This window comes from Lampetra fluviatilis, chromosome 1, assembly GCF_964198595.1.
Source record: "Lampetra fluviatilis chromosome 1, kcLamFluv1.1, whole genome shotgun sequence".
Taxonomy (NCBI): domain Eukaryota; kingdom Metazoa; phylum Chordata; class Hyperoartia; order Petromyzontiformes; family Petromyzontidae; genus Lampetra; species Lampetra fluviatilis.
The window spans coordinates 33,935,871-34,080,049 of record NC_136275.1 but is presented as its reverse complement, the minus strand read 5'-3'; the positions used below and the strand labels follow the sequence as shown (position 1 = coordinate 34,080,049).

General features: G+C 44.7%; 4 protein-coding genes and 2 non-coding genes across 12 annotated transcripts; 1 reads left to right on the top strand and 5 right to left on the bottom strand.

Annotated features, from left to right (window-relative positions):
* Positions 1 to 45,525: 45,525 nt before the first annotated feature.
* On the bottom strand, positions 45,526 to 76,739 carry CLCN7 (chloride voltage-gated channel 7). 4 transcript variants are annotated; one of them, XM_078861258.1, is made up of 25 exons: positions 76,520 to 76,739; positions 75,183 to 75,260; positions 74,419 to 74,502; positions 71,182 to 71,247; positions 70,153 to 70,285; positions 68,102 to 68,211; positions 66,400 to 66,480; positions 65,721 to 65,783; positions 65,450 to 65,533; positions 64,959 to 65,052; positions 64,770 to 64,834; positions 64,274 to 64,390; positions 62,134 to 62,188; positions 61,770 to 61,830; positions 59,308 to 59,449; positions 58,415 to 58,508; positions 57,093 to 57,259; positions 56,169 to 56,220; positions 54,639 to 54,766; positions 54,012 to 54,097; positions 51,749 to 51,890; positions 51,009 to 51,086; positions 50,032 to 50,208; positions 48,748 to 48,828; positions 45,526 to 48,287 (listed from the first exon to the last, which is right to left on the bottom strand). In XM_078861258.1, the coding sequence occupies exons 1-25, from the start codon at positions 76,637 to 76,639 to the stop codon at positions 48,201 to 48,203; spliced, it is 2,445 nt and encodes an 814-aa protein (XP_078717384.1). In that variant the 5' UTR covers positions 76,640 to 76,739; the 3' UTR covers positions 45,526 to 48,200. The 4 variants fall into 4 exon arrangements, with proteins under 4 accessions (XP_078717384.1, XP_078717393.1, XP_078717402.1 ...); XM_078861267.1 differs by having other exon boundaries at positions 51,009 to 51,083; XM_078861276.1 differs by lacking the exons at positions 70,153 to 70,285; positions 71,182 to 71,247; positions 74,419 to 74,502; positions 75,183 to 75,260; positions 76,520 to 76,739 and adding an exon at positions 68,613 to 69,721 and having other exon boundaries at positions 68,102 to 68,193.
* A 3,191-nt stretch (positions 76,740 to 79,930) lies between these two features.
* Positions 79,931 to 85,960, bottom strand: LOC144941365 (uncharacterized). The gene is made up of 3 exons (XM_078867906.1): positions 85,614 to 85,960; positions 82,601 to 83,087; positions 79,931 to 81,273 (listed from the first exon to the last, which is right to left on the bottom strand). Exons 1-3 carry the CDS (start codon positions 85,902 to 85,904, stop codon positions 80,636 to 80,638), a joined length of 1,416 nt encoding a protein of 471 aa, XP_078724032.1. The 5' UTR covers positions 85,905 to 85,960; the 3' UTR covers positions 79,931 to 80,635.
* A 2,129-nt stretch (positions 85,961 to 88,089) lies between these two features.
* TRNAR-CCU (transfer RNA arginine (anticodon CCU)) lies at positions 88,090 to 88,162 on the bottom strand. The gene has a single exon. It is a non-coding gene; the product is annotated as a tRNA-Arg (tRNA).
* Positions 88,163 to 90,431: 2,269 nt separating this feature from the next.
* Positions 90,432 to 90,504, bottom strand: TRNAR-CCU (transfer RNA arginine (anticodon CCU)). The gene has a single exon. It is a non-coding gene; the product is annotated as a tRNA-Arg (tRNA).
* A 3,912-nt stretch (positions 90,505 to 94,416) lies between these two features.
* ECI1 (enoyl-CoA delta isomerase 1) lies at positions 94,417 to 107,077 on the top strand. The gene is made up of 7 exons (XM_078861248.1): positions 94,417 to 94,495; positions 99,495 to 99,665; positions 101,207 to 101,334; positions 102,323 to 102,469; positions 102,937 to 103,058; positions 103,838 to 104,016; positions 105,955 to 107,077. Exons 1-7 carry the CDS (start codon positions 94,459 to 94,461, stop codon positions 106,119 to 106,121), a joined length of 951 nt encoding a protein of 316 aa, XP_078717374.1. The 5' UTR covers positions 94,417 to 94,458; the 3' UTR covers positions 106,122 to 107,077.
* Positions 107,078 to 107,129: 52 nt separating this feature from the next.
* Positions 107,130 to 143,918, bottom strand: INTU (inturned planar cell polarity protein). Of its 4 annotated transcripts, none has more exons than XM_078861221.1 (19): positions 143,835 to 143,918; positions 139,564 to 139,820; positions 133,611 to 133,826; positions 132,869 to 133,278; positions 131,290 to 131,375; positions 129,630 to 129,842; positions 125,048 to 125,166; positions 119,579 to 119,668; positions 118,975 to 119,052; positions 118,268 to 118,484; positions 117,204 to 117,257; positions 115,896 to 115,958; positions 115,214 to 115,426; positions 113,276 to 113,489; positions 112,359 to 112,609; positions 111,330 to 111,421; positions 109,951 to 110,140; positions 108,846 to 109,012; positions 107,130 to 108,259 (listed from the first exon to the last, which is right to left on the bottom strand). In XM_078861221.1, exons 2-19 carry the CDS (start codon positions 139,815 to 139,817, stop codon positions 108,148 to 108,150), a joined length of 3,039 nt encoding a protein of 1,012 aa, XP_078717347.1. In that variant the 5' UTR covers positions 139,818 to 139,820; positions 143,835 to 143,918; the 3' UTR covers positions 107,130 to 108,147. The 4 variants fall into 4 exon arrangements, with proteins under 4 accessions (XP_078717347.1, XP_078717341.1, XP_078717355.1 ...); XM_078861215.1 differs by lacking the exon at positions 143,835 to 143,918 and adding an exon at positions 143,226 to 143,648; XM_078861229.1 differs by lacking the exons at positions 139,564 to 139,820; positions 143,835 to 143,918 and adding an exon at positions 137,353 to 137,573.
* Positions 143,919 to 144,179: the final 261 nt, after the last annotated feature.

Below are 144,179 nucleotides of genomic sequence, written 5' to 3'. Positions count from 1 at the left end.
CAACATAAATACATCGTTTCTCCTTAGGACCCCCAATGTGCCAGAATAACCGGTGATGACCATTAAATCGGCTTTCCACATCCGTACAATTTACCCTTTGTCAGTGGCAGATTTTTTGTTTATTGCAACCACTCATAAACGAAAATAGCCGACTTCAAGTCAACGCAACTTGGGACTCACTTTGTCAACAAAAAACATCGTTTCAGATCTGTCGGTAGTGCTGCCCCAGCTAGAACAAACTAACAATGTTTGCCGTAATGAAATAGAGTTGCAATTAAATTATGTTTCAGCAACGAATTATTTTGTGTTTCAAGAGTGACTGCGATTCCTACAAATCGCTCTTTCCGACGTCACTCTCATCATCGTTAATTTCACACGTCATCACATTCGCGTACCAGCAGCCTTCTCATCCAGTCATCTCATTACAATATTCCGCTGTACAAATAGATAATTATTTATTCAACGCTGTCGTTAAGGCGCTATATCAATTCAGTGTTCGGGTTGGGGGCCGTCCATAAATGACGTCACGCGATTTTGGACGATTTTTTACCCCCCCCCCCGCCGCCATCGTCACACGGCGTCACAAAAATCCAGACCCCCCCCCCCCTCAAATATGACGTCACAAAGCTCTGCCCCCCCCCCCCCAAAATAAAACATGCTTCAAATCGCTTTAAACTATTGCCATTGTAGTGCGTACTTAATGTGCCAATGCACTCTGAACGTTGTAGGAAAAAACATTTATTAAAATGTATATTTAATTAAGTAGAACGTGTTGTCTATATTTATTTAAAGTTGCGCATTTTGATGTGATGTCACATTTCTCAAACACCCCCCCCTCTCGTCACACATTGTCACAAATGTCTGACCCCCCCCCCTCCCTAGGTGCGTGACGTCATTTATGGACGGCCCCTTGTACCGCACGTTCTGATTTCATATCAAAGCCTTTCCTGTTTGCGGCACCCACTTTTTAGACTACCCTCGCGTTCTCTCTCAATGTGGTGGATTTACCATCAAGAAATGAACTCAAAACAACTGTGACTTTACAACCGTGAATTTGCGAGTGCAATTTATTATTTATATACTTTTGTTATATTTGCTGATATTGTTTTTTAACTTACATTATTCTGTTGTTTTGTTTAAGTTTACCGACAGCCGTTTAATTTATCCACCCGTGTAACTTCCTCCGTCATTTTCCACCATTGCCAACCCCATCTTGGGCTGGGCACGTGTGCGCAAAGAGCTTCATAGCTCATCGGATTCTTCCAGCTTCGATTAAATGGCAACGTTTGCATTCGGCGTAATGCCCGGCACGCAGTCCAACCCGGAAACTCATCGGACAGCTGTGCAACACAACCCGCAAAAAAAAACCCTACACGACACGATTCCTACAAACGAACGCATGTGGTCTGGATAAGTTGTGTCTACTCTAGGGTAACGTACGTCCGTGCACGCACAAGTGTGTACTTGCATCTGTGTGTAGCAAGTGTGTGCAGAGGTCAGCGAGGGGTGATGCTCGCTGAGCTATTTTTGCAGCGTTTGAGTGACTTTTTAAAACTCGTATGCCTAGGGTTTTCTCCGGGCACTCTGGTTTACTCCCACATGTGGGAAAAAAAATCTGGCTAATCATTTCAAGCAGGGATGTATGCACCTGACAAGGAGTGGTGAACACTCAGTGAGAATGGCCGATATGTTATGGAGAATTCTTAGGTTGGGAGAGCGGTGGCGCAATGGTAAGCACACTGCGCTGTAAACCGAGCTGTCTGAGTTTGATTCCAGGCCACGGCTTGCATCAGTGTCGAGTAATGTCTGAACTGGTCATGGACCTCCCTTAGGTTTATTCGTCCTGAAATGAGTAACTGATACGGTGTGTGAAAACAACAGCCCTGGGGAGACAAATGCAGCCCGGCAGAACGCTGATCACACCACACCTGGTTGCTTCTGTCGCCACAGTGCTATCGTTTAAACGCCTCACTAGGCACCTGTATTCGATGAGTCGACCTTAACATTTCATGCTTAAACCCCATGGGATTTCAAAGCAGAGGAAGCCTGGAGCATTGAACCTTCCATATCTCCCCACCAACACAAAGACCTGGCTCCCGGTGCCTCATTTACAACGAGCAAAAATCTGCATAATATTTCTGCGGTACGATATGTAAATACGTGCTGCGCATGTGCGATTGAGTGTGTCTGGTCAGTCGGCAGTAGTGGTGTAGCGGTTCGTGCTCCGCACTACGAGCCTGGCGACGAATATCTGAACGGTTCCTGGGCCTCCCCTAGGTCGACTCAGCCTAAAATCGGTACCTGGTGTGATGTTTAAACATGGCCACTAGAGAGACAAAGGCGGCCAGGCATGCCGACCTTGATGCGCCATGCCGACCTTCGTAGGTGCTCGCTAATCGCACTTGCCCCAAAAGTATATTAAAGTTGTATGGGGTATCTTTGTCTTTGTGCGTGTTGGAACTGTGGCACATTGCATTCTGTGAACCCAGCAATCTGAATTGGAATATGGACCATAGCTAATCCTAGCAGTAAGTAATATTTGGCTCCTTCATTCCAACCACAACGACCAGTACAAAATAATTTGTAAAGAATACAGCGTCTAAATGTAGCCTCATCTCAAGACGCTGAACATAAACGTTGAGCTTATTTGTTTATATTTCACTAGAAAGGGGCAGTCAGTCATAGAGACTTGAAGATTGTATTTTAACCTGCACCAACGTGGTGAATTATGGTCAAACAGCCACCATGCTTGGCATGGCGTGTGGAGGCCTTAATCCATCAGTGGATTTACAAAGAGGCGTTACTTCTTTTTGGAAGAATTAGTCGCGGCATTGCACACATTTCTGAACTTGGAACACAAATAGAGACTTAAAAAACATAAACCAATTAGAATAGTTTCTGCAAATTATAAGAAACGCATCAGGGAGAACGTTTTTGGAGCCTGGAAACAAATTAGAGAAACAATAAATCACGCGGTAGGTTATTTCGAGATAGCTCAAGTTAAGACTGTGGTCGTAGGCCCGTTCTTCCCAGCATGCCTTGAATGTCGCACGACACAATTGCACAGTGTGTAATATTACTTTCATTTGATTCCAGACTTTTTGTCTCATGAGCTTCTGACAATTTACATAAATTTCGATGTAAAGCTTTCGTGCCTGCAGGGATTCATCTTCTTGGTTCTTTCGGTAAAGTCACGTAGAAGGGAAATAATAAAATAATAAACATAAAACATAATAAAATAATTCTCACGACGTTTCGGCCACAACGCTGTTTTTCCGACAGACCTGTTCTTCACCTGAGGACGGCTGCTTGCGTTGTGGCCGAAACGTCGTGAGAATTATTTTATTATGTTTTATTTTTATTATTTTATTATTTCCCTTCTACGTGACTTTACCGAAAGAACCAAGAAGATGAATTTACAGAAAGTTTTAGGAGAGTGTATGTTTGCTCTGATTGCTTTACTTCATTGCTGTGTTTTGTTTGTTTTGTTTTTGCAAAGTTGGTGACCCCGGGTCACGCGTGCTCATAAGACTCGTCCTGCTCTCTGGTTAAACAAAATAAACCTGAACTACTTTGCCTATTTGGTTGCAGCAACTGTGGGTGTCGTGAGAAATGGCTGAGAGACACCCAAAAAAGCTGAACAAAAAGCCTAGGTTTTCCTTTTATCTTTGCTCCCTTCAACAAATTGATATAGATTCTGATTATGCAGACAATAGAGTCAGTTGTCTCGTCGTCTCGCTCTTGTTGATAATAACACGGCCCCAATTGTGAATCTCGGCAGTGAAGAACAAGGCTGTGTGGCCTTTATACGTGCGGAGATTAAAATCGCGTTATATCACCGCACACACACAGTAAGGCAGGCACACGCATGCATGCTGTGGGATTTCACTGTTTATTGTTGCTTGGGGGAGGAAGGGGGGTGGGGGTCTTTTCATGAACTGCGGTTTGTACTCAAACTATTTTTGTTATGTTTGCTAATTCCATTGGCTTTGGACAAAAGCTCTAAATCCGACATGGGTGACTGACATTCGTGGCTTTAATGTAGTTATGGACCAATGTTATTTACCCATTAATATTACTGTTATTATAAAACGGCACGTGATAATTATTTATGTCAGGCTCTCGTGCAGAATGAGCCTAATTAGTGTAATGTGCAATAGAAGGTGTATCATTTGTGTGTTGTATCATAGGGCCCATTGTTGTGCGAGCCACCAGAGTTTCTGGTTCATGCTTTCGTAAACTGCACAGCAAAACTGCCGAATAATATTAATGCCTTTGACTAAATCACCCGGAATTGCCCCCAATCTCCTCAGATCCCAGAATGATCAATACAGCCTGGAGTGCTTCGATCAAAGTGCCTTTGTTTCAGCCTTTCCCCACGTGGTACTTATGTAATGGGTTCAACTGAGTCGCAGACATAGACTTGGAGGCAACACATTTATTCAGTTCCAACGCACGGGGTAACCTTCCCCTTAACAGGATAACAACCTATGGTGGTGACCACCAGGCTAACTACACTATTTACAACAACGTAACTAGCTACTACGGACCGAGACCAACAGCTTGGGTCCGGGTCCACGTGTTGGAGACTCGAACGGAAAACGTAGACGTAGGTTTATATTCTCTGCGGAGTGGCCGGCTCCGCACTTGGCAACGTCCACCTTCCAGAATCCTCGGTAAGGATCTCGGTCCCAATCACGTGACCACCCCTAGCCCCCACTTGGGGCTCCTTTGTAGACGTAGCTGATCACGTGTCCTCCCGGGTCCACCAGAGTGCCGTGGCCTCGAGTAACCTCATCCTTCGGCCGGCACCCACACACCCTGTCCTGTATGGTCAGCACTGCACGCCAAGCGTGGTGCCATCTAGCGCTATCATTCAGCGCCCACCGTGCCCCTCTAGGGCCGCCACTGCACGCAGCATGGTGACATCCAGCGATGTCACTATACTTATATTCGAACTGTACTCTCGAAGGTGTACGCACAACCAGCTTCTCATTTAATATGCTTGACGTTTCAGTCTATGGCTCTTCACAGCATGACTATATATTATCTTGTCTGTTATGAGCAGTGTTTAGTTGAAGGCAGAACAGTCTGCAACATTCAACCGGGAATTACATTGACATAGCACACCCATCTGGCATTATTATGTCCTGAACATGCTTATAGGATGATAATAGGTTTTTCCCCTTTTTTCTGACAACAAAACAGGTGTTAAGATGTTAAAACACCAAACTGAAACCTTATATTTTCAGAGTATATTCTTAGGTTTTTTCGGTAAAGTCACGTGACTTTACCGGAAAAAACCTAAGAATATGAATCATTGCAGTCACGAAAGCTTCAAATCTAGAATTATCAGAGTATGTTTTTGTTTGCATTCTGACCACAAGCATTGTGGTTAATGTAGACATGATTCCTCGTAAAAAGGTTTCAGTTTGGTGTTTTAACATCGTAACATCTCTTTGTAGCCATAAAAAGGGGAAAACCCTATTATATTTTGGTACTGGCAAGGGAGGTCCCATGACGTAGATGCTCTACCCGAGCTCTCATTACTCTGATAGTGCATTGTCTTTGGGCTGTATGCCTTTTGGAGTCCTCTGGTCTAACACCGTTTGAGACAAGGCTCAAAAGAAAGCTGTCTCTGGTGTGGACCAATCAGTTTCAAGGACAATGCATATATTATCAGAGTATGTTTTTTGTTTGCATTCTGACCGCAAGCATTGTGGTTAATGCAGACATGATTCCTTGTGTAAGGGATCTGCGAGCCACCCTCACGGACACGCACCACGCAGATACGACATCTCCGCTCTCACTATAACACGCACCAATCACACGCGCGGGAATGTGCTGGACGGGGGTCAGGGGTTAAAGGACAGTGACGTCACCCGGACCAGGCGTGCCCGACGTGAATGTGTATTGGGAGTGAGAGCGGAGATGGAGGGGTTAAAAGGGGCTGTGGGACGTGTGTTTGGGGTTGGTTTTGGTGGAGAAATAAAGAAGTGCTTTAACCATTCTCCGACTGCTCTTCATCTGGTGGCAGCGGTGGGATGTATCGCCTCAACCGTCGCAAGATCCCAAGGGGGGAGACACAACAAGAAGACACTCCAGGTGCCCGGGACGAGATTTGCTCCGAAACGGAACCGACGAGTCGGGATTTGTCTCCCGGCTCATCGACGAGATCCGTGGCAGCTGCTCGTCCCATGTGGCCACCTACCTCCACCAACCCGGCGGTGCAGACACAGCGCCGCCACCGCCGCAGATCATCCTCGATGGATCGGAGGATGGATCTGCTGCTGGAGGCAGTCACCTCGCTGCTTAGCCGGCTGGGTCCTGAGGTCGAACGAGCGGGGGGAACCTCAGCCGCAACATCTCCCCAGCGAGGAGACGGGGGCCACGGTCAGCCTTCCCAACCAGGCATCCCCCGTAGCATCTCTCCGGGGATGGAGCAGCATCAGCGACGCCGCCGACCGTGTGTCCCGCGCGGGACCTGGGAGAACACTCGAGTCTGTCCTCCCGAAATCCTCCGACAGCAGCGGCAACCGGGGGCGAGATTCGGCCAGAACCTCAGCCAAGGCAGCACACAGAGGTCAGCACGCAGAGGGTGGACCAGGATGGAGCCACCAGCTGGGCGCGATACAGAAGTTCGTGTCCAGATCGGGAGAATGGCGCGCTTTCGTCTGCCGGTTCGAGACGGCTGCCCGGGCAATGAGGTGGACGGAGGAGCAAGCCCTGATGATGCTGCCCACTGTGATGGACGACCTCGCTCTGGCAGTATTCGACCGAATTCCGCCTGCTAAAAGAGCATCCCTGAAGGGTGTCTACAAGGAGATGGCGGACGTGTTCGACCCTCCGTCCAGGGCGCGTCAGAGGTATAAAAACCGCCAGCGTGAAGCATCCGAATCGCTCCTGCTCTTCAGGATGGAACTGTTGACGCTGGCAGAAGCCGCATTCCCGCGGCTCAATGAACAGGCCCTAGACTCGCTGGTGGCGGAGCGGCTCCTTACCATGTCACAGAAGGCGGGAGTGATGCTGCCGGTGGTGGAGGAGAAAGTCCGCACCTCGCTATGGGTCGCATGCCATCTCTGCGCTTACGACGCGATGGCGGGATCCGCGCGAGGTGTGGCACCCGTCACGTGGGATCGCGGTGACGTCGAGGGGCGGCCACGGCCTCCAACCAGACATGTGCCACCGGCGGAGGAGGATGGGGGAGAGACGGTGGCGGCCCTGCGGCAGTACCTGAAACCTTATATTATCAGAGTATGTTTTTTGTTTGCATTCTGACCACAAGCATTGTGGTTAATGCAGACATGATTCCTCGTAAAAAGGTTTCAGTTTGGTGTTTTAACATCGTAACATCTCTTTTGTTGCCATAAAAAGGGGAAAACCCTATTATATTTTGGTACTGGCAAGGGAGGTCTCATGACGTAGATGCTCTACCCGAGCTCTCATTACTCTGACAGTGGCATTGTCTTTGGGCTGTATGCCTTTTGGAGTCCTCTGGTCTAACACCGTTTGAGACAAGGCTCAAAAGAAAGCTGTCTCTGGTGTGGACCAATCAGTTTCAAGGACAATGCATATATTATCAGAGTATGTTTTTTGTTTGCATTCTGACCGCAAGCATTGTGGTTAATGCAGACATGATTCCTTGTGTAAGGGATCTGCGAGCCACCCTCACGGACACGCACCACGCAGATACGACATCTCCGCTCTCACTATAACACGCACCAATCACACGCGCGGGAATGTGCTGGACGGGGGTCAGGGGTTAAAGGACAGTGATGTTACCCGGACCAGGCGTGCCCGACGTGAATGTGTATTGGGAGTGAGAGCGGAGATGGAGGGGTTAAAAGGGGCTGTGGGACGTGTGTTTGGGGTTGGTTTTGGTGGAGAAATAAAGAAGTGCTTTAACCATTCTCCGACTGCTCTTCATCTGGTGGCAGCGGTGGGATGTATCGCCTCAACCGTCGCAAGATCCCAAGGGGGGAGACACAACAAGAAGACGCTCCAGGTGCCCGGGACGAGATTTGCTCCGAAACGGAACCGACGAGTCGGGATTTGTCTCCCGGCTCATCGACGAGATCCGTGGCAGCTGCTCGTCCCATGTGGCCACCTACCTCCACCAACCCGGCGGTGCAGACACAGCGCCGCCACCGCCGCAGATCATCCTCGATGGATCGGAGGATGGATCTGCTGCTGGAGGCAGTCACCTCGCTGCTTAGCCGGCTGGGTCCTGAGGTCGAACGAGCGGGGGGAACCTCAGCCGCAACATCTCCCCAGCGAAGAGACGGGGGCCACGGTCAGCCTTCCCAACCAGGCACCCCCCGCAGCATCTCTCCGGGGATGGAGCAGCATCAGCGACGCCGCCGACCGTGTGTCCCGCGCGGGACCTGGGAGAACACTCGAGTCTGTCCTCCCGAAATCCTCCGACAGCAGCGGCAACCGGGGGCGAGATTCGGCCGGAACCTCAGCCAAGGCAGCACACAGAGGTCAGCACGCAGAGGGTGGACCAGGATGAAGCCACCAGCTGGGCGCGATACAGAAGTTCGTGTCCAGATCGGGAGAATGGCGCGCTTTCGTCTGCCGGTTCGAGACGGCTGCCCGGGCAATGAGGTGGACGGAGGAGCAAGCCCTGATGATGCTGCCCACTGTGATGGACGACCTCGCTCTGGCAGTATTCGACCGAATTCCGCCTGCTAAAAGAGCATCCCTGCAGGGTGTCGACAAGGAGATGGCGGACGTGTTCGACCCTCCGTCCAGGGCGCGTCAGAGGTATAAAAACCGCCAGCGTGAAGCATCCGAATCGCTCCTGCTCTTCAGGATGGAACTGTTGACGCTGGCAGAAGCCGCATTCCCGCGGCTCAATGAACAGGCCCTAGACTCGCTGGTGGCGGAGCGGCTCCTTACCATGTCACAGAAGGCGGGAGTAATGCTGCCGGTGGTGGAGGAGAAAGTCCGCACCTCGCTCTGGGTCGCATGCCATCTCTGCGCTTACGACGAGATGGCGGGATCCGCGCGAGGTGTGGCACCCGTCACGTGGGATCGCGGTGACGTCGAGGGGCGGCCACGGCCTCCAACCAGACATGTGCCACCGGCGGAGGAGGATGGGGGAGAGACGGTGGCGGCCCTGCGGCAGTACCTGAAACCTTATATTATCAGAGTATGTTTTTTGTTTGCATTCTGACCACAAGCATTGTGGTTAATGCAGACATGATTCCTCGTAAAAGGTTTCAGTTTTGTGTTTTAACATCTTAACATCTCTTTTGTTGCCATAAAAAAGGGGAAAAACCTATTTTCATCCTATAAGCATGGGGATAGTGGGCCAAGTGGTAGTGCCGGTCCGCATCATGGAGCTAGAGGTACGTGCCCCGGTACTGGTCTCCTGTGTGCTCACGGTTTCCTGCTTGCTGGGCACGGACCTGTTGGGTCTCATGCCCATTCGTATTCTGATGGACGGGGCCACTTGTATTTCTTGCGCCCAGACGGGGAACCGAAGCAGCTTCCGCGAGTTCAGGACTACGGTCTCAATCCCGCCTGGTGCGCAGGCGTTGGTGCCGCTCCAATATCGCTCGCCGCTCGTCACTTCCCGGTCGGATGCACCGCTCATTGTCTCCGCAGTATCGTTGGTGGTGGGTCGCCATGCTTAGCACCAGCTGACACGCTCGTGTGTAGGAATCAGCCCCTGTTCATGCAGGTCCTCAACACGGCCGACACCCCCGTTACAATTCAGGAAGGGAACTTGTTCGCAAATGTCAGTCCCATGCATTCAAACCCTGAGGAGCACACCGTCAACAATGTGCAATTGGACGGCCCGTCGGTCGGCACAAATGACACGGCATGGATAGACGCGCTCCTGGCACAGAACACAGATCTGTCGGCAAGGGAAGCGGGGGAGCTCAGGACTTTGTTGAGTGACTTTGCAGACGTGTTAAGTCAGGGTCCCTACGATGTTGGTCGCACGACGCTGATGGAGCACCACATCGAAACGGGCGATGTGCCACCCACTCGGCAGAACTCCTATAGGATGGGTCCTAAGGAGAAGGAGCATGTGCGGCAGGCAGTGCAGGAGATGATAGTGTCAGACATCATATCGCCATCGACGAGTCCATGAGGGGCGCCGGTTGTATTGGTTAAGAAATCGGATGGATCCTTGCGTTTCTGCGTAGGCGGCTGAACAAAGTTACCTTGGCGGACGCCTACCCGCTCCCGCGCATAGATGACTCATTAGATGCCCTCGCAGGAGAAATCATTTTCTCCACACGAGACCTTTTGGCAGGATTTTGGCAGCTACCACTAGATGCCGAATCCAGACCGAAAACAGCTTTCAGAACGCCTCAAGGTCTCTTTCAATTCAACTGTTTGCCGATGGGTTTACAGACGGCTCCCGCCACTTTCCAGCGATTGATGGAGCTGGTACTTGCGGGATTGCAGTGGGAGTCGTTCCTCATTTATCTCGATGATGTGATCGTGTTCGCTCACACATTCGAGGCGCACTTAACCCACTTGCGACAGGTGTTTTCGAAAATCCGTAACATCAAGCTCAAGTCAAATCCCTCCAAGTGCCATTTGGTTCGCTCCTCTGTTAAATACCTGGGACATGTCGTCAATGTGTCGGCGGTCGCGACAAATCCCGACAAAATGGCGTGCATCTACCATTGGCCAACACCCACGTCCGTGCCTGATGTCCGCAGATTCGTGGAGTTTGTTTCCTATTACCGCCGTTTCGTCGAGAACTTTGCAACCATCGCTAAGCCCTTGCATTCGCTCACCGCGAAGGGACTGTCATTTCATTGGGGCCAGCCAGAGACCGACGCGTTCTTGACACTGCACCAGCGATTGACAGAAGCGCCGCCCCTGGCATACCCCAATTTTTCGATTCCCTTCCTGCTGGACACGGATGCGAGTGACGTGGGCATCGGGGCCGTTCTCTCCCAGATTCAGGAGGGGAGAGAGGTTGTCATTGCCTACGGAAGTCGCGTCTTGTCGCAGGCGAGCAGCGGTATTGCATTACGCACCGCGAGCTTGCTTGCCGTCGTCCGCTTTGTGTAGCAGTTTCGGCCCTACCTGTACCCGCGAATTCACTGTTCGGTCATACCATCCACAATAATCCCGTGCCGTTCAGTGGTCATTCCAGCGCCCACCCCCTCTCCATTGATCACGGCGCAGTAGGGCCCCCAACCCGGACACCCACCCAACCACCTTCCCACCCACTAAACCACCTTCCCATTTACCCAACCACCTTCCCACCCTCCCGCGGCCACTGTTGGGATATTTTTTTTTCGGTTCGACGTGCCGCGAAGATCGAGCAAACTTGAAAGAGTACCATGAACTGAACCAATTTGAGAATCACTGCTCTAGTGGTAGTGCCTTACACCGATAATCCCTCATCCAAGCCAGCCTTCGTAGCTTTCTGGGGGGGAAATCTCCAGTGATAAATTAAGCCGTGGATTGTAAGGTGGGAGTGACTGACGAATGTTGGTGAAGGGTTTGGAGCTGTGCCTTCCCACCACTGTCAACACTGTCCTGTATGTATTTACTTCCACAAAAAATATAAAAATGCATTGGCCATAACACTCCAACGGAAAATAATGTATTACAGAGTATATATATATCGTTACACAATGTGTACTCACGATGACTCTCAATAATAATTCAAGGCTGTCAGCAGTCATTGTGTAAATTACGACTACCCTGCTTTACATGCCAATGTATCTTTTATAAAGACCCTAAAAAACAGGGCCTTTTTAAATCGAGCCTTGGGCATGTGATAAACTAAACAATATTACATAACACACACTGAAGAAGTTTGTATCGTGCTGGGCTGCTAAGCCACAGTGTCTTGGCTCTAAAGCCTGCATGACTGCACAGGTCAATGGAATATCTGTCATAGTCACATGATCCCTGAAGTTGAATGCCTCATCAAAAACCAAAAAGACTAAATATATATAGGGTAGATATGTGCTCTCGTTTTTCAGATTACTCGGAAAAACGGCAAATCAGACATAGATATGAAGTTTCATACAATTCTAACATTTTTGTTTGCTTCGGATTGATCCAAAAACATGAATAATTTGACATCACTTCCGTGCTCAGGTCACTGAGAGATAGCGACACAGATAGATTCAAGAATCAAGCTCTTTTTTTTCCATCTCCCTAACACCTCACTACAACACCTGGTGGTCACGCACGCAAGCACAAACCAGGCTCATCCTGCTGAGTTTCTGGGATCTGATGAGATTCGGCGCATTCTGGGTGATATAGTCACGAACAAATATTGACTGGACCACATTGGGCAGTTTAATATCCATTGTATGTTAATGACTGACTTAAACACGAGAGACCAGCGTCTATGTTAACCCTGGAGCGTGGCCTGGTCTAAGGGGGGAGGGCAATACACGAACTCACTCACAATGTCAAACGAACGTAAAGAACGTGGTAAACGCTATACGGAACGATGCGCTTTGGTGTGTCCTGCATTCTGCCCTAGCTCTACCGCCCCTGCCCCCCATGTATACGAGCAAAGGCCGCACGGAAACTCCATGGCTTGACTTGAAGATTTAACACTATGAGATCTCTTTTACCAGTGGCAAAATATAATGGAAGGTTTTTTACCCTTTTAACTGGTACAAAACTGACACCTTTATTCAAGGCATCATGTTTGCAATGACCACAACACAAGTAGTCAATAAAGCAAATAAAAAGAAGCAACTCTGATAAGGATAATAATATGCACTGTCATTGAAGTTGATTGGCCCACACCCGAGACGGCTTTCTTTAGAGCCTAGTCCCCATTGGTGTAGGGCCAGATGACACCAGAAGGCGTACAACTCAAAAACAGTGCAATATCAGAGTATTGAGAGTTCGGGGTAAACATTTACACTATGAGATCTCTTTTACCAGTGGCAAAATATAATGGAAGGTTTTTACCCTTTTAACTGGTACAAAACTGACACCTTTATTCAAGGCATCATGTTTTCTTTTTGTTTGCTTTATTGACTACTTGTGTTGTGGTCATTGCAAACATGATGCCTTGAATAAAGGTGTCAGTTTTGTACCAGTTAAAAGGGTAAAAACCTTCCATTATATTTTGCCACTGGTAAAAGAGATCTCATAGTGTAAATGTTTACCCCGAACTCTCAATACTCTGATATTGCACTGTTTTTGAGTTGTACGCCTTCTGGTGTCATCTGAATAGTCACCTGAGGGGACCGGTGCACGTGCGGTTTAAGATTTCTAAAGCATTCCCCTGCGCCTTTATCCAAACACAAACTGGTGGCTCGATACAGCTCCATGGAGACTAATGGGAACAGATTTCACGTCTTTCCGAAATGGCCGGCACACAGTCACGTCGCCATGGTGACTTTGCGCAATTGTTGGTGCTGGAGAAATCGGCGCATTTTTGCAACAAAAACAACAACAACAAAATATTCGAAATTATATTCGACGAAAATAAATTTTCGGCTATAGATTGGAATCTGGACCTAGATGTGTGAATGTATGTGGTCCGGCTTAAGGATCAAACTCCCTTGTGGCATTATTGGATCAATATGAGAGAATGGGTGCAGGGGTTGGGTAACATTAACACTCATAATCCTAACCCTATCCATTAACCCCAACATAAACCCCTGAACGTAATTCACATCCAAAATCACATTTCATACGGGCAGTCGTGCACTTGAGCCTTTGCAGTAAAGGTCATACATATTACAACACACACGTGTACATTTTAAAATAACAACTTACAGCCATTTGGATAAAGGCCTCCCCATGGTGTATCGATCATGGGGTGATATAGTATTTGAACATACTTCACCATGCTGGTAATGTTATAATAAATGTATCTATAGTGAAAGCGACATCAAGACGTATCATTTAAATATTTACAACACATTGTAGTAGGGTGACACAGTGGCGAAATATTAACTACCTCACCTGGTTTGCAGAAGGTCATGGGTTCTATCCCAATCCTGACGCCTGTATATTTGGAGTTTGCGTATCTCTCTCCCCATGGTGGCGTAGATTTTTCTCCGGGTCCTCCAGCTTTTCCCTCCACACTTAGAATCAAATTGCATTTTGAGGACTTGGCTGCTATAAATTTCCACATAGACCACTTCGTTGAGCAATTATTTGAGGCCAGGTTGCTTCTGAAAAATAGCTTTATTTATCAGTGGGCCTCACCTGGTAAAATACAATTTTTTTGTATAAGTTTTTAGTTTATTGAACAATCTAAACATTGCTCTCTGACATACAACGGCTGGCTAAATATTGAAGAGGTCAACTGTCCCTTGAACGCTACCCCCCTCAACCCCTATCCTGAGTGCGCCTTTGTCTGTTTATGAAGTTATGAGAAGCACGTGTTTATCATGTATAATGCAACATTATGGAAGCAAGGACTTATCTCGAAATCAACTTAAGCTTCGATGTCATTAATACTCGTAATGGGATATTTTTTTTAAATGGCTTTGAAAATATGTGTAAATTAAATTGTTTTAGATGGGTTTCTCCATGACAACAATCAATATTTTGTAACATCCCCTCCTATAGTTTTTGCCGGAATAATAATAATTTATAACACTGTTGTTAATGCACTAAAGGATGAAGCCCTCCCCATATTATGTCGGTGATGATCGGTTGTTTGGTCATACTTCACCACACTGGTCAGAGTGGCTTCGTGAGTGGGGGGACTGATATTAACCAGTTCAGATATATGACTCGCCCACTGATGTAAACTGTGGCTGGGAATCGAATTGAACGGATACTCGGACCGTGCTATCCACCAAGCTGTTTCTCCCACTGCGGAGAAACAGCCCCCTGAGACTCCGATCAAAATCATTACGTTGCCATACATAGCAGGCGTTACCAAAAAGATTTCCAAAATTCTAGGCAAACACAAGATCCAGGTCCGATTCAGTACAGTACACAAAATCCGTGATCTGATCCCATCCGTAAAGGATGTCATTCCTGACTTAGAGTACCCTGGTGTCTACAAACTGAGTTGCACCTGTGATGATTGCTATATCGGGGAAACGAAACGACATGTTTCTGATCGCATTCGCGAGCACAAGTCAGATTTAAAGCACGGTAGGACGAATTCTTCTGCCGTCGCTGATCATTGTTTCAACACAGCGGGTTCTCATGATATTGTTTTCTCCGATACCAAAGTGCTTTGCAAGCCGTCTGGATACCACCAAAGATTTGTCCATGAAGCCATCCAGATATACAAACATAGACACAACTTCAACCGAGAGGATGGTTTTAAATTAAGCAATCATTGGAAGGATGTCATCAACCAAATCAAACTTTAGCTGCCTTATAATTTTACAGCCATATCCGTATTTCCAGTTTTTTACTCCCAGCCTGATACACCACCATTACTCGTCGTACCGGCACTGTAGTCAGTCTCAAACCTCCCCCTCCCCTGGCATCACAAAAGGAAAAAGATGGTTATCTCTCGGCTTACCGCATGCTAATCCCCTGTCCAACCACGTGGGACGCCACACGGCCTGCCGCATGCTCCCCCCTCCCCCGACCCCTTGACTCCTCCCCCCCCCTAACACCCTATAACACATTCCTGCGGAGGGAGCTGGTAGGTACGTTGGGTTGCTTGGTCAATGGCGAGGGTCAATGGCGGCGTGGTGTATTCCGCAAATATGCCCGACTGTGAGGGCGGGCACAAGCCGGCGTGAGCAGGTTAAACGTTGAGTTTTATAAGGGCACCACGGGGTGACCAGCCCCTCCCCACCCAGCCCCACCCCTCCCACCCCCCACCCAGCCCCACCCTCCCCTCCCCACCCAGCCCCTCCCCACCCTCCCCACCCAGCCCCTCCCCACCCTTCCCTCTCCACCCAGCCCCACGCCTCCCATTTTTGGATGCACGACGGACGGACGGACACAATAAACCCCTGTGGGCTGGTGTAACCAGGAGGTTCCTACCAGTATAAACACATTGTCTCTGAAGAGCTCTCTTCATACGCTGCAGTGGTTTTGCTGGGGCGGGCATGCCTGATGACGGATGCTTGTGTTCCTTCCGAAACGTCGTGATTTAATTTAGTTGTTTCCATTTATTTTGTTTTATCTTTTACCTACGTGACTTTACCGGAAAAAACCAAAGAGTATGAATCCCTGCAGCCATGAAAGCTTCAAATCTCGAATAAAATTACGGTCAATGGGTTCGTGCAGTGCAACGCGCCACTACTTCACCCCAACACACACAACTCGCATATGTCCATATTTTGTCGCGGAATTGTTATGCAAACTTTGTTCGGGAAGTTACGCGCTTCTTCTCATCGTGAGGCACATTGCACTGGGTATGCATGTCAGTGGGAAGATACCGGAGGTAGAATGCCCTGGTCTCTTTATTCTTCTAAATCCGAGCGGGGGTTAAGGCGTCACAACGAAAAGAAGAAAATGTGTTTTCTTAATCAGCTCTGCTTATACATCAGCTGTGTTTTGGAATATAATGGTATTTAAAGTTTATTTTGGATGCCCATGCATGTGTTATTTATGACGCACAATCAATTGCATTACAGGGTCATGAATGATGACCCTGTAATGTCTTGTAGATATAATGTGCTCACCAATAATACGTGGCAAATGGCAATCCGGATGTTGTTGGCAAATTTGGGAATAAATGGGGGAGAACTCCGTACGTTTAAACAGCTGGAACCTGTTCCACCTTGATTTGCATTTAACGGGGTTCCATTATTTTGATTTGGAGTGCTCTTGCCAATAACATCCGGCAAACCAGCAGGATCTGTTTAACAAGCTTGACTCTGCTGATGAGTCCTTGAAGGTCGAAACTGGTCCAGCATTTAGTTGTTCAAACAAATGCTGCTGGATAATATTGATCTGCAAAACCCATAGGCTCATATAACTTAAGCATATTTTTTTATGGAGGACCAAACAGAGGTATATATTTTCTGTATTACTACAAGGAGCATCCCATTCTGCAGCTATATTATGCTAGCATTTTTTTAGAGAGTACTTGCTCGTTTTACGATGTAATTACTTAATTATCATAATAATAATATGTCCCCTGAATTCCAAATGTTTAGGCTCCTAAACAGTTCCGTATAATGGAAATTGCAGGCATACATCTAATTTCTTTTTTTCAGATTATGGAAACCCCAAGGTGAAATTGGTCATCATTGCAGAACGTGTTATTTGATGCCGAGGCACCTCTAGTTTTATGCCAATGGCATAGGGCTCAATTTGAGTCCCAGCCTATTTCTTTACAAACAAATGACCCAGCCTGCATTCCCCAAAACGCCTGCTCCAGGTGTCTACAATAAAAGCGCATTCAATGATCGACGCTTCCCATGCCAATCTCATAAAATTTTGAGTGGATACACTTGGGACACTTTTGGGCGGCTCATGGTGAGGGCAAGGGTCTGGTGAATGGGGTGAAGCCAAAAGGGGAAAGAAGTAAAGGTGTAGCCCTGCAATTGCTTACTAACAACCCTGCTGGCAGAAGACCCTCTAAAAGAGAGATTTACAGAGTCCGTAATGTTTGCCTGCTCTTCTAGGCTGGCAATAAATATTTGAAGATGTGGAAGTTCCCAAACCTTGCCCCACCACACACAATTTACCAATTGACTAACTGTGTTGTAATATCTTCTTGGTTCTTTCGGTAAAGTCACGTAGAAGGAAAATAATAAAATAATAAAAATAAAACATCATAAAATAATTTTATTACTTTATTATTTTCCTTCTACGTGACTTTACCGAAAGAACCAAGAAGATGAATCCCTGCAGTCACGAAAGCTTTAAATCGAAATGTGTTGTAATACATTTATAATGCTTGGTGGGCAGTTGTGTGGTGGGTTTAAAGAAACGTGTAATCCATTGTTTCATCTACAGCGCCTGGAGATTGAACCTAAGTGGCGACCTTGGATTGCAAGCCCTTAACACCACGGCGGCATCCCTTGTACGCACAAAAGTAGCTTGGAATTAACTCGGAGACTGGGGAGATACAAGAGAGCACGACAGAGCTTGGGATGTTGGAATGGAACCGGAAAAAGAGAGTGTGGACCGGGGCAGGGGGGGGGAGTTAATTATTAAGCAAAAAATTAAGGCTCAAATTGTTGGATTTGCTGACGCTTTCTTGTCCTGTCTTAAAACTTGGGTCATGTTCGTTTCACTGGAGCACTGGAGGTGATACTTGGGGAGCATTCAGTGTGAACGCCTGAGGCCTTAGGAGGTGCTGTCAAACGCCTTCACAACTCTACTTAACCCCCGACAATCGTTGCGACTCTTAAACCCTCGTCACGTAGCTGAAAGTGTGACAGCTGCCCGACTTTGTTGAGTATTTTAAACAACGACATTCAACCAATATCATGCCAAAAACGCGAAGGTATTCACAGCCAATATTACGATTCGTAATTGATTTTTGGGTTAGGCCGACCTGGCCAAGTTTTTCTTTCTTGCAAGACCCTCCACCACCCGACCTAGCCAGGCGTACAAGCGTTTTACAAGCGTTCAACGCGCCAATTATTATTGATTCAACTCCAACAGTGCGTTGTACGACTCAACAACTGCCAACCGTCGAATGCTCTCCGTGAAGTCAACTCCAAATCCTCGGCCTAATTATGAGCAACGTCATCTTGGAGCTCACTAACGAGTTACACAAAGTTGCAGCTCCGGCACGTCCAAAGTGTAGTGCTTCAAATACAATTCCACCTCCCACGGATAGACAAACACGACATAAAATACTCGGCAGAAACAGTCCATGCAGTTATCAATCATGAGTAAGTGATACCGTGGTTTCTGGCCTTACTGTTGAAAAAACAACATTGGAGAATCCTACCCAATGAGCGTGAAATGAGATGAAAACTGCCAATAACGGGCAAGAAAATCTAGGATATTGCCGTTGAACTATTGCCTCAATTTCAGCCGACCGCATGGATGATTTGAATGTGCAAGGATACATTCCACATATTTCATCCGAGCGACCGGGCTCGATCCATCTGAATGCCGGCAACTAATCTCGCTTGGGTTGACCACGTCGAGCTGAATAACACTGTGTAACAAATAAAAAAAATAGTTCCTGGGTAGTAAGTGTTATTTCCTAATTGCGTATGCCTGAAAAGTACAGAAAATTGCTATTATTCCCCACAAAATTTGCTTTTGTTACCAGAACATTGATACTTTTAAATGTACGTATTTTCCAGAACATTCCAGATAGATTCAGTGCTGAGTAAACTTGGAGTAACTTCTAAAAATTCTAGAACTTTCCAGTAATATAAATACTAGTATAACTACAGTGGCCTTAAGCCCATCCGTTCATATTCTTTGGGTCTTTCAGTAAAGCCACGTAGATAGGTTTAAAAAAACTAACAAAAAAATTACAAAAAACTACGACGTTTCGATCGCAACACAAGCATTTGTCATCAGGAACAACGCTTGTGTTGCGATCAAAACGTCGTAGTTTTTTGTTATTTTCTTTGAACATATCTACGTGACTTTACCGAAAGACCCAAAGAATATGAATTCCTGCAGTCACGAAAGCTTTAAGTCAAGATCCCACCAGTTCAATTTAGTTCCAGCTGCCTAAGTGGATACATATTTGCATTTTTCTGAGATGGCATCAAGAGGCTGCAAGCATCCAGCAGACGCATTTTGCAATGTCTGCGGCCAATTTATCAAGACAAGAGCGAAAACGTACTCTGTGGAAGCATCTGCTAAGATGTGTGAGGCCTGCAAGGCATCATGCCTGTCGGGGATCAAGTTGGGCCTTGTGAAACAATTTGTCAGAGCTGTAGATAAGGAGTCGGCAGCCTTCAAGTACCTTCAAGACTTCTTCCCTAAGCTGTCTGAGGCAGGTGTCTTCGTTGGACCACAGATAAAGAAGATCCTGGAGTGCAGTGAATTCCCCAAGAAGCTCACTAGTAAGGAGAAAGCGGCTTGAAACAGCTTTGTCGCAGTGGTTCGTGGCTTCCTGGGCAATCACAAGGTCGAAAATTATGTGGAGCTGGTTGAGACTGGTGAAGAACTACGTCACAATGGGCTGTAGGATGTCCCTCAAAGTCCATATACACGGGAGCGTACTCGGAGGAGCAAGGCGAGCGCTTCCACCAGGATATACTGGACTTTGAACGCCGATACCAAGGACAGTATAACGAGAACATGATGGGAAACTACATTTGGGGGCTGATTCGTCAAAGTGATTTACAGTATAATCGTAAATCTCGAAAAACTACTCGCTTCGAATCTTTTGCAGTAATTTTTGTACTACTTTAGTATAAATACATGTTAATTTTGATTGATATGTAGTTTTTTTCTGACTTTATGCGAACGAAAAGACACAAATTCGCTCGTTTTCTCATTGAAAATAGGTAAATTTCAAAATATCACTGTCCTTGTCACAGAAGCAAAGTTTGTGGGTAATAGTAGCCATTTTCCATACCTTTTTAGGCATAAGCAATTAGAAAATAACACTACCTAGGAACAAAAATTGTGTTACCTAGTGTAATTCATACTGGATTTTAACCTGGGACATGCATTCGCAATTCAGCTATTCCAGCCACTGTACATATATGCATTGTAGTGAGAATCTGTGCATCGCTGAGGCTACCAGAACTATTGGTGCAGTGCGATCCCAGCAATCGACAGCCAACATTCACGGCGTGTAGTGTCTGGGCAATGGGACGGACAATATCCTCGGTCGATGCTAGGTTGACGCAGACTTCAGGAACGAGTACCTGGTGCAGTGTGTCAACGTGAGCACTGGTGAGACAAAGGCAGCCAGGCATGGTGTGAAAGTCACACCACACACCGTGTGCGCCGTATGTTCTTATTAATAGTTGCTCAACGTGGATGTATTTGTTTCCCATTGAAAATTATCTGATGTCACCCCCCCTCCCACACCTCCAGTAACGGGGACAAAGCAGCAAAATATTTTCCAAAGCTTAGCCCTGGACAGTTCCGGCAGAAATCTTGCCCTGGTGCTCAGTATAACAATACTTTGTGGAGGGGTCTATGCGGGCAATGTGGAGTGCAGGGTGGGTGGCAGCATCGTATCCTGTTTGGTCAGCATAGCATTTCGAGTAGCCTCTCAGACAGTCTGGAACGCTCTGCCAGATAACTTTCGACCAATCCCAGGAAAAAGTAAAAAAAAAACATTTTAAAATGTTGTTTCGTGTAACCTTAGGAACTTCGATCAAAAACTGCCAGCGTCTTTCCAGTATAGCCACAGGCCTCGGCCTCACGACATTGTCTCTGAAATATGGCGCTGGTCAAATACATGCACTTTATTGTGATTATTGTGTTTGGACTGCCAGGCAAAATAAAACATAACTGCTGCTATAAAGCAGAGGTGTGGGAGAATTGAAAAAAAAGCCACGGTCCAGTGGGTGTTGGCACGACTGCAGCTTAATGTGAAGTGGTGTGTATCTCGGGGCGCACCGAGTGGCGAGTGCGTGCGTGTGCGCGCACTGCACACACCCTCGCTTCAATTGTCCTTTTCAAGGAGGCACTTTGAAACACAGAGGCTCTCCCATCCCAAAGGCAGTGAAGTGCCTTCTGCGTCGTTATTTTCTTTTTTTCTATACACAAGATTGCAGCACACTGTGTCGCAAAGGATTTGGGAGAATGGAGTAAAAAATTATTCTTGTAAAAAATACTTAACCCCTATATCTTCTTCAATTTGCACACAGGCATGGTGAAAATATAATAATACTTTGTATTAACAACGGTCTTCGCATTTTTTTTATCGTAAACATTTATAAATGTCAGGGTTTTTTTGTTTTAAGTCATAATATATTCGTGGCTATGCTACAGTCTTTATTTTATCGGTTTTAATTGTAATGTATAATAACAATTATGTGTTCAGGGAGTTAGAATTGTATTACTATAACCAGTAAAGGGGAAAATGTCAAAACTGGGTGGTTTTTAACTTTTGCCGACAAAACTGGATCCCAAATGTCAAAACTGGGTGCACCCTGGGTGGCCAAAAACTTGAGTTTTGGACACTCAGGGTGCACCCAGTTTTGACATTTGTCAAATACACTTGATAATTGTATACTAGCACAGTGTGCCAGCACCCCATTCATCCAAACACTTGGTATTTGTATACTGGCACACTGTGCCAGCACCCCATTCATCTAAACACGTGGTATTAGTATGCTGGCACAGTGTGCCAGCACCATATAACTACACACACTTGATATTTGTACGCTGGCACAGTGTGCCAGCACCCCAACGACCAACATTTCAAGCTACGGCTCGGACTCGGAAGTGAGCTCGGGGCGGGCTTGCGACCAGGCGGGCGCACTGCCACCTTGCTCACATTCGAATGGCAACCCTCCACCCCAAGAAGACTTTTACCACGCGCCGCGAGGCCATCCACGGCATCCAAGACTTTGCTTTGCAACAAGGCAAGCGCGCGGTCCTTGACCTCAAGCGAAGCGGCGGACAGCACGTTGCCATCGTCTGCTCTAGTTCAACACCTTGTTCCTTCAAGGTGAAGCTGACGAAGCTCACGGGGGAACGACGCGGCTTCCGCGTCTCGGCGCTGTGCACGGGCACTACCAAGATCACGCAGCGCCAAGTGGAGGCGAACACAACAGCCCGTTCGGCCTTTCGCGCCAACCCCCGTACCTCCGCACCGACTGTCATTGCCCAGGTCGCCGACGTTGCTCGCGTCATTGTCCCGACCCGGATGATGTACCGCGCCAAGGACACGTGCATCGCGGCGAACGAGAGTGCGGCCCATGCAGGCTTCGAGTTCATCAACTCGCTGGTGGAGACGTTCGGCAAGCTCAACGCGACGACCTGCAGTGTGCGAGAAGACGCGGGCATCTTCTGGGGTGCGTTCATCTGCAACCCGATCGCACGCTCGTTGCAGCCAAGTCTTCAACGCGTCGTCGGCATCGACGGGTCGCACATGAAGGCGCGCGCCTACAATGGAACCATGCTCGTCCTCGTTGGGCGCGACGGCAACAACCGCAACGTCCTTCTCGCCGTGGCGCTGGTGCCGTCCGAGACGGCAGCGGCCTACGACTGGTTTCTCAACTGCTGCACGACCAACGACATCGAGCTCGACGGCACGCCGGTCTTCTGCGATCGTGGCACGGGCATCCTAGCCTCCGACTGGAAGGACCTCATGCTCATCCACTGCACGCGGCATTTGATCTGCAACGGCGTGGACAACATCGGCTCCGCGTTCACGCCCGACCTCCAAGGCATCATCTACGATGCCCAAGGGTGCGCCTCCGAGGCCGCGTTCCGCAGCTCCTTGGGCTGCTTGGGCGTAGCTTTGCCTGCGGCGGCCACGTACTACAACAAGATCGACCCCCACACGTGGGCGCTCTACCCGCACCTGCACACGACGCCATTGTACGGCTGGCGCACGACGAACTTTGTGGAGTCCACGAACAGCGAGGCCCTGCCGGCTCGCGAGATGGACCCCTTCCACTTCCTCATGCACCACATGGAAGACATGATGACGACGGCCTTTGCCCACCGCAGCGACGCCGAGAAGTGGGCCGCTCAAGGGCGTGTCATTACGCCGTACGCTCAAGGACTCATCGACGCTCAGCAGGCGTTGGCCCCGAGGTACAAGGTCTACGAGAGTACCTCGACGCGTGCATACGTCAAGGATCCAGACGCCTACGCCTCTGCCAAGCGCCGAGTCGATCTCAGCTCTCGGTCGTGCACGTGCGGGTACATGAAGCAGATGGGCTTGCCGTGTCGGCACTACATTCGTGCCCTCATGGCGTTTGGGCGGATGCCCGAGCTCTACGACGCATGTGCGGTGTGTTACCAAGTCTCTGCCATCAACACGACATGGACCTCGGTTGCCGGTATCGAGCTGCCCATTGCCGAAGAGCTGCAACGCGACAACACCATGATGCCACCTCCTCGCCAGAAGAAGGCTGGCCGCCCGAAGAAGCGTCGGATTCGCAACCGTGGCGAAGGTGGCCCATTGGGCCTCACGCGGTGCTCCTTCTGTCGCGCCAAGGGCCACAACAAGCGCTCTTGCCCGTCGAAGTAGTTATATATATGTAACAAACATGTTTTGTTCTAAGTGTGCAGCACCATACTTCTCGACGCAAACACTATCTACCGTTGTTCTACTGTAGTAGGTGTAGCATGCAAGCTGGCACACTGTACCAGTATACAAATGGCAAGTTCGTGTATGTTTGCGAGCTGAAAGTGTTACTGTAGTTGCAAGCTGGCACACAGTGCCAGTATACATATGGCAAGTAAGTGTTACTGTAGTAGCGAGCTGGCACACTGTGCCAGTATGCAAACGGGAAGTTTGTGGTGCAAGGTATGGAACATGAGCCACGAGAAACATCATTTGGAACGCTCTAAATCTGTGGCGACATATGGATGAATAACGCAAGGACCTAAACGTGTACAAAATGATACATTAAATCGTACACCTTCTTCACCCAGTTTTGACATTTGTCCACATTGAACATCACCCAGTTTTGTCATATCAAAAAGCACCACCCTGTTTTGCCTGTCGTTTTCCAAGACCACCCAGTTTTGACATTTGGGATCCAGTTTTGTCGGCAAAAGTTAAAAACCACCCAGTTTTGACATTTTCCCACCAGTAAAGCCTCACTGAGTCTCAAGACTTGTTCAGGAGAGTGCTGCTACATTGGGATGTTTGTCAAATTCAATCAAGGAGTGTTTGGCTGCCATGTGGGTGGAAACCGGAGAACCCAGAGAAAACCCAGCACGGGCACGAGGAGGTGACACGCGGACCTCCCACCTATCAGCCACCTGGTACCCCACGCTAGGCCTCGGCAAGGTAAGGTAATTTAAAGGTAAAGGGTAAAGGTGTCGATATGCCAAGGGGTAAGGTAAAGGGTAGGGTAAAGGTAGCTCGGAAGAATTACCCGGTAGGGTAAAGGTAGCGCGAAGTATTACCCGGCAAATACGGTGCCTTGTTTACCGCTAGAAGCTCCTTGGCGCAGTCCGTGGCCTCCATTTAATAAGTAATATTAAAACTACTTTATTAAAAACACGCTTTTATTAAATGTACTAGTAATTAAAGAAATCCACGACTCCAGGAAGTGGCCCTGAAGCTTGCCATAACGTAAGGGACCGTGGTGATTTACAGCCAACGTGAGTTGACCGTGGACAATTAGACCCAAGCCAAAACATAACATATAGAAAATAATGTTTAAAAACATATAAATGTTTAATGATAGAATATAGTATTGTCATCAGTATGACCTAAGTATACCAAGTTTGCAGTCGATACCACATTAGGAAGTGGGTAGAAATTGAGTTTCAAGATTTGAGGATACCACAATGACAATAACGACAACAACGACAACAACAACAGAGTGATTTAAAAGAAAGCGTGTAAAATTGGAATCATCGAGAGTATTCTATATGAATAAAGCGCTCTACCTAGGATTTACCGTTATAAACCTTGTTCATGTGTAGTAGTTCCCTAGTAATTACCCTGTAATCGGGTAATTTGTATGGGGTAAGGTAAAAGGTAGGGTAAAGGTAGGCTCGTTGTTTTTAACTTTTACCTTACCTTGCCGAGGCCTACCCCACGCCTACAAGGCTTGGCTAGCCCTAGTGGTCACATGTGGAATAACCAGACTCAACACTGCTCAGCTTGTATGATACGTAGTGAGTGGGCGCATTTAGAGTGATTTTAATCCAGACAGTAAAGCTTTTATATACAATATAGTAACATATAGGTCAACGATTTTTGGCTACGTCCTCTACTTAGCAGCAGCAAGCTTTGGTTCCTTTTCAATCTCTGCATGACTGATTGGTTCAAACTGCAGCAATCAGAAATAAAACAGGATGATCCCAATCCAAGCTAGAGTTTGTGCGCACATAAATAACCGCATTTATAATCAAATCGGGGAAACTGCAGCGGACCGCAAGGGAAACAAACTAAAAGTGTCATTATTGATGCTTGGTAGCGATACATTTTTTTACTCAAATATAGCAACTGTAAAACTACCGCAGGTGCAAGGAAATACAATTTCTGCTCATGTGATTGGTGATAATGATCATTTTTAAATGCCATGATCAATCCGCTGTTAAATAAAGGCCTCAAAGCCATTCCCATCCCTCACGGTACGCCCAGTCGAAATTATCGCTGCATCTTTGCAGCGGACGTCATCCCAGATGTGTTCTATAATTTGGGTGCTCCTCCAATGTTTGTCTCAACCACCGCCCATTAAGTGTAAAACTCACTCGCTTTTACACCATTGGAACCTCATTTGCCAGTAAAAAATATGATAATTGTTTTTTTTACCCTTCTATCTGGCAACAAAACTGACACCTTTTTTTACAAGGAGTCATGTTTGCATAGACCACAATACCTGCAGTCATCTGGTCCAACCCATGTGAGACTAGGCTCTAAGGAAAGCTGTCTCGGGTGAGGACCAATCAACTTCAAGGACAGTGCACATTATCAGAGTTATGTTTTTTGTTTGCATTATGACTGTAGGTATTGTAGTCTATGCAAACATGACTCCTTGTAAAAAAAGATGTCAGTTTTGTTGCCAGATAGAAGGGTAAAAAAACAATTATCTCACTCGCTTTTCTCAAGACACCTTCTCTAACCAGCGTATGTTCTCTGATCCACGGTGTAATTCCAAGAATGCACCTGCCGATGCTTCCTTACACACTTTTCAGCTTTTGTTCAGTCTTCCTAACAGCTCTGCAACCTGCCCTCGTTCACCGGTTTATTCGAAAATTGTGACATCGGTTCATCATCAATAGTTCCCCTCGGTAAACTTTGCCATGCTATCTCGTTGTGTCCCCTCAACTGGTTTATTCAATTGCAAAGCAAACTTCTTGTTCATGACTTTTGTTTTTGCTCAAATTTATCTTTAACCCATCTCTGCAGTCTTTCTTTCACTAAGTTATTCAATAATTTCCTCCTGTTAATTTCCATTTGGTTGTTATAATGACGATATGAAAATCTCTTGGGGTGTACACTTTTCTGTTTATGGTTCTATCTTGATCATTCCAATCCAATTTTCAGCAAACAGCTCCTAATGTTGCTGTGAATAACTTTGGCAAAACCGCATCTCCTTGTCTGACTCCCAGTCTAACATTTATGTTGTTACTTTCTTCATGCAATCTCAGTGTAGCTGGGTTTCATTGTTATTATTGATGATTTCAAATAAGTTTTATTTAGGTCTTGAGAGCTTGGATGACTGCATTAATTTCCCAATAAATAAATGCATATTAAACATGGTTAAGCCAAGTAATTTTAATGCTATCAAATGACACTGGCTCAGTAATTGATAATGCCACCTGTAACTTAATTAAAGCTGAAGGAACTATTTAGTTTCTCAGGAATAGTCCAATCACTGAAATCTACGACTACTTTCAAAATTCTAATTTGAAACATTGAGTAGAATAAAAAAAACATCACAACGCGCTGCCTTCTCGCGGATAATTACGGCATATTTGTCAATGATAAAAAAAAATTTATGTCCTGATTATGAATGCTTTAATGACACCATTTAAGTTGTTTAGAAACAAATTTAGCTTGGGCAGGATGCTTCGCTTGGAGGTGACAATGGCCGGTGTTTAAGAATATTGCCTGAGTGGCAGCTATGGAATATGATGCATCTGAGAGAGTACATTTACCGAGGAGATGGAGTGGAGAAACCAGTTCGTGTGCATGTGCTTGGTGGATTATTGGTAAGCAGCTCGTGACAGATGACGGCGGCGGCTTGTGTCGTCCTTCATCCAGCAGTGGAAAAATCATGGCTCATGATGATGAACTGTTTAACAGAAAAATCTCATTTATATAACATCGAAAGCTAAACGTATATAGCTCCAACATTAATAAAATTTCAAGTGTATTGAATCACTTTGATGGATCCAAGTGGAATAATATCAAGAATATAAACTCGTCCAAATTAGAACAAATTAATGTTGTCCCAGAATGGTGGTATATTTTCAGTTTGTTTACAAGACCATTATTATTTGGACACTGGGATTCATTGCCAGCTAAGGGGTAACTTGATGTGACATTGTGACGGCGCTTGGAAATTAGAATCATTTAAATGAATGCCTGGAGCATTAGACAAGCACATCAGCCCAGACATGCACAATATATTTGACGTGAGAGTATTTTTTTTTTCATAACCTACCCCAAAAATCCTTTCTTTGTTCTTGTGTCAATGTGGCCGTGTTTTTTTTGCTTTACCACAGTGTCTTTGTTTATTGTTATTCAAAACACTTGCTTTCAATTAACATTGACGTGGCCATGGAGTGATTGGAATTTTTTTTAATACAAAGTACTGTACGTATACAAAAACATTAACAGAAACTGTAATTGGAAATATCTGACCATGTTCACATTTTATCATTGACATTCGTTTCGGCACCAACTGCAAACAACTTCTGTCGAAAACAAAAGTTTATTATAAATTAGTTAACTAGGACACGATGCCATTAAAATATATATTTAAGACAAAGCAGAGCTTTCACGCTGTTTAATAATTGTTTAATATTAGACCATGCGATGAATTATTCGTACAAATTATGATTTTCTGTGGCCAGCTATTTTTTTACACCCAATTAACCACATAATTTTTCCTACATTTTAAAATTGATAAATGGGGCAGTGAAAGACGTATACATTTTTTTAAATTTTGTACACAAATGCTCCGTGCACACATCAATGTTTCATTTGGTTTTTTTAAACCGATAATTACATGAACACACACACATAGATGAGCAAACCGCGTGCAGTGAGCTCCACACTAAATCGTAGACTCTCTCCATCCATGCATGCAAAAAAATGTGGTATATGTGTTTAGAGTCTCATATTGACATTATGGGCAAGGAATCGGTCTACCAGACTGGTTAAGCGAATTTAATTGTATATTTATAGAGAGAACCTTCACTCAAGGCGCTTGACATAGCTTACTAAACGGTGACAGAATTGAATGATTGAGATGGCAGGGGCGTGCTTAAAGGGATGAGGAATGAGTGACGGCGATAGAGGGCTACTTGGGGATCACGAATGGGGAGGGGAGGGACGAGAAGGCGTGGAGGAGCAAGGGGATGGAAGAGGAAGAGAATTGGAAATAGAGAAGAGGCGAGGCTTTAAGAGAGGAACGGAAGGAGGTTAAGGAGGGGACTGCTTAATGCACAGGGACAGTGTTGAGTCTATGGGCAGCGGTGAGTCTATGGGTAACAGTGTTGAGTCTATAGGCAGTGTTGAGTCTTCTTGGTTCTTTCGGTAAAGTCACGTAGAAGGGAAATAATAAATGTATATAAATATAAAACAATACAAATTCTCACGACGTTTCGACTGCAGCACAAGCAATCATCGTCACCTGATCACCTGATGACGATTGCTTGTGTTGCAGTCGAAACGTCGTGAGAATTTTTATTGTTTTATATTTATATTATTTTATTATTTCCCTTCTACGTGACTTTACCGAAAGAACCAAGAATACAGTCGGAGAAATAACCCAATTGTTTGATGTTTTTGTACCAAATCTTATTTCAGAAATAAATCAAATGTCTCTATCCCCACAGTCAAGCAAACTATGCTATATTTACAATCTCATGTCGACACAATGGGCAAGTGGTGAGAACTTTTAAAAATATCAATAATAATGACGGTAACATTTGACCCAACATTCGATGAACAATTAAACAGCGGTGACACGACAGTGTGATAATGAGATGTTCCAATTCGTTGACTTGTATTTTTGGAGAAACTCGGACATAGGCTCATTATTCAATTAGCGGCCTCGCACTGTTTTGCCCTCTCTCTCACCCTCACTCCGGATGCCCCCGCCAGCCACATCGCCCTCGGGAACAAGAAGGCAAAGAAGCTAAGCCGCTGCGCTTGAGGAGAGAGGGGACATTTGAACTCCGATGGCCACTGCTCGTTGCTCGGACACAAAACAAATGACCGCGTGAACACCACCCACGGTGCACGCAGGAGCAGTGATCAACGTGCAACCCTGCCCCATCGACATTGCCATCGTAGAATGATGGGGCACTTCCCTGGGCTACACACGCTTTCCTGCTTGCAATGAAGATTATCGAGTGTTCAAGGTAAAAAATATGCAGCCCCTGCCATTGCTTGCGTATTTATGCTACTACAGAGTGTGTTTTGCCTACTCTTCCATACTGGCCGGATGTCTTTGAAAAGGTGGGTATAACCAGACTTTATCCCACCACACTTGGATCTTGTGATCGACTGTGGTGTACCTTTCGATTTAAAGCTTTCGTGACTGCAGGGATTCATCTTCTTGGTTCTTTCGGTAAAGTCACGGCCACAATGCAAGTAGCCGTCCTCAGGTGGAGAACAGGTATGTTCTCCACCTGAGGACGGCTACTTGCGTTGTGGCCGAAAGGTCGTGAGAATTATTTTATTATGTTTTATTTTTATTATTTTATTGTTTCCATTCTACGTGACTTTACCGAAAGAACCAAGAAGATGTGGTGTACCTATGTATATACTGCTGGGAGGACAGAGGTGGAGAGATGTAAAACAAATAACGTGCACCATTGTTTAAACTAGCACACCAGAAGATCAAATAGAAGCAGCGGCCTCTGGATCCTAATCTCGAGGCTATTAATAATGCACCTCTCGTACCGACAGCTGCACTGCGTTATATGCATTCCTAGGTTTTCTATTGATGCACTTGCCCACCCTCACTTCACAAATGATGCACTCCCAGAAGGCCGTGCGCCAGATGGTTTGTGTAAGGAGCCATCCATAAATGACATCACGCAATTTTGGACGATTTTTTACCCCCCCCCCCATCGTCACACGGCGTCACAAAGAGCCAGACCCCCCCCTCAAGTATGACGTCACAAAGCTCTGCCCCCTCCCCCCCGCCAAAAAATAAAACATGCTTCAAATCGCTTTAAACTATTGTCATTGTAGTGCGTATTTAATGTGGCGCTGCACTCTGATGTTGTAGGAGAAAACATTTATTAAAAAGTATATTTAATTAAATAGAACGTGTTGTCTATATTAATTTAAAGTTGCGCATTTTGATGTGACGTCACATTTCTCAAACTACCCCCCCCCCTCGTCACAAATGTCCCCCCCCCCCCAAGGTGCGTGACGTCATTTATGGACGGCCCCTAAGGAACATTTGTGTAATTATTTTTGCCACTTCAGCAGCGAGGTCACTAACTGACGGCGGCGTTGACCCTCACATCTTATAACCACGGTTGCCGGATCAATGCCACACCTTTGGGTTCTCAATTGCATTGTGATCACTGCGGGGAGCCAGAGACGGGGGTTCGGATGGGGTCAGCAGTGGCCGTGGATTCTGCTCCGAGCCAAGGCCGAAGCCTGGGAAATCGTCATCGGTCGCGTTTGGCGATGCCCAGGGGCCCGGCCATCATGCGTCGATTTAAATAGTGGCGTTTGGGTTTTTGGCTCATGGGTGATTCTGCTGCGTAGGTGTTGACCGTCGTGCTGTAATGGCTCTTTGCTGTGTCACGTTGTACCGCGCGTTGTTGGGATGACGTCGCAATGACGTTTCGCTCCACGTGGGGAGAGCTCATTCAGCTCCAAGTACGTGCAGTGGTACATATACGTTTCTTTCAGAACAAAACGTCAAACATCGTGCCAAACAACATACGTTACAACCAGAAAATACATCAGTGCGGGAAGATGAAGGCATGGACCATATAAGTGCAGTACAACAATGGATTTTGCTGCACTGCCCACCACGAGCACACAGCCGATCACGGTGGTCACCCATCGAAGTGCTCACCAGGCTCTACAATACTCAAATTCTGAGATTTGATGAAAATGAGGGAATTTCGGGTAATTAAGTTGTCAGAAGCTGTCTCTTAATAGGTTTACGTTTTTGATTGTTTTCATACGTGGCTTGGCGGTTGAGCCGCTGCGCTTGAGGAGAGAGGGGACATTTGAACTCCGATGGCCACTGCTCGTTGCTCGGACACAAAACAAATGACCGCGTGAACACCACCCACGGTGCACGCAGGAGCAGTGATCAACGTGCAACCCTGCCCCATCGACATTGCCATCGTAGAATGATGGGGCACTTCCCTGGGCTACACACGCTTTCCTGCTTGCAATGAAGATTATCGAGTGTTCAAGGTAAAAAATATGCAGCCCCTGCCATTGCTTGCGTATTTATGCTACTACAGAGTGTGTTTTGCCTACTCTTCCATACTGGCCGGATGTCTTTGAAAAGGTGGGTATAACCAGACTTTATCCCACCACACTTGGATCTTGTGATCGACTGTGGTGTACCTTTCGATTTAAAGCTTTCGTGACTGCAGGGATTCATCTTCTTGGTTCTTTCGGTAAAGTCACGGCCACAATGCAAGTAGCCGTCCTCAGGTGGAGAACAGGTATGTTCTCCACCTGAGGACGGCTACTTGCGTTGTGGCCGAAACGTCGTGAGAATTATTTTATTATGTTTTATTTTTATTATTTTATTGTTTCCATTCTACGTGACTTTACCGAAAGAACCAAGAAGATGTGGTGTACCTATGTATATACTGCTGGGAGGACAGAGGTGGAGAGATGTAAAACAAATAACGTGCACCATTGTTTAAACTAGCACACCAGAAGATCAAATAGAAACAGCGGCCTCTGGATCCTAATCTCGAGGCTATTAATAATGCACCTCTCGTACCGACAGCTGCACTGCGTTATATGCATTCCTAGGTTTTCTATTGATGCACTTGCCCACCCTCACTTCACAAATGATGCACTCCCAGAAGGCCGTGCGCCAGATGGTTTGTGTAAGGAGCCATCCATAAATGACATCACGCAATTTTGGACGATTTTTTACCCCCCCCCCCCATCGTCACACGGCGTCACAAAGAGCCAGACCCCCCCCTCAAGTATGACGTCACAAAGCTCTGCCCCCTCCCCCCCGCCAAAAAATAAAACATGCTTCAAATCGCTTTAAACTATTGTCATTGTAGTGCGTATTTAATGTGGCGCTGCACTCTGATGTTGTAGGAGAAAACATTTATTAAAAAGTATATTTAATTAAATAGAACGTGTTGTCTATATTTATTTAAAGTTGCGCATTTTGATGTGACGTCACATTTCTCAAACTACCCCCCCCCCCTCGTCACACATCGTCACAAATGTCCCCCCCCCCCAAGGTGCGTGACGTCATTTATGGACGGCCCCTAAGGAACATTTGTGTAATTATATTTTGCCACTTCAGCAGCGAGGTCACTAACTGACGGCGGCGTTGACCCTCACATCTTATAACCACGGTTGCCGGATCAATGCCACACCTTTGGGTTCTCAATTGCATTGTGATCACTGCGGGGAGCCAGAGACGGGGGTTCGGATGGGGTCAGCAGTGGCCGTGGATTCTGCTCCGAGCCAAGGCCGAAGCCTGGGAAATCGTCATCGGTCGCGTTTGGCGATGCCCAGGGGCCCGGCCATCATGCGTCGATTTAAATAGTGGCGTTTGGGTTTTTGGCTCATGGGTGATTCTGCTGCGTAGGTGTTGACCGTCGTGCTGTAATGGCTCTTTGCTGTGTCACGTTGTACCGCGCGTTGTTGGGATGACGTCGGAATGACGTTTCGCTCCACGTGGTGAGAGCTCATTCAGCTCCAAGTACGTGCAGTGGTACATATACGTTTCTTTCAGAACAAAACGTCAAACATCGTGCCAAACAACATACGTTACAACCAGAAAATACATCAGTGCGGGAAGATGAAGGCATGGACCATTTAAGTGCAGTACAACAATGGATTTTGCTGCACTGCCCACCACGAGCACACAGCCGATCACGGTGGTCACCCATCGAAGTGCTCACCAGGCTCTACAATACTCAAATTCTGAGATTTGATGAAAATGAGGGAATTTCGAGTAATTAAGTTGTCAGAAGCTGTCTCTTAATAGGTTTACGTTTTTGATTGTTTTCATACGTGGCTTGGCGGTTGATCCATATTTAATACAAGTGCATTATCTCTCTCATGTGACAACGGTGGAACGGCAGAAAAAGCCCCGCTCAACAACACTAATGGGGGGAGCAAGCCTCACCTCGTCAAATATATTACAAAAATAACGTAGCGTTATTATTTATAGGTGGAAGTGAGGAGTCATCCTGAAGTCAAATTAGTCTTGAGCTGTTGTCAATATTCATTGAAAGTCAATAACAACGGCATTAAATATTTCATTCATGGCTTCAGAAATGTGTAAATTCCATTGTGGAAAGAGGTTACTGGGTTACAGCAATCAATGTTTTATCACATCTCCTATCTTCTCTTGCAGTGATCGTATTAATCATTACAGCACCTTGGTCAATTCAATGTTGGATGAAGGTCCCCACACCATTGCAATCATGGGGATTGTTTGACCATACTTCACCACGCTGGTCAGTGTGTGTTGGTGAAGCGGGTGGGGGGTGTTAGGGGTAGTCATTTATGAGTCAAGTACAGTACTTATAGGGTGTCCAACACAGTACCATCCGTTAATAATTACACTATGTAACACAATTTTTGATCCTGGGTAGTAAGTGGTATTTCGTAATTGCTAATGCCTAAAAAGTATAGAAAATGACTATTATACCCCACAAACTTTGCTTTTATGACCAGGACAGTAATATTTGGAAATGTACCTATTTTCAATGAGAAAACGGCCAAATTTGTGTCTTTTCGTTCACGTAAAGTCAGAAAAAACAACATATGAATCAATATTAACATGTATTTATATTAAGGTAATACAAAAATGACTACAAAAGATTTAGAAGTGAGTGGTTTTTCGAGATTTACGATTATACTGTAAATCACTTTCATGAATCAGCACCCAAATGTAGTCTCCCATCATGTTCTGGTTATACTGTCCTTGGTAGTGGCGTTCAAAGTCCAGTATATCCTGGTGGAAGCGCTCGCCTTGCTCCTCCGAGTACGCTCCCATGTTCTCCTTGAATTTATCAAGATGAGCATCAAGGATATGAACTTTGAGGGACATCCTACATCCCATTGTGCCGTAGTTCTTCAACAGAGTCTCAACCAGGTCCACATCATTTTCGACCTTGTGATTGCCCAGGAAGCCACAAACCACTGCGACAAAGCTGTTCCAAGCTGCTTTCTCCTTACAAGTGATCTTCTTGGGGAATTCATTGCACTCCAGAAAGCTTAGGGAAGAAGTCTTGAAGGTACTTGAAGGCTGCCGACTCCTTATTTACAGCTCTGACAAATTGTTTCATAAGGCCCAAATTGATGTGCAGTGGTGGCATCAGCACCTTCTGAGGGTCCACCAGTGGTTCCCACTTGACATTGTTCCTCCCCACAGAGAACTCGGACCGCTGTGGCCAGTCCCGCCTGTGGTAGTGCGCCTTGGTCTCCCTGCTGTCCCAAATGCAAAGATAGCAGGAAAACTTGGTCAAACCGCCTTGGAGACCCATCAAGCATGCCACCATTTTGAAGTCTCCGATGACCTCCCAGCCATACTCATCATACTTCAAGGTGTCCAGCAAGGTTTTGATGCTGTTGTAATCCTCTTTGAGGTGCACCGAGTGAGCCAGGGGAAGAGACGGGTTCTTGTTACCATTATGGAGCAGCACGGCTTTGAGGCTCCTGGATGAGCTGTCTATGAAGAGGCGCCACTCATTCTGGTTACACGCGATTCCGATTGCCTCGAACAGACTGGTCACATTGTGGCAGAAGCAGAGCCTATCTTGACCGGTGAAGAAGCTGCAAAAAGGTTGGTTACGCTACCTCTGATCTGCGACTTGCACACTTGCATCCAACAAGTTTCACTGCTTGAGCTTAGACGTCAAATGCTCGGCATTGGACTTGGTGAGACCAAGATCTCTGATCAAGTCGTTGAGGTCTTTTTGGTTGGGGTAATATGGGTTTCTCTCCTTAGCTCCACTAAAATTGTCATCTGGATCTACAACGTCTTCCTCACTCTCTGACTTGCTGCTCTCTTCTAAAGACGACTCTCTCTCCGGAGGAGTGGATACGGGGAGCTCATGGCAGTGTGGCACCGGGGCGATGGATGAAGGAAATTCCGGATACGTGATAACAGGTACATTCTTGCCAGTTCGACGTTTGTAAGGGTCCACCATGCAGAAGTAGCAGCTGCTTGAGTAGTCAGTGGGTTCCTGCCAAATTATTGGGATAGCGAACTTCATGGCTCTCTTTTCCCCTCTGTACCATCCTACAAATATACATTTATTTCACCCATGACTAATGTGTAAGAGATTCTCGCAACATTTTTCATGTATGATATATTTTTTTCAATAACATTGAACATTGTAAAACATTTTAAAATAAAAAACTTTTACAATTTTAATTTTTTTTTACAAATTTTATACCATTAAATTCCGAGCAACAATTGTACATCTTACCTTCCGGAGTTTTTTTGCATTGCTCGCATGTGAAATCAGGTGCCCAAGGTTTGTCTTGATCCCCGACAGGCATGCCGAAATATGCCTTGTAGGCCTCACACATCTTAGCAGATGCTTCCACAGACTACTTTTTCGCTCTTGTCTTGATACATTGGCCACAAACATAGCAAAATGCGTCTGCCGGATGCTTGCAGACTCTTGATGCCATCTCAGAAAAATGCAGGCTTAAGGGCCCTGTATTTATACTAGTATTTATATTACTGGAAAGTTCTAGAATGTTCTAGAAGTTACTCAAAGTTTACTCAGCACTGTATCTATCTGGAATGTTCTGGAAAATACGTACGTTTAAAAATATCACTGTCCTGGTCACAAAAGTAAAGTTTGTGGGGAATATTAGCAAGTTTCTGTACTTTTGAGGCATAAGCAATTAGGAAAGAACACTTACTACCTAGGAACAAAAACATTTTGTTACACAGTGTAATCAGCCCATGATAGATGCCCTACTATATGAAGGCCTCCCCAAGCTGTTGCCATCCCTCACAGTTGTATGACAATCCACCTCGCGAGCACCTGCGCACGAGGAGTCAATTTCATCGCCCCATCTCCTTGGTGGACGTCCTCACGGACACGTTCCACTCCTTAGCTGCCGCTCCGTCACTATTCTTGACCATCAGCCATCGTCTGACCATGACCGTGTCCTGCCCACGTCCACTTTCTCTATGTAACAGTTTCAATGATGATGTATTTGATCTGTGCATGTGCTCCAACCTACGCGTTCGTCTTTCACTTGCAACGTCCACCTCTCAAAGCGCTTACATTTTCAACGCTATCTGCCAGGCGAGAACATTCCAACAAAATGGCACCCTTACCAGGGATAGTAAAATGTGCCACTCACTCTTCGTGTGCGAACTTTGGAAGTGATAATCCACGTGCACCGATCATTCCAGTTGTAATTACTGGCGAAACGTCATGCTCAGATTGTAAATGGTGTGGCTTTGCTCTCCAACACACCGGTGTGCTCTACTAGTAACGAATCGGTATGTTCTGTTCACGTGACAAATCTTATTATTTGGATTGCCGGGTGGTGGCGGGTTTAACGACACATTTATTTATTTTCGTGATCTAACCCAAAAAAACCTGTATTATGGAGCATTCCAAACTGGCAGAACGCCACCATAGCACTATGTGGCATAACACTTTGCCAGGCCCTCCGTGCCCATCGAAATTTGATGATTCGTTGCAGTAACCGTTTTGCCGTAGTCCACAATGTTGATGCTAAGAGCGTTGCTGAAATTAGTTGTCCCTCATATGAGAGAGCACAAGCGTGCGCATAAACATACAGCATGTATCATCATTAGACCTCCTTTTCCAGTACCAAAATAGAATAATAGGGGTTTTCCCCTTTTTTCTGGCAACAAAACTGAAACCTTTTAACAAGGTTTCATGTCTGCATTAACCACAATACTTGTCTGCATTAACCACAATACTTGACTATGCATATATTATCATAGTGTGTGTTTTGTTTGCATTTTGACTGCAAGTATTGTGGTTAATGCAGACATGAATCCTTGTTAAAAGGTTTCAGTTTTGTTGCCAGAAAAAGGGGAAAAACCCTATTATTATACAGAATGTACCGATCGGCCTCATTGTACACAATGAACAGAGATGTGAAATTATGAATGCCACATTGCCTACCGCATTACGATACCACACCCCCAATAATAGTGAAAATATTTGTAAAAGACTTACGTGATTTCCTGCTCAAACAATCATTAAGGTAGTAGTAGGTTTTTACCCTTTTAAACTGGTACAAAACTGACACCTTTATTCAAGGCATCATTAAGGTGGTGCTCATCTGTTTACAATCCGAAGCCAGTGGTGTGAGTTCCACATTTCAATGGGCAGTGGGTGAGTCTCTCCATAGGACAACCACTGTGGACTTCCCCACAAAGTGTTATTAATTTTATCAACCCCAGGGGGATGATGGGCTGAGTCAACTCCCAGCCAGGACTTGAATTCGCAACCCTTACCGACTGCAAGCCACTGGCTCTACTGCTGATCCACCTGGCCGTGCGATGCGAGTCGCCAAAGCAACACCTTTGCATACATCCCCGTTACATTTGTTTAGCGGAAACCACGGGGCTACCCTCTCACCCCTGCTCAGCTCAACACAAAGGGAACATGACAGCAGTCGTCGCCGCAATTACCGCAGTTTGTCCTGAACACCAGCGCGTAGACTTCCTTTCGCCGAGTGTACGGGCGTAATGTGTGTTTTTTTTTCTTTCAGGTGCACTCAATTTACCACTCAGAACACCTGTTTGATAATAACGTTCCCGGCCATAAAGCTCGCTAAACAATCAGGATACCCGGAAAGCCCTCGCGAAAGGGTATAATATCCCCGGGTCGCAGCGAGATGGATGTCGTGGGAGCGCTGCCACGTGTGGATGTATCGATGTGGGGGCACCAATAATGACCGCCGCCATCACCATCATAACCAATCATTGGCCATCATCTCGCCCACGGATAAAAATAATGAATGGGAAAGCACGGGAGAGAAAGAGATTTGATGATGTGCTGAGAATTCCACCGTGAACCTCCCCGTGCCTCCTTATTACAACATAAAATGCGATTCGATCATTTTCCTCTGTTTATTGACATTGGTTGCAACCGTGGTGCAATGGTTAGCACATTTGAATTGCAAATCAGAGGTCGCAGGTTCAACCTCCTGACACGGCATTTGAAACAATGTTGCAAGTTTCTTAAAATCCACCCCCCTTCCTTCCACCTCAGTCCACCCAGTATTGTATTAATGGGAACACCACAATTAGTTAACCTGCAGGTCGTGTGTAGTGAGGTAAAGTGTGGTTACTTCCACCTTTTTTTTTCAAGATATCTGGCCAGCGTCTAGGGGGCTGTCTAGAGATTTTGCAAGCGGAGGCTCTTCTGCCAGCATTGGTGGTGGTGGTGAACAAGCAATTGCACGTTTTTTATTTACTGGGAATAGAACCATCACGATAGTTGCTAAGCAACCGAAAAGCGGGCAGCCGAACCCCACCTGAGAAACAAAGACTGCATGTGCATGTTTAAGTGGATGCGGTTTTCAGGCCACGCTCAAACAATAAAAAGCAATTCGTACGCCGCCACAAGTTTAGTGCTGGATGCAATAAATACAACGGTGCATTTTATGGCATACTTAATCAGGTATAAGACGTGCAAGAAATCATGCAATGCAACAGTTATCTGGGGGTCCACGCAGCCCATCATCTATGCTATGCATATAACTATACATATGTAATGAACGGCTCCGACACACGTCTAGTAGAAGGCTTCTTATTTATCAAGAGCACACAGGCTGTCCAAACACGCAGCCTATCTCCGTCCTGCGCTAGGCTGGATGGTTGACGGAGCTGATCTTGCAGAAGAACAGCCACATGGTCGTAGACGAAGATATGACGGCGGCAGCGACGCAACCAGGACCCAGACCCCACACTCACAGCCCCGAACCTCTGATTCGGTGCTCCTTATATCTGCCTGGCGCGGCCAAGCTCCACCTCTGGCCACGCCCTCTTTCCAGAACCTTCGGGTTGGTTCCCGGAGCTTCTCGACTGACTCCGCCCTTGACCTTTACCCAGACACGCCCCTTCATAATAATGCATTATGTAATGCACCTGAAGACGGAAGCTTGTGTTGCCTCCAAAACGTCGTGATTTTTATTTTATTTTACTTTTATTAATTTTAATGTTTTACTTACGTGACTTTACCGAAAAAACCTAAGAATATGAATCTTTGCAGTCACGAAAGCTTCAAATCTAGAAACCGTAATTACCCCTACGGGCCGGCAGGTGTCACCCTGTCATTACACATGTAAAATGCTACTTTACCTGCCATAGTTTGTGGCTGAGCAAATGCATTTGGCACCACTTAAAGCGGCAAGACTTTCGTTGTACCAACGCATTATGATTGACAACAGTTGTTCAATCTACTGCTACGTGAAGGCCTCCCTACACCGAGACAGCCATTGGGGTTGTTTGGCCATGATTCAGCATGCTGGTCAGTGTCGGTGGAGAAGGAGGGCAGGGGGGGCATGACCCATTTCAGATATCACTCGCCACTGATGTTAGCCGTGACTGAGAATCGAAGCCAGCTCATTGAGTTCACAGCGCAGGCTGCTAATGACTGTGTAATATCGTTGAGGACTCTTGGACGCCGGGGTTGAGGCACACGTATTTATTCCGCAACAGTTGTCACAACCGCGGACATACAACACGGGAGGGGGTATCGGCCCCCTCACCCGGCTAGCTGGGAACACACTTGCTAGCTATCTCTGACCTACCTCCTAGTCCTCCACTAACTGGCTAGAGGAGGCTATCTGGCCCGACACTGGTAAGTCGGGCTACGGTACCCGGAGTCCTAGAGCACTATCTCTGGTTCTCGGGACCACGCCGCTGGCTCGGTCCTGCGCGGCCCTGATAAGGGCGGCGACTCAGGGGAGTCCAGGGCTCTAGCTAGACGATCTTCGGTCTTCACTGGTTTAGCTTTAACATTGTGCCCCGAGCTCTCCGGCTCATCCCCTTTTATACCAAAACCCCCCGCTGAGGGGTGGGGCCCCGGGGGATCACGACTCCGGGTCAGCCCCCCAGGCTGCCCGGTGCGGACGTCGTTGAGAGCACCTCCCCGTGCACTCACGAAGCCCCGCCCACTGTGTTTGTTTCCCGTGTGATCCTATGTATACAGCCCCTCCGTAACACCCCTACAACTGTACCAAGTCCGCCCAGTTTATTTTTGTATGTGGATTACAACCAAGTGAGAACCCACTGAGATGTAACAACAGAATAATTAACAATACAATCACACAAATCAAGGGGAGAAGTAAACCAACGTTTCTAGAAAATATATAATTTTCTATATAAATAAATAAACGTTCTAAAAGCCATTTATGCACATAACTTTTCCAAACAAGTAGTGGCGTAACTAAATGTTGCCACCCAGTGCAGTATAACACTGAACCAGTGAAATGTCTGCTGTGGTCTCATTGAGTCACGAAACTATTTGGCAGGCATTACTTATAATTATTATTAGCTTGGAAACCCCACAATCTCTTGTGGGCCTTGTGCTTTCCGTGTGCGGCATGAGGCTGAAAGCGTCCACCTAGCGTGGCATTTTTGGGCAGTAGTGGAAAACTTCGCGAGTGTGGGAGCGGTGTAACTGCGCCGTGGGGTGCAGGAAACTGGAGGGGGCCAGTTGCCAGATGACGAAGATGTTGAAATTGGACATGAGGATCGACCCATTTTATTCCTTGCTCTAGGAGCCCAGAGCCCCTGCCAACAACGCTCTGCCACTGAATGTGCGAACCATTCGTCCCTGTCTGTCGCTGACGAGACGATCGCTCGGGGTTATGGCAACCGGCCACACGCGGCTTCAATTTAAGATTATTGTAATTAGTTCAGGGATAACTCCAGCAGCCAGACCCACTCGGTGGATCTGTGGCACGCATTACCAACGCGTGCACTCGTTGTCTGCAAGCCAGGGCCAATGTTATTCTTGCTTACACACGAAGAGCCTTTCTGGCACAAACCTGCCACTCAAAGCACCATCACATTAATACAGATCCCCTATTCGGCCTTAACGGACTGGTGGGGCAAGTGCTGTTAGCCAGCACCTATAAAGGCCGACACGGCACAGGATGGGGTGGGTGGCCTGCACCACGCCCGGCCACCTTTGTCTATAGTACCAGGTACTAATTTGAGGCTCAGTCGACCTAGGGAAGTACTCTTACTCTTAGGTTTTTTTCGGTAAAGTCACGTAGGTAATAAATAAATAAATAGATGGATAAATACATAAAAAACATAGAAATAATAATAGAAATAAAATAATAAATCACGACCTAGGGAAGGCCCAGGACTAGGTCAGACAATCGTTATCACTGGTGGTGGCCGTGAGAAGATTTCGAACTCGGGTCGCCGGGTTCGTAACACAACGCGCTCACCACTACACTACCGCTCCCCACATGTAATGCCCAAACATAAACATGTACAATTCTATACAATGAGACAAAGCAAACTATCCCTCGTTGTTTAACATGTGATAATAAAATCAAGTTGCGGCTGTGAGTTAGCTGTTGTATGCAAGTGCAAAGAGATGTGTTGTTGTTGTTGAGTTGTGACTTGAATGTAGCGATGGAGTCAAGTGTGCAGATTGCTTCGGGGAGGTTGTTCCAGAGGTGTGGTGCTGCAAATAAGAACGACCTGTCCAACCCCATGATGTGCGTGGTTGGCTGTTGATGGTTGGAGGAGTGATTGGGTTGAGGAGTGAAGTGATGTTGTTTTGCTTGATCTGAGGTTGCTGATGTAAGGTGAAACCTGGTTGTGGAATGCGTTGTGTGGTAATATAATTATTTTGAAGTGTATTCTGTATTTGATTAGTAGCCGGTGTAAGTTTTTTTTTAATGTGTAATTTGGTGTATTATGTATATAATTGCTAACCATTCTAGATTTCAAGTTCAGAATCAGAAGTTTATTTTCCGAGTAAATCCCATTGGGCTAAGTCGCTCTCTTCAAGGGAATCAATCCATGGCGATTCGGTCGTCAGTAGGCCTTCCGAATGTTTCAGTTGTCTTGGATCAGGCCGTGTTTGTGAATGCAACAGAAAGATTACGGACACACTCAGACAAGTTAGGAAGCAATGTGCTCACGATGGGGAACATTCACATTGAGAAAATTGGTGGCCATTTTTTAAAAATGGCATTAAGCTGGGAATCTGGAATGTCCACCACATGATTCCAAACAGTTCAGGACATCAGGCTAACCGAAAACCAGTTGCTTTAGTCCCCAAATTGTGTAGTTAAATGTCGTCTGGCGTATGGGCTATGTCAATGCAGAGGTTATATGTATTATTTACAGCTATATTCTATCTAAATTTCTGCTGATGAATCAGAGATCACAGACGCGTTAATTAGACTAACATAATACTAACATATTTTTATTCTGTTACCAACTGTAATTATTCTGCGAATCATGCAGAATGATTGTGCACCACAGCACTATATGTATGAGCAGAACATCATTTCATCCGGAGCTGTACATTGTTGAGTTCCAGAAAATATCACCGCCTCCCCAAGACACAAAGGGCTGGCTGGAGGGTTTGTAAATGGATGAGCCCCGGAAAAATGACGTGAAAAAATAAGCCCTGTGTACGAATCTGCTATTCACCACATTAAAATGTTATAATGCATACCCTTCGAGATACTATACGACACGGACAAAAGCACAAAATTCATATTTAATTTATTCCACTAAGAGCGCCTTTCTGTACCATTACACAAGCTGAGATTCAAAAGGCGGCGCCAGTATTCCGGCATGCACTCATAACATTTGTTTGGACCCCGTGGTCTTGGTTCCATTAGCCCTAAAACGTGCCGTGAGGGGCCCAAAACGTGTAACGCTCTGCACAAGGCCAGTCACCCACGTGGCTTACAGAGTAGTGGCATAGCTACCAAGTGTGTACTGTCGGTGGTGCAACTAGACCGGGGCCCATGGGCTGGAGGGATCCAGGCGCTGAATTATGAAGATGGTGGGACATTTCATAGGAGGGGGAGGTATTAATATCACCCGTATGGTTGTTGGGTTAGATCGCGTAAGTATAAATGTGTCGTAACCCTCGACCACCCGACACAGCCAGTAAGGTTTGTCACGCAACACACGTGGCAATTAGTTACTACTCCCACCCACTGGTGAGTTGGAGAGTAAATCCAAAACATTTACAATTTAAGTACGACGTTTCGCTAGTAATTACATGACTCCTTGCATCAGGACCCATGATATGCACCCTACGCCACTTTGACGAAGGCTAAATGTTGAGGCAAAGAGCGATGATCGTGAAACATGGGCTATGCACGGGCAATGCTGCACAAGCCCCAAAAATGTGGGCTCAGGATGGAGGACTGGAGTTTTGCAAGCTTATGTCACAATGCATTGCATAACTTGGTTGTAATGATATCAGTTCTATTTAGTTCAGTCCAAATTTACATACAAGGTGTCACGGACATATCTTTAAAAGTTGATTGCAGTACAAACGTCGAGTGTGTATGAGATAAGGACATGGCTGGGTACATCATGCCCTTGCCAGGCACTTCGATAGAGCAATCGCAGCACTGCATTGCGCTGCCAGCCACATGACACATTTAGAAACATATTTTTGGGGGCCACTGCTGGTCAAACACATGGCTATTTTATACCAAAACCCGCCATTCGCCACGAAGTGACGGTGACATCACCACAGCCTGTGCCAGGCCAGGTGCACTTTGAGGCCACGTAAAGTGTTGAAGGCTCGCAGACAGGTCTCGGGACAGACCCAGGTGACGTGGTTTGGCTGACTGAGGTGACTGGTAGATACACCAGCTATACCCCCTACTGTGCCAACTTGCTATATTTTATCTGCCCGGCTCTCTGCTTGTAGTTGTGAGCGTCAATCCTCTGCCCTCCGTTCTTGCTGGAAGGCGACTGCCTCTTAACTGCCCAGTAGCGTTCTTCACGAGCCTTCTCCAGAGGCCAATCTTAACACCGCATACACAAATACCAGCACGTGTGCCACAAAGACGATCCATTTAGTCATATGGGCTGCTGGGGCCATTTTTTTAAATTACAGTCGCTGTGCGCAGACCCAAAATCCAAGAGGCTAGACATGTTTTAAATATATTGTTTTATATTTATATTATTTTATTAGTTCCCTTCTACGTGACTTTACCGAAAGAACCAATAATATGAATCCCTGCAGTCACGAAAGCTTTAAATCAAAAATATGTTTTAAATGAATTATTTTTTTGACTGCGTTGGTGTCCAGGCTTTCATATTCATTCATAAGACTTCATTTAACACCTTCGTGGAAAAAAGTGGTCTGGTATGCAACGGATGACACCCGAAAGAGCCTTGAGGCAAATGGAATAGCATAGCAACTATGGCATCTGGTAAAACGTTACATCTTAATTTTCTAAAGCCAAACACACTCATTCCCGTTACTTATACGTTGCTACATACACCTGACACCATACATCCATTTGTTAAAATAAATAACCTTTCACGACCTTTCAACACCTTCTTACATTCCCCTGGCCATCGCGTTACATTCCCATCCCTCATGGGCATAACACGCATCAGCATTCATTTGTAAGAACGTGCTCCTGGTTGACAGCAAATTATTTTAGTCATTTGATGGAGATGACAAATGACTTTAGCGGGACACCAATTTAACGGTTTTTTGTTTTATTACCCGAGTATTAAGCAGACGCTGTGTAACATCAAACTTGTACGCGACTGTGCCAGAGCACAATAACAACCAAAACACAACTGCATCCAGCCACCTGCTTCGCTGATTCCGCCTGTGAATCCGAGTGAGACTAAAGTTCACCTTCCTGTATTGTGACGGAGACGGGTACACACACAATTCACACGTGGGCGCGCGCACGCAGGAGCACAGTGTTACGGTCAAACGCGCGCAAGCACAGCAAAAGAAAAGTGCCTCTTAGCACTTGTGCAAGGAAACCAGCCCATTTAGCAGGGCACATTATGAAAGGTGTTGGCACGTTATCGCAGGCTGGATAAAAAAAAGTGAGAACACACTTAGATTAAGGTGGAGGTGCAGCCGTGCAATTGCTTACTCACGGCGGAACAGCGTCCACTAAAGGTAGCTCTAGACAGCCCAACTCTCCCACGCTGGCCAGACGTAGTGGATAAGGTGGGAGCACCCACACTTTACCCCACAAACATGCCACCTGCCGATAGACTGTGTACCAATTTATGCTGTGGGGGATTTAAGAAATGTGCCCCATCGTTTCAACTGTCGCAACGGGAGATCAATGCGCAACCCATTACTCCACAGCAGCACCCAAAATGAGAATATAGACTCCTCTACTTACGAACATTCGACTTAAGAACTTTCACAGATACGAACAAAGCTGTCCATATGTCCAGTTTCCGGTTCAGAGTTAGAGTCGTAAGTTCAACCACTGCGCAATAGATAGCGGCGGTGGCATCTGCAGATCAAGAACCAGTGGCATCGACATCTACAGATTATACAACTTTTAAAGCCATTCCCTGTGTTTAGTGTACACGCCGTAAAACATGTTTGGAATCGACAGAAGTAAAGTTGGACTTACGAACAAATCGACTTACACACATACCTCTGGAACCTAACTCATTCATAAATAGAGGAGTCCCTGTAGTACATTACATTGTGGCTAAATATTTTTCCAGGTGTATTTCAAAATCCTCATTTATTTACCAATTGCATTTACAATTTACTGCTAGGGGCCGCTTTGTATAATTACTTCATATTTAATTTAAAATGTACCTTCATTGTATGCACTGTGCAATATACACTTACATAAATATATATTCCAGATAAAACAGGCGAGTAAATTACGCTGTGAAATCAATTCACACAGCTTGCAGTGACAGGCGAAGTTCTCGTATCATGTCTATACCCCCCCCCACCCCCGCTCTCATTTCAGGAGCAGGCAATCTCAAAATTGGGATTAAAAAAATAAAGCAGCAACATGTGGAAAAGGTAGCCATCTTCATAGCTTGATACAGAGCCAAGCCACTGTGCAATTAACTCTTGAAGTACAAACCAATGCTACTGCAGCACATTTCTAATAAGTGTTGGATATACAGCATTCCCCAGTCAGTGTTGGGGCCACTTGCTGCCACTTCACTTTAGTGAATACAGTGGTCACAGTGCCACAGAGTTCGATGTGCAAGACCCCTGGCAAGAAAAACAAATGTACAACCCTTATGTCAATACACTGATGGATAAGGGCCTCCCCCCCCCCCCCCATGGGTTGTCTAATCAAACTCCACCACGCTGCTAAACGTGGGTTGGTGAAGGCTCGAGCATAAATGCTGGAGCATCTTGGAAAAAAATACAAACGAAATATTCCTACACTGCTGGCTGCAAAGTAGCCCTGCAGCAGCCTATAAGCCCTGTTTTCGGCATGGTAGCCGGCCATCCAAGCACTATCCAGGATCAACCATGCCTAGCTTCCGGATCTGGCGCATTCCAGGTGATTTGGTCAGAAGTGGCAAGTAAAAAAACAACCACATATGAATGTTAAGTGGTTCAAAAACAAAAAAATATTACGTGGAAATCACAATCAACGTACAGGATAGAGCGGCGAGTGTTAAGGTTTGCAATTTTGTCGGATCTATTAATACTCCATGCTCTGAAAGAAGCATTGCTCTTTTAGCAAGAAATTTCAAGCAATATAAACACCCCATAGATCAGAAGGTTGGCAATCGAAATAACGAGAAAAGGAATTTTTTCGAATTCAGTAAAGAACTCAATATTTCCAGAGCCGCAATGCATGTGAATACGAAACGGTCCTTAATAAATAAAGTTACGTAGCATCCTTAAAGAGCCACATGCCACTCCGGAGCCACACGTTGCCGACCCCTGCCCTAGATGCTAGGAAGTCAAATTCGCATTTGGAGTGCCTATTACCTACTGGCTTTAGGTAAGAAATGTGAATTCAACCAGTGTACAGTGAAACAGGTTACTTGTGAAGAGAGTGGTAATTAAAGCCTGAATATAAAGTTCTCCCACGCGTGACGTAAGACCACAAACTTAAGCAATTAAGGATGCAGTCCTGAGCGCATCAGGCTTTTAAATGTTAGTGGCCCCCCACTGGAAAAATGTTGCATTTGTACCAACATAAACAACACTTTCATTATAGAAAAAACATACGCTCGATCTGTATATTACATTTACTCACGCGGGTATTCACACACACACACAGCATCCACTATTCGACGTACAATTGTAAACACGCGCTACATTTGCCAGCTTGTCCTCCTGCCATTGAACCAATGATGCCTTTGGCCCTGAAAGCAACGAAGCCAATGAAGGCCAATCTCTCCGCACCATCACGTCTGCGTAAGCGGCACCTCCTCCAGGCCCCCTTTGTGATAGCGGTACCGTGCCAGATCCTTGCGGGTCACCAGCCCAATCACCTGTGCAATGCAAACACATGACCAGCACACACACACACAAATGCAGATTAAAAGTGCCCATGAAAATGCACGGGCTAACGGTTAGATAATCGTACATATACTGCAGGCCTAAATACATAACAGTTAACAGATATTTTCCACTGTAAAAAACATTCACTTTCTAAATCCACTGCTGGATAAAGGCTTCCCCACGCGATGAGGGTTGTTGTTTTTAATACTTCACCACACTGGAACTTACAGTACAGTACAACAATGTGTTTTGATGCACTGCCCTCCTCTGTCCACAACGCCAACAACACCCGTTTTAAGCACAGCGGTCATTGTTCCAATTTCTGAGATCTTACAAGATACAGCTCATTCTGAGTGATCAGGTTATATTTTAGTGCAGGGTTATATTTACACACAGACATACGCCAGCGTGATTGCGCAACAGCACGCGGCACTCTGAATGACGCCTCACCCTGTTATCGCCGTTGCAAACCACCAGGTGGCGGAGCCCGAGCGCGCGGAACAGCTTGAAAATCCTGTGCAGCGACGCCTCCTACAGACAGTGATTGGCAGACAAAGACAGCACCCACCAAGCATTATTCAACTCTCTCACATACCTGCCAACCCATACTGTTCACCCGTATTCTTGTACGGGGAAATTGAGTTTTCAGACGTTTCAATACGGGCAAAAAAAAGTGTCTATTTGTTTGTGTTTCTCCCTTGTGATGGGGCTTTGTAGGATGAACGTTGATATTTATAAGGGCACAGGATGACCAATCAGCTCTGAATTGGTCTGTAATAAGGTAGGCACTGATAAGGGGTTGACAGGTGTGTTCTTAGCTGTGCTGTCAGACAAGGCATTCATAATGTAGCGTCCTTTATGAAGCCACGGCTGGATAACAGCCTTCCCATCCTGTTTCAGTCAAGGCGGTTCTTTGACCATACCTCATCAGCCTGGTTTGTTGAGGGTTGGTAAAGGGGGGGGGGGGGGGGGGCTGGGACTGATTAAGATATCACTTGCTATAGATATTAGCTGTGGCCAGGAATCAAACTCACATGCAAGAATGCCATTGAAGCACCCCTTGACCCCAATGCTATTAGATGTAAAACTACTGCTACCCAATAATTTTAATGACCAGTTTCATTCATTGCTTGGACATTTCTCTATCCCTGCTGTAAATGGTGCACAGGGCAGACAAGCAAGACAATATGGGGGGGCGAGGCAATCATCGAGCTGTAGCGTGCTCGCCACTTGTGGTAGAAGTTTACTGTTCGAATATGGCAGGCCTCCCTGGTTATTATTGCAGCGTATTCACCATAAAAATACGTGATGTTTGCTTTACAGTGGATGTTAAAGATCCCCTGACATCTTTTTGTTAAGGCGCTCTTCTCCCACCCCCAACCCAGCTTATATGTAAGCTCCTAGCTTGGATTGTCTCATTCTTCACCTGAGGACGGCTGCCTGCGTTGTGGCCGAAACGTCGTGAGAATTGTTTCATTTTATTATGTTTTATTTTTATTATTTTATTACTTCCCTTCTACGTGACTTTACCGAAAAAACCAAGAAGATGAAAAAGAGTAGCCCATTGGTCCAAATGTAGCTCATTAAAAAAGAATACCCACAAATTACCCAATTGGGATTACACATAGCAACATCACTCCATATTGAAAGACTAAATCACTTGTCAAAAATAGCGCTTTGGTGAAAGCAAAAAGGAAATTTAGTAGATTATGATAATGGCAGGGAAGTCGGCACCTGTGGTACGGTGTACGGTGTGGGGTTCATGTAGCTCGAGAGGTCGACGGTGCACTCGCGCTCCTCCTCCGACACGTGTATCGACTGAATGGGTGGAAAGCGCGGGTACGCGTCCCGGAAGTCCTTCAGCGTCAGCCGGTGCCTCGGCTCGCCCACGTCACTCCGCTCCATGAAGGCCTGCACTCCTCGCGTCGGGAAGGCCGCGTGGGTTACTTAGGCTTGTGGCCTCCGACTTGGCAAAACTGCATTTCTAAAATTAGGACACTCAGCCACCTGTTGTCTTTAAAGTCATTCTAAATGCCATCGCACTAATGAGTTGCATACTTACTAACCATGCTTGATTATAAGTGGCAGGATGTCGATCTTTAATCCCTTTCATCACATACCAATTATAAAAGCAATGATTCTCATTTTTTCCTCCAAAAACGTTATGGAGAGGGTATGGATTAGCTTAGAAAACCAGTATGCGTTCAAAGGATTTTGAATTCAGAAGCATACCACTTAAATCGATCGGTAAAAATGTCAAGTATGCAGCTTGTTGTAACTAATAAATGCAAGTTTTCAAGCAAACATTAAAATGGCCATTATTTGCTTGGGGATTCGACTGTATGAAGATAGGTGCGCAAGGGAACGTGCAAATGCACGTGAAAACATGCACATGTAGAACGTGCACCTGTGCCCATTCATTCTAACAAGTGAGCCAACCTTGCTGGTATATAGTAAAGAGATTTTTTTTTTCTGAATAAAAATGCTTTTTCTAAGTAATTCATTGCCTAATTTTCCCAGAGGCTTCAAAGATTAATATAAAATATTAAAATATGAAAAAAACGAGGCATACGTTGGTTCAGGGTAAAGTTTCTGGTTTAGCAGGGGAGGCAATGAGGCTAAGTGGTGGTGGACTGCAGTGGCCGCGGAAAAAGATGAGCACGTGTCAACACTTCTAAGTGCAACACCACAAGCAGTTGGAGAACACCCACCTTGTGTTTTAAAAGCACGATCAGCTGAGAACGCAGCATGAGCCCACGCAGCTTCCCAAAATCATCTGCGTCCCCCTGCTAACACAAGAATAATCACACATTTGTGAACAAAAACAGCCAATTCCCATCAATAAACCAGCGTGGACGCATTCCTGGAACCTTCCACATGTAAGAGCATTTGTTACATTGGTAGTATAATGGATATTTAATAAACCACAGTCATGAAATTTATCATTTAATTATGCAAATCTTCTCCAGTATCGGTGCCTTCCTGCTAAGCGAGGAGTGCACATTAAGGTGCAATGCAAAAGAATGTTTTGTACTCTTTTGGTCTTTCGGTGTGACTTTACCGAAAGACCCAGAGTATGAATTCCTGCAGTCACGAAACCTTTAAGTCAAGATTTAAAATGTTTTGTATACAGGCGAGTCCCCAATGCGTTCCTGGAAACCCCATCGTAAACTGGATCACCGTAAATCAGACCCTATTTTCCCAGACAGTAGAATCAGTATAAACATCACTTGCCTATGTTTTCCTTTTATCGGCCATATTTAACAGGGTTTAACAGGTAAAATTCCACAAAAAACATTAAGAATAACAAAAGCTCCACGCCAAGTCACATCGGAAACCAGAATGACTCAAATGTGTTCGGAGTCATGTCGGAAAATGCGTCTTAAATAAAGTCTCTGCGTCGTAAATGGATCCACGAGATTCTTGGTTGAGAAACAAAAAAAGTCATCACCTCGTTGACGTTGACCACGTTTTCTCCCTCCTCCACTATGGGGAAGCCATTGTGGTTTGCCGTGTTGTCGCTGAGGATGTCCACAATGCGGCCCACTTGCTCAAAGCGCTTGAAACAGACCACCGGGTGACTCATCACCTCGCTATACGCAGCAGCAGCAACACACATTAATAGGGCAGGAGGCATTGGTAAAGACATCAGGTGTGCAAGGAACATATGTGGGATGAGAATGCCTGCAGAGTGGAACATGTGGATAAGCATGGAAATAACTATTTATTATAATAATATGCAACCCTTTGCGAAGCCACTGCAACAACCCCCACATCATGTCAGAAGTGGCGGTTGTTTGACAATACTTTACCACACTAGGAAGTGCAGGTTCGTAATGTCTGCCACGACCGGGAATCCTCTCTCCTCATAAGATCACATAGTAACCGAGTGAAACAGAGAGTGAAGGAAGAATGAGAGGTGAGTGCAAAAAGGTATGTATGTATGTCTGTACGTTGAACTTCTTTCGCACCATACATAACCAACCATGGTCATCGGTGGGTGGAAGGACAACTAAACACAAAAAGCATCTCTAAAGAAATGAGGTATGCATGAGGAACATGATGCGTGAGTGCAGTCGAGACAGCTGCTATTAGGATGGCCTTTCTTGAAGAGGGCAGATACTAAAAGGCATTCAGAGGAAAGATTGCCTTGGATACAGCAGCATTAAGTAAGAAAAAGGACTACAGATAACGAAGATAAGTATAGAATTGAAGTTGCTTACAAAAACATTCTAATGGAAAAAAGTTTTATATTCAGCAGACATGGACACTGAAAGGAAGAGGTTAGAAGAATACAACATTTTCAGATGTGGGTATGGTATCAGACAGAGAAAATCAGTTGAAATGAATGAAAGAGTAACCAAAAGTGTAGGGCAAGCTTCAAGGGGACAGAAGTCTAATTTTGACAATTCAACAGCCAAAGAATTTGATTTGCCATATTGTCAGGTGTGAAGACTTTCTGAAGGAAGCTCTAGACGGACTTTGGGGAGATTGCCAAGAAGGAAAAAAGGAAAGTGCTTCTCAACAACTTGAAGAAAGGGGTTCCTCCTTATGCCAAAATGAAGAGGAATGTGCCAGATCGGACAGAATGGCAGAACATGCACCAAGAACCTTCCTCTAAGCAGATAATTTGGGACCAAGATATCTAGAAGGAACACTGAATATATTAATTCCTTCACCGGTTGTAATAGAAGTAATGTTCAATCAGATGAATGATAACACAACACATGGGGATGATGAACAGCATCATCACGCACCAAATTTAATACAAGAGCACATCCCCACTGCCAACAACTTCTATAAACTATTGGCAAAAATTCAGCGCTTCAAGATAAGTTACTGGGCACAAAACTAACCAGTGCCCCTGCCAGTAGCTGTAAATCCATATGTACTTGGCTTTTGTGTAACAAAAGCACAGGGGACATTACATAGATGGTGCTTCCTTCCTACATGAATACCAAGCCAGACAGAGCTTCGCTTGTATGCACACAACACAGCCTCTAAGCAACGCAAGAGACCGCAGACTGTCTTAACAGATGTGCAAAAAAAAATAAACTTCTCATTTAAATACTGTTATTTTTGAGACAGGAGAAGAACTGGCTCACTCTGCATGTCTTTGTTATGACATAACGTATTCTTTGTTCTTTCGGTAAAGTCACGTAGAAGGGAAATAATAAAATAATAAAAATCTAACATAATAAGATAAAATTCTCACGACATTTCGGCCACAACGCAAGCAGCCGTCCTCGGGTGAAGAAAAGGGCTGTCGGAAAGACAGCGACGTGACTTTACCGAAAGAACCAAGAATATGAATCCATGCAGTCACGAAAGCTTTAAATCGAAAAATGACATAACATGTTCACATTTTTCATAATTTTCCCCCAATATTATATTGATTGTGCCTGCCATGTCATGTCAATGTTGTGTCATGAGAGAAAGTATCCATGAATTGGTGACCGGCCTGAGACCATCAACTTACTTCACTTGAAAACCCTGTTAAGTCAAGAATCTCAGCGGTACCAGATCAATGCTCTGAACTCTGAACCACCCAGTCAGCTCAATAGTTACAATAAAATTACTTTAAAATTGCGACCACTAACAAGCACGCAATTTTATATAAACACTGTTCAACAAATCCCATTTCCAAATACAATAGCGACGATCGATTTGATGAGTGGGAGAAGAAACCACATCCAACGGGGTGATCGACTCACCTCGCCGTGAGGCTGTGAGATGTTGCGGGTGGCTCCCAGCCCATGAACGGCACACTCTGTAACTTGATATGGATGTCGTACAAACCCTGCAAACAGACAGGAGTAGTGAGAATTAGTATGTGCTCCTGGCCATGGTCTCCTTAAAATGTACTCAACCGAAAGTGAGGTGTGTAACCATTCATTAATTTCAATGCATTCTTCGCAGCATGATACATGCATTGAACTTGTGTGTAAAAAATAAAACGGTTTGCCTATAGCCAAATCACCCGGAATGTGCTCAATTGCATCAGATCTCGGAAAGCTATGCAGAGTTGAGCCTGCAAAGTGCTTGGATAGGTGGTTACCATGCATAAAGACCTGCAAGCTCACAGACACCCTGCTGGAGCTACTCACCCAACATGCACCACAATGGCAAAACAAAAATCTATTCTCCAACTCAAGAGAATAAATATGAGTTTCCTTTCTATTTCTAGCCTTCCTTGACCCGAGGGTTGGCCGCCAAAATCGACTAGCCTATGCCACTGGGCTCTCCCTTCGGCTAATCTTCTGAGTTGTTCCATACTGAGCCCTGTTCAAGGAACAAAGTAATCAATGAAAGGCTAACCCAGAAAATATTTCACAGCACACCTCAAAGCAGAAGTCCCCGACCCACTTGGCCATCATGAGCACGAGCATGATGGGCAGACCGTAGCTCACGTTCCCCGTCGCCTCCACCAGGATGACAGTGAGGCTCAGGGTCATCCGCACAATGCCACCTGTTCAACGGTACCCACAGCCAAAGGCACCGATGAATACAAAGACACACGGAAAAAGAAATATGCTTGACCCATATGTGCATGACAGAACCTACACACACAGAATAACAAAGACAAAGATCCCCCGTAGGGACAAAGCAGAATTTTGGGGCAAGTGCTGTTAGCGAGCACCTATGAAGGCCAGCACGGCACACGAGGAGATGGATGGCCAGCACCACACCCCCCAAGTAGTGATGTTTACACACCGCACCAGGAACTCATTTGAGGCTAAGTCTACCTAGGATAACCGTCAATGGTGTTAGCTGTCAGCGGGAATCGAACTCGGGTGACTGGGTTCGTAGCATAGTGATTTAACCACTGCGCTACTGCTCCCTACGCACAGAATAACACACATTCATACACACACACACGATGGAAAATACAAACACACATATTGGTCCTGTGATAGGAATGCAATATCACGGACAGAGCTAAATGGAAGGCAATGATCACCAATGTCTTTATCCTTAACACAGAAATAGGAATGTAGAATTACACCAATGGAGACAAATGTTGCCCCATTTTCAAGTGAGTGAGAAAACATTTTGACTTTTTTAATTATTGTTTATTTCAAATAACATCATAGGCCTGCGTATTTCCCGTCTTATTTTAGGAGCACCTTGTAAACGTGAAACTTGAACATCCCTATGGAGTGGTGTTATGCATGAAAGGGCACAGCCAATAAATAAATACCTCCCATATGCTTTTACTGGCTTGCATAAAATGACCATTGCGAATGCTTTCATTAATATTCACAATACACTCCAAAAGGAGAGTTGGAAAACTTATTCTCCAAGATGTATCTGAACAACACAGCATCAGTTTTTTTCGCAAAACAAATATGCCATGTCAAATTCACTTTTCCATTAACGTTAAAAGCACACTCTTGTCCCTTTGGGCTGAATGAAAGCCAGGCGACTTGCACAGCATTTTTGAAGGCAATCAATATTAACAGGGCCATACAAAGGGCTGTGTTTATAATTGCATGCTTTGCACAGGACATGCAGGGTTAAAAATAAACATATCCGGGCACGACTTTTAGGGTTTTCACGCTTGTGATACAAATTGGGAGACATTGCGTGTGCCAGTGTCAGATGGCCTTAAGAGCACAGCAAAGATAAAATGATGCTGGGGAGTAAAATATAGAATGTGTGAACATGTCATCCAGGCTGTTCTCTCTGCACAACAATGTAATTGCCATTAATCTTGAAAGATATCAAAGAACCAACTCGAAATTAGCACCATTGTGCTGCACTGCGATGAGTGAAGCACAGTGGCGTGCACTTTAGGCCGTTGTCCAGATGCACGTTTCCGATCCGAGTGATGCAAAGGAGATGCAAAGAGCTTGGATGGTTTCCCTTACCCAGCTGTGCAGCAGCTCCCATGAGGGCATACTTCCCCGGGTCAGCCCACGCCTGTGGAGGTAAAACACAGCTGTCTTATTGAGGGCAATGCTTTTTGAACAATCCAGCTGATGCCTTTTGCCTTTCAAGTCGTGCTAATGTGTCACGTCGGTAAAGCAACTTGTTACAGCTGAGTAGCGAAGCATAATGAAAGTTTCGCTGTCGATAGACATGCACATGACACAAACATTTGATTTATGGCAATGCCCCCCACGTGCACGCAACTGCATTTAAACCGAGTAAAAATATACTCGGGGTAGGAATTTTAAAAAAGCATATCCACACAACTATAATGGGGTGCAGCAGTGGTACGGCTTGGCAGCTTGAGTAAGATTCCTGGACAAGGTTAACATCAGTGGCGAGCAATATCTGAACAATTCCTGGGCACCCCCTTCCCCAATTCAGACAGACCATCATGGTGAAATATAGTCAAGGTACCCCCAAGCAATACCACTTAGCTTTTTCTCCGTAACAATCCAAGTTTACTCGTGCTATGACAAGAGACAAAGAAATCTCCGATGCCGGAAAAAGTCCCTGAAAGATGACATTATGTCCCATCAAAGGGCTTTAATTCATAGCGCAGACAGCATATCTCTATTATACCCTGCAGATTATTCATTAAATGGCAATAAAATTCGGCCAAAGTGTGAAAACGGAATGTTTTTTTTAAGCCATTAACTTCCTACACTTGAGAACCCAGTTTAAGCAATAGCAGCTGAAACCTGGATTTAAAGGCAGGTTCTCAGCAATTCCAACACAGAATTAGTCCCCTGAACCAAACAGCCGGTCACATCACAAGACACATCACGACAGGTCGACCATCACAAAACACAGCACAGAGAACCAACTCTATGCCCCACGTCGTCAGGCGCATGCGTACTCACGCCTTTGCTCATATAGGACAAGAAGATGCCGAAGAGACGGCCCCACGCTGCACCCAGCAGCAGTGAGGGGATGAACACGCCACTGGACACGGCGAGGCCGTACGTCCAGCATGCCACCAGGAAGTAGCTCAGGCAGAAAAGGCCCAGAGTCACTGGGTTGTATGTGCCTGTCGCCCACAGAAGGAACAATGTCACAAACACAGCAGGCGTTATTTTTTCTTTGTTTTCTTTTGGTAATTTTCCCCCAATGTTATCCCAATTGTGCTATCAGAATCACATGAGAATCAGTACCCATTCAGAGATCTCTCATAGAACACGAACTCTTTCGTGTTAGATAATGGTCCACGGAAGCGGATATCAGAGCTACCTTTGAAATCCCTTTCAATGACGTCTGGCCCACGCAATATAGGGATACACTTTCTCATCACCCGCTCTGGATTCGAACCCAGGTACGATGCCAGCTCAGCATTCTGACCTATTGTGCCACCCAGCCACCACTGGTTTCTTTTCAATCAGAGCTGTAGCAAGATATATAAAGTAGTGCTAACAAAAGACAGAAGCGAGGCTCTGGGTGCAATTCACAGGTTGGAGGGGAATTAAAGAGCCTGAAGGAGCACTCTGTGCTATGTGGTTTCCATTTATTCTGCCAGAAAGGAGCAATCCACCAACTTAAATTACCTTCCACCAACATGTGTAGCTTACTCTCTCTCTGTGGCATCACATTGGGTGTGCAGTTATGGCGTTTCAAGTACAACCATTGCCAACATGGTAATTTTTCACCGATTTGCATTTTTAGTAATTGGCCACCGTGTTTTAGTATCACACAATGCCACGGGCAAAAGGTCACCATTGCCAATGGTGCTGTTGCCAAGACACCTTACCAAAATGTTTTTTTACGCAGGGCTTACTACATCTCACTGAATATTTTCCGGGTTGCTGGTAGACTCGAGTAAGCACGTGACTGGTAGCCACAGCCATAGCAAGAGGTCTACTACATGTGGCGACAGGTGCGGAAATATTTGCTAGGTCGCCAAACCAGATAGACCCAGCTGAAAAGAAGCCCTGCATTCAAACAATGCAGCGCTAACTACTCATTTTCATAAACGTTACACAATACACATCATCGTATCTTATCATTCCATACCATGAATTATACAATCCCAGATGTAACTTTCTGCTCAAGATAAGTGTTTATCACAGAAAGAGCACGCAGAAAAGTATAATTGGTAAGTATTTGAAAAAAAAACACACGTGACATGAAATCATGTGGGAGAAATAAATAAGAAGGCTATGTCTGCAATGGTGGAGTGAGTTGTACAGACCAGGGGGGTCGTGGAACAGGCTACGGACGCTTTTCTCTGGGGTGTTGAAGAAGGTCGTCGCCATTGAGTTGTACTCCCCGTCATTGCAGAATAACTGTGGAAGAGAAATAGACGCCGTTGTGTGGCTCAGTGGGACAAAGACCAAGCCAGCCAACGATCCACATGTCTCAATGACTAGATGAAGTGTCATAATTGAAATCATAAATAAATTCCTCTATTGCTGTTGTAATGCATGTATAAATATATAATGGTATGAATCTATTGGGATGGAACAGTGGTTGATACCTTGTGCTATGAACAATGTCACCACAGAGTTAAATTCCCGGTCACAGTTAACACCAGGGGCAAGTGATATCTGTATGAGTTCTGCGCACCCCCCTTAACCAACCCACACTGACTCGTGTTGCAGTATGGTCAGCAACTCCATGACTGACAACATGGAGATGTCTTGAGCCAGAAGTGGATTGACAAAGGATTGTAAATTGAATTTATTTGATTGAATTTAATTATTTTATTTTAGTATGATATATAAAATATAGTGGTAGAACTACAAATGTATTTTAACTCATCGATTCTTAAATGCACAATTTAATACTGCATTGTGAGCAAAACAATTAATTTCCAAGGATGAACCGATGGATCCTTGAATATAATTTGCATCATCACTACCACCACAATCACCATGTACCTGCGGGAACCGTTTTGAATGAGTTTTCTAGCAAAAGTCTAAATGCTTCACATGTACAAGTGAGCACTTGCAAACAGGTCTGCAGACAGGCATGCATGAACCCATGCAGTGCTCAGTCATCAATATTGCCCACTTGTGGAATAGCATGGCATGGCCAATAGAGACGCAGCGAACAGCCGAACGAGAGACAGGAATATATGCGTACCTGCAAGGTGTAATCCGCGCTCTTGTCCTCGCCAAGAGGCTGGCAGTCGTTGGAGAAGTATATCATGGTGAAGGAGACAACGGCCGTGACGGTTGCCACCAGCATGGCCTCCAACACCTGCTGCGCAGGCCGATGAATGTACCTGAACGACAGCCAACAAACAACAAAGCGCAAGCTCAGAGCCATGCTTTCCACTGGAGGCTGTGCAGTCAAAACATCTAACTTGTTAAACAAGTTCCAAAAAATCGTGCGCATACATGAATTATGTAAAAGTTTCCCAAAAAGCGTTTTACAATAGAAGTATCTAATTTGCAGTACGTACGTTGATGGGTAGGTGTCAAGGTAAAACATGTGAAGTCCTTTTGCTCTGGTTTGTATATCCAAGTATTGGGTAACCCTGTTATCATTTTGGCTGGTTTGCAATCGGGTAAGTCCCTAATAGGAAAACTGATTTACAGTGCACTTTGTTTCATATTGGATAATCTTTAAAAGCATTATAGCACACTCTGGTTACAAACGGAGATTACCTTAGTTGGAAAGCATTTGTAAAAAGCTATTCTGCCACAATTAGTTTTTTTAAATACCAAAAAAATTGCAGGATTTTCTGTCAACTAATTTGACTGATTTAACAAGAATCCTGTACCATACCTATTACTTTAACCCTTTTTGATCCACGTCGTCATTGGTAATATCGCCATGGCACTGAGAAAAATATGTTTGGCTTCAAATTCACGTAACATTACAGTACTATCAAACCTTTGTAGTAATCGCCACAATCAATGATCGCCCCTTTTCCCACAACCAAAAGGACAGACGTGAAGCGTGCAAATCAATCATTATCTTCAGTACTTATCTGCAATTATGAACATAACCAACAAAAGCCAGAAGCATAGTGTGCAAGTGCATTTTATACCCTTGTTTTGGATATACGAGCCTCTAAATGCGTTTAGCGTGTGTGTACATGCAACCACTGCCTGATTAGTTCCACAGGCTTTTCTCCTTATTCAAATGTGCCAAACAAAGCAGGCTTCCGATTACTTTAAAAGTTTCTTCTTTTTCACGGCTGCAAAAAATAGATCTCATCCACTATAATTTGTCGAAAGAATTTTACTTCTTTCACTTATTAAATGGAAATGAAGATGAATGGTATGAACTAAACACATGTGATAGTAGTATTATTCCAGTAAGGAGTCTCAAAAAAGGGAAAAAAACACATGCCCTTGGACTGCTACATGCAACAGAGGCTCAGGAGAACTAGAAATTAAATAATTATTTTCCACCCCAGAGAGGGAAGAATGTTCTCGGTGATCTCAACAAATTTTCTACCCGGGGATATATGATATATCCACTTTTTAATGACTGGGTTTCTCATCTGCAGTTTAGTACGTGGTCTGTGAAGCATGTACTCTGCCATAATGCATAAAAACGCAGTCCAGTCGATATTTAATGTTGCTATGCGCACATGGGAAGGATTTGAGTTCCGGTTGATCCAATTCTTAAGAAAACCTAAGTAAATAAAAACATAAATGCATGTAAAAACATTTACCCAACAGAGCCTCGCTGAGTATAAAGCCTTTTACATTTAAGAGGGTTACTGCATTGAGTTGTTTATCCATTTGTGTTGGCAACTTGGGAGGAAACGAGGGATAACTTGGAGAAAACCCAACACATACGAGGGGTAACACTCAGCACTGCCATCTCCCAGCCACCTCACAACCTCAATGCCTACAACACCTGGAAAGCAATGGTAGTCACCCATCCAAGTAATATCCAGGCTCAAGTTTGCTTCGCTTCTGAGGTCTAGGATCAAGTACATTAAGGGAATTTTGGGTGTAACCTCCATGTGACCTTCACAAAAAAGGCCACAAAAACCAACCTAACCATACTACCAGTGTGCACATATACACAAGCATTTGTAGCATTACCAAAATAAACAAGGGCTTGTGCTGCTGTGCTATTTAATATTGATGGCAAGCTAAATACTACACAGCATGTCATCTGATCGGTATGTACAGATGCTGTGGAATGGTGAGCATCTGCCTTTCCTCAGTGTAGGGCCACCAGACAATATCGAATAACACATGTAACAATCTCTCGATATATTCAGATATCAATGATGTACAGCATGCCATGAAAGCATAGAGCCTGCAGTTAGTAATTTAATGCGATTGGGCCTTAACCGCACTGAGAGTTCTAGATTTGAAGCTTTCGTGACTGCAAGGATTCATATTCTTAGGTTTTTTCGGTAAAGTCACGTAGGTAAAAAATTAAAATTAATAAAAGTAAAATAAAATAAAAATATTTTTATTTTATTTTACTTTTATAAATTTAAATTTTAATAAAATAAAAATATTTTTATTTTATTTTACTTTTATTAATTTTAATTTTTTACCTACGTGACTTTACCGAAAAAACCTAAGAATACGCACTGAGAGTGTCGATGTATCAGAACACCATCTTACCGGATCCTGAGAACTGTCAGCCAATAGTTGAGGAAATTGAACAAGGCTCCCAAAAGACCTCCTGCAGAGGAACACGGGGAGATAGTTTACACCTGACATACCATCCTACAAAGGTTTAGTGGCATACATTTAGATTTGGGAGTTTAATGTATTCAGTCAACAGCTGCAGTTTAATGTGCAGTGTGCATTGAGAATGTAAATTACAAAAATACAAGACATTTTGGAAGTAAATATTTGTCCACTGATCTTTAAAATGCTATTGTTATTTATCTAATTTGTATAGATGCATAGATTTGCTTACAAGAACTCTATCCTGGTTAAAACTAGCAACTTAATGACATGCACAGATATGATTATGCCTTACCAAAGACACCCATGATCAGAAATAAGGGAATTTCATAAATGTAGTACGCAATGCCCTATAGGGGGGGAAACACACACATACACACGAAGAGGTTACAATGGAAATGTCATCAGAATAAATTGCTCACATTTAAATTGTTGTGTCAAGAGTAAAAGTGATTTCCTTCTCAAATTAGGATTGAGACATTGGTGCTCATCTCTTGTTTACAGCCCTGGGCCAGTGGTGGAAATTCTACTTCCCTCTGACAGGGTCTAGTCTTTCCATAGGATGACCACTTTGGAGTTCCCCACAAAGTGGAATTCATTCTATCGACTTCGGAGGATGATGGGCTGAATCATCCCCCCCCCGCCGCAAGATATGAACTTGCTGCTTTCTGATTGTGAGCCACTCCCTCTAACATGGAACCACCTGGCCGTTTTTTTGTGTAGACAGAGTATATCTTGCAAACTTGATTTGGCGCTTTCGTGACTGCAGGAATTACTCTTTGGTTCTTTCGGTAAAGTCACGTAGAAAGAGAAAATAGTAAATTAAATAATAGCATACGACGTTTCGATTGCAACACAAGCAATCGTCATCAGGTACAAATGAAAGAGAAATCAAACCTAGTAAACTTATAATGCAATACAACACAGATAGTCGGCTAACATAACAGTCAACACCCTACCTGGTTGATTACGTTCTAAGTTTACTAGTTTTGTTTTCTCTTTCATTTGTACCTGATGATGATTGCTTGTGTTGCAATCGAAACGTCGTATGCTATTATTGAATTTATTATTTTCTCTTTCTACGTGACTTTACCGAAAGAACCAAAGAGTATATCTTGCAAGCCTGGTCTAGCCTCTCATTTGTGTTCCAATAGCATATGGTTGGGACAATATGGGCTTGGTAGTGCTATGGTATACAAGTCAGCACTGGGGAGGTAAGAAGTCAAGGCTGCTGCCTTTGAATTTGTGTGTGGCCTAAGTTTACGGCCCCTCAGCTGCTGTGCAGGCCGTTTTTATCACTCACTGACAGATGGGGGCCGGATTTACTTATGCATATTTGCTTGTGAACCCTTCAGGGGGTCTTTGTTGGATTTTCCCTGTGGAGTACTTTATAGCTGAGAGAGAGATTGGGTCACGTGTCATGGGAAGCCCCGGCTCTGGTCTGTCAGGGACCAGTAAACGAGAAATCTGGCTAGAATTTGTCACTGTGTATTACCACCACCCGTTTAACTCAGTAGGGCATACAGAGCATGGCATTTCTCTGCTGTACCAATATGAATCTTGATGATTTGCCAAGAAATTTCATAAAATGCAAGTGTCTTCTCATTATATGTATTTTAATTTATTTCATCAGTTTTTTGCGAGACATGTAGCCATTCAACTCCTAACCCATCACGATTCAATTCATTATCAAGATTCAGTCACAATTTGATACTTAAAAAAATCATGACTATAATTTTCATTTGCTTATTCTTATTTGTTTCTCCTTAAAATGTGTACAGTTTTGTTTACTCAAGAAGCCTCAATATCAGATTAGTGTATAGTTTGCTTATAAGTTGCAGAAATAGTAAATTTTCCAGCCTTACATGCATAATCGATGTGTGTACTGCGAACACTAAAAACGATTGTAGTTGATGAATCAACAAACCATGACATTGCTAATTTTAACAGAATAATGCCCCAATGTTCTGTAGCAATGGTTCCCAAACATTCTGGACCCACGGACCATTGTCAACTCTAAAAAAATGCTTGCTGGACCACTATTTAGTAAAACATAGGGTCCATAATACAGGTTTTTTGGGTTAGATGGCATAAATATAAATGTCGGTAAACCCGCTCCCACCCGACAGACAATTTATAAGGTGTGTCACGTAAACAGAAAATGCCAATTCGTAACTAGTACAGTACACACCGGTGTATTGGAGAAAAAATCCACAACATTCATAATCTGAGTGTTAAACCAAAATATACCGTGTTTTGCAAAAGAAATCACATTTGGATTAGTTCATTTTACCAATTCCCATGGCCTTGCAGACCACCAGTGGTCTGAGGACCACAGGTTGTGAAACGTTGATCTATACAAAGGTCATACAGTAAACAACATTTCTCAGAAAGGGACAATCCTGTAGTTGAGTAATTGTGAGGGCGTGTCTAACCGTGGATTCGAATGCTCCAAAGTTGATGAGACCAGGGTAGGACAGCTCACCCAGGTGGTTATGGTACCAACTCAAGACAAAGTTCAGCGTGAACGTGGATATGACCGAGGCAAAGAACTGGGGGGGGTGGGAGGGGGCAGACCACACAACACACACACACAACAAGCACAACTCGTGAGGAGCTGGACATGTGAAAGAAGTTGTTACTCTTGTTTGTGTTATGACAGGCAAATATATATTCTTACAATCAACAGACGTTGCGACAGGGACTCATCGAATCAAGAGTGGCTCTCAATATCGTTGCGTCATGCAGATGCACTCACAAAGTAGAAGTGGTGCATAAGCGATTGTCTGTATCAATGGGTTTTAGGTATGCTCAGAAAAAACATGTCAACATTCACCTACAATACAAATACCACCGTGGGGAAAACTTAAAAAAGGAGACACAAATCCAGAAAGAGGATATTCCCTTAAGTGTAGCCCTTGCATAGCTTACAATTCTCCAGGTGAGGTATTGATTCCAGAAGGAAGCCCCCTCTTCCAGACTGAAGAGAACACCACCTGCATGCAAAGAAATCTGGCTTACTGGAAACCACCGGTGAACCAAAATAGACGGTGAAAAACAAAGAGGAAACGAACGAGGAAGTCGGGGGCGAAGTAGTGAATGCGTGGTGAGAGAGCTCACCCACGGGCGCGCCAAAAGCAGCTGACACTCCAGCAGCTGCACCAGCCGATACAAAGTCTCGTTTCTCTGTATCTCGTCGAAAGTACTCCAAGACCTGATGAGGAAACCGTATGCATCGGTAAATTAACAATTATATAGGTTCACACTTTTTGTGTTCATGAATGCACAATGATAAAACAGTGTTTATAAATGTTTGTGCCTTTACTTTTTTATATAGTGTCTATATTTTGTTTTCGAAATTTTAATTTGGTCTGCAGTCACTTTCTCACCAAATAATTATCTATAATTCCCCTTTTTCTGGTGCCCAGAAATGTATTGCATGAGAAGTGCATTCTAAATAATAATTTATTAAAATGACTACAAACAGCAGCCAAACTAAGCTCCTTGTTACACTGCAGTCTATTTTCTGTTGAGGCAACACTCAATGTTTTGTTGACATATAACTGGAATGTGTTATACGGCTGCGCACCCAAAAATACTGTGTGGCTCACCTTGAAGTCCTTCTTCAATGTTGTGGAGCGACCCTGAGAGACCCCTGCTGCTATCACAGCACCCGAGTGGATCATTGGCCCTTCCTGGTTGAGAAAGTGATCAAAGGCACAGTGGGAGAAATACATTGCAATGGGAGAAATAACAACCATATACAGCGCTTTCCTCGAATTAAACGCACAACACGCGCATGTTACCGAATATGAAATGCGATGCCAGGCAGGTCAAAACTTGAAGAGAAACCGTCGGTTCCTTTGAGGCCAAACAACGTACCTTACCAACGGCAAGACCCCCAGCCACCGAGCAGATGACTCCTAGGACTTTCACCACCAGTGTCTGTAGCAGTGCACAGACACATTGCATCCACACCACCAGCTAGACCAACACCAACAAAACCACTTGGCTACTCTATTGTGTCCAACGAACATCTAGAGCAGGGGTATGGAAGCTTTTCCTTATTGAGGGTCTAATTTGACTTGACTTTCAAATAGGTTTGACGGACAACACATTAGTTGCCAAACTTTTATCACAATAGAATGCATGCATTGACTGTATGCCCAAAACTACTTGAAAGACAATCGGTGATGGAGCGTGATAAAATTAGTGTTGTTGCCAGATCAAACATATCTCCCTCTTCTACCAGATTAGTGACTAAGACGCTTGCAGTGACAGATACATATCGCTTATAGGCCGTTTCCTTGTGGTAGACCGTGGGTGGCGTAGGTTCAATGAATCAAGACGTGGTCCATTTGAAATGAAGTTACTCGTTAGATAAGGGCCCATGGACTGTAAATTACCAACCCGTACCCAGGGTTGGGACAATAATTTTTCATACAGAGTATGCAGGAAATGTGTGCAATTCTTAAAGCCTAAGGTGACAGTTAAGTTGTATAAGATTGAGTGGTTGATGTGAAATCAGCATTGTCCAGATACAACATTCATCAAGAAGCACCTTTAGTCTGACCACATGTGGGATCTTCACTCCATTGAGGTAGCATTTGATTTGAGGGATGCCACTCCCTGCTGCCACGGGCTGTTGAAAAAGGAAGATGTACTGTGGTGTTAGTCAGTTAAAGACTTTCTTCATTGCTCAAGCATACTTCCCTGCACTAATTACTGTTTGAGGACAAAAAATAATTATCAGCATCATTGTGGAGAATATAAACCACAAAATAAATAAGAAGACATTGTCTCCTTCATATGTCCCTCCACGTAAAAGTCTATCATAATAGTAAATGTTACTCATTCCATCAGCCACAAGGCCTTCAGGAAGTAAATTATTTGAGTAACATTGGTTCACAACAAGCAAATTCTGAACCGTTTGTCATCAGCCTGCTTGAGTCAAAATGAATACTATCTGAGGAAGTTACCCAATACCTATAACCAGTAGTGACAAAGAGTAAAATATGTCCATGTGATAAACCTCCAGCTTCCCTTTCCTCGAACACAGCTACAACGCCTTCCAATAATCCAGAATAATGCAACGAGACAATTTTTTTACCTCCAGAAATTATCCCAAATGACACAAATAAAAACAACTTACACTGGCTACCAATCAAATACATAATACAATTAAAAATAATCATATTAACATATGAAGCAATCCACAACCAAGCTCCACCTTGCAGCAGAAACCTCATACAGATCAAGCAAAACAACAGATCACTTCACTCTTGAACCCAAACACTCCTCTCCTCCAATCACCAACAACCAAAAAACAAAACCATTGGGTTGAACAGATCTTTCTTATTTGCAGCACCACGACTCTGGAACAACCTCCCTGAAGCAACCCGCACACTCGTCTCCATCACTACATTCAAGTCACTACTAAAAACACTTCTCATTGCACTTGCATACAACTCACAGACACAACTTGCTTTTGGTTTTATATTTTAAACTAAAATGAATATTGTACATTTTTCTCATTGTATATACATTTAATATTTTTATGTTTACGAGTACGAGCATTAATGCATTGGCCCTTTGCGTGGCAGATTTGTGCCAGAAAGGCGCCACGTGTTAAAATAAAATTAAAATTGACTTGACTCTTTAAAATAACTTGGCCTTGAATTTCAATAATAAACAGTATCATTCACAGGCCTATTTCAATCCACAACAGGATGAAGGTCTCCCTGAAGGGTTATTTGACCATACATCACCATACTGGTGAGTGCAGATTAGCAATGGGGGTCTCTCATGACGGGTCAGATTATTATTTTCCACTGCTGCTAGTCACAGCCTGGGATCAATCTCAGGTGGCTGGGTTCATAGCGACGTGTGTGTGTGAACCACTTTGCCGATCCTCCACCTTGCTTTGCATTATGGGCAATTTAAGTCACTGTGACCTGACAAAATCACCCGTAATGCACATGATTCCACCGCACCTCGGAAACTAAGTAACGTTGAGCCGTGATACGGATTGCATGGGATAATCATGAAGCACAAAATAGGTGCAAAAAGTCTTGTGGTAAGTATACAGCAGTGCAACAAAATCCACTGTTGGGAAGTATGGTCAAATAGTCCTCACTGCCTGCGTGGTGTAGGGAGCCCCTCGTCCAGCAGGGGATTTAGAAACAGTGCTGCACATGTACAAACCACTGTGAAACCGAATACAATTGTTTTGTGTAAATAGTCAAATAGACAAGGCGCCTTACCTCTCCAAAAGCAACCAAGATAGAGCCCACCATTACAATCCCAGCATTCATCGCTGCCCAAATCACCATGGAGACAGACAGGCCTCCGTCTGCTGTAAATGTGTCAATGTCTGAGTTTGTGGTCAGGAACCATGTACCACCACAGGATAAAAAAGACAAAACCTTTGCGCAATAATTCAAATTTCCATGCTATGTCTCATAGGCAAGATATGAAACTCTACAGCAAGCACAGTGAGAATAGCTTGTAAGTTACATTCTAAGTGTTTTAACAACTGTGATCAATTCATATTAATTTGAAATATTAAATCATGCTTTATCATTTAAAGTAAAATGTGGGCTCCTTTACACATTTTTTAAGTTATACCACTAGTTAGCATTAAATGTCACAGCTTTCCATCTGTATTAATAAAAAAAATGTTAAAGCTTCTGCAAACCATATCTTATAAGAAGTAAATAAAAGATAAGTTGAAATAAGAGCCTTCAACTCTACAATAAAAAAAACATCAGTTACCTGTCCAGTTTGTCCTGTCATAGCTCCACACACAACATAAACCACAAATTAGTAACTTACACACACAATGCATTCTCTTGCAATGAAATATGCAAACCATAGACCATGCTCTTTGCACTCAGCTGCCATCATTTGACTACACCTCCCCCATCAGGACAAGTCACATGCTGTAGATGGGGTGCTAAGAAATAAGTGCTGTTTCGTAACTGCCCACACTTCCTGGGGATAGTAGCCCAACCTTTCACAGAAGAAAGCCGGGCCTACTGCTATAGAAATGAATAGACACAGGATAAAGCATGCGCATGAACCCACAGCTAGCTTCAGACTGACAAACACCAGTCACAAATTTGGAAGTTAACCTAGATTTCTAAATTAGATTGCCTTGGTAGCTTACAACACCAAGTAACTGGGGCCCCTCACCAGTGAACACTGCAATACTGTGCTGCTACTTTGCAGATGGTAAACAGTTCCCCATAGTGAACAGGGGTCTTTATCACATCTGGAACAGATTACTATTGCATAGAGCATATAGGGAAGAATAAATACATTATTTGGGGAAGCTGTCAGTTTTGAAGTAACCTTAACTTGAGAAAGACCAACAAAAAGGATAAATGACAGGGACAAAACTTCATAACCCACATTCTACTTTTTTAAGATAACCTATCTTGGCTTCATATCAATCCGTAAACACCCAATTTGATGGTCTTTGTGATTTTATCATTGCTGCACTGATGACCACACACAAGAAATCATGATTCACTTACTCTTAATGCACTTAAGAGTGAGTACTCTTAATCCACATTAAACAAGACCTTAATTTCTCAACAATGGCCTTCCAAGCCTTATCTTTATGCAGAGTACACCCCAAATTAGTTTTTTTTTCCTTTTAGTGGGTGAGTTGCTGATTAACTTTTTGGTGCTTTCCTAAACCTTTTAAAACACCCCTTTGTTTTTGCTTCAAAATGCACTAATAACATTTTCTAAGAAAAGAAAACACATTGAAACAGAACAGGCAAGTCAGTCAGAAAGCGAATAGCGTTCACCTTTCCGTAAACAAAGCTTAAAAGAAGGCTGAGATTGATTTATATATCTTAATGCAGCATGACCTCCCACTAAATGAAACTTGAGAAGCAACGTTCAACACATGCTTTTGGTTTACCAGTAAAAGGAAGTCAAGAAACGTACTTCCAGTATAATAAGTTTAAAGCCAAGTTTTAAATAAAAATGCACACATTTAAGTGGAAGACACTTTTTTCACCTTCCATGTACATCCCTTTGTCAATCCACTGTTGGATTATGGTCTCTCCATGCTCTGCAGGTAATAGAGTAATTTGACCATAATTCACAATGCTGGTCAATGCTCAGTTTTTAGTTTACCATCATTATAACCAACTATAAAATAATCTGTACTTCTGAGAGTACTAAAATATTTCTATGAATTGTAAACTGAAGCACAGGCATCTACCAACGGAAGATAGAAGTTCGGCAGGATTGATAACCTGTCTACCACCAGCTTAATCTCGTCACGGTCAAAGGATACACTGTTTGAGGATTTGGTATTTTAGTCCTGCAAGCTGCTCGATGGCAATGTCAATGACACAGGCTACGAGAGCTGTCAGGATGCCGATCGCCATGCACACCGTCCAGCGGCCGGCCTCCATAAACTTAGCACGCTGTGAAACAACAAAAAAACACCACAGGGCCACGAGGGTTTAATAGGTGTGTTAGTAACCTTGCTTTCATCACATTACCTACCAGCATGCCACTCCGTAAAAAATCTGGCTGTCAGAATATTTTATGACCAGATTAGTGGCTTAACTTCTTGTTGAATTTTCCGTGTCATATCAGTCTCGGAGCAAGTCAAATAAAAGTGCCACTACTGTAAATGTGCAAACGACTGACAAGCTAAATTGAAACCATGTTTTACTCGATTGCTGTAAAATACAAATTAAATATAGAATGCATTACTAATACATAAATACATCTCACTTAAATTAAATACTACAATACTTTTCGATTTAAAGCTTTCGTGACTGCAGGGATTCATCTTCTTGGTTCTTTCGGTAAAGTCACGTAGAAAAAAAAAAATAATAATAAAAATAAAACATAATAAAATAATTCTCACGACGTTTCGGCCACAACGCAAGCAGCCGTTTTCAGGTGGAGAACAGGTCTGTCGAGGAGACAGAGTCTGAGGAGACAGAGTCTGAGGAGACAGAGTCTGAAGACTCTGTCTCCTCGACAGACCTGTTCTCCACCTGAAGACGGCTGCTTGCGTTGTGGCCGAAACGTCGTGAGAATTATTTTATTATGTTTTATTTTTATTATTTTATTATTTTCCTTCTACGTGACTTTACCGAAAGAACCAAGAAGATACTACAATACAATACTGTACTTTCATGAATGTAACTTAATGGTTAACAACACACCGCTAGCGGAAGATTACTCTACAAGGCCATATATAACCTGTGGTTATGACTTTACAAGGTACAGTGTACTTAAAAGCTTCGATTAACTTTCCACGGCCCAGTAAACTGAAAGGTCTCATGTGCCCTATGTTAATACTCACTTGGACACCTAAGTTGTGTTCTTCTTCCAGAAAAAGCTGATTTTCACAATTGTCATAGTCAAGGCTCTGCAGAAAAATGAAGCACAATGCCACACTTTCAATCAACCTCGGTTTTCATAGTCCAACCAAATCCAATAAAATGCATAACTATTCATTTTTAACACTTTCAAAACAGAGTTTTCGGCATTAATGCATCAGCTCAGTCCATCTGTCTGTCTGCCCATCTTTCTGTAACGGGGAGTCACTATCACTCTTGTACTGATGATTCAACATGAACTAACATGTAAGTATAACAATGTGTTGCTATTAGATACTTGCCCTGTCGAGAACTGGCCAATACGAAAAAAGATACAAGACGAAGAAAAAAAATGGAAATACTGCAAAAACAGTTTGCCCTGACAACTACCCCCATGTATTGGAAAGCATTACATATTCCACGCACATGCATGATCTTTCCCAACTTGTTTTGTAAACTAATTGCTTAATTATACATAAATATTCAAACATAAACACATCACCTGTGAACAATGCACATCAGAGAATAATACACTTTGGTAAAAAAAATACCTTCGAAATGAATGTTTAAATCCCTCCTTATTTGAGTGTTTATGATATACATTCATGTATTTTATGAAGCAGTGTGAAGTGTAATGCTTCATTTGATGTGCAAGTGTATCTTATTTGTTACAATAGAGATCCGCGGTGAGTGATCACAGCAGCAACAAAACAAAAGACAAAAAACATCAATGTTGCTGAGAATGAGTACATTCATTAAAGGAATATTGCACAACAAACAGGGCATTTAATGGTCGTAAACGACACACATGCTAATTAAAAAAACACGGTGCAAATATAATAAGACCCAGAGGTGCCAAGAAAAAAGATACACGTGCAAATAAGCTTTATATTTTAGTCTAATAGTGACGTCAATACAGAAAAGGTTAAGTACAGGGTGCAAGTATGCTAGATTTGAAGTTTTCGTGGCTGCAAGGATCCATACTTTTGTTTTTTTCGGTAAAGTCACGTAGGTAACAAACAAAATTCAAATTAAAACAACTAAATTAAATCACGACATTTCGGGCGCAACACAAGCGTCCGTCTTCAGGTGAGGACAGACACAGCGAAAGAACAACCGCTTAAGCCTGCCTTATTTTTTTTTACCTACGTGACTTTACCGAAAAAAAATAAAAGTAAAAAAAAATTATGCAAGTATGCTCTTTGTTTTGGTCTAATAGGGAAATAAAGAAGGGGGGGTGAAGGGAGTTAACCAAGCTGTGCAAGAGTATTCCAGAAACATGAAGCAACAACGCGGAAAACCTTTAAACAAAGTTTCAGCAAATGGGATGGAGGAACTTTTGAGGCTATGAGATGGAGTCAGATGAAGTAAGTCGTCCTTTAGGTAATTGGCGGATTTGTTTAAGAGGACTATTTGGATGAGTACAGAGAAGTGATGCTGTCTCTGGCTATCAAAGGGGGATAGATTTTAGTTAATGTACAGTCTGCAATGATGAGTTCTACAGGGGGTGTAAAGGGTAACATTGAGAGTGATAGATTGTGTCATAATAATCAAATATGGGCAGGATGGTGGCTTTAACTCTATTCAGATGGGTAGAAGTGGAATACAGAATTTGTTTCTGTATAGGAATCCCACTTTGTTGTTTAATATTATTGGCCATGTGGTCAATGTGGGTTTTGAAAGACAGTTTCACATCTATTTAAACCTGCTCAATAAGGTGTGAGCCAAAAGCCACAATGTACAGAGGTGGCAAGATAGGATTGGGGCAGCCAGAGAATAATATAACTTTGGTCTTTTTAATTTAAGATAATCAAAGTCCTGCTGTAGATGCTATTTTAACTCATCCATGGCATTTCTGGAGGCCATCAGGGCTGCGTCATAAGTAAAAAGGTTAATGTCAGTCTTCTTCTTCTTTCCGACAGCATGACGGAAAAGCAACAGTTATAAAATGTGTTCTAGTTGAATGCTAAATTGTTTAAAGCAATCCAAGGCAGAAGACACTGTATGGATCACGTTATCACCGCCAGGATGTACATGGATGGCGCATCCATCAGTGATGTGTTTGATTTGATAGTTCGGACTGCAAAGTCGAAGTATGGCGATTCTTTGAGCTTCCATTTGTGGAAGGTGTACGCGCATCTCCAATGTTACATTCGAGTACGGCTTAGCGAGGTCCATTAATTTATATAACAGTAGGCCTGTGCAGCTGGCTGTCTGTGAGAGGTTGGGCTACTAATCCTCAGTGAGTGAGGCCAGTTATGAAACAACACTTGCTTCCCAGCATCCCATGCACAGCATGTGACTTGTCTTGAGGGGGGAGGTGTAGTCAAGTGATGGCATCTGAGTGCAGAGAGCATGGTCTATGGTTTGCATATTTCATTGCAACAGATTTCATTGTATGTGCAAGTTATTAATTTGTGGTTTACGTTGCGTGCCGAACTATAACAGGACAAACTGGACAGTTGTCATGGGAGAGAGAAGCCCGGTACTTCCGATGGGGTCCTCAATAAGGTGTTTGTTTACCACAACCATATCCGCCGATTATTCCATCGACGTTCATTTTTTTCTGTTGCCAGAGCAGAGGTGCGCAGGCAATGGCGTGGCGGTTATTTAAGATTTTGTTAGAGAAAATGGCAGAGTGCAGATTAGAGATGCCTAGATTATTGACATACAAAGAAAGAGGATAGAGACAATCACAGAGCCCTGAGGAACTCCCTTCACCGATGGTGATATCAGCACCTGTGATTTTTTTTTTACTCTAAACTGGCATTACAAACCAGAACACACGATTATAATTTATGAACTATAACCGTTTAATTCACCATTGTTATGTGTAGTTACAGAAATTATATACATCTGAGCATTTTCAATTATTTCTAAAATGTTTCAATTTATGTGGAATTGATACTTGTCTGTGGCATTATAATGGCTTGTGATGTGTCGGCTACTTTGGTGACTGAGTCAGATGTACTCGTGCATATACCCTTCTGTCAATCCACTGCTAGATGTGGGCCTCCCCACACCGTGCGAAGAGTCATGAGGGTCATTTGACTAATACTTCAACGTGCTCGTTAATCTGGATTGGTGAAGGTGGGGAACAGCTGTTGGAGCTTAGTTGAGTACAAGAAATTATTTAGCCTTGCAGCAACCTACAACACCTGGTTTATGGATTCTGGTCTCCCATCCAACCACTACCCGTACTCAAACCAGATGTGAGGTACCTCGTATTTTTGCGAGAGGAGGTTCTCGCTGTGCGGGATCTCCTTGGGCCTGGGGGAGGTGAACACCTCCTGCGATTCCAGCACCTGCACAATGCAAATACTAATCAATTAGGGCTGTAACGAGGTATCAATTCATTAACATCGATTCTAATACTATGTATGTTGAACTATTTTCACCTGGTACATAGCCAACCATGCTAATAGGTGTGTAATACAAACTGATGTTTTTAATTCGTAAATGCTGAAAGCAATGAGGACTCATTCTGCCACGTGAGTCTACTACAATCACCACTATTAAACATTTATTAATAATTTAAACTCGTCCACGAACCATTACAGTTCCTTGAAATGCGAGGGGGCAAATCGTTGCACCCCGGAAAATGAATCAATAGGCATTGCGAATAGCTCAACACAAAACTATGAAAAGGCTCAAATGAACACGTGAATATAATAATTTAAATGTCACTATAAAAAACGACACACCATGACATACACAATGTATCTTTTGATGATTTTCATAAAAATCTGTATTTGTATCCAGCAATAATAAAAACACCACACAAGCAGTTATTGTGAAATACCATCCTGCAACTACTTGTGCAACAATGCTGTTAAGCCCCAAATGCAGTGCAATGTTTATCATGGACAATACATCACTTATGTGCCTTCTCTCAATGTATAAATGGTGGAGGATGCTGGCCGTTACATAAAAAGCCACAACAACCCTACCGAAAGAACCAAAGAGTAACCCTGCTCCGTCTCACCTCTTCTGAAATGCCATCCCCATCAGTGAGATCCACGGTTCTAAATCCGCTCGAAGACAAAAAGCGCGACCTGGAGTTCTGTGTGTGTCGGGGTGACAAGGGGGAGCACTCATTAATGATTAGGTCGACGTCCAGATAACTAGAAGATTTCTCACAGTGCGATTGTGCATGCTGAGCATCGTTCTGCACAATACAACATCAGCACTTTACAAACACACGCGCATGTGCGTGCCTCCTGTATCACAAGATCCGCATACCAAACAGGAAGAGCAATGCTGAAACGTCTTTAAGAGACTTAGGCTGAGGAATTTGTGTTATGTTGTTCTGGTCTACACCATATATTTGTTTTTACACATTTAAGCATCGCATTTTTACAGGGTGTTCCTGTACAGAACCGATTCTAGTTTGAAATTTGAAATACATCGGTTGCCACGATTTCCCCTGTCTTCCAAAACTAGATAAAAGTTCAACAGGGCATTAACATACCTCTCAACTCCTTATTGGTACCAACCTTATTACAGACAAATTCAGACATTATTGGTCACCCCGTGCCCTTATAAATCTCAACGTCCATCATACAAAGTCCCATCACAAGGGAGAAACACAAACAAATGAGACAAATAAAACATTGCCCGCATTGAAACGGCTGCACGCCGTATGGACATGAAAACTCAATTTCCCTGTACAAGAATACGGGGTAAACCGTATCGGTTGACCAGAATGCATTAAACGACATAAGTATATTTTAGATAAATCTCGAATCAAAAACTCAGACTGTTTAATCCAGACTCAGTAGCATCTTAAACCGAGTTGAATGGTATTATTAACCCTTCTCTGACTAAAACAAGCGACTTGTGTGCTATTGTAATGTATAAAGTTTAAAGGGGGGTTGATGTGGGTTTACCGTTCTCTTTGCTTAATTGTGAACACGATGAGATAGGGAAACACAAATGTGGTTAAAGGTGACTCGGATAACGATGAAACACAGAAAAGTATTTAAAAACAACAAATATTCCCCTCCACCACCACCACCTAATACCACACACAAACACTCCGTCACCCAAACTCGTGACCGGTAAAAAATAATAATTAAAAAAACCGCCTCCACTCCTCACATCAGTATGACCCCCCCCCCCAACGATTACTTATTCAAACTTCACTTAAAAAGCTGACGGACAACGCGGGTAACACGAACAAAAAACCCGCATCCGAACCCTACAACAAACCGTTCAATATAAACAAAGCATCAAAGTGTGCGCCGCTATATTTTAACGGAGAGTGGAGAGGGCCCGGCGCAGACCGGTTTTGCCTAGACCCATCCAACCGGGTCGACTTACTCGTTTCCCGGCGACCGAGGCGCCACTCCCCCGTCGAGAGCCGACGAGCGACGTCCCCTCGTTCACCTCGCCGTCGTCGTCCTTGCTCGACCACGATACCTTCTTGAGAATGTTCGCCATCAGCTCGGCCCGCGCGCGAGGAGACGAGGAGGTGGAGACGGACCGAGGGACCGCGAGAGAGGGGGGGGGGGTAATGTTGATGGGGAGGAAGGGGAGGAGGGGTTTAGCGTTAACGCTGTTTCCCCCTCACCACATCCCTACGTAAGATGGCAACCCCCACCCCTGTGTAAGATGGCAACCCTCACCCCCTACGTAAGATGGCACCCCTCACCCCTATGTAAGATGGCAACCCTCACCCCTACGTAAGATGGCACCCCTCCCAACGTAAGATGCCCCCCCCCCTCCCCAACGTAAGATGCCCCCCCCTCCCCAACGTAAGATGCCCCACCCCCTCCCCAACGTAAGATGGTACACTCCCTCCCCAACGTAAGATTCTCTCCCCAACGTAAGATGACCCCCCTCCCCAACGAAAGATGCCTCCCCAACGTAAAATACCCCCCCCCCCCCCCAGCGCGAAGGTAGGGAAATGGTCCGTTCATTGCAATGGGAATCAGAATTGTAATCATCCTGGAGGAATCCGATGAACTATGAAGCTCTTTTTCACAGATGTCCAGTCCGGAGGGGGGCGGGGGGAGGTTAAAAATTATAAAATAGCAACGTCAAATGTGACGCTTTCTCTATATTATTTTCTCAGCTTAAATGCATGGGGCTTCGTCAGTACAATATACAGTACACACATGGTTTCAACGTTATCTTGTATTACATTAGGACCCATTTCTTCGAGAGAGAGGATCCTTGTCTTTAACATCTGGCAGTTCAGCACGGATTCAAGGAAGTCTGCTGATGAGACACTAAATGTCAAAACCGGTCCAGTTTGCTTGTGCGTCCTGAATTAATGCTGCTGAAATTCTTTCCACCTGTCAACTGATCCAGCATACTCAATGCACCGACATAGGATATGCTGCGTTTATGTAGAGCAGAGAAAACATCGATGTTCTCTAACATTACTCTTTCCTGTCGACACTGGGATTTGTTGGCCATGAAGTACTTTTCCACAAATACTCCAATCGTATGGGTTGCTTCTAGATAAACTTGGACCCAGTGCATAATTCTGAGTCACTGGTGGACTGGAATAGGTGGCAGGAATGTTGTAGCAACAGCCAAAGTGAAAGGCATGATTTAACGTGGTGTGCTGGGTGCAGGAATACTCAGGTAGCTGACCTGGACACACCGCTGAAATTAAGCGATGTTTTGGCCCTTTACCAGTGGCGAGCAACCTGCGGCTCACGAGCCGCATGTGTTCCCAGGAGCCTCTCGTGGCGGCCGGGTCCCCGGTACCAGCCCTAGCGGGGCTTGGTGAGTGCAGGGATAGCGCGGGCACCACGCATAGCGTGTAGTGCGGGCTTCCAAAAGGGGAGCGGGAGAGTGTCAGCCCAGGGGCAGGGTTGCCCCGGGCCATGGCACTCTAGTTGACCCCGTAGACACGTGATCCGGAGTATCCACAGAGAGGACCCCAGGTGGGGGGGCTAGGGGGTGATCACGTGTCCAGAGAGAGCTCTCGAGGGGGATCGAGAAGGAGCTAGAACGCTCGAGAAGGTGGGCGGGGCCGAGGGTGGAGCGACCCGGGAGGATATAAGGTGGGTCCCTGAGAGGGACCGGGTTCGCTTCGTTCTACAAGCTGGAAGCTCTACGTCTCAAGCTGGAAGCTCTACGTCCTACGAAGCATCAACACGTGGCCGGGGACCCGAGTGAGGGTCCGACCCTTCGTAGCTGTAACTCCTACGTATAGTGTAGTTAGCTGGGTGGTCACCACCCCAGGCTGTATCTGTTAAAGGGGCAGTTACCCCTTTGTATATACGTGTTGCCTCTGAAGAATAACGTCTGCAACTCAGTTGGACTCACTACAAATGCACAAGCACGATTTCAAGCTTGCGACACACTGGGGTGAGGAGGGCTGATCATGTGGCCCACTAACTCGTTTTGATTGCCTATCACTGCCCCTATACCATGGTCTGATAAAAAAAATATATGGGTGCAACGCAAAAAAACCTCTACCTAAAAATACATAAAATGAATACCAAGCTCCAGCAATTAACACTTGCTGAATATATTTCAGAACAAAGGTTTATGCGCACGTAACATTCATTGTGTTGACTATGCATACAAATACAATTGGAACAATTCAATAAATACATGATAACATGTCAAATTTCCTCGTCGTGCAATGCATTGTCATGAACACTGGAGGTATTAACACACATACTATTGAAAATATGTTTTTATTGTGGATGGTTATTGTGAATTACATTGACCGTCTTGCACAAAAATACATGAATATATAGTCAATATATTAATTTCAGAGACTGATTAAATATATTCATGGAATTGTAAAAGCCATTTTCTGCAAACGTAGTTGCCATTAACGCAAATATTTTTGCGTTCTAACTTTAAGCATAGACTATACGAGTCTTTTGTCAATTCATTTCTGGATGAGGGCCTCCCTTTGCTGTATCAGTTGTGGAGGTCGTTAGGCCATCATGCCTGTACAATGAAATGGATTCGTCCAAATATGAATTGCCACTGATGTTAACCGTAGTTGGGAATCAAATTCACGTCTCTGGGTTAGTATGCCGGCACGTTAGCCACCGTTCCACTACTCCATCCCTCCTTACCAGGCTATACAAATACGGTACGCAAATTAATTTTACCTGGTGTCTGTTTAAATGTAAGTACAAAACCTTCATCTTTTTCTCTATGTTTTGATAAATTGTCTTTACTTGCACCTTTTTTACACGACTTCTTTATAATTTTCCAATAATTGTATCAGTCATGGCTTCCCCTCCAAGAATAAATCTTAAACAATATTCTTATTGTCTTCCAAATTTACACTTATTTTAAAGTTAAACTTTTGTTGTATTAATAGAGGAGCAGTGGTGCAGTGGTTTATGCACTGCTCCCTATGCCCAGTTATAAGAATGATTCTTGGTTTCGGCAAACAGCAGATATCTGCACTGGTCCTGGACCCTGTCTCCAAACGCCACCTTGACCAACCGGCAGTGATCAGCATGGTTAAATATAGTCAAACATTCCAATGACCAACATGGCGTGAAGAAGCCTTCATCGATCAGCGCATTGACCAAGAGCTGTAGGTGCATCTAATGGTGTATGGAAGCAGAATTCTCTTGGACAATTTTGACCAAACGATGATGCAAAATGTTCAAGTGGGTTGGTCTGGCAAGTCCTGCTTGTTAGAGACCAAATTATCCTTTGGGGTCCAATGCTATGAGAATAGGTATATACATCTAGCAATTAATACATAGGTATATGTAATACACGTTTGCAGTCCTAGAACGGGGAAAAAAACATGTCTGAAAAAACGACTCGTGTACTATTTTACGCCAGATTATTTACGTCACACACTTCAGATTACAGTGGGTAGAATGGCGGCACAGTGGTTAGTACACTGCGGCCATTTACCATCAGCGATGGGTGATATCTCAACAGACCCGAGCTTCAGATTGGTGCAGATATCCATTACCATTTAATAAGGTTAAACATATATATTTATACAGCAATTAAATGCCAAAGCATCTCAAAGCGCCACATATCATATCTCATGTTACTGATTTCATTGCCCTGAGTGGCAAGTCTAATTTGGATCATCAACATATATTCCTTGATGTTGTGCTACACACAACTATTAAACAAGCCCTGAAGTGCCAATATAATTAAGAAACACAATTGAACAGAGCACTGCACAAAGGTAGTAGCACACACAAACTTTGTCACAACATTGTTCAAGCACAATCAGCAACGTTTTATACACTGCAGTATATGATAATAAAACGAACGCAGAACAAATCATGTATAGTGGCATCATTGTACCCTTAATATATATGAAACAGGTGACGTTTCAACCTCCTCTTGAACTGCGATACATTTGCACAGGAAGCTATATGATCAGGAAGCAGATTCCGTAGCCGTGGTGACATTGTAGAAAAGGCCCCATTCTGCATCATATCCAGCGCCAACCTAACCCACGTCCTTCTGGTGTCCTCAGCAGTCATCCAAGCAATCACACTGCACCAGCTTGGCATCGCCCGAGAGCTTTCCCAGGTCACTGAACGTGAGCGCCACCCCTTCCATCGGCAGCTGTCCACCCCTGGCGAGCGCCGACACCTCCCCGGGCGCCAGGCTGCGCGTCCACAGCGCGAACCCGGCCAGCGATCCCACGAACGCCTCGTGCCCCTCGAAGCCACCACCCATGGCGTCCTGCTCCTGGCCTAACATCAGCGAGCCGCCCGATGCCACGGCGTAGCCGCGCCTGAACCCTGACCCCGCGGCGGCCAGCCTGCGGTCCACGTAGTAGGCGTAGCGCCCCTCGGCCGAGGACCACATGACACAAGCGTGGTGCCAGCCGCCGTCGAGCAGGGCGGCTGCCGGCAGCTCGCGGTATTCGGGGTCGCCGATGACCAGCTGGAGACGGCCCTCCCCCGCGGCGCGGCCATACAGCACTAGCTTGTTGTCGTTGTCCTCCGTGGCGTAGGACAAGACGGTGCCCACGTAGCCGGCGCTCGTGCGCAGCCAGAAGCAGGCGGTGAAGGCGCTCAGCGGCGCCGAAAGGCCCTTGCGGAACGAGGCCGCGCTGGACACGGAGGCGGCGGGGAAGCGCAGGGCGGCCTTCACGTTACACACTGCAGGACACAACACAGACAAAGATTCCCCGTATAGCCTTAACATACTTTTGGGGCAAGTGCTGTTGGCAAGCACCTATGAAGGCTTAAGACACCAACTCCCTTGTTACTGTAGATACAATCGCTAGTTTGACTGACGGTGTCATAGCGCGTTCGTCGTGGGCCCTGATGCAAGTCATTTAATTGGTAAATTTCACCCCTCTGGTCTGTGAGTCCTGGTGTAACTGCACTGCCTGTATATTTCAGAGCTTTGCCAATTGATATGAAGCACCTTTAAAGAGGTATTGCACTACGTCACCTGGTCACATACATTATACTGCCAAGCAACCCATCACTTCGTTACTATCATTAATTGTGAAAGATTTTGGTAATTTTTATCTAAGTCGTACATAATTCATCAATTTGGTCAAAGTAAGTGGAAATCCAACTTTAATATACTATTTTTGTAGAGTCGTTAGTGACCTAACCAAGAGCTTCAACTCACTACATTTGATATTATTGGTTCTTTCGGTAAAGTCACATAGAAGGGAAATGATAAAATAATATAAATATAAAACAATACAAATTCTCACGACGTTTTGACTGCAACACAAGCAATCATCATCAGGTGTAAAATTTAAAATTTTCTTGCTGTGGATTTCACACCTGATGATGATTGCTTGTGTTGCAGTCGAAACGTCGTGAGAATTTTTATTGTTTTATATTTATATTATTTCCCTTCTACGTGACTTTACCGAAAGAACCAAGAATATGAATCCCTGCAGTCACGAAAGCTTTAAATCACAGGTGGCTGCCTGGATTCAAACCTGGGATCTTGGCGATGCCAACTCAGTGCTCTGACTTCTGAGCCACCCAGCGATCTCAATAATTGTTCATAACTGGAACCCCCACTGCCAACACACGGGCACATCAAGAGCCTTCCACTAGAGATGCAGCCACACTTTGGATGGCTGGGGGTGTGCTACTCACTTATGGTTACTGGTGGTTATTGGGTAGGTTGCAGATAGAATTCACGAAGTTTGCCCCTCAACATCGTCACAGATAAGTGGAATTATCCTGCACAAAAATGACAAAGTACTAGCTACTGACTCATTACTGAGCCTATTGTTCGTGGGCTACGGTGTATAGTAAGTATATCAAGGTTTCGTCATCAGCACAATCAGCAATTATGTCACCTTGTTGGCCTGGATAAAAAAATGCAGACTCAAATATAGCATTCTGTTCAACATTTTGTTGGTGTCTCTAAGCCATATTTAAACATTTTGGGGGTGCGCTGACAACCACGAAACCCACAGCGGCTGCACCGCTGTCCCCCCACAAATCTCACCGCCAACGTGTCTCCTCGGCTCTCCGCGAAGGGTCCCCTTCGCTGTCCCCCTTCTTCCCCCTCCTCCTGCCTTCCTCCTGCCCCCGCCTCTGGCCGTCAGAGACTCGTTCACCGCCCGCTCCAGCGTCTGGAGTCGCACGTCGCGAGCACGTCCCTGCCTCTCCAGCGCGTCCAACGCACGCCGCAAAGCGCCCGCCTCCTCGGTGCGCGCCGCGACCCCGGCACTCCGTAGCTCGGCCGTGGCGTTGGCGAGGCGCGCTACGGCCTGGACACCCTCGGCTGACATTCGACGCTGCACCCCGTCCAAGACGGCCTCGAGGGCCGACAGACGCAGCTCCCAGTCCGTGGCCTGCTTGCGCGCGCTTCTCTTGAACTCGCGCACCTGTGCCTCCAGGTCACGGCTGGCGGTGGAAGACGTGGTGAGGTTCTCGTGAGCGGCCCCCAGAGACTCGAGGCGACGCTGAGCGTCGTCCCTGAAGAGACGGAACTGCGATGAGAAGGAGAAGAAGGGGTCGGCGAATTCATGGATTTTCGAGACGATGTCGGGACTGGTGGCGTAAAGTGAGGAGGCGCATCTAGTAATTTCCCAAGGGGTTGGGTGGGAGGCAGTCCAGAAATGTCAAGCTTAATAATCATTAAATGTCGTTTTCCTAAGAAATTTCAACGAAATACTAATTTCGGACGTCGGGAAGCCGTTCGCTTTGTTCCTCACATTAGCAATCGTGGGTGCATATAAATATTTTATTTATTTTTTATGTTAATTGTAAACTAATGAAAATATATTAGTAAAGGTGTCCAGTTTTGGGGGGGCACTGCCCCCCCCCATGCCGCCCCCCCCCCCCGCAAACTCCGCCCATGGCTGCACCTTTCATGATACAGAGTCAAACCAAGGCTTAATTTCGGTGACCAGGAAAATATTTCCGCAACCTGCACACTTCATTCATCACATTGTGGCTAAGGCTACGAGTCACATGCCACCTACTCTGAAAATATTCAGTGAAAATTGAAGCTGCAATTGGTGGTATAGTAATTTCATGATGAGATAGGGTAAACTTGCAAATTTGGAATATAACAGGATAATGGGTAGTGTTAGCCCTTGCCCAAAATATCCAGTTATTGGGCTAAATATATTTAATTTTACGCGGAGAGACATACTTTTGTCTATTTTAATCATTACCAACTTCAGTTGAAAGCATGTACTGTGCACATTTTCTCTGTCCATCTGCAATGGGAGTGGGTGGGCATGATCAATCTAGTAAGATGATCAAATATGAACCAACTTATATATATATGCAGCTGTTTGGTATTAGGAACTCTGCCTTTTAAAAACAGACCAAATGGATGCCCGAATCTTGGAGACACAAGCTAAGGACTGTATGTACTTGCAGATACCAGCCGTATTATGTGCTTCTAATTAAATGCTTCAGAGAACAAACACGTGTTAGAAAGCATTCTATAATCCATGCCTGTGCGTTATTTTTTTCAACTTGTTTCTTTACAGAATAAATAACCCATACCAATAGAACATCTTATCTTGCTCTGGCTTTGTACTTACTGGTCAGGTTCCCTCTAAGGGTCATGTCCCTCGCCAACTTTCACTGCATGTAATCTAAGTCGCACCGAGGCAGTGGGTGTTGAAGAGAGGGATTTAATTTCATCCCCACGCAGCTCCGTTTATTGAAGTTAAAATTAGGCACCTCGCCACAGGCGGTTGACCTTTTGACAGCATCTCTAATATAAGCACAGCCAGCAGCAACGACACAGAATCTAAGAATACTGGGTGTTTGTAGGCGTGTGTACTGAATTGGCCCAAGAGACAATACAGAAAATTATTATTTAAACCACAAATGTGGAGATTTGAGTGTCATTACTTTGGATGATTGGTGGGTTTTCTCCGGTTACCCAAGTTAAGTCAAACACAAGTTAAGTCAAACACACGTTAATGGAATTGGTCAAACATCCGCATGTAAGACATCTTAAATGCCATTTGTTTATCTAGCTTTCCTTGATAAATAGCAATAAAAGTTATTTCGTTTATTGCTGGTCAAAGTAGAAACGTGACCATAGTTGAGTTGTATTAAACATTTTAAAATGTTCTGTAATTGGGGTAAACGATATGGGTCGTTAGCAATAATAACACGTCATTAAAATATATGCGTAAAATTGAACGCTTACACATGGAATCGGGTTTCATAATGAATGTAATTACAACCTTTGACCACGTTTTCCAATTAACACTTGGCTTTTCACACGTTTTGGCAAAAGTAAGTTACCTACATTTGCTAAAAGTATTAGCCCGTGTTGATTGCATGGCGTGTGGTGACACGTTTGTGATCAAGCCCTTTGGTGGAACGTATTGGTGGATCACGTCGAGATTTGTTTAACTCTTAAAAACCAGCAAGGGCTGCCATGGGGCCAGGGTATGGCAGTACGGCAAGTAGGTTCGTCAACCCATCTGTGTCGCGGAGCTATGCTTGTTATCACATCCGTGTACATAATCGGTTTTCTCTGGATACTCCGGTTTGCTCCCATATTTACAGTAACAACATATCCGTTCATTAATTTGTCGAGTATCCCAATATAGAACCGTCCAGAAAAGAAAAATTGGGAGACCAGGTGAAGCACATGTGGAACAATGTTCACATGTAGAGCCGTTTTGTCAATCTACTATCGTGGTCGTTATTGTCTGACCATACTTTGGAACGCTGGTCAGTGCGCATTATAGACGTGGTGAGCATAGAAGTGCAGTACAACGAATTATTTCTGCTGACCACCAGAAAGAAAAGCCACGTCGCCGCCAATAACAACCTGGTGTTCGTTACGATTACAAATCCAAACTCTATCCAGGCTCAAACCTGACGAGCTTCCGAGAACTGACGAGGTGGGACGCATTCCGCGTGATTTGTACGACTCAACAAATACATCACATTGTATATAATATCTGGTGGCAAAAGACGCCTGCAGCCACAGCGTCATCTCAACGACACGCAAACGCGCACGGCTATCATCGTACCGCGACTTTGAGCTCGTAGACGTCTCGGTGGAGGCGAGGGAAAGCGGCTCTGAGCTCAGACAGGCTGAGGACGGGTCCAGGCTGGTTCCCCGTCACGGTTGTCTGGTTCAGTGAGCGCAGGGCAGAGGCAGCGGCGGCAGCACTCAGAGGTCTCCGGCGGACGCCTGCCGCCGCTGCTGCTGCTGCAGAGCCGAGTCTTCGTGGCTGGGATTCGTCGGCTCCGAGTGGAGCCAGGGTTAAGAGCGCAGCCACCAGACCGAGAACGGCACCGTGGCCCACAGGGCAACGCATTGCTGGGCACGACCACTGGCAGACTCGAGAAGGTAGCAGAGTGCGTATTAAGTCGTTTTGAAGACGATGGCTTTGAGGAGGCGCAGGAACACGAGTCGTGATTAAAATTGGCTGCTCAGGTCAACTACACCAACCCTAACTCCAGTCCCCCCTCCCCGTTCCCCAACACACACACGCACGCATCTCCGACGGACATACCAAACAGCCGTGGTGGAGGAGGAACACATGTCATACACACACACCACCCACAACCACCCACCCGCTAGACCAACGTTGGTCCAGCTCTGCTATTTTCATCAGGATTGAGCGGACCACGCGCCCGCCGTCACTCGCCCACGTATCGCTTTCCAGCGGCCACTTTTTAAAAAAAGTCCCTCTATTAAAACCGTGAGGCCAGAAATGGCAGGAGGCATTTGCCACGAAAAACAACGCGCGCGGTGCCAGTGAAGTGCCGTCAAATGCAACAACCAAACTCGCTCCTGGCACGCGAATGTTCACTTGCATGCCGCACAGAAACAGCTCCCACTGGGGCGGTGTGGGGGGGTCCATTAAAAGTGTTTTGAGTTGCTGAGGCTTCTGTTTTTTTACACAATTTGAATGTAAATACTTATACATTTATCTTAACAACAGTGTTCGCTCACTCTTGAAAAAGGAACGGCCTCAGAGGCACGAGGAACCACAGACAAGCGACGAGCCGGCGCCAACAGTTGCCCAAGCCCTGCGGTCCTCTACATATTAAGGTGTTCTCAGCTAATTCATGAGTTTAAATGTGGGGGGGGGAGGGACTGGAGCACCCGGACAAAACCTCAAATGCGACGGGGCAAGTGGAGTCCACACTTTTTCTGTATTGCCTTCTGCCAAGCCAGGGAGTTTCACAACATCTGTTCAATGCACCAATTATCACCCCCACAGTGCTGAATTACACGCATGCATAGCCACCGCCACCGCCCGGTTGACATATAGAATAAGCTATTTATAGATTGCTCAGAATAACAAGAACTAGAAAAACTGCGTTTTATTGTGAAACCTCCACCTCACCAATCTCAATGCAACAATGTCATCGTTATGACTCGCTTCTGGAAGACATGGAGCCGTCACTTTAACAATAGGCCTATTCAATCACCTGTTTAGAATATGCGACAAAAACATTAATTTGACATTCAGCAAAGCGCATCGCACCGTGTTTGAGAACGGCCTTCAGAAGGTAATGTCATAGAACTTCGTCAAAATATCCATTTAAGTGAGCTTATTTTATCGACAATACAGGTGCCACAGTTATTCCCCATATGCTTCGAGAGAAGTAAATTTCAACGTTGTCAAACCAATGCAGGAAATCTGCTGACGTGATAAACTGTGCTTTTCCTCCGGAAACACCAATTTCCGCCATACAAAAGCAAAACCTTGTAAATGGTAAAGTATCCCAATACATGGCCATTCTGAAAATAGTGACGCATTCCTGATTAAATGACATCACTTACAAGTCTCTCAGTTAAACCCAGTAACAACAACGTGTGCACTTTCACAGCCCTTTCGGCAGTCTACTGCTCGAGAACGGCCGTGTGGGTTATTTGACCAAACTTCACCACGCTGGTCACTGCGGGTTTCTGAAGGGGGTGCCCCAGGACCTGTTGAGATATCATTCGTCAGTGATGTTAGAGCCATGGCCGGGTATCGAAACCAGTGATTCTCATTCTTTTTAAATCCTTTATATTAAGTTCGCTTGCTTGCTTGCTTGCGCGCTTACGACCGTGCAAATCTTTCGGTCGTTTTTAATTTAAATCCTTTATATTAAGTTCGCTTGCTTGCGCGCTTACGACCGTGCAAATATTTCGGTCGTTTTTTAACCCACTTCCCGTGATCCAATCGAGCTGACATTTTCCACACAGACTCGTTGTGCGTGACAATTAATTTTTGTGAAAAAAATTTGCTAAATTTTACACTTTTTAAGAATTTTTTTTTATATTTAATTACCAATTGCTTAATGCTGCCAGGCAATCATCTGACCCATAGGTGGCAGTCATCTCAAGCCAGAGGACGAGAGGACTCTAGCCGCCACGCATATAAAGGATTTATAGTGAAAAACTTTGTTTTTACGGGTTATTTTTTATATGTACCGAATGTTGAATTTCTTTTGCACCGCACGGAGCCAACATACATGTTACAAAAGTAGATTTGCTTACTCATCTACCCCAGGTGGGACTCGAACCCACAATCCCTGGCTTAGGAGGCCAGTGCCTTATCCATTAGGCCACTGGGGCTGCACATGTACGGAGTGCGTGCAGTGGGACTTATACCACGTGGACGTTATCAACATCGTGATTTGGTGGAATTTCACAGCGCAGTACAATAAAGACCTGGCTCATGGGCAGACACCTTAAATAAACCCACAATGACCATAAAATTTTGACATATTTAATTAACTCGAATTCATTGCAAAGCGATTACGGTTAAAGATAAAACAGGAAAACCTAACATCACCCGTGGTGGGACTCTAAGCTACAATCCCTGACTTAGGAAACAAGTCCATTGAGCCACTGGGGCCACATGAGGAACGATGAAGTTGCAGATCTGGCTTATTATACCCCCCCTCCACCCCAATGAACGCCACTGGTCATCACGCCCACCACCCACGTTGAGTATTAGTGTGTTTTGTCGCCGGAATGTGGTTCTGAATTTCCCCGCGCACATTTAAAATGTCTCCTGGGCGACAACCATGCCGCAGCTTGGCCCCCCAAAGAGCCTTAGGCTGAGAACGGCTTGAGTTAAACCAAATGTAGAGCAATGTTGAGGGGCGTTTAAAAGTACGTCTTGAACTTGGTGTAAATAATTAATGATCTTGTACTGTGATGCAACTCCTAAAGCGGCCTTACAATAATTATTCCATTGTATTAACAATTACAACAGACAAAGGACCTTTAGACGAGAACATGATTGAATGGCCTTCATGCAGCGGTCATTACCTTTAAATTCTGCAGAGTTGCATATTTTATCAGAAGTCAAATCAGCTACATACAGAATGTTTCCTAAGTGTAAGAAAATAACACAAATTGAGCTACAAGCAAAACAAATAAGGAAGCAAAATCATGCATACGAATGCATCCTGTGATGCTTCCCAACCGCGGGGTTGTCCTGGAAAATATTTAATGAACGCTCAACTACAGCGCTCGCGTCAGGCGGGCAGGGGAGAGCCAGGCTCTGCCGGGGAGGGCAAGGGGCAACACGCTCTTTGGTTTTTCGGTAAAGTCACGTAGGTAAAAAAAGAAATTAAATTAAATTAAATCACGACGTTTCGGATGCAACACAAGCTTCCGTCTTCAGGTGGAACCGTCACAGCAAAAAAAAAAATTACCTACGTCACTTTACCAAAAAAAACTAAGAGTATGAACCCTTGCAGTCACGAAAACTTCAAATCTAGAAGAGGCAACACAGTTTAACACGTAGGCTTTCGCGACCAATATTGTTCATAATCAACGATTTTTGGGTTTAGATCGCGTTATTTATAAATGTGTCGTAACCCTCCACCACCCGACACGGCCAATCAGTAAAAAAAAATAGTTCACTGCTAAAGCAGTGAACTATTTGTCTTTTGTCAACGTGACACTTTTTTTACTGATTGGCCGTGTCGGGTGGTGGAGGGTTACGACACATTTATAAATAACGCGATCTAAACCCAAAAATCGTTGATTATGAAGAGGCAACACGTTGGTCCATTCGGCAAAATTGTCATACCGTAAAACATGGGAAGTCATTAATATCCATGAAACTTCACGCTAAAGTCCCGTTCGCATTGGATTGGAGGTATTCTAAATCCCCCCCCCCCCCTTCATCCGTTACGGAAGGACCAGAGCTAATGCATAAACTATTACAGACGTTATTGTGTTAAAAAAAAGACTGCCAGCTTGAGACGATCAAGCCTTTGCCGGAAGAAGTGAATCACTGAACGATGTTTCCACCTGGCGGACAGAGAACGGCAGTGTTAAGAGATAATTTCAAGGTGGCCTTGGTGACTCGGAGGTCAGGGTAGAGCTGGGTCTGAATCCGGGTTTCAGTTTAAACAGGTACAGGTGCCCGAGAGAGCCCCCCCCCCCCCTTGAGGGTATTTGGCCTACTTTTCCACACTGGCCAAAAACGTATTGAAAGAGGTGGGAGTACCCACACTTTCCCACCCACTGCGCGTGATCTGCCAACACATTGCGTGGTTACATCAATACAAGTCGACAAAAACAGTTTAATATAGCTCTCAGTTAAACCCAGTACAACAAGGTGTGTACTTTTACAGCCCTTTCGGCAGTCTACTGCTAGAAAACGGCCGTGTGAGTTATTTGACCATACTTCACCACGCTGGTCACTGCGGGTTATTGAAGGGGGTGCCCCCAGAACCTGTTGAGATATCATTCGTCAATTATGTTAGCCATGGCCGGGTATCGAACCAGTAATTCTCATTATTTTTATATGTACCGAACGTTGTATTTCTTTTTGACCGTACGGAACCAACATACATGTTACAAAAGTAGATTATTACTCATCTACCCCAGGTGGGACTCGAACCCACAATCCCTGGCTTAGGAGGCCAGTGCCTTATCCATTAGGCCACTGGGGCTGCACATGTACGGAGTGCGTGCAGTGGGACTTATACAACGTGGACGTTATCAACATCGTGATTTGGTGGAATTTCAGCTTGTGCGCATTTTCTCGTTCACAGCGCAATACGATAAAGACCTGGCTCATGGGCAGACACCTTAAATAAACCCACAATTACCATAAAATTTTGACATTTTTAATTAACTCGAATTCATTGCAAAGCGATTATGGTTAAAGTTAAAACAGGAAAACCTAACATCACCCGTGGTGGGAATCTAAGCTACAATCCCTGACTTAGGAAACAAGTCCATTGAGCCACTGGGGCCACATGAGGAACGATGAAGATGCAGATCTGGCTTATTATGCCCCCCCACCACCACCACCCCAATGAACACCACTGCTCATCACACCCGCCACCCACGTTGGGTATTAGTGTGTTTTGTCGCCGGAATGTGGTTCTGAATTTCCCCGCGCACATTTGAAATGTCTACTGGGCGACAACCATGCCGCAGACTGCCCCCCAATGAGCCTTGGGCTGAGAACGGCTGAGTTAAACCAAATGTAGAGCAATGTTGAGGGGCGTTTAAACGTACGTCTTGAACAGTGGTATAAAGAATTAACGATATTGCACTGTGATGCAACTCCTCAAGCGGCCTTACAATAATTATACCATTGTGTAAAAAAGTACAACAGGCAAAGGACATTTAGGTGAGAACATTTTATTTACAAGTTGCGCAATACAAACAACTAATGACGGAATGGCCTTCATTCAGCAGTCATTACCCTTAAATTCTGCACAGTTGCATATTTTATCAGAAGTCAAATCAGCTACTTGGTTCTTTCGGTAGAGTCACGTAAAAGGGACATAATAAAATAATAAAAATAAAACCTAAAAAAACAATTCTCACGACGTTTCGGCCACAACGCAAGCAGCCGTCCTCAGGTGAAGAACAGGTCTGTCGGAAAGACAGCGTCTGAATGAACACCACCAAGCTTGGCAGCGTATATTTAAGCTGGGCTGGAAGAGGAAGGGCGCCTTGCAAATGCCTTTGTCCCTTCTACGTGACTTTACCGAAAGAACCAAGAAGATGAATCCCTGCATTCACGAAAGCTTTAAATCGAAATTCAAATCAGCTACATACAGAATGTTCCCTAAGTGTAAGAAAAAACGCAAATTGAGCCACAAGCATAAACAATAAGGAAGAAAAATCATGCGTACGAATGCATTCTGTGATGCATCCCAACCGCGGGGTTGTCCTGGAAAATATTTAATGAACGATAAACTACAGCGCTCGCGTCAGGCGAGCAGGGTAGAGCCAGGCTCTGCCGGGGAGGGCAAGGGGCAACACGCTCTTTGGTTTTTTCGGTAAAGTCACGTAGGTAAAAAATGAAAAGAAATTAAATCACGACGTTTCGGAGGCAACACATGCTTCCGTCTTCAGGTGGAACCGTCACAGCAATAATTTTTTTTACCTACGTGACTTTACCGAAAAAAACAAAGAGTATGAACCCTTGCAATCACGAAAACTTCAAATCTAGAAGGGACAACACGTTGTTGGTCCATTCGGCAAAATTCTCATATCGTTAAACATGGGAAGTCATTCATATTCATAAAACTTCACGCTAAAGTCCCGTTCGCATTGGATTGGAGGTATTCTAAATCCCCCCCTTCATCCGTTACGTAAGGACCAGAGCTAATGCATAAACTATTACAAACGTTATTGTGTTAAAAAAGACACTTGTCAGCTTGAGACGATCAAGCCTTTGCCGGAAGGAGTGAATCACGGAACGATGTCTCCACCTGGCGGACATGGAACGGCAATGTTAAGAGATCATTTCAAGGTGGCCTTGGTAACTCGGAGGTCAGGGTAGAGCTGGGTCTGAATCCGGGTTTCAGTTTAAACAGGTACAGGTGCCCGAGAGAGCCCCCCTTGAGGGTATTTGGCCTACTCTTCCACACTGGCAAAACGTCTTGAAAGAGTTGGAAGTTCCCACACTTTCCCACCCACCGCGCGCGACCTGCCAACAGATTGCGTGGTTTCCTATTTATACCATCGGGTGGATAGAGGCGTGAGTATTTTAAGTAACTTGAACATTGTTTCAACTGCCGCGCTGGAAGGTTAAACAGGCGACCTCTGGGTTTGCAAGTCCGGTGCAAATGTACAGCACTAACCAATGACACCTACCCCGTGCTTTAACCACCCTTGTAATGATTATTATGGGCTGTGCTGAATGAGCTCTTCCATGCGTTTTCGGGTCGTACCTCGTGGTGGTCCGGCATGATGTCCGACGTTTCGCTAAAGAAGCTCTCCACTGAACACGTGCGGCGAAACGTCGGACATCATGCCGAACAGCGACGCGGTGCGACCCGAAAACGCATCGGAGAGCACGTTACTGTTTTGACCGTCAAATTAACTTCATCCATAATACAGGGTGCTTAAAAAATTTAACACTAATATGGGACTATCGTTTTTAATGGAAAAAGAACGGATAATACACTGTAACATAGCTTCGAAAAGTCAGAATCTCCACTTGTTCGCCATCATTGTCAACGCACGCCTGTAATCTTCTCCAGGTGATCTCTGGAGCGCGGAGGCACACTTTTCTCGTGGTATTCTTGCAAATTCTCAAAAGTGTTAACGTTTTTTTTTAAGCGCCCCTGTACAAATTGACTTTAACCTCTTGGCAGGAGTTTCGGGGCATGAAGGCGGCCCCTATCCGTGGATTTGATTCCAAGGCCACCTCTGAATCATTCTGAGTCGAGAACTTTTTGGAGCCGTTGCCACCCAAATCGACAGAATTAAACCGCGCAGTTCAATGCCCAAGCCGGCATCATTAACCACGACGAATTCTAAACCCGCGTCGTTACTGAAAACTAACCCTCACGGTGCACGGGATATGCTTTGCATCGTCCCGCTGTTCGAGTGTAATATACAGGGTGTTTTAAAAAGATGGACCCATTTTCAAAGCAAAGCGATTTCAAATCGGGTCCATCTTTTTAAAACACCCTGTACATCAACGACTACACTTGCACTTATTCTTGGTTCTTTCGGTAAAGTCACGTAGAAGGGAAATAATAAAAGAATAAAAAAGAAAACAATAAAATTCTCATGACGTTTCGATTGCAACACGAGCAATTAGCATCAGGTGTGATAACCACAGCAAGAAAATTTGAAAAAGTGGCGTTTTTGTACTGTTACGGAACTTTTTGTTAATCCACTGCTGGATGAAGGCCTCCACCACCAAGTCGTGTGCAGGTCACGGGGGTTGTTTGAATCATGCTGTACACACTTCGCCCGTGCTGACTGGTCGGAGAGTGGCGAATGCGAGGAAATTAAGATCAAGGCCGTAATTACAATAGTCAAATATGCTCAAAATGCCCCCAACCCCCCCCCCCCCCCCCAATATATCGCTATAAAATAGATTTCTGTTTATATGATTGTGGTAATGATTGTACTTTATTAATCCCTAATCTCTGCCGTTTCATACAATGAAACAAGAAAATGTAAAGAAGCAAAAACAGAGCAATGTAATACAATACACTATTAAACATTATTGTAAACAAAAAATCCATCCCATTTGTTAGTGATTTTTTTTATATTTTAGACAGGAAATGGCAGGAAATTCGTTTTCAAATTTCGATTTTTCGGACCCTCTGTAAGATTTGGTCCCCCCCAATGTTGACTCCATGGCTACGGCCTTGCATACGATGTTGGGAGTTGCGTAATTTAACAGACATCGGAGGCGGTGAGGGGCCACGTTTTGTGACGAGTCTCACTCCACACGGTACGGTCATTCACCGTGTATCTATTTAAATCGACGAATCGTCGCCGGCTCCAGATGGTGACAGACACGCGCACGAAAAGATGTTGAACGAAGGTCGCCCTGGTTGCTTGCCATGTCACAACTCTTCCGCTAGGGGGGTCCCACGTCGTCTTCTTCATCATCATCATCAGACCGGGACAGTGAGATCATGGCTGCGCTGCTGCTGAGGACAAGCCGGAGTCTGGGTAAGCTACAGAGAGGCGACGGTGATGATGATGATAATAATGGGTTGATCACCTCTCTCCACGTCGGTGTGTCGGTTCGAGTGGCGGGTGAAGGTGTCAGCAGGGATGTCGTAGACATGACACACTCCCGACCCACACCTAACACGACTCTAGTACACACAGAATCACACACAGATACACACAGAGATACACACAGAGATACACACAGAGATACACACAGAGATACACACACAGACACACACACAAACACAGACACACAAACACAGACACACACACAACCCCGTGCGGCTACTACCTCTGACTCGGTGGGTTCCGCGGTGTCCCCAGACCGGCCACATCCCAAGTTCGTTCCCCGGGCCAGGGCCCAACAATCGGCGGCGGGTGTCGTCTAAGCCCGTTGATGGCGACCGCCTCCCCCTAAGTCAACTCAGCATTAAATTAGCACCTTGGCTCGGTATAAACACAACAACAACAACACATCAGCAGTGGGGAGACAAAGGCGGCCGGGCGTGGTGTTAATGTAGCACCCCCCCCTCCCCACTATTGTGCATTTGGCGTCCTCTCTCCCCTGCTCAGCACATGGTGGACTAGCAGTGAGTGGAAGTTGCTCTCTCGCTCACAGCACTTGCCCCTGCAGTCTGCTAAGGCTATACAGGCTGGCAACTTTGTCTTTGTTTGGCTGTTGAGGTTCTCTCACTAACAACACTTGCCCCAGCAGAATGTTAAGGCTATACAGCTGGGATCTTTGTCTTTGTTTGACTGTCGAGGTGGTCACTAACAGCACTTGCCCCAGCAGTCTGTTAAGGCTATACGAGTGGGAACTTTGTCTTTGTTTGGCTGTCGAGGCGCTCACTAACAACACTTGCCCCAGCAGTCTGCTAAGGCTATACAGGGTGGGATCTTTGTCTTTGGTGTCTTGTCAGGCTTGCAGACGAGTGACCGCTTGTCGGGGTCGCAGTGTTTATAGTTGGCTCGAGGTGGCTGGCTGGCTGGCTGGTGACTGTAAGGCAAAGGTTGTGGGTGACGAGGTGTCACCGACTGCCCTGAGCGACGCACTTGCGCTGGCCAACTTAGCATTTGGGCATGGTTGCCATAGAGCAAGTAGGTTGTAGGTGCTAGATTTGAAGTTTTCGTGACTGCAAGAATCCATACTCTTTGGTTCTTTCGGTAAAGTTAGGGAGGTGAAAAATAAAAATATTAAATAAATAAAAATCTTTTACACCTACGTGACTTTACCCAAAGAACCAAAGAGTGGGTTGTAGGTGCACGTGTTTTCGGGTGGGTGATGTCTTCTCGTTTCTCTGGGTTTCCCGAGGGAGTTTTAGGGGGTTTTTCCCCCTCCACTAAAGGGCCGTCCATAAATGATGTCACGCACCTGGGGGGGGGGGGGGTCAGACATTTGTGACGATGTATGACGAGGGGGGGGGGGTTTGAGAAATGTGACGTCACATCAAAATGCGCAACTTAAAATAAATATAAACACGTTCTACAAAAAAATATATACTTTTTAATAAATGTTTTCTCCTACAACATCATAGTGCAGCGCCACATTAAATACGCACTACAATGACAATAGTTAAAAGCGATTTGAAGCATGTTTTATTTTCAAAATGGAAATATGGTTTTGAGGGGGGCGGGGGGCGGGGGGCGGGGGGCAGAGCTTTGTGACGTCATATTTGAGGGGGGGGGGGGTCAAAAATCGTCCAAAATCGCATGACGTCATTTATGGACGGACCCTAATGCAATAGACAACCCAAACTTTGTACGAATAACAACCAAAGCTTAATAAACTCGCCGTATCGCCGACGCGAAGCAGATTTTAGCCTGGTTAGCACTTGAATGGGTGGCCATCAGGGTTTGTCCAGGTGTTGTAGTCATGAGGCTTCGAATTTGCCAGGAGATGGCAGTGTTGCATTACGCCGGCTACTCGCCCACGTGCCAAACACACTAAATGGAATTGACCAAACATTCCAGTTACAAGACCCTCCTGAAAATAAGTCTTTAAGACTCCGTAAAGCTTTCTTTGTGTGAGTAATAGAGATTATGTAACGTTGAAATTTTATGCAACTCATTCGAGTAAACAGGAAAGGGTCGAAAAAATATTTTCTAGGTGACAAACGCCTCGAGGGCATGGCATACATGTCAACCCCTTATCAGTGTCAATCTTATTACAAATCAATTTAGACCTTATTGGTCACCCCGTGTCCTTATAAATCTCAACTTTCATCCTACAAAGTCCCATCACAAGGGAGAAACACAAACAAATCAACACAAAGTATATATACAAATACTGTGTTCTTGGAATTTCTCTCACTTGATACAGCTATCGTGCTGTGACTGTTCCACCTGAAGACGGAAGCTTGTGTTGCGTCCGAAACGTCGTGATTTTTATTTTATTTTTATTTTACTTTCATTAATTGAATTTTTTTACCTACGTGACTTTACCGAAAAAACCTAAGAATATGAATACTTGCAGTCACAAAAGCTTCAAATCTAGAACAAATGATGGGTTTTTTAACCCGTACTGAAACGGCTGTACGCTGTATGGACCTGAACTCAATTTCCCTGTACAAGAATACGGGTAACTGTATGGGTTGACAGATATGGCATGGCATGTGAGATGTACTGCTTCGTGAAGGTACGTCAGCATTAGTTGAGTGACATGATCTTCTAGATGCCGCTCTCTAACATGGGGAGATGTTTTACTGCTATGGAAATGTCTCAATCTCTTAACAACATTATGCAGGTAGCACGGTCGTAATGTCATTTACAGCCCTTGATTTACCCAGAATCTAAATATTTTTCCTGGAGAAATCCGATGAGCTATGAAGCTCTTTTTCACAGATGTCCATTAGGGGCGGGTCAGAGTTACACCAGCAAACAATACAAAAAAACGATATAAAAGCAAGATAGAGAAATCGTTAAGTCGCTAAAATAAATACAAGATAGAAGTACAAATTGCACAATCAGATAAATTCCTGCCGATTTTTCACAACCAAATGCAAGCTTGGGCAAGGCAGCAAAACAACAACAAAAGCAGTCCCAGACGACATCAAGACAACACCAGAGGTCGCAAACGGGTTTTGATTCCTTACCCGTACCTGTACCCGGCCGCACCAGGGTCGCAAATGGGTACCTGTACCCGGCCGGGTACGGGTACCCGTTCCCTACCCGTACCCATACCCTACCAGAAATGAGTGACAAACTGTTACTCACCAATGACTCACGGCGTACCCGTACCCGGCCGGGTACGGGTAGCTGGGTATCGGGTAGGGTACGGGTATCGGGTACCCGGTTGCGACCTCTGGACAACACACAGTCCCGCAATTACATTTCGCATTAACATTAAACTTTCGATACGTAGGTAAGGTTCAAAGTTACAGATCACATTGGAAATTTTGGCTGTATCTGGCACTAATCTTCTGCTTCAGAATTTTTTTGAAAGAATATTTACGATGGTGAGGAAGGAAACACGTTTGTTCCAAAAACGTAACGGCAAAGGATTTGTCACCTATTCCACTTTTTCTCGGGATAGTTAAAAAGGCAATTAGATGTTCATCTTCGGTTTCTTGAGTTTGACAATGGGGTTAATTAATTAGATACGTTTTTCGGAGATTTGGCGAAAAGGATTTTATGAATGAACAGGGCCAAATGGAGATTTCTTCTTGCATCAAGTGATGTGAGATTGCATTTTAAGTAGAGGTCATAATGGTGGGTCCCGTATGGGGCATCCAGTGCAAATCAAAGAGCAGAATGATGAAGCGGGTTTAGTCTGTTTAGTGATTCATCAGTAGCTGATCTGTAAGCAGCGTCACAGTAGTCAAAAAGTGGTATAATGATAGCTTCAGAAATTTGGAGGTGCAATCGAATGGGAAAATGGTGTTTCTGTATGAAAACAATTTTTTTTATTTCCTTCCAAGATGAGATCAATATGGTGTTGGAATGTAAGTTTTTAATCAATCAGTAAACCCAAGTATTTGAAGCACTCTGTTCAATGAAGTTGTTTCTGATATTCGTCTTAGGTGAAGGGAATGAAACTGGATTTTTGTTTCAAGCAAAGAGTGCGTGATCTTGTTTTTTGGGGGGATTTAGGAGCAATTTTAGTGATGGCAATTGAAAGTTTTATCAGCACAGAGATTTAATTCTGAATGATGTGAGTGTAGTCCAAAATTATTAGATATAAGGTGAACAGAATTTGACCCAGCAGGGAACCTTATGGAACGCCCTTTGTTTTTTTAATATTTGTGGACGAGATCTTATCACTATGTACCTTTTGTCTTTCTTCTACACCGAATTTAATGTTCGCCAAAAGAGTCTTGGGTTTTTTTGTGAATTGAAATTAGTTTGATGATAGTATGAAAATTTTGCTCTTCTTACATGGCGAGTACATCTATTCCTTAGTGTTCCATCCAATAATGAAGGTTGTTTGATGTCTTTGCATTATTCCAGGCTATGTCTGTTGTTTTCATTAAATCAGAAATGTTCTGATCAAACAATGGTCGACAATCATCCTTTACTCTGAACTTTTTTGAAGTGGACATGCTTGCAAATTATTTTTAGGAATTGGTTCTTAAAATGTCCAAGCACTTTGAAAAACTGGAATTGTGTTCACCGAATCCCAGTCAAAATGGAGAGTGTCATTTTTCAATGCTTGAATGTCAACATTTCTTAATTATCGAAGTAATCCGCACGGCCTGTCAGCCATACATACGTCATGGGGGTTATTGTTGTTTGACCATACTTTACCATATTGGTCAGTGCTGGTCGATGATAAACATGTTCAGGAATAGAACTCAGATGGTTGGGTTCATAGCGAATCGCACTAACCACTGCGCCACCACTCCATCCCACAAACGGACTATAATTTGGAGTAGTTCTATTTACAAAGTCCCAAATCAGAGCAGACACAGTTAGATTGGATTGGATGAGTGGCGCTGGTCTGGTCTGCGATGTTCAACCGACACCTCTCCCTGTTCCTGCGCTCCTCCCTCCTGGACAGGCGCGTGTCTCCGCGTGGCCACCGGTTGCCCGTCGCCATCATCCTGTGTCGTGGCGGCATGGTCGACGGCGCGGGGGCCCCGGGAGGGTGCGGTAGCGTGGAGGACACACGCGCAGGTGCGGCACTACTCGTCCAGCGACAAGCTCTCCATTGAAATGGACGACAAGACCGGTGAGATTCGCGAACGCCGGCTTCTTGTCGTGCAGCCTTGGTGCGCGAAAAACCGTTGTGAAATATTCATAATATAGGTTTTTGGGTCAGATCGCGTTATTTATAAATGTGTCGTAACCCTCCACCACCCAACACGGCCAAACAGTAAAAAATGTGTCCAAGTTTTTCAAAGGACAAAATAATTCACTTCTTTAGCCCACCGGTCTGTTGAAGAGAGAATCAACAGCATTTTAAAATTTGAGTACAACGTTTCGCTGATAATTACAATCAGCTTCATCGGGCAAGAATGGTGAAGCTCTCCTGTTTCTCCCGGTCTTAAATAGAGCAGCAGCAGGGTGATGTCATCATTTAATTCACTCTGGTGCAGTGATTCGAGGCAAAGAGGGGGAGGGTATTGTAATTATATAGATTGGTAATCATTCAATTGTTATTCATTGGTATTTGTTTCCCTTATAAGGAATTGTAATTGTATTTATTTAATAATACGCTTCCAGGCCGCACTAAGCCTGTTGCTTGTCAGAGCGAAGTGAATTATTTTGTCCTTTAAAAAACGTGACACATTTTTACTGTTTGGCCGTGTCGGGTCGTGGAGGGTTACGACACATTTATAAATAACGCGATCTCACTCAAAAAACCTATATTATGCATAATATTGGTCGCGAAAGCCTACGTGTTAAATTGTTGTGAAATATCATCGTCATCTTCAAAATCAACCACGATCGTCCATACTGTGTTCATCCCATCCATGCTGTGTACATCCAGCACACTGCTGGTCACAGCACTTCTCTTTCTGATTCTTTCCCCTCACCGCTCAACTTTCTTACTCCCTTCTATTATTTATTTTCCAGAATTCGTGTAACCTTTTCAATTAAAGAAACCTATGAACTCCTATATGTTGCACCTTAAATAAGACTGTTTGTTGCCCGCTGCTTGGTGCGTTGGGCATGTGCTCAGCAGCTGTGATTTAAAAAAAATATCAAACTCCATTGCTGGATGAAGACCTTGCAAATCTCTCACCGTTTCACATGGGTCCTGAGAGTCATCCATCTTGCACATTTCATTGCTCCATCTTCATAGTGGACATCCCCTGCCTTGGCTGCCACTCTCTACATAGTTTTGACCATCGGCCATCATCTTATCGAGTAACATATCCTGCCCAAGTCCACTTTTCTTTAATAAAAAAGTATGTTGCAACCTGCTCATACTCTTTGGGTCTATCGGTAAAGTCACGTAGATAGAAAAATATCTACGTGACTTTACCGAAAGACCCAAAGACTATGAATTCCTGCAGTCACGCAAGCTTTACGTCAAGACTCAACCTGCTCGTGTTCACTACCATGTGTTTCTGTCTCTGTTTAATTTCAAGCATTCGTCTCTCAACGCTTTATAAATGGTCACGTTTCTTTTTCATGTGTCCAAGCAAGTAATAAGCCGGTATAACAAGGTTCTAAAATATTGTACCCTAGCTCAACCGTTTACCCCCCTGACTTGTCAAGAATCGGCGCTTTGGAGGCAAACGGCGAATCTCTGTCCTCTGGCAGGAGTGGCGGTCCTGAAGCTGTCGAATCCACCCGTCAACAGCCTGAGCCTGGAGCTGCTCACGGAGCTCGCCATCGGCCTCGATAAGCTGGAGATGAACCCGAGCTGCCGCGGCGTCATCATGACCTCGGTGCCGTGACCCATGACGCAACGAGGCCGTGCATTCTTGCGAGTTTTTGACCGAATGTGTTCTCTGCCAATGTTTGAACTGCTATAGTGAGGTGGGCAATGTGTAATTTCCTTGGCGGCTGATGATGAGACTGGATACACTTTTTACATTCCTCGCTGTCTCTGGTTATGGAAATCGCTTCCTGTTCAGCGACTCTTTTCTCTATTAAGGGGCCATCCATTTAGTACGTACGCATGGAGAGGAGAGAGGGGGTTAACCCAAATGCGTACGTTTGCATATGGGGGGTCTACTGACAATGTACCTACGCATAGGAAATGGGGGGGGGGGGGTGAAGCGTCGATAATAATTTGTCTACATTGGCCTTCAAATGAGTTAGATAGTCCGGCGGTGGATTACCTGTTTGCTTAAACACGTTCATATTATTAATCCTTGATCGTTTGTGCGTGGATACAATATCGGCCGTTCTATAGGATTCGGGGGGGGGGGGGGGGGTGCGTCAAGCGTACGTACGTACGCAGGTGGGGGGGGGTGTAAAAAGTACGCGCGCATACAGGGAGGGGGGGGTCAAGTTTTGACAGATTTTTGCATACCTACTAAATGGATGGCCCCCAAGTCCTCCTTTCCGCAGCCTCCCACATGGCAGAGTACAGTCACATGGCTCAGGAGGCACTACGTTTTCCACTGCAGAAGCCGAACCGTGCCATTGACATCACACTCAAAGAACGAGTTTAGATGCTTATAGTTGATGCGGTTATATTTCCTCAGTATATTTGCGTCATTAGCCTCACCTTTGGCCCTGCTTGGCCCCGATCCAGATTCTGTCTTGTGAGGCAGCATGTCACGGATTGGTATCGACTCGGCACCGTATCTCACCGATGGAAAATCGCCTTTACTGTGAGGACCTCACGCTGGCTCGGCTGGGACGTGCCAATGCAAAAGGGGTAATCTTGGCACCGTTGCGTCGTGTGGGGTGTGCTGCGCTGTCCAGGCAAATCCGCACATCTTCTCGGCGGGCCTGGACGTGTCGGAGATGATGGGCAAGCCCACGGAGCACTACCGCGAGTTCTGGCGCGCCGTGCAGGAGATGTGGCTCAAGCTGTACGGCTCCAGCCTCATCACCATCGCCGCCATCAACGTACACTGCCCTCACCCCCCACCACCCCCTTTCAGAACACCACCAACAAAGACAAAGATCCTCCGCACAGCCATATAGATTACTGAAGCAACTTCTTTTTGCGAGCACCTATGAAGGCTGGCGACGTACACAAGGGAGTGGTGGCAGATGTGTCTATCTGCGGGTCGATCCATAACAGATAATTCCAATATGAACGAAACTTCAGTTTAAAGATGTGTTGCTATGAAGCACTTACCTATTCAAAACAAGACATAGTTATGAAAGGGTTAGTGCCCAAAAGGTGGAGTTACAAATCAGAGCAGAAATAACTATTTGCATATATGCAAAAGAATTTTTGTCCTGACAGCTACCCATCGGCTTCCATACTGCCTATTAAAAACTTCTGAGCATTACAGATTCCGTGCGTTTGCTTTATGTTTCGTAACTTGTCATTACAAAATGTGCTGAGCCGTGGTTTCTCCCATCAGGGCTCGAGTCCAGCAGGCGGCTGCCTCATGGCCATGTGCTGCGATTACCGCCTGATGGCCGACAACCCCAAGTACTCCATCGGCCTCAACGAGACGAAGCTCGGCATCGTGGCGCCATTCTGGTACGAACCTAGCCGCTCGGCGCATGACAAGATGGTCTTGGTCTCTGTCTTTCCATGCTGTCAGGCTCATAAGGCAAAGCTGGGACATTTACACTTCGATCCGTCTTGGACAAGGCGTTCCAGGTCGCGGATGTCGATCAGGAAGCTGTCTTTCCGACAGCTCTGTTCTTCACCTGAGGACGGCTGCTTGTGTTGTGGCCGAAACGTCGTGATCATTTTATTGTTTTATTTTTTATTATTTCCCTTCTACGTGACTTTACCGAAAGATCCAAGAATATGAATCCCTGCAGTCACGAAAGCTTTAAATCGAAAATTAATAAGTCCTTTGGTGTTTGATTGAGGCATCATTCCATTACTGAGGTATACTGTCCTGGCGTGGTCAAAGTTTCGTGAAGCATGGTCAGACAACCCCCATGACGGGCACTGTGTAGGGAGTCGCTAACCCAGCAGCGGATCAACAGAATGTCTGTACATACATGTTACCTTTATCACTACATGGCTTATTTATACTCAATCAAAGTGCACATTATTATTGCATACCGCCTAATGTTGAGGTGTTATTAAATGTGCATAGCTGCCAAATGGTACTTGAAAGCCCGACCTGGGCCTTGGGTGAGGAAAAATGTTTTGCGCCCCTGCCCCAGTGCATCATGGCCTTAATCCACGCTCCTGACAGCGACGCTCTATCTCTACGACCGCATGTATATTGAACTTCTTCCGCACCGTACGTAGCCAGCCGTGCTAACCGGAGGTGGGGATGCGTGTGGTGCACACGCCAGGTTCCGTGACACGATGATGGGCGTGGTGGGCACGCGCGTCACCGAGCGCTCTCTGCAGCTGGGCCTCATGTACTCGCCCTCCGAGGCCGTGCACGTGGGGCTGGTGGACCGCACCGTGCCCGAGGAGACCGTCATGGAGGAGGCGCGCGCCGAGATGGGTCGCTGGCTCAAGATCCCAGGTGGGAACGCCACTCCCCTTGCAAGTCCCAGGCTGAGGGAGGGGGTTTTCTGCGCCACAGGCGGAAGTTTGGCGGGAAAAGCTGCTTTCTTGTGGGGACTTTTCACAGTGCTGCTGAGCGTTGGGCTTGCTGGTGCCGAGATTGTGTATGTGACAATTCATTGTCGTAAGGTTCACATGGTGTTTCTTTTTACCTATATAGCTCATCATGAATACCATACACATCACTGGCTTCTTACGATCAATAGAGTCCTTTCTCAAATCTGTGACAAAAATGTTATCAATTTAGTGCTGTGACTGACAGACTGACTCACAGAAAGACAATTGAAGTATATTCAAATGTAGTTAAATACCACAGCGGTAACTAAACACACCAAAAGTATGCTGAAGACTTGTGGAGAATGTGGCAGGCCTGCTCGTGTTTGTCATTTAAACATATGTATATATAAATATATGGGTTAGTCAGTTTAACACGTAGGCTTTCGCAACCTATATCATCCATAAGAGATGTTTTTGGGTTCGAAATAAAATTAATTGTAACCGTTTTGATAGCTGCCAACTTTGTGCTGCGTGGAAGCGAATCATGAAATAAAGCATTGTTTAAATGCATGCCTTGTCAGGCCACCATACTTCAATAGGGATTACCGTTGGTATGGATAAGATCAAAGGGCTCGCATAATGCGCATGCATAATGTAATCTACCCCCCCACGTTGCGCAAGAGCGGAGAAGCGTGGTCACCACATCTACGCCTCTATATATGGAACGAAACAGGTGGACTTCTCCACAAATCTGGCTGTCGTCTGATGAAGCTAGTTGTAATTACTGGCGAAACGTCGTACTCAGATTTTAAATATGTTGTGGCTTGGCTCTCCAACACACCGGTGTGCTGTACTAGTGACGAATTGACATGTACGTGACAACCCTTACTCGTTGGCTGTGTCAGGTGGTGGCATCGGATTTTAACGACACATATTTACGCAATCTAACCCAAAAAAAACTCTTATGGATATAAATGTATGCTTACATGTTATCGTACATGCCAATATATTGTGTTCATTATATATACCATTTTATATATGTATATAATGAATTGGAATGTAAGAGCTCCTCCAAAGCTCCTTCTAGTGGAGGCCCCTCCACCAGCAGTAGTGAAAGCAAGAAGTATAATTGCATGATTACACGTTCATCAATAAACTCAAGAAAGAAAAAAATAAACATCAGTGTTTCAGAAAAACTTTATGAGAAATAAGTCGGACATCAGTTGCACCATTGCACACTGAAATATAAGGTTGTGTGGGCATAGGTTTCCACTCAAGCGTGCTGTTGGGCACTGACCTTTGCCTTCATTACCAGTACCTGCCAAGCTGGGCACTGTGGCACGAAGCTAATATTGACTGTAAAGTATGATAGGGATTTCTATAGCTCAGGATGCAACTGGATTGGTAGATGTTACCCATGCAATGGCTGACCCTCGTCCCTTGCGATTTGCTGAATTTTCACGATTCAACAATTTAAATACAATTACAATTGTGGTGAATGCAGCACATCTAATTGCTGCATACAGACCTTGTCAATCCACTGCGAGATAAGGGCCTCCCCATACTGTGGAGCTCGTGGGGTTATTTGACCACACTTCACACTGGTTAGTGTGGGTTGAAGGTAGCGAGCATTGATATGGGAGCAAAGTACAGTACAACAATGTATTTTGCTGCACTGCCGTCTGCTATGGAAAACACAGGTCCGCTACAACATATACGAATGTAAAATAATCGATACGCACACATTCTTCACTGTGTGCATTGAGTGTGATAATCTATTTTAATTGAGCAACTCGTGCAAAATGCTTTAGTTGGTGCTAACTTGACATTGATATGCCAAAAGGTGACTCAACCACATCGCCAATGCCTGCATGAAAATTTGTATATGATTGTTTCCCAGACCACGCGCGGCAGATCACCAAGTCCATGATGCGCAAGACAACCATCGACCACCTCCTGGCACAGCGTGATTCGGACATCTCAAACTTTGCGAACTTCATCTCCAAGGAGTCCATCCAGAAGTCGCTTACGGCCTACATGCAGGCTCTCCGCCAGCCCAAGAAGTGAAGCGGAGGGAAAGGGAGGGGGGCTGTGTGGTGCCCTCGGTAATTGCGTGGAGTAATTCTGCCCCCGGCTCTCTCATGTGGAGCTTCCTATGAGACTCTGACAGCACCAGCACGAGGGGGTATGCGGTTGTGGGGATCGTCCAAAAAGTCTAGTCACACGTGATCCTGCTTCTGGGTATTTAACTCATCGTACATGTTCGCACTGTTTCCTCAAAATACAACACGTTTTTTGTTTCGCCTGCTTAATTTACCCTCTTTCCACTCCCTCGCACTGATCTCTGTAGAAAATGCAGAGAAATAACTAAGTGATGCAGTGCCCAGTGGTGACTTTACACGTGAAGAAACTGCACATAAAGCAATAATAAATCTACCTGAGAAAATATGTAGTTGAGTTGGGTGCTTTGGCTGGACAGCACCATATTAATGTTTGTTAATTGTTTCATACCTTTGAGGTGTGCAGTATTCTATGGTGAGTTGATAATTACAGCAGGGTTGAAAGGCCCTGTTTGCTAAATGTGAGGCTGCTGAATATATAAGATGCAAAACAAACTGGTTTGGCTCAGAGCCTTGCTGTGGCCTTGCAGACGTGACAATCCATTACTCTCTTGTATTTGTCTCTGTTTATTAAACAGCCTTCCATTTCATTTAACACACTGCGAATTTTCACATAAGCTGTGCATTGCACCAACACATCTATCTGAGCCTGCAGATGTGTGTAGGCTCCTAACAAGGGAACTGTGACTTTAGTTGACACTGGTTGTTGGGGAATTTCGTACGTTTTATGGAAAACCTCTCGTATCCTGCAAAAAACATTTTAGTAAGCAGGCAGAGGCATTTACTAACAATGTTTGACAACTTTCCTTGTGACGGTGTCTATGTGTGCGATTGCTGCCAAGTGGGAAGAATTATACTGTTTTAGGAGGGCTTTTAATTAGAGTTTGAAACGAACATCACTTTGCCCTGTTGAGTGCATTACACAAACTGGGTGGAGATACGGGACAATAAAATTGTTTCAAAAAACCTTCATGTATACTGGCATTTGTTATTGTTCAACACTAAACAACAACCTACTCAGTAGTATAAAAAAAAAATAACTTAATTACGTACACATCAGTACTACATAATTTCTTTTATAAAGGAATGAACATTTAAATGCCAATCGGAACAGTTAAAGTGTAATGAGTTTTTTTTTTCTCCCAGCTTTGACTCCAAGGTCTTCTGTTTTTACCAGGTCTCCCTTACAAAGGAGATTTGTCATAGTGGGCTATCGCATAGTTAAATCAAGGCTACTGAACGTATCTGCAGTATTCCTTGGTACCTTTCTTATCACACAAGGTCACACAATAATCCTACTACTTAAACATTTTATATTAACAAAAATATATAGCAACAATTAAGGCTTCAGGTGACTTATTAAAGTGTTTCCAGTGTCTTATCAAGCACTTTGATGCCATAATAGCCGAGTCATTCAGTGTGAGCCATTCGTGCCAAAAAGTTGGCTGCTCTGCATAGCTATGGAATACAATTATACTGGTAGGAACCCACTGGTTCCACCAGCCCACAGGGGAGGATTGTGTCCGTCCGTCGTACAGGGAGGGGCTGGGTGGGGAGGGGCTGGGTGGGGGGTGGGGCTGGGTGAGGGGTGGGGCTGGGTGGGGGGTGGGAGGGGTGGGGAGGGGCTGGTCATCCCGTTGTGCTCTTATTAAACTCAACGTTTAACCTACTCACGCCGGCTTGTGCCCGCCCTCACAGTCGGCCATATTTGCAAAATACACCACGCCGCCGTTGACCCTGGCCATTGACCGAGCAACCCAACGTTCCTACCAGCTCCCTCCGCAGGAATGTGTTTGTTCCTGGAGGAAACATGTCCCTGCAGCCTGTCACACAAGTAAATTAAGGCTACTGAAGTGAACGTATCTGTGCAGTTACCTCATGCGTTGCTCAGCACACTGGGGGTCACAACAGTAACCCTGCTACTTTACACATATTTGGAGGAACTGATATTCGTTTACGATCAATACAGCCGGTCACATGGCAACACCGAACGCCAGCTTGAATGCGAGCTCCACGGCACTCTCCGACACAGAGTCATGGAAGCAGACGTAGAACTCTCGCGCGGGCGGCTCCAGACACTGCCTCCTGCGCATGCAACAAGAAGGGGTGCCAGCACAGCAGTGATTCAATGGGAGGGACTATGCATTTCCCTCTAATATATAAAAAATTTTAAACTATTTGTTACGGGCACAAATTGTGCAAAACCGGCATACGTTCAATTGCGAACTTGGAGGTGTGAAAATTAACAAACCGCGGTGCCAGCTGTTGTTTGAAGATGCCCATAGTAGTGCTTTGAGAAAACCTGATAGGATATACTCTTTGGTTCTTTCGGTAAAGTCACGTAGGTATAAATAAATCGCGACGTTTCGGGTGCAACACAAGCGTCCGTCATCAGGTGGGAAGGCATGGTCTGCTGCTGAGGCAGACTGTTACCGAAAGAACCAAAGAGTATGGATTCCTGCAGTCACAAAAGCTTCAAATCAAGACTGATAGGATATGCTGAACACAACCTCACCCCAAAGACAACAGTTTAACTGTATACTACAGTTTGGTTCATAATGGACCGTCTATATAATGCTCCCTGCGTTATGGACAGATGTACTGAGCCAATGCATAACTTCTATCAACCTTCGTTGGAAAGTATTTAATAGGCACGAGTGGAGCAGCTCACCCCAGCACCCAGTAGGTGAGTGTCGGTGCAGGCTTTTTCGGGTCGTTCCAAAAAGGCGCACTGCAGTGGAAGAGCACGCCATGCTCCCTCACGCGGCCCAGTGGTGACCTTTCACCCCTGAGGTCAGAGGGCAGTGAGCCCTGGAGGACGTCTGGCTGGTCTGTTTGCTGTTTTCAGAAGAAGAGATCACAAAAACACGTGAAATGTCGATGATATAAATGAGATTTATTTTCCACCTCCATCGCCCACCCTTTTGGCCTCGCCCCCCCTCCCTCCCGATACGTTCCTTTCATTGGCTACCATAGTCTGATGAGCTCCCCCCTCCCTCTCCCTCCCCCCTCAACTCGCTTTTAAGGGATTACATCTTGAATCATTGCCTCACTTGATACAGCTAATCTGGCTGTGACGGTCCCACCTGATGACGGAGACTTGTGTTGCCTCCGAAACGTCGTGATTTTTTGTTTTTATTTTATTTTACTTTCTACGTGACTTTACCGAAAAAACCTAAGAAGAAGAAGGAGATTTATTTTATAACCACGCGAGAGTTCCTTGACACGAAAAGGCTCTTTTCTGAGCGGCAAGAGATACAATTTAGGTGTGTTATATTCGTTACGACCAGCCGTAACCAATTTACTGCTGATATGAAAGCCTCCGCAAGCCTTTGCCATCTATCATGGTTCTGCCAGAGGAATGTGAAATTTCCACCACTGGCTCAAAGCTATAAATGGAACACGAGCGCTGGCCCACATCATCTGAATGGGAAACCACAATACAGTGGATATAACGTGTCCCACGGTTTTGTTAATAAAACAAGCCAAAGCACCACACACTTTACTTAGCCCGGTATTCCAAAGACACATAGCACAGGGTGATTCATTTACAGCTTATCCACTGAATTCTAATGATCTCGGATTATGCATCTTTGAATGTTGTAACCAAATCAAACTGGCTGCGTTGGACAAAAGGTGCGTTACGAGCGTTAATTCTCTTCATGGGTTATCTATATAAATGACCCTGTATTTTATTCAAGTCTCCATGCAAAAGAGACGTTTTATCTACAACAGCTGACGGCTCCGGTGCTAGCGACTTTGAGCTCCCGGCTTACCGCTAGCAGGCTGCTCTGCTGAAAGAGCGCCCTGATGGAGAGGCAGCAGCGGTGGAAGTTGGCGAGCAGCTGAGCGTGCAACGTGCCGCCCAGACGCTCCACGTCGCTGTGGGCAGGGGCGATGTACACACCCTCCGCTACCTCCAGCGACACGTAGTGGAACAGCGTGTTCTCGGCGCCCGATGTCAGCCTAAGATCACACGCAGGATGTCAGACTGGAATCACACAATAGTTTGATATCACACGCACAGCATGCCAGACTAAAATCAAAGCTACAACAGCCTGAGTATCACACACAATGTCAGACTGGAAACAAACATACCGTACAATACAACAACCTGAGACCATACACAACATTACAGCCCGAGATCACACAGCACAACAGCCTGAAATGACATCCATGATATACGAGTAAAATAAAATCAACAAGTAAAGAAAAACATCGTGCACACGCATGGATTATGTAGCACTTTCCAACATGCATTTATCCTCAGAGATATGTAATCAAAACTACGCAAGGCAACAGCCAGGTTTTAAATTTGCAAATAGTCCTTTTTGCTCTGGTTTGTGTCTCCAGATTTTTGGCAATACTTGATCAATTTGATAAATTTTAAGTCCTTCATAGATAAACAAAAATTGTTAATGAAAATTGTATTCATATTGGATCATCTTTATGCGAGTTATCCTGACCTCATGTTACAAGCAGACAAACAGAGATAATCCATAGATCCTTTCAACCTTAATTGGAAAGTGTTAGACAGAAAAATCTTATCTCAGTGGATGTTTACTTGTTTACTGCAATCATAAATAACAATGATCTGATATCTAAATAACTACCTTCTATAAAGTAAAAGGTTAATGTGGTTCCTTGCTCAGTTGAGCATGGGGCGGCACTTATTTCCTGTTTATAGCACTGAGCCAGAAGTAAAAATTACATATCGCTCTGGTAGGGTTAAGTCTTTTCAAAGGACAACCACATTGTTCACCTAACCACAAGGCAGTACTTATTTTATCAACCCTGGAGGGATGAATGAGCTGAAGGACAGAGTTGGCCCCCGACTGGGATTTAAACTCTCTCTCAACCTTCCGATTGCGAGCCGCTCATTTTGGACATCTGTGGAAAAAAGCTTTATAGCTCATCGGATTCCTACAAAATGAATAAATATTCTGATTCTGATTTACCTCTGCCACCCAGCTAAATATATTGAACAATGATCAGCTGCAATTTTAGTTCGAGCACCTTGTACGAATCATTTGCAATAACATCACACCATTAAGTTATTGAACTGGATAAAAAAAAAAAATCCATGCCCATTTTTATCAAATGAAGGTAATTGGATGTGACGCGTGGGTGTGGTGTTTAACACGCGGAACTTTGCCTGCACACGCTGCTCATCTCCTGTGTGTCAGCATCGGCGCTCTCCCTCCAGCCACCACCCAGCAGGAAGGGACTGGATCTCTTCTTCGTCATCTGTGCATAGTCACCACAGCCGCAATAAGTTTGATGGGTGCCTGGCGCATGCAGAGTATTTGAGGGGCCCCGCTTTCTATATTCAAATCTTTCCCTTTACTGTTTTACTAACGCCCGTGCCTGATTTCAAACCACTAAATTGTTATTTAAACAACAAAAACTTTGTGATATTGTGTTGGTTGTGGAGCACAAGCATAAGAAACTAAACTCAAAACATGCGTCAATAGATTTCCCTCAAAGGAAACACGTGCCAGGCAACATTTCAGACAACGGCTTTTCTTCATCTCTCGGTTATTAAGGGCCATTTCCCGAAACGTTACCATTGTTATTAACCTTGGTTTTCTCAGTTCTGATTTTGAAATGTTAACCTCAGTTAAAGCAAACAAAGCTATTTTAATTTCAGCGCATACTGGTAGTCATACAAATAATGATACTACGGCTTTAGTTACCAAATGACCAATAGGGTTTATCATAGTACAACAGTATTGTGTTTCAGCCATTATAAAGCTGGATAGATGTTTTGGTGTCACTCGAAATTCAAGGCCCCAGGCTACAGACCCTGAATTCCCTGCTTTAATATAGCCATGGATGTCCCAGTGTGACAGAATTAAAGCAGCACCAGCCTCTGAGCCAGGGTTTGTCACACTCCAGTTGCAAGGTTTTAGCTATTCAGCCAGACTCATCCATATTAATTTATTTGTCAATATTGTCATCATGGTCAATGAAATGCTGGAGAATTTAGCTCTCTGAGCCTCAGGCATGAACAAAAAAATACCTTCGTCTGAGCGTCAGGACTTAACAGGTGCATGAGTCTGCCTTTCTGAGCCTCAGTAATAATATCTTCAGTGTGTTGTGATATATCGCCTTGCTTACCTTTGACTTTCTAATACATGTGTGTGATGAACAGTGCTGTGTGCATGTGCGTGTCCACTGTCACCTTAAACGCACTGGTGACTCCACTGCTACCTCCGCTGCCGGCAGAGACCCCTGACCCCTGGCTCTCCCTGCGCCCGGGCATACCCGGGACGCCCCCCTCTGCCGAGCGCTGCGCAGTGGTGCCGGGTGCGGGTGAGTCCGCTCCATCCTGTCTCCCTCTGGCAGGGCTGGGACTGAGTCTCCGGGGTCCACGAAAACCCGGAGAGGACTGTGTCCTGCGGTGGCCTGGACTGAACACTGTCGAACCGCCACCTGCAGCCAAGTATCGCCCGTCGCACATAGGGTTAGTGGCGTTGTCATATTTGATGATATGATATACATTTTCACGATATGAAAATGATTGTAAAATTTGTTTTCCAGAAATTTAAATGTTATCATTTGCATTTTTGCATTGTTTTAATGCTCTAATCAGTCACACAAAATAGTAATGAATAGATTAATTACAAAAATTAAGATGTCAATTTGTCCCAAAACCATTTTCAGAGCAACAATTATTAAAACATGAAGGAGTTTGCAGCCAATATTATGATACATAATTGATTTTTGGTTTAGACACCATATTGATCTGACCACATTTTTATTATGAAATTCTGACTTCCTGGTCTCATGACCTGAGGATGCTCGGTGTAGGTTACAGCGAAATGTCATATCTAAATACTAAATTTGTTTGCCAGAATTATTCTTCAATTTACCGATGAGCTAAAACTGCAATAATTTGCGCGTTATACGCTTGCACATGTTACAATTATTATTTTTTGGCTATGTCGGATCATTACGTGGCCTAACCCATAAACCAATTGAGCATTTGAAATATTTAGTTTGTTACATTGAGAAAATGCATGATTTTGCTGACTTGTTTTGGGTGCACATCTTCTTCTAATGGGGCCCGGCGAGGCTTCATGGCGGCGCGCGGTATACCGGTCGAGTGGCCCAGGAAGCAGTCGGCGCAGGAGAGCTCGGGCAGTGGCGGTCGCTCAAGGTGCTCGCGGATTCGCGCCGGCACGGAGAGCGAGTCGAGCGCCAGCAGCGTAGCACGCGCCTCCTCCACGTAGCCGGGGTCGGGGCCAGGTGAGCCCACAGCACTTGCAGAACAGCCACCCGCCTCCAGCACCACGGACAGCAGGCAGGGACCCTGCGCGCAAACATGCGCACGCAGCGGAGCAGATGATGACAACAGCTGCCATTCGCCACCATGTGACGTCGCCACAGCGCTTGTGCCAGATTAGGTGCACTTGCAGGCCACGGGAAGTCTCGAAGGCTCACTGGCAGATCACAGGGTTAATCGACATGACTACACCATCTGTACAATACTGGTAGTGTGTACACAGACATGTACAGCTCTTTTGTCAATCCATTGCTGGATGAGGTTCGCCCCATGCCATCTGAGTCTTGGTGGTTCTTGACCATACTTCACTATACTCATCAGTGTGGGTTAGTGAAGGCAGGGAACATAAACATTTTATGTATGGTGGTGGTCCATACAAGTACCATCCAGTCTCAACCTGCTTAGCTTTCAAGATCTGAGGAAATCGGGTGCATTCCAGGTGATTCAGTTCGAGGCTCAAGCAGTACATTCAGTGATTATTAATGAGTGTCACACAATCAAAGGCATTTTAGTGAGCGCGTATTTACAAGATAACTTTACAGACTTTTTCCTCTTTGCATCTGGTTTAGCTGAGCTGCTGTGAGTGCCTCTGGGTCATCCCCATAAACCCGGTCAACAAAAGAGCACGGCAAGTCGCCAAAACAACGTCACGTTCGCCACCGCGACCCACACTGGGCTGCCCTCATTACCCCGGCACGGCCCCGACGGGTGACTGATGGCATGGCCCTTTCTAAGTGGCAGGGTCAAGGGCTCAGTACAATTCATCAGCAGGGATCAATTCCAAGGGGGGAGGCACACGTTGGGAAGAGAGCATTTCTTTATTAATGCGCACAAAAGGCGCAGGCATTTGGATTAATCTGAATTTAGGCGATTGCGTGTGAAAGCGCCCGTGTGTTAATTAATGCGCGTGCGGGTTAAGGCGGCCACAAAACTTTGGAGTGTTTTTTTGTTTGTTTTATTTCCTCGTCGTTTTCTTATTCCGTCTCTTAAAACTCGAGCACACAATGACATCATTTGTGCAGCTACATGCTATCCTGCTAAATATAATACAGTTTACCGAAAACATTTGCCTTGCTTGAGTGAGCCTGTAAACACTTGCTCCAACCCGCGCCCTGCCCCTGCCTATAAGCCTTCTTTACAGCCAAGTTTCACGACCACAGTGACTCTCTGTGTTTCCCATGCATCGCCCTTTATGGTGGTATAAAGGATTGATGGAGGAGCACCCGGAGTAACCACTAAGCCTCTTAATAACCATAAATAATGTGGAGGGCTGGCCGGGACAAGGGAAGGCAGCCACAGGAGAAAACTGGCCCATTCACCTCACATCAGGAGCAATCCATCACGTGCAATGTGCAAACAAGAAGCTGCTAACTTTGGGGCACGCTTAGGACCGCAGCTCTTTAATTGCATAATATCACGAAAAAATCGAGATGATGCTAACATTATGAGATAAGCACTGCCCAACGCCTGTTAAGAATACAGGGAAAAACTTTGATATATTCTTTTCTATGAGCATCAGTCAAAAAAGGTCATCCTTAGATTCGAAAACAAAATGCCAAAAAAGGCAACACTCTATAAGATGATGCTAAAATTATTAGTATAATGAAGGATGCCAACTGTATAATACTTTTAATATGATAAACTACTTATCCAATTCTTCATTGGGAACACTTCACCATCTCATTTGTATTTCTTGCTTGCGATGCCTAATAATATCCCTTAATCATGTCGTGGATGAATCGGGCAGTTACCAGGCCGACGATGAGCAGGAAGTGCCGCGCACCCTCTGGCGGCGAGTATCCCGTTGCGACGGCGGTACGTGGTTTCCGTGGGAACAGCTCACGCCACACAACGAGCTGCCCGGCCCTGGGGCTCCGCGCCAGCAGCAGCAGCCCATGCAGGCGGCAGTAGAGCGTTACGGCAGTGAGCTCCTCCCTCGGTAGGTGGTTCGCGACGAGGCAGCCCTACTTGCGGCAAAGGCACGCACGTCGCACACACACAGACCAAAACCACAAGCACATGGCACCCACAGTGGCATAGCTGTAGAGTATGCAGGTGGTGCAACTGCGCCGAGAACTATGGGTCAGATGGGGCCCAGTCACTGGGCTATGAAGAAGGGAACATTTTACTTGGGGACCTCATTTCATTCCTTGCACCATGGCTCATTCCAAATAATCCCATGACCCGCAGGGCATGGGGAGTTTTTAATTCAGCAGTGGGTTTACACGAGTTGTGCAGCATGTGCATGTATTGTGTTCATATGGTCAGTAGGCTGTGTCGGGTAATTCCAAACGAGTGTCGCATCAGTGGCATGTATTCCTGTGTGACCGAAATTTCATTTTTCCCTCCAGGTTTGGCGGTGCAGTGAGCCATTCCCAAGTGTTCCTCATCTGCCAAGTGCTTGTGATGGCTACGATGCCTGCGTGTGCTCACCTTGTAGAAGAGGCAGGAGCCCAAAATTGTGTACAGTCTCCGCATGGAATAATAATCTTCTGACTGAAAAAAAAACACAGCAAATTGTTTACCCTCAAGCCAATAATTAATCATCCTGAATTTGTATTGCAGGACCTACACAGAAACCAGTAACGTGCAGACACAAGTACAGGTATTACAGCCTCAGCTGCTATAAACTGAGGTGAAATGTTCATTGCTGTTCTAAATCATGTTGCAGCATACTTCTACCCTCTCATCTGTCTTTCTACTTCCCCTCGTTGTAAACTCCATTCCAGCAATGAAAATGTATTGGCAAACCTCACAGTCAACCTCCTATCTATACTCTTTGGTTTTTTCGGTAAAGTCACGTAGGTAAAAAATAAAATCAAATAAATGAAGACGGAAGTTTGTGTTGCCTCCAAAACGTCGTAATTTAATTTAGTTGTTTTCATTTATTTAATTTTTTTTTTTACCAAAAAAACCAAAGAGTATGAATCCTTGCAGTTACGAAAGCTTCAAATCTAGAACCTCCTATCTGCGGAGGTTGCAATTTCTCGACTGCTGCCCCAGATATATGGAACTCCCTCCCTCTAAGGAATCCACACTGAAGACTCCTTCTTGAAGTCCAAGCTCAAGGCCTTCTTTTTATCTCTGCCTTTGACAAGTTGCATCTGTATTCAAACCTTCCCACCCATTCCCCACATGTCCACCTCATTTAATCTTCACCTAGTGCAGGGGTCGGCAACCTACGGCTCCGGAGCCGCATGCGGCTCTTTACGGGCTGCTTCTTGACGATATGTACGTATGTACAGTATGTACTCAGATGCATTGCGGCTCTTGAAATACTGAATTTTGTACCGAATTGGAAAGAAATGGCTCTTCTTGTTATTTTGGTTGCCGACCCCTGACCTAGTGTGTGTCCCCCAACTATATACAACACTAATCTGACTGTAGATACTGTCTAAATGCAATCATACGTGAAAACACAAAAAGGAAGGGGGAAAAAAAAGCTACATTCAAGAATGAGAGGGATAGAGGTTGGGGTGCAATGGCGGGTATGGGGGTAGGGGAGGGAGGGGCAGGGGAGGGAGGGACAGAACGGGGGTCAGGGCAAAATGGGTGAGGAAAGAGAGCAACACTGCGGCAAGCCCAGAACAAAGCAATTGGGGCCCAGCAAAAATAAAAATGAGAACCTTGCTATAGCCAGACCAAAATTTACATATATGCATCGTGATGTTTTATAAATCACAGCTGTAATTGTGTAGTGCGAGTTGAGTCACTACAATTGTGTGAATCGCATCATCTCACCAGCTCCTGAAAGTCTGCCGATTCCAGCTCACTCAATGTTGTGTCAATGTCGACCTGAATGGTGAGAAAAACAAAAATAGGTATTTTTATTTTTCTGACTTACTACCTGGAAGAGAGATAGCATTATAATACAATACAAATTAAATGTTGCATTCCAACAAGCAGCTTGCTGAATTTGTGGATAAATTCTCTGTATGCCTCAGATTTCAAATGTGTCAATCCGTGCTTTTATCTAAAAATGTCTTGAGACTCTATGAGGATTTCTTGAATAAGTCGAGAATTATTATTTTCCTCATCACTTGCATCAGAATAATCATAATTTTAAATTCACAACAGAGGTATCAATGTACAACCTTCAAATTACATATTTACAGATGACGAATGTACTTTTCAGGAGAACAAAAAAGCATTGAGTTTGAATCCACTTGAGATCTTCATTTGACTTGTGGTTGTTGTTGTTGTTGTTTGACTTGCATCCCACTGGGATTTTTGCACAGCGTTGGTGTACGGTGCTTTTTTTTCTGGAAGACTTTGCAGGTTTTTCCTGGATTTTTATGTTTGCGCATAGTCACTTTAAGATGTTTTCTTGTTCATGTTTTTGTTTTTTGTTTGTTGCGGTTACACCCGATTCAAGAGCCGAATGGCTCACAGGGCTATACCAAATAAATGAAACTGAAACTTCATACATATTTAATTTCCTTCCTGAAGATAGAAAAATCCTGAAAGCAGGGGTGGGGAACCTATGGAAACATGGGCTGGATATGGCCCACGACTAAAATCACTTGCAGACAAATGAGGCATATAACCACTTCGAAACAACCCACAACTAATATTTATCCATCACGTCAAGCACCTAATTGGATCCTAGGGGCGTGCTATTTTAGACACCGCGTTTATCATTTCATTGTGCTCGGTCACTCCTTTCAATGCAAGAGGCTTTTTGCAGTGACAAGTAGGACTAAAATGTATGCTAATGTGTGTCCCGCCAAGGTATTTAAGAGTCCTACTCTGCTCTCAGCAGTTGAAAGGTTTCCCTCCCCTGCCTTTAAGGGACACTGCCTTGCCTTTATGTCCTGCGGTAGCGGCAGCCAGGGAGCAGCAGGGAGGTTGTCGAGAAACTCCGCCCCGGAGCAGTGCGGGTACAGCCCCACTGGACTGGAGGCTGCAGGAGCACCCGGCCCTGAGTGGGTGCAAAGTGACTCCGGCTCCAGGCAATGCTGGAAGAGCAGACTGAACAGCTGGTCCAGGTGGCCTGGCCCTTCTGTGCGCTGATTAAATGCCCTGGAAATAATAACAGGTTATTATATCAGTGGGGTGTCGCAAGTGGTTCGCAACATGCGCTATGAACCCCAGCGAGTCCATTGAAGAGATTGAAGACAAAGACGGTGATCTTGTAGTTAACTAGAGAATGGATTGTTAACCAGTAGATGGATCTTAATTTTGAATGGATGTGCTCTGATTTAAGAGTGCATCTAATCAGTCTCGTCTTATGTTCAAAAAGTTCATATTAAGCTACAGTGTCCAGGAATATTCCTCCTTCAGAACAAACCCCCCATCTATTCCAAAGAGGGTCCATTTCCATAAATGTTGGTTTAAAATTTTCATGACTGGAATAATATTAATTTGGAGGACCTTTTTACCAGCAGAACCAGTGTTATTTCCTTTTGGCATTTCAATAAACGCCTTTTCTTGTTTGTGTGCCTTTTATAATTCAAGTAATTAATTCAGGCGTATCCACCATTGTTGAGAAGGCACACACAGGTATGCTTACTTGTGCAGGGATCCGTGGAGAAAGGACAGAAGCCGCGCCAGGTCTGATATCAGGTTCCTCAGCCGAGCCAAAGGCACCCTGGTGTTTGAGAAAACCAAGGGAGGTTATCATCAGTTGCCATCTCACGGTCACATTTGCATTCAACCTTTTACTGATGGCCAGGACAGCTCGCTCTGTAAAGTACTGGGCTCGTGATCACAAGGACGCAGCAGAGTTCAAATCCTGGTCACGGTCTATTCAGGCTCTCTTTCGTCTCATCGAGGTCAGTAAAAGAAACTAACACCACCTGGTTAGATCAAACCACTTGGTTGGAAGTCGGGGGGGGGGGGGGTTACTGTGGCAAGACTGGTTTCTGACTGAGAAATGTGGAGTTTGAGCATTTATTAAATGATTCGTGTAAACTGTATTTGGAAGGTTCACATTAGCATATAGTTGCAATATATTATAAACACTTAATTCTCAAATGTACAATTCGATACATGTAATTAGAACATAAACACTTATTTCATCTTTGGATTGTTAAATGCCTAACACCTTCCTGTCTAAGGTGTTACTAAGTGAAATATCTGGTCTTCGGCCATTGCACTAAGTTGGGAATTCTAACCTATCAGCAGGCAGTCCAAGAAGAAGCAGACCATCGCCCTCCCTCCAATAGGCGACATGAACCAGGCGGCCTTCAATTACCATGCTGGAACTGTGAAAACAGGGGAGGCACATGGACAGAGATGGCAAAGTTCATCAACGGTTCTCTAACTGCCTACTGATGTGTGTCATGTTTTCCGGACATGCTTTATTAACTGCACACGGCAGTTGTGGAAAACAGCATGCTCTTGAGAAAATAACAGCCCTAAAATCTTACCTGTGTGGCTGTACCTTTTGTTAATAAACTGTAAACAGAGAATGGGCAAATTATTCTGACATCGATTGTAAATGTACGCTTAACAATCTGTAAAATACCAGTAGAATACTGCATAGATGTTGAGGTTGTGCTGATGTGTCTTTGGGTGTTGCCACATATTGTCCAGCATGGAAGCTTATTCAATTCAGTTCCTGAAGAAGCTGTCAGCATATGGAGCAACATCTTGTACGGTTGGCTACGTGCAGTGCGAAAGAAGTTAAACATACATACATACATAAGAACAACGTAGTACAACCATAAAAACATATTTGAAAGCTACATTAGCAATATGTTTCACCGTTTCAAGCTTTCTGTCTGCACTTCTAGTTGAGACCACAAAAAACTGCGGACTTGTACCTTGGATCCTGATTAAAACAAGACAATTAAACTCCACTCATTCTTAAATTACCCTTAAGCCCTTTAATGCAATTGATTGGAGGATTACAAGCTCTGAAGATTAGCAATGTGATGCTTACAGCCCACAAGACCTTACTTCTAAAATAAAGTGCCAGTGTATGGAGCCAGGATTATGGGCACTTGCCCTCATTTCATTCCCTGAGCACGGCTCATTCCCCGAGTCTCCTAGCAGTCATCCGTGACATGTTGCTAAAAATCAAAGCATCAGGGATTTGGCTGGCTGGCTTCAAGGACTAACACTGTGTGAGAGCACTGAACCAGCACTGCTGAGATACGAGGTTTAGATCCACGCATGGAATCCGTGTATTAGCCGAGTTCGAAAGTACAGCAAGTTGATGGTTTCAAACCAGAAACCAATGATTGCACACGTAAACAAAAAATGCCTAATATATTATTGTGTATTTATTTTGCAAATTTCAGCTCTTAGGACAAGCTATTTTGGTTTGATTGTCAGACAATAAACACCTCTTGAGCAGGGCATGCGAGACAGTGCACCATTTAGAGTGCAGACAGTCCTATTAAAGTGGCTTCAGAAAGAGATCTGTCACGTCTTCTTCCAGCGATATTTTATTACGCAACATGGTAAACTTCTAACTGTGATACTTCCCAACGAAAATGTCTTGCACTTGTTCCATTAGCACAAGTGGGAACATCATTGGCCAAATTTTTTTTTAAACAATCCCAGCATAAGGATGCCTTATAATACTGCTCAATGGTGTCGAAACTTTGCATGTATAACGCATATGTGTGCAATCAGGGATTAATTTCTCAACGAATATATTCTGGGTCACTTGTTAGACTAAAGCGGACGTGTGAACAGTAGCCACAGTCGCAGAGCGACAATTACACTGGATGTTGTTTGCCGGGGACAGAAATACTTTTTGGGCCAGCGACCTGGGCAGAACGACATAAAATGAGCCTTGCATGTAATGATAATGGTCACAAAACACTCAAGCGGGCAAGGTCAGGGACAGAGGTCGCAACCGGGTACCCGATACCCGTACCCTACCCAATACCCGGCTACCCGTACCCGGCCAGGTATGGGTACGGGTACCCGTTTGCGACCCTGGTGCGGCCGGTTACGGGTAGGCCGTGAATCACTGGTTTGTCACTCATTTCCCAACGTCTTGTCTCTTCTCACAATTCAAGTTCCTAGAATCAACCCACCCACGCCTGCAACATGGCTTCATCCCAGAGGTCGCAATCAGGTACCCGATACCCGTACCCTACCCGTACCCGGCTGGGTACGGGTACGGCCAGGTATGGGTACGGGTACCCGTTTGCGACCCTGGTGCGGCCGGGTATGGGTACGGGTAAGGAATCAAAACCCGTTTGCGACCTCTGGTCAGGGATCAGGGACTGACATGGGACCAGCGACCGATTGAACACGGCGATACTGGAAGTGACAGTTGCACTAATCCTCGAGGTGAATCAAAGTGGACAGATGTCCGGTGGAAAGCTTTTTAACATACACCACTGAAGGACAAAACCACCTGCCTCTTTGCGAAAAAGGGCTTTCGGTAAAACACGTCAACCATAGGACATGGCGGGTTGGCTTTGATGTTTGGTAGAGGATATTTGCACTTATTGTATCAATGTAAAGGAAAAAAACATCTGCAAAAACACTAATTCACTATATGTTGGTCAAGTGAGCTGTTAGGATAAACCTGTTGTCAAATTAAATATTTTGAATTAATAAAACAGTGATTGTATGAATGAAAAAACAATTCAGGAATGTAGCCAATGGAAACCAGTTTTAATGAGGAAAATTTAAATGTAATGGAAAACAGGATTCCAAATTACTACACGGTTATAAAACAGTTCTTGCCACTGAATGGCATAATTAGTTTAAGACTTAAAGAAATGTATTTTTGCAGACATATGCAACAAGTACCATGGGCCAATCCAATGCACAAAACATATTTGTTATTAAATAGTTTGTTAAACATTGGTTTAGCATGTGTAAAGAAGCTATTATAACGTTAAGCTGAAAATAGATATTTGAAAAAAATCAGACTGTGATATACTTTAATACCAGTAAATGAATACTCACTAAATAATACAGACTTCTGTGTGAAAGCTTAGCACACCGCCTAATCCCCGGCTCAGCAGGCGCATTTTCTTTTCACCAATGAGGCAAAGTCCCGCTGCTGGCATTTTCACACTGAATACTGCTAATGCTGGCGGCGCAGAGAAAGGGAAATATAAAGAGACTCTCTTTCTAGCACAAAGCATCTGTAACTGGCAGCACTGCATTAGTCCAAGAGGATTAAAAATCAAGGCATGCCACACCAGAAATCGGCAACAACCGCCTTTCAGTTCCCCGCGCATTGGAATTCAGGAGAAGGCATCGTTCATGGCTGCATTACAGAAGCCACAAGATAGCGTTGCACGGTAAATGCTGTTTCACTTAAATATAAACATAAGCCCTGAAAGTGACACGTTTGTTCACTGTAAAATTGAGCGCTGCATTATGTAAGCTTAACTTGCAATGTGACGCTAAGCTCATATTCATTAATGAAATAGCAGAAGGCTACACTTGATGGTGCAGTAAAACTTTTACGCACATTGTGGCATTGCATAAAAGGGGCTCACAAAACTTTAATGAATCAAGGCTGCTGCATAAATCTAGTGTGGTATTTAAAAAATGTTTACTCAAGTCCCCTGAATGGGTCTGCAGTGTTGCTTGTAAGCAAAGCAAAAGACATCCCACATCTTAGGGGTTTTTTGACACAAGTTCTGTTAAAACATTCTGCATATTACTATTCTACATCTTTGATAAGTTGCATTGCATTAATTCAAACTGAATTACTACTATAATAGCCCAGAAATGTGTCGCTTCAAATATGACGTTTCTTTACAGAAAGTGACGGTAAAAAATTAATATACGCAGCATAGTGCTACATCCGTACGCGACGCCACTGCAAAAGAAACCCCCCTCCCCGTCATTACTATCATAAGCAAAACATTTTTTTACGCAAATTCGCTTTCAATTCAACGTTTCTTTATTGAAAGTTGATCAAATAAATAATTATACGCAGCAACAAGGTGAATTTGGTGTCTTTATTTATTTCTTCAGCACTTGAAACAAAAGGTAAGTCTAATTTTTGCTTCTAAATTATGATAAATGTTTTACATTTCTCCGTGATTTTCCAGACATTGTATCGAATTCAAATTGATTACAACCCCAGCGAGCGAAAGCAGAAGAAAATAAAGTATCAGAGCAGTGATTTTGAACTAATTGAAGGTGAGTTAAATGCAGTGCTACAGTGACATAAAGTGAGGTGTTTTATGACGTAGTTTTGTGCAAGAATCACTGCCATTAAGACAGTACAAGAGATTCACACAAAATATCGTATACCGAGGTTTCATTTTTTTTAAGTTCAGAAAAATGTATTTACGTGCAACAATTCCTAAAAAAATGTACAATCACACAAGAAAACGTAAATGTACATCTTTAAGATTACAGCTTCCGTCCTAGGATGGGCAAAAGGCTAATTGAAGGTCAGTTAAATACAGTGCTACAGTGACATGAAGTTAGGTGTTTTATGACATAGTTTGTGCAAGCATCACTGCCATTAATACAGTGCTACAGTGAAATTCAGTGAAGTGTTTGATGACATTCTTTCGTGCAAGATTCACTGCCATTAAATTTACACAAGATACAATTACCGTATACTCTGCTCAATTATTTCGTAAATATTACAGCTTCCATACTAGTACGGGCAAAAGGCTAGTTATTATAATAATAATATACAATCACCTCCAGCCACTGCATGACACATAGATAATAAAAGTGTGTCAACACAATTTGCCTCTGTTTGCGCAAGTAATGCAAAATGCAAGTGTGAAATCAAACCAAACTTTGATTCTAGCTGGAAAAATAAATTAGGTCCTTAATGTATAAGTCTCTGAACTAAGACACCATGTTGAAGTGAATATCATCAGCTAGGAGCCCACACTGCCAATGTGCCTTATAAACTATGCATTTGCTTTTCCAGCAGTCATTCCCCAAGTTCGCAGCTAAAAACATGTGGAGCTATACGAGCTTTGAAGACCCAATACTATTGTCACAAACAAGACCGGGTCCTGTTTTACTAGCAAGTGTGTTATCTCGAAAGGCTGCTTAAAACAACCGAAGACAAAGGTGGGAGTCATCGGTGCATCTAGGCCACTCAAAAATAAAGAGCCATCACGATGGGGGTAATCGGTGTGCCTGAGCCATTCAAAACATAATACACATCACAGCACTCGAGGTCCAGATGACCTCTCTTCCCCGCACTCTAAGTGACCCCTAATTTTTGTTCAACATTTTAGCCTTCTCACATATAACTCTCCAATTGTGTGACGATGTTATCAGCATCATGGCATGAGACAAATGAATATCGATTAGAAACGTTGAAGCTGTGTGAGAACGGCATCGGAAGATGACGTCACGGAACATCTGATATCACACAAATGGTCTCTTATCCACACTGGGCACACAGCTTTTAATTTCCAGCAAAGATTTCTCGTTACACGCCAATCAAACTAAAATAAGCCTTGGGGATGGAATACACCACATTCAGTGAACAGCCAAAATTAATGCAATTCATATTTTGTGCAGTCAATCGTGACTGAGTGAAGACTATATGACTCACTGGACTTGAGAATCTGGTTTAATCACAGGCAGCTGAAACCCAAGTCCAAACCAAAGATCTAAGTGTGCTGACCCCTGAGCCACCCAGTGATCTGTCGCAACCCCTGCTTAGTAGTCACCTGCGGACAGAGTCGCCTGTGACTCGGGGCAGCATGTCACTCAGCGTAAGGAAGATGCCTCGAACCGCCCTGAGTCTCGCCGCCGGTCCCCTCCGTGGAAACGAGTAGATGATGTCCTCCTGCACAAAGCACGAGCAGTGGCACAGAACGCACCCAGCACATGCTGGTACATCACGAGAACATGTGGAGGAAAGCACTCTCTCTCCTCTTCCATAATTCGTAACATGGCAACAGATGATGGGACTGGACAAACCTCTTGAATTTCTTTCTCTGGTCATGGCAATCACTTCATCTAGGCCTACAGTTTTCTCTTTCAAGTCCTCATTTATGCCGTCATTCCAGATTTTGTTAGGACGGCCTTGAGCAGGAGTTGTGGTAAAACTTGATTTAAAACCAGCTGTAAGGTCATTGGGACTAAAAGGATCTTGCCTATGACCAAATCACTCTGAATGTACCCGATTTTGTAGATAGGCACTTTATTTATCAGATGTATTAATACCTTTAGAAAATCCATAACACCTGTGACACATGTCTTGATTGTTTGTTCACGATTCCTAGATTTCGTACAAAACTTGGTGTAAAAGCTTTTTTATGCAGCTGCTCTAAAGTTTTGGAACCAACTTGTCTCTTCTCTGGGGATTATCACTCTGCCATCTTTGTACTCTTTTCAAAAGACATTATAGAGGTCAAAATAATACAAATGCGAATGTACAAAATTGTTTTGCAAGATCATTTGGTTTGAATTACTTTATTTATATTTTTTATTTAATATTGTATGTATCAAGTCTTGCTGCCGTGTCTGTCTGCTGGTCGAGTCACCCTTGAAAAAGAGCAGTAGAGCTCAATGGGTAATTTACACGGATATTAAACTTATGATTCTGTATTCGCCACTCCCACGTATTTGGTGTCGCTATTATGTCCTCCAAACATCTTCCGCTATTTCAATTAAACTTTTATTTGTCACACAGAAAATTTTGTTTAGCCAGTTACCCAGCAAGTTTCAGTGGATTAAGGCCCACAGCCACTAACAACAGAGCTATTGTTGGGTTGTAGAGGAGCCCAACTAGCAGCCAGCCAACAAACTTGAGGCATGAATTATTTTTGATAGTAGTATGATGCGTTCTGTGTAATTGATTCAGGTAAGCCCTGCAGCCACTAGAGCCTCTAATTCACTTTAATGGTAAAACATAACCTATCCCTGAATTGAATAGTTACCCAGAATTATCACAATTCATTGAATCACAAGGGGGATTAATCATTACATGCTGGAAACCATGGCATACACTCAAAAATACAAATTGATGAACATCCAAATGCAGGACCATCTTGAAAAAACACAAGATTCAGTAAGGCTTTCCTGAATAAATGCGTGATTATTACATTAAACAATACTTAGAGCAAATGAAATAATTACCTTAGGATTAAGAGATAACCAATTAAAACAATACATTTCTGGATGTGACACATTAAATATTTCTTACCACAGTTGATGTGTGTGTATTTCTGCTTATGCAACAATGTATATTTTAAGTAAACCATTAACATTACACAAGCTGCACCTTTTACTATGAACAAAGATGCATTTCGTATTTCAACGACTAGGGGACTGGTGCTGAAAGTCTGTGCCCTCTTCTAGAATTGTAAGAATTTTAAAAAAGCCATACGGGGGATAACAGCACAAGTGCAAAGCTAACCCCTGCTGCCCAGCACAAAGGGCTCCACGCAGCACAAAGGGCTCCACGCAGCACAAACAGCGCCCCGAGGCAATTAGCACTGGAGAGCCTGGCCCTACGCCGCTCCGAGCACAAGCGCTTTCATAACCCAGCCCAGGAGCCTTCCACCACCACCACCGAGGCTCGCCTCTTGAAGCACTATGCCGAGAGGTTCCTGAGAACTCGACGGCCCATTTTACTTTGCACGTTTCAAACACCCATCGAAGTTTAGGCTTCAACAAAACATAAATAAAAGAGTTACTCCCCTTTCCCATCCTAAACAGCACCCGTTGCCTCACTCCCCCCTTCAACCCAATAACGGCGCTCCGGCCCACACACCTACTCGGCCGATCGCGCTACTGCCGCAGCCCACCCAGAGCTGCCTCGCCATAAAGAAAAGTGGGAGGAGAAAGGAGAGCACACAAGGGGCATACACGAACGGCAAATAATACAGAGCAAGGCGCACGCTGATGAGACGGAGCCTTTCAGCAGTCACGCAACCAGCCACCGACAGCCCGGCAAGGAGAAATGCATTCACCGCTCCCAGTCTGATCCCATCAAACGACACAGAGCAAGACGAGTGATGTCGCAACAGTTGACAATTGAACAGACAAGCACACAGCTTTGCTAGGTGGCATTGTCACTCAAGGCATGGATATCATTCTTATACAACACGTGCACACTTGCAATGTTAGCAGGACCATAGCATGATTGGTAAGGTCCCTGGTGCATGAAATGAAATGGGGCATCTGTCCAATATCCCCATTCTGTGTAGCCCGGTGCCTGGGCCCTGTGGTGTGTGAGCCCTGGTGCAATTACAGACTCCTGCAAACTCCATGGCTCTACCACTGAATGTTAGTTTACTTCAGATGAATCTCCAAGTAAATTGGGTCCTTGGGCAAATATAATGAGTCCCATCAACACATGTACGCTGCTTATGAAAAACAGAAAATGAGCTCCAAGATGTGACAAAGGTATCCTGGGCACTGCCACGCATGAAGGCTGGCAGAGGCAGGCTCACCCATGGAAACGTGGCCGCAGTAACAGGACTCGCATGTAAGTGCACATGTTTTCCATGGAGGTCCAATTGAAGAAAACACGGTGAGCGTTTCAAAAGCAAACATGTCGGCATTCACGGAGCAGACGATATACACACAGACACGGATGAATCGTTTTTCTGAAGCTCAAAGAATCGGAGCCGCCGTAAAAGCTTTTTGTTATCAGTAGTGGTTTCTAGGTAACCCAAACACCTGCTTGTTTACTCTGCAATCATCATTTTAAAATGCAAGTGGACTATCAAGCCAAGTGTGTTTAGCCAAAACATGTCAACGACTCTGGGGCGCGCGTCCTCGCCAATGTAAAAGTGGGAATTCGCCCTGTATTGACTGCAGGATTTACACTGCTGAAAGAAACAATGATCGCGACACATATCGGCAAACACAGCCCGCTTCACTCTCCATGTGCCATTGTGCCGGTGTGGCATCGCTACCGCCGCAGCATACAAAAAGCCGGAGCAATGCGCTCCAAGTCTCGTCCGTCTTGGTAGAGAATCACATTTACGTCAGGCGCTCTTGTTTGGACGTGGGACAAACGACCGAATGAACTTTGCGCGGCTTGACGGCGATAAGTGAGCCGTGCGTGCTGGCGCTCTGCGGCTCTGCACGGTTGCACCACAAAGGTTTAAATTAAAGGCAACCCTCGTCTTACGTTCAGACAACAAAAACTAAAAATCGCCGTGTACGTGTTTTTACCGCCTGCCACTAAGCAACGGGTAATGTAGGTTATTGGCCTCATAGTGCCTTCATCAAACATATATCAATCAGTCGAGCTGTCCAATAGGCTTTCAGATTGTACTGGGTGTTGTTTGGCAAAAGTTGTCCGAGGTTTCGCTCCACGTGTTAACAGCCTCTTCAGGTCTTGAAGAAACTCCCAAAACGTGAAGCGAATTGTCAGACATCTTGCCGAACAACACACGGTAAAAACAGAAAACACATCGGAGAGCTGTATAGCACAAGTGCAAAAACCAACGTTATATCGGTCTATATCCCCATGTCAGAATATAGACTGAATTGCTCAATTTAACCGACTGCAGCATATGCTGATAATGAACAGGGTGTGAAGAGGTTCGTAGACTGAGCTGCAGTTGCCGCGAGTCACATTCAAATCCTGGTCAAGCACCCAACTCCAAAAATGTTATCTGAACATGGCCAGGGCATTTTCGAGGTGAAGTTTGGTGAATCACACACATGTTGTAAAACTCCATTGACATGGTCATCAAGGTGCAATATACCCTGTCTTGCCAAGAGAAGGCAGTAGGAAAATATGTGGACTAATCTCAATCGGTGTGGGATAGAGTACTGCCCACTCACACACATAGGTTTTCTCCGGGTGCTCCGGTTTCCTCCCACATGTAAACACTCATTAATTTGCTTAAAAAGAATTCCATAAATCAGTGTTTGGCTTCAGCTGGGAGTAAACTAGAGAGCTAAGCAAAAACAAAGGCATACTTCTCAAAGCTCTGCACAAATATTATCAATTCACTTGCAGTACTGACATCTCATACATGCCAACCATTAATGATCTAAGCGGTTAGCTGCCGCTGTTTGAACCTTTCACTGCATACTGATTTTCTACGCCACTTCATAAAATATTTAACAAAAAGACTAAATTGATGCGATTTTTTTTTTAATCGGCGTGGTAAAATAATTTAAAAGTCGGGAGCATAAACCATTTATATCGCTACCGTACAGCCCGGCGGGTTTCGTGAATTTCACAAATTTGCGTGATCATCCCACCCTGACCTGCAAAAGCGGCGTATTACAAGCATGCGACACCACGAATCAGCCAGTGATAGAAAAAAAAGGCCTGACCTCCTCGCAGGCGGACTCGGAGTCGAGACGCAGGCTGAGGTACATGGCGGAATGGGGGTGCGAGGAGAGGCGAGCGTGCAGGTCGGCCGTGTCCTCCCCGCTCAACAGCCTCACAAGGCCCGAGTGGGAGTAGACGGCGCTACTCTCCTCATCACCCTCCGCTCTACCGTGGCCGGCGCTCGCACCTCCCTCCACCTCCATTGTCAGCCTTACCTGCACAAACAATGGACATTCTCCTTCCTCTCGTGTACGCGTACATGGCTGAGCCAGGCCACAGTGTCATCGTACGCAGTGATTAGCTCTCAGGAATGAACGAATCGATAAATGAAAACACCACGGACATTGATGCAAAGGTCTTGTGTTTATGCGGATGGCGATTAACTTCACTGGTGGATGTAAGAAGATAAGATATTTACAAAATAAATCAACAAAAGTGATGACAACACAGTAGCCTATTAATACATTTGTATTTTTGTGACAATAATCTTTATAAATATGACATACAATACAAGTGTAGTGATGTTTAATATCAGTATCACACATTTAGTGGCTTGTTTTGAAAATGGGACAAAGAAGACAGATTATAGGTGCAATAGTATATTTTGGAGTACAGTATTTTAAAACATCACTGCAAGTAGTGCTTGTCAGAACAAAATTATCTTGAGTGCCACTTCTTAAAAGTGGAAGATGTACTCAATATCCACAATAGAAAATGGTATTTGGCTGGCACATGATGCGCGCGCGATAAAACTTCATCCTACGTCTTTCAATGCATCACTTAAGCCATCGCCCAATGTAATCGGACGGCATGCGAAACTGCCAATTAACATCACAAAGCACCGCAAACGTGACAGTCTTTCAGGAATCCAGCATTCAGCTTGACATGCTGCTTCAGGCATGAGTGGGGAAACACCAGAGAAGGCCTTTTTAGTCCCAGTTCAAAAAAATACATAATGCAGAAGGCGACAAGCCTGGCGTGTACATAGCACTGGAAGACATGTAATTTTACACAACATCACAAGCTGAAAATTCATTCTGCTAATGGGCCTATGTGCTTCAGCAACTTACATGTATTTGCGTAGATGTACGAAGCATTTATATGTATTACAAGAGCTCATCAGCATTCAAGCCTTAGTTAAGAAATATGTGGTGTCATTTTTATCAATGTTTAGTACAGTGCACTCAGCTGCAAAGGAGCAGGATGGAAACTTAAATGTATCGTGCAAGCATGGTCATATCTCCTATTAGCATTTAGCAAACATATAAATGACAATTAGAATTAATAGATTTGGTACTCGTGCAATTATTTTCCCACAAGGTTATCACGAAGGAGCCATGTTTAAGAGATGGGTAGAGCCTACTAATAGGGGGCAGTGTTGCTACATAAATTTACCCAATTAGTTAATTTATAAGCAATTTTAAAAGATGGAAAATTTGGACCGTGACGTGACAATGACGAACATGGCTTTTGTAACTTAGCCTAAATACACATGTTGTATGTACGTATGTTGAACGTCTTTTGTACGTAGCCAACCATGCTAATCGGAGGGGGAACGACAACAAACTGAACACAAACAGCAGTTCTAAAGAAATCAGAATAATAAGGATCAAGCAAGGAAGGATGGTTGGAAAATTGGGTGATGACTACAGCTGACGATACCTTCATGGGGCCGGGGATGCAGGAAAGGACCCTCTCAATGTTCTCGGTCGTCACATCAACATCATTCACCGCCACCAGAGAGTCGCCTATGCCGCCAACACCGCAAGTGCACAGCACAGAGAGACATGGGAATGTTCAGCAATGTTAATGCCCATCACCATTAATGGAAATTGATTGTGATACTACGTGGGTTTTAGTGTTTTTTTTGTGGTTGTTCATCATGCTGAACAATACGCAGTACAATTCAAAAACACATCAGAGAGCTATAAATGTAACGCTCCCTCGATATTCACACTCACTAGCCTCTTGCTGAAGTTTATGAAATGATGTATGGCTACCCCAGAAAACGTGTTGATTCCAAACAGGCAAAAGCATGGTTGTGGTTAAAAACAGTATTTTACAATTTTTACAGACAGCAATCACTTCAATACTGGATGAAGGCTACCCCATGGCATGTCAGTTATGAGGGTTGTTTGGTCATACTTCCCCATGCTGGCCAGTGCATTTTATCCATTGTTGGGATTGGAACCCAAGTCCCTGGGTTCATGCGCTAACCACTCTGCCATTTAAGATTATAGTTCGTACAAATACACTTGACAGGCTATTTTCACTTCGTATGGCTGCAATCACTCATATGTTCCATTTTTCAAAGCAATTTTGTGAAAGCCATGAAGTTCTCCCAAGCCTTGAAAATAGGTCATACTTTGACACCATGTTGTGAGCTTTACTTGGGTAATGGTAGCAGATGTCTGCATTCGAACATGATGCAGCCTGCAGAGAAACTAATAACTGTGCTGCTTTTCTAAAAACATTCTCTGTAATGTCTTTGCCAGGAAACGCCAAGCACTGTAAAATTCATAATGCTTTATCACTCTGTTGGAATATTCTGGTCGAATGATCCTAAGTCTGGCATGAACACTAAAACAAAACACATTATTTGAGTTTTCACAGTTGTATTGCTTTCCAACACCGAGGCATTTTTCATTAAACCCAAAACCCCAGGTCTCTCTTGCAGAAGAAACGTTTGTTTCCATGGGCTCTCAGTTGGTTAATAGAGTTCAGCGAAATATATGTATGTTTTTAAACAACTATACAAAATGACGCTGACATGGATATAATCTTTAGCTCAACACACATATACCAACTTTGCCAAAAATCAGTTTTCAAGTATTTATCGTGAAACTATGCAATAAATACACATGTGAAAGGCATGATGCACTTTATCAGGCCGCTTGAAACTAGAGAAGTAACAATTAGTTAGTTCATCGATATTGACTACTCTTTGTGGTCAATTACTCTTTAAATATGGCGGCAACCTGTCCTCTGAAGGCAGGAAACCACCAATATGCCATGATGCAGCTGATGATGCCGATGACATCACCAAGCCTCACCTATCACCTCCCATCCAGCTGCACACATGGAAACGGACGTGCGAGAACTTTTTTTGTCATCTTATTTGATTAGTCGGGTCATCGATTATATAAATAATCGGATATCCCATCTATAATTAACGCATTGACAGTGTGTATCACCCCCCCCCCCCCCGGCAATGAGAGGACAACCGCGCGCATGTACTCACCTATGTAAATCTTCCCACTCTCCATGGCTGCTCCTCCATGCACGAGGCCGTGCACGGAGATCTTCTCGTCGGCAATCGGCGCCACCGAGTCCTCCGAGCGACTCTTCCTCCCACTCCGCGCGTCGCGCCCTTGCCGTCCACTCGCGCGATGCAAGATTCCGAGGAGCGACCCGAGCAGGGGGGCCTCCTCTCCCACGCGGATGTCACGTTCCCCCGTCGGCCGGCGCAGGGGGTTCACGTAGACGGTCACGTCGCGGAAGCGCAATCGAGCCACCACCAGAGAAGGAGGAGCGTCATCGCCTCCGTCTCCTCCGTCACCAGGGCCCTTGGTGAAGACAGTGTCGCCGGAGCGGCCTTTACGATCTCCATTCGCTCCATCGGCTGGCAGCTCTCGGCGAGCCGTCTTCCTCCTAGTACATCCGCGAGGATGTTATTAATTACAGTATGCAATTTATTTGGAAACATTTTACGAGTGATAATAATGCAAGTGCTCATGCCAGGTGTGCAGAAAGCAATACGTCCATAGATGAAGGGGAGACAACTGAGATTGAATAGCAGCTCTGCTATCCAATCTCAGTTCATGGGAAGAAAGCCTTTGGATAGTTATCTATGGGATAAGTGCCAAATAGCAAAATAAGTATTGAGTTATTGTGGCCCCATGTTAGAAAGAGCCGAAACATTTATGCTTTTAACCTTTCTTGGAAAGCATTAAAAACCATAATAACAATAAAAGCCTATGCACCTGCGCAGGATGTCTGCCAACTTTCTCAGCTTGGGTCTCCCCCCGTCTTTGCGCCGAGCGGCATCCTGGCCGGGGGCCCCACCACTCGAGGGTGCGGCAATGCCGGCCTCTTCTTCCTCCTGTGCCAGGGCGGCCGTCTCCTCGCCCTCGCTCAGCTCCAGGTAGAAGAGCTCTCCATTGGGCTGCACCTCATCCAGCCACTCTGGCTCCAGCTCACTGGGTGGACAGACAGCACAGTGCAGGGAGATACTCAGACACTGACCATCACTTGCTAAATGTCATTTGTAGAGATTGTCACATTAACAAATATTGTAATTTGACATAAAGAAAAGTGTATTGACTTATCCATCTCCAATGTATGTAAATGTGCAACGCTTTCATCAATCCACTGCTGGATGAGGGCCTCTTCACAACGGGTGAGTTGTGGGGGTTAAGTGTTCACAATACAGGTTTTTTTGGGTTAGATCGCATAAATATAAATGTATCGTTAAACCCGTCAGCACCCGACACAGCCAATTAGTAAGGTTTGTCACGTAAACAGAACATGCCAATTACTAGTAGAGTACACCGGTGTGTTGGAGACAACCAGCATCATCAGGCTGCCGCCTGATGATGCTGGTTGTAATTCCTGGTGAAACATCGTACTCGGATTGTAAATGTTGTGGATTTGCTCTCCAACACACCGGTCTGCTGTACTAGTAATGAATTGACATGTTCTGTTTACGTGACAAAGCTTAATAATTGGCTGTCTGACGGTGCCGGGTTTAACGACACATTTATATTTACGCAATCTAACACAAAAAAACCTGTATTGTGGATATTGGTCGCGAAAGCCTACGTGTTAAACTGGGTTGAGTGTTGTTCACCAAACTGGATGGTGCAGGTAGGTAAAGGTAGGGAGCATATACTTTGGAGCATAGCGCAGGACAACTGATTTTGCTCCAATACTCTCTGCTGACAACGTAGCCTCTAAGCAGCCTACAAAAAATGGTAGTACGCATGTTGGTCACTTATCTAAGCAGTAATCAAGCCCCAACCTGCTTAGTTCCTGTGATGTGATGAGATCAAGCACATTCTAGGTGATAGTCAAAGGCATCAATCACAAAGAATGAGATCAAATGAACCTTATGGCGGTACCCCGGCTCCCGCATAATGTCTGTGATGCAGTCATTTTTAGTCTGTTGATGGTCAGCGATGCGGCAATCGACTCATCTCGACGAGCTGTACACGATGCACTATGGTGCATACGATCGTTCAGGGTTTCAGCGCAATCGTCCTCGCTGCGTTTCGACATCGCGGATTGATAGGTACCCCAGTCGCGGAGTTAAGTACACCCCTGGAAAAAATAGTGTCCCAGAAATAAAATATTTAATTGCCTCGGCCATTTTGTATTATTTGGTACCCCGGGGTACCGCTATAAGGATCATATCGCCAATGCTATGTGTTTCAGCCATTTCATCAAGATGGGAATCAGGCTCAATGTGTTTTGATACTCGTTTTAGGACGTACAAGTGATATCTGTTTATATGACAGTGATGGTTTGTTAATCCATGTAACTTAAAACTATTGAGTCTGTCCCGTGACCATCTGCCACTGAGGATTTCATATGATTTCAAAGTACACCTAGCCTGGCACCAGCATTGGTAACATAACCATCACTTAGTGGTGAAATGCGGCCGTTTTTGTTGTGTTCAATCCACAAAGTGTGCAGTTTCAATCCCCACGTGAGGAGTATACCATTGTAAATATTATCACCAAAGGATATGTAAATACACGAGTATGCAACCCGGATCAGTGGTAAATGCAAATAAGATATTGATAATGTAGTCTGGGTCACTCCATCCTCGAGCTGAGTTCCTATGGTGGTGTCAGCTATTAGGGAAATTGGACCTGGCTATCGCAATTAAGGAAGGGCCTTCATCATCCAGTCATTTAACATGATTTTTTTTAAAGTAAATAGAGTCGTCCATTCAGCAAACGTCATGGACACGAATTGTAATGATGCCTGACTTATGGCCCAGATAATTCCTTGCAAGCACAGCTGAATCTTAATCATCTCTCTCCTGAATGTAAGCATTGATTGCATACCAGCATTTTCAGCATCATATGCACGAGTATATTTTAAACAGTAAACAGACGCAAAATTAAATATATTCTAAATGGGATATTATTGTGAATGATTTCTGGATCTGGCCCTTTTATCAACTGATCTACAGATTACACAAAACGACGTTTTGTCTCAACTGACCATAAACTGATGTTAAGTTTGAACATAAACGGATTATATCTGCCACACCGGTTGGGTGCGTTCATGTGCAACTGTAATTTTATCAGACACCAACACTGAAGTTTAAAGCAGGATAAGCTACACGCAGTACATGCAGGACACCGCGATGCCTGTAGGAGGCAGTACAAGTTGCTGACAGTCCACATGCAGAGAGAAATGTCAAAATTCTCCCCTCATTTGAGTTTTTTCTGGTCACTCCAGGAGGGTGTTTTTCATACAGAAGACTCAAACATAAATTAGCCAAATATCCCAATCAGTATCCCTCGAGAATGGTATTGGGGCTAAGCAAAGCTTTCCTTGATAGTCACGATAATTTACTGTTCACGTACTGTAGGCGGTGGCGCCGTGGTAAGCTCACTCGCAAGATAAACCCAGTGTCTTCATTGCATTTGGGGCACCACAGTGGCGAGATGTGAACTACCTCGCCTAGTGTACAGGAGGTCGTGGATTTGATCCCGACTCTGACGCCTGTATATTTGCGGGTTCTCCCCGTGGTCGCGTGGATTTTTCTCCGGGTCCTCCGGTTTTCCCCTCCACATTTAGAAACATGCGTTTAGAGTAGGTGGCTGATATACATTTCCACATCATAAAACAATTCGTTGAGCTATAATTTGTCGCCAGGTCGCTTCTGAAAAAGAGCTAAATAGCTCAGTTGACCTTACCTGGTAAAATAGTTTAGTTATTATGGTTAAACAACTCCATGTCAAAGAGCTGTAAATAACTTTATTTTATATTCTTGGTTCTTTCGGTAAAGTCACGTTGAAGGGAAATAATACAATTATTTTAGTATATATTTCGTCATATCGAATATGTACAGTATTTAAAAAGTTAAAGTTATATCACTTGGTGAAAATTCCACATTCCTTTGGCGGGATCATGTTAACCAATATAACGAGTCAATTGACTAGAATACACATATAAAATTGATTATAGATGTGGCTGTAATTTGTTTTATGTTCATGCACGAAAATTAAGGTTAAAACAAGACAGTACAGAAACAACTACTGTACAGGATAAGTAAATGCATTTCCTATGCTCGCTGGTAGCCAAAACATGCAAACGTGTAATCTTTGCACGTGCCATTTATTTGTACAGCTGCTGCTTGTTGTTGTGACTGTCATTGTTAAAATTAACACGAAACAAATCCATCTGCCCGGAACAAACCACCCACATTACTCTGGGGCAAGCTTCCGTCCCAGCTGCTGCCTACATCTACACGCTCCTCTTGCTGCTATTATTACACGCCTTCTGTTCCTTGTGTTATCATTTTGATTACTACACTAACACAAAGCACTCCCCCTCCTTTACTCAGAGCCAAATGACCAGTCTCCACCGTTGAATCCACTGTCTCCATCTCCAACCTGCTCCTTCCTCCTCGTGCTGCTACTGCGGCTGTCACAATTACATTGGCACTGAACACACCGGTTCACCCGGTACGAGCCCTTGCCCTCTTACTCAGACTCGCTGAACCAGGAACCAGAGTCGCTCCCGTCCCAGCTGCTGCCTCCATCTCCACCCTCCTCTTGCCGCTGCTGCAGTTGCAGCCGCTTCTTCTCCTCCTCCTTCTCGTCGCCCCGAGACTCCGCTCGACCGGCCATTGCCCCCCCCCCTCCTCCTACCTCACCTGTCTCCTCTACCTCCCTCCAAACCTCCCTCTCAAAGCCCGCACACCCCGACCGCCCGTGCCGCCGCTGTGACGCGGGGCTCGCTGCGTTTATCGCGGCCGCGGAGACGCTGCAGGCCGCTCCCCTCGCCACGCCGCCATGTTGCTGCCACCCTTTCGTGCCGCCGTTCCCGTCACGTGACACGCGATACCGCGCGCCTATTGGTCGTGCGCCGTTGTCACGGCAACGCGCGCGAGGGGGGGGGGACGCGCTGCATGCTCATTGGTCGCCGTGGCGTTGCTATGGTAACGCGCGGCGTGCTGCTGGTGGTGGTGGGGGTGATCTCGCACGCTGATTGGTTAGGGGTGGGGGGGGGGGTTCGTTGCCATGGTAACATGAGGACGCGTTGGGTACCACGTGTCTTCTGTGGGAGGGCTGGGGAGTGGTTACCACGTGCTTCACGGTTGCTGAGCCACAGGTCCAAAACGCACAGCGGCCAGCAACAAGCGGCACTACTAAAGGTGTAATAATAGATAAGAGGGTAACGCGTTTCTCGAATTGACCAAGATTACTGTGAGGTGGTGACAGTGAAGCGGTGTGATGGAAGAATCAGAAAGAGAAGTGAGGTGACCTGTGGTGTGGTGAGAGCTGATGTGAGCTGCAGTGTGGTGGTTGAACACACAGTGTGGATGAGACGAAACAGTCAGACGGTAGACCGAGTCCTCCACATGGGAGGAGGAATCATCCTTTAGCTCAGGGGTGAGGAACCTTTTTTCTGCCAAGGGCCATTTGGATATTTATAACATCATTCGCGGGCCATATAAAATGATCAACTTCAAAATTAGCCTGTTATATTTCGTCAAACATTTAATTAACTCGCCCCTAATGTGATGGCTGGAACTGCTTCTCTTTGGTGAGGCGTGTGATGTTAGCTGGTATTGATGATGTTGCTACTCGCAACTGATTTTCCAGGTTTGCTCCTAGATTTATTGAATTTCGAGTCCCGCCTGCGATTGCCTTGGCAGGGCCAGACCCAAATGATTTCGCAGCCCGCGGGCCGGACGCTCCCCAGCCCTGCTTTAGCTGAGTGACTGCAGCTAAATTTGACCCTGGTCAAGACGAAAACCTATGTTTTCACACCTGGAAGCCTGGTACCATGATATTGATACTGTTACAGGTATTGCTATTCACCCAATGGAAGACCTACAGCTACATGATATTCCACTGCAAGAGCAGAAATTTGAAACTTGATTTGAAGCTTTCGTGACTGCAGGAATTACTCTTTAGTTCTTTCGGTAAAGTCACGTAGAAAGAAAATAAATTAAATAATAGAATACGACGTTTCGATTGCAACACAAGCAGTCGTCATCAGGTAGAAAGCAAACCTAGTGAACGTCTAAATTTGAGAGAGAGACAAAACAGACACGGATATACATAGACACACAAGCAGAGAGAGACAACACAGAGACACAGAGAGAGACACACAACATAGACACACAGAGACTCAATGCCTTTGTGTCGAGGCCTTAAATAGAGAGAGGGGGGTGGGCAGAGAGAGAGAGGTGGGTCTGCTATGAGAGCCTGGTAAATTTTAGAGAGAGAAATAAGCAGTATGTGAAAACAAACTTAGCAATTTTTGTGACTGCAGGAATTACTCTTTGTTGCAATCGAAACGTCGTATTCTATTATTTATTTTATTTCTACGTGACTTTACCGAAAGAACCAAACATAAATTTGAAGTCGGGTATCGGGGAATTGCTCGGCCCATCATCACTCCGGGGACGATAACATAGCTGACACTTTGTGGGACGTTGCCAGTGTTAATTTTATTGAGCTTCTGTCCCCTGCGATAGAAATGTGGAATGTTTAACCCATGGACATTAACATTACCCCGTGCTTCTTTGAAATAGGGAAAATTGAAAGATTTCAGCTGCATATAGCTGATCGGAAGACAAAACATCTCAAACACATGCGTACACATTGTACGTCTATATAAAATTAGGTCGCGACACGTGTCTGACCCGCGGGTCGTACGTTCCCCACACACTACACACGTGCTTACCTGTGAGCCAGGACACTGCCCACCGAATCGAGGGCATCCAGCGTCCTTCGAGGCCAGTGCAGGGCTCCGGGCTGCCCGCCAAACAACCCCACTTCCCGGGATTCCAACAGGGGCTCCCCGTACCCACAGGAACCACTGCACTCGGGGTCCCAGCATAGTGGACCCGCCGAAGCGAGCCGCAGTGCAGCACTGCCGGGATAGTGCAGAGAGTGCATTTCTTCCAAAGCGTCTGCTTCGCACGACTGCGTGAACATCTTCTGCAGAGAGAACAGCGAGATACGGAACGTGAAATGCATTGCGATCCATTCATAGATATCCTATTAATATTATAATCATGTTTTTGGGTCTTTCGGTAAAGTCACGTGACTTTACCGAAAAATCCAAGAGTATGAATTCCTGCAATCACGAAAGCTTTAAGTCATCACCCATGGTCAATCCACTGCTGGATCATGCACTGGAGTAATACACCTCGCACCTGCACATGAGCTAGTTTCATCGCATCATTACCTCGGTGGTCTTCTTTCGGATGCGTTCCATTCCTTGGCTGACACTCCTTTATTACCATAGGACCTGAATGCATGGAAGCAGTAGTAACCGGTGGTTCACTGTACTCGCTTTCCAATGGCTTTAGCGTCACACTTTTCAAAAAAGTATCAAAAATTGTAGTTATTGAAAATGTCATTCCGTAATTGTATTCACTGTCATTCAACACATTCATATTTAAACTTTCATATAATACCTTCAAAGCCTCCAGATAAAACTAACGTCGTAGTGTCGAATTTCAAGAACAAAAATACCCAAATTGTCCTGAAAACTTTAGAGACTCACATTGGACAATTTTTTGTTTGTTAATGTTTTCTCGTTTAAAATATAGTCGAATACGGTATACATAGTAAACCAGAATTCTAACCCTTCTAGACAATTATTATAATTTAAATCAGTCAGATCTAAATAAATGAGTTTTCAACCTATATTTCAGAAAATCTTTAGCCTGAATATAACTGAAAATTGTAAATTCCGTACATTTTCATTTCACTTATTAGTAATTGAAATACATTATTGATCCTGCAGATACAATTGTATTTGTCATTATTTTAAGTAATTTATAGTGTGTGCAAAGCAATTGATTTTTTCCCATTATGTGTTTTGATATCAATTAAATTGTAGGTATATTGTAAAAATAGAGCATAAACGGTAAATTCACAGTCCTGTATGCTGCATATGAAGTTATTTTATTGCAATAGTGCTAATTAATTATATTGTTACACACATTTGTTAAATAATGAATAGAGTATTCTTGGTTCTTTCGGTAAAGTCACGTAGAAGGGAAATAATAAAATAATAAAAATAAAACAATTAAATTCTCACGACGTTTCGATTGCAACACAATCATCATCATCAGGTGTGGTTTTCACACCTGATGATGATGATTGGTTAAGCGCGGTGGCACCACGCACAGCGTGCAGTGCGGGCTCCCATTGAGAGAGCGAGAGAGTGTCAGCCAGCTAGGGTTACGTTGGGTGCATGCTACTCTGGCTGACCTGCAGACATGTGACCAGATGATACTGGAGGGGGGCCACCGGTGGAGGGAGCCAATGGGCGGTCACATGGTCCGAGAAGAACTCTCGAGAGCCTTCGGGCAAGGGCGAGAGAGATCGAGAAGGTGGGCAGGGCGAGAGGCGGAGCCAGCCCCAGCCCGGCCCGATATAAGGGGGGCCCCGAGAGGGGCTCGGGGTTCTTACTGTTGGAGAGGCAAGAGATTCACGTCAAGCTTGAAGAAGCCTCCAGCCACGCGGTCCGGGACCCAACTTGTGGGCCCGACCGGGATAGTGGAACCGTGTCTAGTTCCGCCGTAGCGTGGTTAGTTGGGTGGTCACCACCCGAGGGTGTGTTGTGTTAATAGCCTGGAGTATGTTGTGCTAAGAGTTCAATAAAACGTGTGCTAACGTTTCAGGCCACGGGTATTTTCTAGACACGAGCTAATATTGGGCAAATACATATATATTGCTTAGACGCCACAGTGTAAAGTGTGAGCATCAACTATAAGGCTAAGTCAATCTTTTTGCCATTCCTTAACACATCTGAAGAAGGACCATGGCTCGAAACGTCCGCTTACAAAATAGTTATATTTTACTGCAGTGTTAGTGACATACGTGGTAGGGTATATATATTTGTATTTTAATATACTCATGTTACGGACGACTGAGGCAGATCACTCCATTGCAGAATTGTGAGAGATGGCCAGGGGCTTGGTTGAAGGTATACATCCAGCAGTAGATTGATGACGGCTGATGATGATGGACTATAATCATATCACACTGTCTATACCCACGAACACATGCATGCGTTACACTCCGTCACAGCTGCCTCCATCCTTTTATAAAAACCCCACGTAGCATGATTAAACGTTAATAATCACGTTGTTAATTGTAGCCCACGACCGTATTAAAAAAATCATCTCAGAATATAATAGGCTTTTTGATTGCTGTAATTATCCCGAAATGTAGGATACCCCTTAACATTTATTTGGCTCGTTTCTTGCTATACTATTTTAACCCTTTATATAACGCAGCTAATAGAGCCAGCCTTCACTAGTAAGTATCTATATCTCTAATTCTATTATGCTGCAAATTTACTTGCAGCTTCATTCAATTTGTAATTTAACAAGTTGCATTGATAATTATCAACAATTGCAAGTGCTTGATCACACCACTACTGACGGAACGGGCTCCTCTAGAGGGAGCTCTAGACGGCCCTTTGGAGGCCCTTTGAGGGTATGTTGCTCTACTTTTCCAAGCTGGCCAAACGTGTCTGAAGCGGTAGAAGTACCCACACTTTACCCCACCATACCCAACAGGCCGGGGGATTTCATAAACCTGCCTATTTTTCAATTGCCACGCCGGGAGAATAAATAGAACAACCGACGACCTCGGAATTTCAATTCCAAGGACATACATGAATAGCAAACAGCAAATAAACTACAGGTTTTTATTTAAATCTTTCGTGACTGCAGGGATTCATATTCTTGGTTCTTTCGGTAAAGTCACGTAGAAGGGAAATAGTAAAATAATAAAAATATCAAACAATTAAATTCTCACGACGTTTCGACTGTAACACAAGCAATCATCATCAGGTGTGAAATCCACAGCAAGAAACGTCGTGAGAATTTTATTGTTTAATATTTGTATTATTTTATTATTTCTCTTCTACGTGACTTCACCGAAAGAACCAATAATATAAACTACAGGTTATTTAACTCTATCAATTACATAGCTATATGACATGAGTATTCATATTCTTAGGTTTTATCGGTAAAGTCACGTAGGTAAAACATTAAAATTAATAAAAGTAAAATAAAATAAAAATCACGACGTTTCGGAGGCAACACAAGCCTCCGTCTTCAGGTGAGCTTAGATTGAATATGCTGCGCCATAACAAGGCAACATACACGCCGCAATTTGACCATACTTCACAGCATGGTCTGCGCGAGTTGGTGAAGACGGATGACGAGCACGAGGATCGGTTTAAATACGACTCGCCACTGATGTCATTAGCGCTTTGCCGGGAATCAAACTCCGGTTAACCACCCACTGAAAGGAGGCTGCTTTATTTTAAATAACAAATGTTCAGTACGTTAGTTAAGAAGCAGCGCATGTACTCACCTCGACTCAGCACCAGCGGGTCGCTCACGAACATTCCATGTCTTGGGAGTCAAGTCTCCGATACTCTTGTTCCGTACGTTCTTACACAATTAACATGCGCACACCCTCACGAACTACACACGGACATAGCCTAGGACGACAACGTGCTCCCCTGTAGTCTACTACACTGACTGCAAGTGCGCATTTACTGTTACCAATTAGGATGGGTGGTGTGGACAGCAGCAAGCCGCGCCGCCGTTGTCTTCCACGTGTTGATGATGATGATGATGCTTACAGACTGCACAATGTTTACAGACTGCACAATGTTACGCATTACTTGCCAAGTAGACCTATTAGAGGTCCTGATCCAGGTTCTGATATTCCCCACTTATGTTAACCGTGGCCGGGAATCGAACTTGAGTGACGATTTTGTATCATTACCATTCCCCAGCGGACACACACACACACACAGAGACACTCTCACATACAAATACTCAAACATTGGCTATGCATACACACACATGATGCTGCTGATGCTGCATTCATCCCAGCCCTCCCCCACCCTTCACAACCCCCACTGTATGCAGTTCTTTCTCCGCACCTCCGATTAGCACGTGTGTTGCTACGTACGGCGCGAAAGAAGTTCAGCACCGCTGTTCGTCGCACGCATTCGCGCTGATGTCGAGCGCCGAGTGGCACCACGCGGCTCGTGGATGAGCGCCCCCGACTTGCCCGTGCGTGGCTCAGCGGACAGCGACCGCAGTGCCAGGGGGGTGCGGTCAAAAAATTGAAGACGCAAAGATGCGCCCCTCCACCTCGTACATAGACTCCTGTTGTTGTTGTTGATGGTTCTGTCGGTGAGCTCAGATTAATGCCGAAACTGTGCGCAGCAACGAAGAGGAGGGGGGGTGTGGGTGGGATGAGGTGTGACCAGCAGCACCACGACCGGGCCGTCTTTGTTTCCCCGGCGCTAGT

What these genes read in the sequence shown, in the direction of transcription:
- INTU (XM_078861221.1), bottom strand. Translation starts at nt 139,817, where the DNA reads ATGTTCACGCAGTCGTGCGAAGCAGACGCTTTGGAAGAAATGCACTCT. An exon ending in CTCCACGGATCCCTGCACAA is followed by an intron (nt 118,485 to 118,974) that starts GTAAGCATACCT and finishes TATTATTTCCAG; the next exon opens with GGCATTTAATCAGCGCACAG. An exon ending in CGCTACCGCAGGACATAAAG is followed by an intron (nt 117,258 to 118,267) that starts GCAAGGCAGTGT and finishes CTCACCATTCAG; the next exon opens with GTCGACATTGACACAACATT.
- CLCN7 (XM_078861258.1), bottom strand. Translation starts at nt 76,639, where the DNA reads ATGGCGAACATTCTCAAGAAGGTATCGTGGTCGAGCAAGGACGACGAC. An exon ending in GGGGTCTTGCCGTTGGTAAG is followed by an intron (nt 65,534 to 65,720) that starts GTACGTTGTTTG and finishes TTTCTCAACCAG; the next exon opens with GAAGGGCCAATGATCCACTC. An exon ending in CTGACAGTTCTCAGGATCCG is followed by an intron (nt 59,450 to 61,769) that starts GTAAGATGGTGT and finishes GCTGTCGTTCAG; the next exon opens with GTACATTCATCGGCCTGCGC.
- ECI1 (XM_078861248.1), top strand. Translation starts at nt 94,459, where the DNA reads ATGGCTGCGCTGCTGCTGAGGACAAGCCGGAGTCTGG. An exon ending in GAGGACAAGCCGGAGTCTGG is followed by an intron (nt 94,496 to 99,494) that starts GTAAGCTACAGA and finishes CCTCCTGGACAG; the next exon opens with GCGCGTGTCTCCGCGTGGCC. An exon ending in TCACCATCGCCGCCATCAAC is followed by an intron (nt 102,470 to 102,936) that starts GTACACTGCCCT and finishes TTCTCCCATCAG; the next exon opens with GGCTCGAGTCCAGCAGGCGG.
- LOC144941365 (XM_078867906.1), bottom strand. Translation starts at nt 85,904, where the DNA reads ATGCGTTGCCCTGTGGGCCACGGTGCCGTTCTCGGTCTGGTGGCTGCG. An exon ending in TCTACGAGCTCAAAGTCGCG is followed by an intron (nt 83,088 to 85,613) that starts GTACGATGATAG and finishes TTCTCATCGCAG; the next exon opens with TTCCGTCTCTTCAGGGACGA. An exon ending in GCCGAGGAGACACGTTGGCG is followed by an intron (nt 81,274 to 82,600) that starts GTGAGATTTGTG and finishes TGTGTCCTGCAG; the next exon opens with TGTGTAACGTGAAGGCCGCC.